This window comes from Garra rufa, chromosome 12, assembly GCF_049309525.1.
Source record: "Garra rufa chromosome 12, GarRuf1.0, whole genome shotgun sequence".
Taxonomy (NCBI): Eukaryota; Metazoa; Chordata; class Actinopteri; order Cypriniformes; family Cyprinidae; genus Garra; species Garra rufa.
The window spans coordinates 24484585-24617670 of record NC_133372.1 but is presented as its reverse complement, the minus strand read 5'-3'; the positions used below and the strand labels follow the sequence as shown (position 1 = coordinate 24617670).

Sequence of the window (133086 nt, the reverse complement as noted above, 5' to 3'; positions counted from 1 at the left end):
CTCACCACCTTCAAATGCATTCAAGCGACATATTATGCGGAATTCTTGCTGCTCAGCAACACCCAAATTAAAAAATGTACTCAACGGACAGCCGTTTTGTCTCATCAGTCTGTCAGTACCTATTTTTAAATTAAACGGTTTGCAGAGTATGAATTCGGTAATTGTGTCGCTTCATTATATTTGATACTGGTTTTGATGGGAGGAAAAGAAAATGTAAAACAGCGGCGGTGCATTGTACTGCTGTGGAAATGTGTGAGTGATACAAGCAAAGCCGTGGGGCTTAAATCCACCTCTGTCTGGAGTCTTAATATGGGTTGGTTTTATCCACACAAAATTATATAAGGCTGCATACATACAAAAAAAAAAAAACTTTTAAACTGCATTTTATACGTACCCCTGTTATAGAATCATTACTTTAGATCAGGCTACACCAGACTGAAATTTGTGACTTCATCAAATTTACCTGCTCCTTCTAACCACGCTATCAGCTGAGCTGTTTGATGTCAGGACACAATCTTTCCTCTGCCACATTCCTCCATTCTACCTGACTCCACACCTCTCTTTCTCCTCCCCCAACCCCGATCTCACACAGACAGAATAGGACGCAAGCCTCAGTCAGTCACAGCGGCAGGTGCTGCTCTAAATTGTTGCCCTGCAGCTACAGAGAAAGCACACCTACCCAAGAAAGCGCAATTTCAGATTAAAACACAACACCCCTGCACAATACAAACACTGAGGACCCTGAGGGCGCCAAACAGCGCACATCATCCAGTAATTAACGAAGGCGGCAAACCTTTTTCTTAATTCTCTTTCTTTTGGTAAAGGAGTTCACCGATCACTCATAAGCTGGTTATTAGGAGATCAGCAGTTTAGCAAAAAGGAAAATTCAGTCTTGGTACTTTTTGGTACATATAAGTACCAAAAAAGATGAGCTATTGCTTTTAGGTGAGCTATTGCTTTAATAGGATGGCAACCATACCCATTCAAATTTGTTCTTCAAAGTTTAATGAGCATCACAGGAGCAAACGATTGGCAGGTGGCCACAGTTTCCAGGATTTCGATCAACACGAATGCTAGCTGGCAAGGGACGGAGTATTAGCATGCCATTCTGCGCACCACGCCCGATCTTTACTGCGAAGAAGATGGGGGCGGGTGGTGTTGTATGGGGGGTATTAATCACCAGATCAAGAGAAAAGATAATCCCTCAGGGCCAGAGAAGTAAAGCGTTGCTCAGTCTCTCCCTTTTTTCCTCATCTTTACTACCGGACAACTGCATTCCTCGGCTGGGAGGGGAGCCACAACCACCTAATTCTCCTGCGCGCCCAGAGAAAACCTAGGCCTCAGCGTCAGCTACAGGTCATATATTTAATGTCAAACTTTTCATTGCTCTTCTGTTGTGTATAAACACAATGCTAGAACTAAACGTGCTGATAGATTCTGCCTAAGGGAGAAACAGATTTTGCACGACCTACATCAACTTTAAACTGTTGTTAAACAGTGTTATATCACAAGAACTATTTTTTTACAAACAAACTTGCATGCTGTTCAAGTACTTACACCAAGGAAGATACTATCTGTTGTGTAGTATTGTTGTAAATCTCCATCTTCATAATTCATTGATCCACTTCAGTCCTTTAGGTTTTTATGAATCTTTCTCTTGCATGACACAATGATACATCTGAAGCCCTTCAGAAAGATTCCATTGTAGAAAAGCAAGGCTATCGTCATCACGACTTTATATTTAGCCTGTTCATCCGGACCTGGACATACCTTTTCATTTTGTTGCTTGCAAAACTAGATTCCAGATTGACCAGGGAAAACCCATCAACACCCCCAACAAACAGTAACACCCCCACAGTTAACTGTTTTTGCTGGGGCTTACCACTAAATTCCCCACTACTGAAATTATTCACTTGAGCGATCGCTCTAAACAAAACTAAGTTTCATAAGCGATAAAGTAATTGTGGTACTTTGCTTATAAATTTCATACATGTTCAGAAATGTTGATGCTGTTTAATATTTAAAAGTAAATTAGACAAAGGAAAATCAAAAAGGTGTTAAAACAATTGGACAAAAATATGTCAAAATTTGAATGGTTCTTATTGTATTAAAAATAGAGTTATCTACTGCTAGCATCAAAAAAACAGCCAGTCTGAGACCATTCAGTGGGAGGTTTAAAAAAAATCCCCATGTACATTTGCTTTAAACTTTGCGGGGGATTTTGACAGTATTCAACAATTAAATACTCGTAAAACTGCAAGTAGTAGGAAAACAAGCTATTGAGAAGATTAGGAAATATTTGGTAACACTTTACAATAAGGTGTCATATTTGCAAATGTATTAACTAACATGAATGAACAATGAACAACACCTTTATTACACTATTTATAATTTTTTTTGTTAATGTTAGTTAATGAATACAGATCATTGTTCATGTTAGTTAACAGTGCATTGACTAATGTTAACAAACAACTAGTGGTTTTAATAATGCATCAGTAAATGCTGAAATTAACCAAGATTAATAAATGCTGTAGTAGTATTGTTCATTCTTAGTTCATGTTAACTAATGTAGTTAATATGAATACTCCGGCATCAACATTACATTACATTACACAAGAGGTACATACTGTTTTTTGGGAGATAATCTGAATCAATAACCAGTTATCAGCAATGTGCTTTGGCTCTTCCTTTTTAAAAAAAGATGAAACCTAACTGAAATTAATATTTGATTACGTGTTCAAGAAGATCAGAAGTTGCATTTTGCATAATCTGCTATCTTGAAATGTGTCAAGAACAGTACCACAGTAACGTCTCAGATCTAAATGTCACTGCAATATCTGAAATTGTTATTGCAGGTTTTAAATGTGAAAATGTATGAAAAGCAGTTTGAGATATGTTTAGTGAAATAAGGTACTCACTGTGAGGGGCTCCTCATGCCCACGCATCGTGATGCAGTCCATACTAATCTGTATGGTATTGGATGCTGAGCCGACTGTAGAGCCCTCAGAAAAGTTGAGCTCGATAGGCTGCATTGAATGTAGCGCAGACCTAGAACAGAAACCAGTAACTTGATTTAAAACAGTAAGAGGAAAAATACGTAAGTGTAAATAAACAAAACTAAGCAGATAAAGTAAAATAATTTAAAACTTTTGTTAAAGCTGCAGTAGTGGTTAATTAACACAACTGAATACGTCTTGTGAAAGAACTATGGCGAAATACGCAGGTACTGGGCTACTCCACAGCGGTTCCTACTAGAACTAGTCTGATTATAAAAACTTCTTATAGGTGTACCATAGTGAATTAGAATAAGCCAAAAACACAGTATGGAAAATGGATTTATGATGTACTTTCTTATTATATAAATTTAATCAATTCTAAACAAAAAAAGTTACGGACTGCAGCTTTAAATAAAATGTCATCCAATAAGTGTTTGACTGTACTTGTACTGTACTTGTACACTGATTAATGGTGGTGAAACAACTTTTATTCTTAAAGGAGTAGTTCACTTTCAGAACAAAAATGTACAGATAATTTACTCACCCCCTTGTCATCCAAGATGTTCATGTCTTTCTTTTTTCAGTCGTAAGGAAATTGTGTTTTTTGAGGAGAACATTTCAGGATTTCTCTCCGTATAATGGACTTCTATAGTGCCCCTGAGTTTGAACTTCCAAAATGCAGCTTTAAATGGCTCTAAACGACCACAGCCGAGGAAAGAAGGGTCTTATCTAGCAAAACGATCAGTTATTTTATTAAAAAAAAATTACAAGTGATATACTTTTTAATAGGGATGCACCGATCCGACAAAACGCGCAAGCATGATCGGCCGATTCGTATCGGTGCATCCCATTCCCTACTTTTTAACCTCAAATGCTCATCTTGTCTAGCTCTGTGTGTACTCTGTGTAGAGATTACAAAGTATATAAATTGTAAATGTTTTTAGAAAATAACCGTTTCACAAGATAAGACCCTTCTTCCTCGGCTGGGATCATTTAGAGCCTTTGAAACTGCATTTTGGAAGTTCAAACTGAGGCACACCATAGAAGTCCATTATATGGAGAAAATCCTGAAATGTTTTCCTCAAAAAACATAATTTCTTTAAAACTGGACAAAGAAAGACATGAACATCTTGGATGACAAGAGATGAGTACATTATCTGTAAATTTTTGTTCTGAAAGTGAACTACTCCTTTAAGTTGATAGTAAATTTCACAAATAGTTACATAGAAACAGCAACAAATTGAATTTAATATGAAAGTAGAAAGACTGAAGTTGTATTTTCTTTTTTTTTTTTCTTTTTTTTAAATAGTTTATTAGGTTTATTCAAATATTTATTAAAATATGTGACCCTGGACCACAAAACCAGTCATAAGTAGCACGAGTATATTTGTAATATAATGATTTATTTTTCTTTTATGCCATAAATCATTTGGAAATTACACAAAGATCATGTTCCATGAAGATATTTTGTACATTTCCTACCATACATATACCAAAGTAAACTTTTGATTAGTAATATGCATTGCTAAGAACTTCATACGGATAACTTTAAAGACGATTTTCTCAATATTTTGATTTTTTTGCACCCTCAGATTCCAGATTTTCAAATTGTTGTATTGTGGCCAAATAATTTCCTATCATAAACCATACATCAATGGAAAGCTTATTTATTAATGTCAAAACTTAAAATGTATTCATTTTGTGGTCCTGGGTCACATATGAGTGAATTTGTAAGATACTTCAGAACTCACTGGTCCAGCATCTCCAGCAGCTGATTGAGGACGTCTTGTCCGAGGATATCTGTACTCTGAGATCCCTGGCCCTGTGACATGGAGGCCAGGAAAGAACCTTCAGCCCATGAGAGACAGGCTGCTGCTGGTTCTCTCAATCTGAAGAGACAGAAACAAAATTTAGGTTAAACAATTGTGTCCTAATACACTAGGATTAATTACAATGTGATGTAAATGTTTCAGTAAAACTTTACAATAAGATTCATTACTCATTACTATGAACAATACTTCTACAGCATTTAATAACCTTAATGTTAACTTCAACATTTACTAATACATTATTTAAATTAAATGTAGTGCTTGTTAACATTAGTTAATTCACTGTGAATCAACATGAATGGAATGGACAACAGTATTTAATTGACTAACATTAAGAAAGCTTAATAAACACGGTAATGTATTGTTCATTGTTTGTTTGTGTCAGTTAATACATTAATTAACTAACATTAACTAATCGTCACCTTAGAATTATAAGGTTCTATCTGACATTTTTGTCAAAATTGAGTTATTCACATATTCTTATTATGTGACAACTTATTTACATTATTTAATGTTTCTTTTGTAAGCTATGTACATTTTGGGCCTTTTTTTAGAAAACAAAAATGGTTCTATCTACAGAAGTCTAAGGAACGCAAAAAACTTTGAAGCTCAATATCTCAAAATGCTCAGAATGCAGATAGAACCTTATAATTCTAAGGTGACAAAGTGTTACCATTGTTTCTCAGGTGAAGAGAAAAAAAACTGTATTTTGATAAATGTCAAGTAACACTTTAATGTTAACAAATGACACCTTGTTGTAATGTATTAACTAACATGAATGAACAACGCATTTATTACAGTATTTAATCATCTTTATTAATGTTAGTTAATAAAAACAGTATGTTAGTTCACAGCACAATAACGTATGCTAACAAACTATTTGTGATTTTTTTGCTTTAATGCATTATGCTAAAATGTTAACTAATGTAGTTAACTAATGAACCTTATAGTAAAGTGTTACCAAATTTCCAAAATCGCAAGTATTGTATTGGAAACAAATGAACTGAAGAAAGGTGTTACCATGCAAAAGTCACTTCAAAGGTTTCGGAGGGTGTTGTGGGTGGTTTCCAGGGTGTTAATATACCTCTGCTATGGTTTTCTGAATGGTTTCTAAGGGTGTTGCCAGGTTTTTGCTAGAGGAATTAATTTTAGATAGTAGCTTCAGGTAGTTACTTACTGGCCATGTTATTTTAGTATCACTGAGATACTGTCCTAGTTTTTTTTTATTATTATTTAGAATTAACTTTAATATTCTCAATTTTCATATCTAATTTTAATATGTTTGTATGTCATTTTTAATAGTTAATGTTTTCGCAAATTGTTAGTTTAATGGTTATAAATATTGTCTAAACATTTTTGTTCATTTTTTTATTGTAGGTTTCATGTATCATGTTACAATTAAAAAATGAGAAGAGAAATGTTGCCTTGGCAATTAGCTTAAATAAATTGTTTAATAATAGTTTAGTTATTTTAGTTATACTTGTAGTTAACTATAATAACCCTGCATACTGGCTTAAGAGTCTAACCTAAGTCTATATTTTTGTCACTATATATTTACTGTGTGACCCTGTACCACAAAGTCATAAGGTTCAATTTTCCTAAATTTTAATATAAATATACTTTCCATTGATGTATGGTTTGCTAGGATAGGATAATATTTGGCTCAGATACAACTATTTGAATCTGAGGTTGCAAAAAAATCTAAATATTGAGAAAATCGCCTTTAAAGTTGTCCAACTGAAGTTCTTAGCAATGCATATTACTAATCAAAAAATAAGTTTTGACATATTTATGGTAGAAAATCTACAAAATGTCTTCATAAAACATGATCTTTACTTAATATCCAAATGATTTGACAATTTTGACAATTGTTTGGCTGTTATATACCCGCCCTACTTAAGGTTTTATGGCCAATAGTCACATATATTATATATAGTACTCCTTTAAGACTAAAAAAAAACAAAAAAAATTATCCATGTCTTTGACACCAGAGCTGTAGGATGAATTATAAAAAACTCTTACCCCGACTATGAGAAACAGTAATAGTGATGTGCATTGCAATCACCGCCAATTACAGTAACAACCGACTTGAACTCCAATCTATTTAGTAAACTGATACAGTATTCATTACTGCGTTAATAGTGGAAAGAAGGCACTGCACTCTTTCGGAATGTAAAAAACACAACCCATTCTTAATTGCCTCTCCCCCCACAAAAGCCATTTTCTGCTCCTGTCTAATTCAACACCAATAACCAGTGTTAACATGACATTTAGGAGCAGCAGAGAGAATAAGACTGTCAGTGAAAACACGATGACCCTCTCCATCTGAAATATGACACCAAGCCAGAGCCCAGCGTCTCATTGTTCCTGCTGAGCAGCAGCACACGCTGACGACCAAGCAGAGCGGAATTCCCCCTCGCTGTCTATATGATAGCAACACCACCGCTATGCAGCATTCGGAATGTGTGCGGCTGAACTGGGCTTGGCTGTGGATGGGGGTTGAAGGTAGTAAATGTATGTATGTGTGTGTGTGTGAGCGTCTGGGAGTTGGGGTGTCAACCCATAATCTAACGTTGGCACTCGGGTGTGGGGCCGGAATTCCCCTACATTCTGTGAGGTGGAGAGATATTAATATACTAAGCTATGCAGGCATGCCTAATAAATGCTGAATGCTTTAAGGTCGAAGGATGTCAGATTACTGTATCCTAGACAGATACACAAAGCAACACTAGTCTTTGATATCACTGTAAAGTGACACTTCCATGCCAGCCTTTGAAGATAAACTTCAGTTTATAGTATTCAAAGGGAAAGTTCACCCAAAAATGAAAACTATGTTCTCATTTACTCGCCCTAAAGTTGTGCCAAATCTGTATGAGTTTTCTTCTGTTGAATAAAATAAAATAAAATAAAATAAAAATGTCCACATTTACTTCCACAGTATGCAAAACAAAATCTAATCAATTTGCATTTTTAGGTGAAAAATGTATTAAAGATTATAAATTATTTATTTATAATCTATTGAGTTTAGTTGGATATTTCATCCAAAAATGAAAATTGTCGTCATTTACTCACCCCGTGTTGTTACAAACCTGTATGAGTCTCTTCGTTGCGTACAAAAGAATATATTTAGTAGAATGTGGGTAAATACAGGTAATTTGCCATAGAAATACAATGGTTTTTTAACATTAATGACTGTTATAGTGGGAGCTGTGGTCCGTTCTCCATAAATCATTGCATGCTTGTTTAGAATCACCTGTCACATGTGCTCACCAGGTTTCGTGAAGCTTTGAGTTTTCGTTAGGCTTTATAGGCTTTTCAGTATATTTGGACAGGCTCCTTTTCTGTTAGCTTCCCTAAAGGTACATTTCAACTTTAAAAAAAAATATATATTTTATTGGTTATTATTGACCTAGAGTGTCCAGAGAATTGTCCTGCAGTTTTTTTTCTTTTAGTTTAACTAGTCCTCGCTAAGTCTGTTTTTTCACATCTTCTTAAGCATTCAACTAATGGTTTGATTGACAGCAGTGGTTCTAGAGTTGTTCGGAACAAGGGGGTCTATTGTAGGATGCAAAATATTGTGCGTGTGTGTAAAAAACATGCAATATACAATCGTTTACGCCCTTGAAAAATGCAATATCGCCCTAATCCCCATGAATGGAACAGATGAATGCGTTTTATCCAGCATAAGCCAAGAATTCTAACGACATAAGACACTTGAGTTTGCGACAAACAGTTAAGGAGTTATGATCAATTTTGCACTTTTGATCGCTGTAGTGACAAGCCTTGGTGACATTGTAGTCGGTGGGAGCACTACCATCCTGTAAAGTTTCAAGTCTCTACGACTTACGGTTTGGTCTGCCCGATCAGTTTTACGTGGAGATTGCAGATCTTTGGCAACTCTAACAATTACAATAGGGTTTCAGCACCCTTAAAAAACATGCACATTCTTCAAAATATCTATTCAAAATATATATTTTTGTGTTTAAGAAATTCATACTGGTTTAGAGGGCGAGTAAATCACGTAATAGCCCTGCATGCATTTTTTTTTTTTTTTTGGAAACAACTGGGGTCAATGGGTTTAACCCCAATGTTCTTCTAAACATCTGTGCAGAAGAAAGAAATGCAAGCAGGTTTGGAACAACATGAGGCTAATTTATGAACAGAATTTTCATTTTTGGGTGAACAATCCCTTTAAGCGAAAAAAAAATGCATGTTCACTTTGTACAATGTAATAAAACCAATTAAAACTACACCCATTTCCTAAAGGAGGAAAATGGGAGGTGCAAAAGACGCATTTGGAATTCAGCTTCAATACCGTGAAAAATTCCTCTCTTCCATTTTCTTTCCCTGGGTTCCCCAAACACAGCTCTCCAGAAGAAAAGCAGCATATATACTCTTTTTGTCCTTGTTCAGCTGAAGAGGTGTGGCACGAAGTGAATGCTAGAGTTGAATTACTGGGACAACGGTGTGCTGCCAGGCCTGTCACTGGGGATAAAAGCTTTTTCAACCCCAATGTTTACTTAAAGCCTCATAGATATTGTCATTTGGCACACTGGAAGACGCACAAATGCCAAGCCCAATGCGTCAATTGTCATGGTGTGTCCACAGGTCCATACCTCAGCATTCCTACCTCTCATTGTAAGATACAAATCTAAACCCCAATGCATTTTACACTGTGAACATGAACAATCTAAAGGGCTATTAAGGAAGTAAGCAAACACAAACAAAAGCTGAGGCCTAACTTACTGACAGCCATTCATACAGTTAGTTGTATTAATGAATCAGTCAACCATTACCAGTACAATCAAAGAGAATAGCGCTATGGAGAACAACGAGTACTTATTTATTGGATGTCAATTTGAAGAGATAAACAAAACTGGGTACAACACTAAGATTGATTGCTTGTTATTTTATTTTATAGATGTATGTTACAAAGTTACAAAAGCAACATATGTCAATGCATCTGGATATTAAAAAGAGAGGCATGTGTTTTTAAAGATTAATTCTAATAGAGATTATGAAAGAAATACCATTCAAAATAAAATAACAATTGTGACCTGTGCTGAAAAAATGAGTCAGAATGCACACTGTCTGAGAGCTACAGGCAAAATAAGTGAAAAATGAGGTTTTCACAAAAATTAGTTAAGCCCTCTTCTAGCGATCCTAATGCTCCAAGTAGTAAATAAACATCTAAAATTACCTTTATTTCTACATTTTCTGAGGAGTACCTATTCCAATGCCCACTACTGGATGACTGCTGCTGCTTCTCACCACAAGTTGTAGGTCTGTTGTTGCAAAGCGCAGCATTCAGGCTTTGTGAATATTCATATCAAATTCTAAATGACATGAGTCTAAACCAGATAAATATGATTTTTGAACCCATGCTGATGAAAACAGAATGATCTTGCTCTTAAAATACTCCTTCATTTTGGTCATACAGATAAGCTTAATACATATTTCGAATCTGTAAAGACTCTAGGTTTATTAGTGTGCACTCAGAAAAACAATGAAACATTGTGCTTTTGTAAAATAATTAAAGCAAAATAAATGCGCTTTCTGCAGTCTCGCTTTCTGTGAACTTGAGCGTGAAACGTGTACACGGTGTATACTTGCCTTACAGACATGAAAAATAGTGTGAAAATGTCTACTTTTTAATTAACCAATTCAAATAGAAAACAAATATCCACAACAGGCTCATCCACTACTGCGGAGACGACGAGAGTCACTCTTAAACTGAAAACAAAGAAAGCACTAGTTTATGAAGAAATTATTAAAACATTAATGCAGTCTCCTTGCTGTTTTCCCTGATATATTCATACCCAGCAAGCAATAGTCGTCATTTCACCGTCTGGGTTAACTATAAACCCGATATAGTCCGGCTATGTGTAACCCACTTCCAGCCCAAATAACCTTGAATTTGGTTGCATGCCATTTTTTTGGCAAAATAACTAGTTAGATGTATGATATTCCATCCTGTAAGCAAACTCAGCAACGTTTACAAGGTTTTTTGGTTTAATTTTTTAATTTTTTTAAATTGATGACTAGTCTAATATTGGGATATGTTTAGACGTCTATTAAATTTTCACTGACAGCCCAAATACAAACTTGTTTTAGCCTAGACGTCTGGGCTGTGTTTTCACGGCTAATAGACGTCTTTTAGACCAAAAATTGCTTGCTGGGTAATTATTATATCTGCCAGTGCTCTGTGGCAAGGTCTTTTTGTGTGCGCTTGAGCGCTTATTGGGCTATGTAGACAATTAAATTTATTTATTCATTATTATGATTCATATGGTTTATTAATAAACGTGCGACTAATAGTCGACTAATGCTTAAACTGAATGACTACTAGTCGACCAGAAAAATCTGTAGTCAAGGGCAGAACTAAAGCACATAACTGTGATATTAGAATTAATATAGATCTGTCTCAATGTTAATCAAACACAGAAAATTTTATTTGCATCTTTGTTTTTTTTTAATAACAAAGATAAAATAAAGATAGCTATATTGTGATTAATAATATAGTAATTGTTATTAGGAAAAGAATTGGAGGAAAATATGCAACGTTGCTTGGTGATTTTGCTTTGGAATCTTCAGAAAACTTTAACTTGATTTTTCTCAAAATCAACTGCTGACTCTATTGCTTTCAAACAGCTGTAGCTCATTCATTTTTTGTCTGATTCCAACAAGTGATATCATTTTAAAGGTATTTGAATGCCAACACAGGTCACAATTCCACTTCAGTGAATTTTCCAAGTTCTTTAATTATGTCTAAAAAGCTCATAAACAACTGTGTAAGAAGTGACGGTCAATAAACCAGCGGAAGCAACATAAGCAAAGTGTTTATGTCATAGGGATGTGCCATCTATATCACATATCATGGAAGACCGGTTCATTTATAGTTCTCTGAGAGTGCTAAATGGCTCTACAATTGACAGTACGCTTAGATTTAGCTTTTGCTATCACCCACAACAAAACCACAAAACAAGATCCTACTTCTCTCATGTCAGAGAATTTAGTGGTTAATAACTTACACAAGGTCCAGCAGCTCTCTGTATAGGGATTACATGTCTCTCTCTGTCTCTCATTGATATGTTATTGCATTTAATATTGTCAACATTACAGGTTGGTGAGGGCATGAGGACTATATAGGTCTCCAGCAGGTGCTGAGTGGCCGCTGTCTCAGGTCACACATTGCGACAGGACATGTTTCAGATCCCTGGCTGAGAACTGAGAGCTAGGTTGACAGCCCTGGTGTCATGACATCATCATCATCTTCGTCATCGTCGTCATCAAACCTGTGCCAGGGGAATTATCCAATTAAAGTCCAGTGAGGATGCAAACTCGGCAGAAGGTCAGAAAACGAAGGACGAACGGAAGTTAGAAGGCAGATAGAAATACAATATGGTTGACAGAGATTTTCAGCCAGGAATGACATCATGGTCCCACAAAAGGTGCAGCAGCCATGCATGGAAATATCCAGATTTGATTTACACCCATGGAAATGACAGGTGAAGTTTACGAGCAGTCCATTATCAGCTGAAGTTTCATCAATTAAACATCCAGATAATTTATGGTCACTTATTAATTGGATCAAACATAATAGCACTCATAAAGCCTGATAAAAACAAATGGTGCAACCTGTCAGTGAGTAACCCTAGAGTCATGCGGCAAAGGAAAACTGTCATTCTCAAGTCAATTTAAGACTAAAGCCTAAACACGCTCAGATTTCCTCTGAATTCTGTTTTAGCGCCGTGGCTGCCACATCTGTCATTATCTCAAATCAGTCATCCTCTAATTCAGCCAAGAAATCATGCTTCCTTTCCTGGTTATAAAATTCGTGACAAAGGCTTAACTTAACAGTTTTTGATTCCTCTAAAAATGGCATAAACCTCTCAGAGACAACAGTCAACTGTAGATTTTCATTGTGGGTTTGTGTAGGGTGGGTTTCATCTCTAGTGGTAGCTTCTTTGGAAGCTGTGGGTGGGTGTCTGGTTACTGGGGGAGTTATGCATTCTGCCTGAGGGAGAGGCTGCACTGCGTCCACTTAAACACAGACCAGGCCCCTCGCAGACAGGACGGGGTCAAAAGTCGCAGCTTAACAGGGCCGCCCATTGTCTCCTGACAGGTTGGGCACATCCAGCGATGAAAATGCAATCAAAACAAACAGAGCCCTGCAATCTGGGGAGACAAGTGAGAGGGGCTTCTCCACTATCTTCATTAATCAGAGGCCAGGGAACGTTCAAAGAGATCTGCCGACCCTTCCCTCATCCCTCAAACCCGTGGCTGCAGGATGGACATGGTGGCTCAGACAAAAGAATAGTGGGGCCCATTACTTTTTTTTTTTTTTTGGTTTCTCCATTTAGATGTGTGCTTTCACTGTGAATGGCTCCAAAATCTATTGAACATGGCAAAGGACTGAACTGTCCCAAAGTTATACAATTTGGTATGGACTTATTCCACTCTGCACTCATTTATAAAATGTCAAACGTACTGAATAATTCCTGCAAAAATATTACGATTTTAATCCATTTTTAAATTATAAAACCATCGGTTGTAAGGAATACACAATCTGCTGTGTTCAAATAGCACTATTAATGAGTTAAAGCAGAAGGTAAATATATGACGTATGCTTTTTCCTAACAGAACAGATGCAATACAAACATATCAGAGTAAACAGTATGATTTACATATTTGACAACTACTCATTTCACCCACTTGATTATTTCTCTTTCTAAGGTCTAATTTTGTAGGATTTGGGTTAAAAAAAAAAAGAGATTCTGAGAACTTGACTTCAAAGGAAATGTGTGTACATTTTATTTTGAGAACCTTAGATGATGTTATTTTTACTCTTTACACGTCTGTTTCTTCTATTTTGTGGTGTAGATTAGACATACTGATAGCAGCTGGATTAGTCACAAAAACAACTGTCTCTGCAGGTATACCCACATGCGCTCATAGGCTAAGATCTAACAACATAGTGGTAAGTGAGGACGCTTGAAGTCACAAAGGGATATATTACAATAACGATACGGCTTTGCATCAACTACACTCATGTATGTCTTCTCTAACAGTGGTTTTGTATGAGGATTTAAAACTTTACCATAGAACAGGTGAATTTTATCTTTAAGTAAATTCCAACATTATCATTTTTTGCCTTAGCTGTTAGGTAAACAAACACTGTAAAAATCACACTAGCATACAGGCAAGGGTCAAAAAACATAATTAAGGTGTATTTTAATCAAAATGTTGAACTGTGTGCTTCTCACATTTTAAATTTTACATATTTACACAGTTTATTATATATCAATGCACCTTATATTTATGGTTCATATATATAATATATGAATTATTATAATTTTTTAAAATGTAATTTAGCTGAAAGGCTAATAAATAATGCGTAGCGACAGGTTTCTTTGTGACCACTTTCCTCATATGAGAAATGCCTCAAATTAATTGCATCTTTTCTTGAGCAACCTGCAAATTTGAAAAGACAGCAGATGTGACCCTGGACCACAAAACCAGTCATATCATAAGGGTCAATTTTTTTTTAAATTGAGATTTATACATCATCTGAAACCTGACTAAATAACAAATACATTGATGTATGGTTGTTAGGATAGGATAATATTGGACCGAGATACAACTATTCTACAACTATGAATAATCTGAAATCTGAGGGTGCAAAAAATCTAAATGTTGAGAGTTTTGAGAAAAGTTGTTCAAATGAAGTTCTTAGCGATGCATATTATTAATCAAAAATTAAGTTTTGATATATTTATGGTAGGAAATGTACAAAATATCTTCATGGAACATGATCTTTACTTAATATCCAAATGATTTTTGGCATAAAATAAAAATCGACAATTCTGACCCATACAATGTACTGTTGGCTATTGCAACAAAAAACCCAGTGCGACTTATGACTGCTTTTGTGGTCCAGGGTCACAAATTTTCATGGCTATACCAATTGCACAGGTGTCATCAGAAATGTACGTGTTAACCTTTTAAACAATGCATTTTTTAAAGACTTTTACAGACCAGAATAACTTAATAACCTGACTTGATGATTAAAAGCAATTCAACATACTAAATTACTTAAAGAAAACAATTCTCATCTCAAATTAATTTGATAGAACCTGTTTTACCATAATTTATTAGCTGAGAGACTTATATTCAGAGCAACTAACGAAAGCTTGTGTTTAAAATGCATGTAGTTAATCAAACTACTATTTCAATTGCTTTTTCAAAGAGGTGCCAACACTCTTGAAACTAAATACTACATTAGAATATCATTAACAATACAAGCATGAAAACTGAATCCCTTGCTATTAATATAGCTTAATTTAGAGTTGAACTCTGTTCAGATCAACAAAAACAAATGTCCAGTAGCAAGTGCGTGAGGAGCTAACAAACAAGCAGGCTGAGGATCAAGTATCCAGACAGTACACCTTAAACTGCACAAAATGCCATAAGAACACCACACCTATAAATATCATAGCCAGGCAGCAGCTGGAGAACCAGACACAACTGTTAGCACCTCCAGACAGAAACTCTTTAATGAGGAGAATAAGAACAAACACACTGTCTTGAATCATAGAAACAGGCGTGAGCTGCTTTGCGATATGTGCTTACATCTATTTACAAATGAAGCAACTAAATAAAACCACAAGCACCATGTGTGCATGCCCAAGTGAGTGGTCAAGATAAACCTAGGTGACCTTACATATGGCTTTTCAGAACTGGCACAAACAGTAACTCCCGTCTTACCGTTGAAAGGCTCGCTCTGGGCAGAACTGCACTGCTGCATAAGGAGAGGTCATACTGCCAGACTGGGGTCTTTACTGAGGTCGTCAAGGTTATCGGCAAGTGGCCCAAGCACATGTATTACAGCAGATCTGGAGTTATAAATAAACGGAAAACATGAAAAACATAAACAAAAAGAAACAGTGAGGCAGATTAAAGTGCTAGAAGGTCAAGTGCACAGGAGTGAATCAAGTGTGGAGGATGTTTTAATTTTGGTTTAATCTTTCTACAGCCCACAAGCAAAGGGGCGGCGTCAATGCCAACATGCTGACCAATCCCTGACAACAACTGGACATGGTATCATAGCCCTTCAGTTGCTAAGATATAGATATTAAGCAACAACCCCCACCCATTCCATTTCTAGTCCATGTCCCCAGTGATGTCTGTCTAAGCACTAACCTGAAAAGCACATTCCGCCGTCCATTCGCTGGCTGCGACTTCTATCCTGAATCCCAGGAGCTTTCGGCCATGTGTGGTGATTGCATCACAGCAGCCGCTAAGTTCTATTTTGACCAGGCCAGGTGAAAAAGATGTCACATCAAATGGCCCTCAGTGACCACGGTGATTTCCTGACCTGTCAATAAGGCTGAAACTCTATGTTAGAAGTTTATCGCCCTGCGTCCCTTCATCCGCTAACATGCAGAGCGAGCACCTGTGACATGACAGGCTAATTTTAATTGGCAGGTTCCTGCTGTCATTGAACAAAACCAACAAATAGATGTTTGTTCTCTTGATCTCAACTTGTTGCTGTCTAGCTACCAATTGTATAAGTCGAATTACATTAGAACTGCTATTGTGTGTCCATCAACGTAGGATTCCAAAAATTAAGACATCTATAAATCACACAGAAATTGCTAAAAAATCTCACTTCATTTACGCCTGCTGACGGTATCGTCCAGAGGCTGTAAACTTAGAGGCGTTTTGTGGTTTTTAGGGGTTGAATTGCAGATGAATCAGAGGTTTAAAATAAAGGGGAGGTCACAGAGGGGAGAAGGATAATAAATAGATGCTGGGTATCCAGGGAACACGATCTGGTGTGCCGGACTTTTGTACCTTTAAAGAGAGCCTCAGTCAAATGTCATCCTTCATCTATCCAATGCCGCCACCACCCATAATGCACCATAAAGGGAAACTTTATAATGTGGTGTTTACATACATTCACATTCACAACTTAGTTTACTCGTGAAATATTTCAACAGAAATAAGAAATGAAGGACATGGACTTGATTTTGTCTATTTGAAATTGAATGAATTGTAAAAACTGGGAGTCCCATATCAAAACAAAACCTGACCCAACTGCAACCTATGTGACTAAAAATCTGTTAAATTTTTATATGCATATTTGCCTAATATCCTTTTTGAGACTAACTAGCCAGCAATCATCCAATCTCATGTCCTTTGATATATCTTTCCCCACACATGCCAAAGCAGCAAGTTATTTTAGACCAACCCCCCTACACACACCCAACACGCAGTTAAGCATACACTGCACACACCCAAGCAGATAACTTTACAAACATCTGCAAATTGTGGGTCCTCATTTTGCCATTCCTGAACAGAATCCAACTTAAACGACATGTTTCGCTCTGCTGTACTTGGCTTTAGTTTATTGGGGGTGACAGATTCCCACATATCCACAACTTAAGTGAAAATACTTTTAATGTAATTATCAGCTGATACAATCCTAGTTATTAAAGACTCGTGCTCGAACTGGACAAAGATTTTAGCAGCCAGAATCTTTCAGTGCATAGCAAAATTCAACCTTACCCAGGTGTTGAATGAATTTGCATATGTGACACTGGACCACAAAACCAGTCATAAGGGTCAATTTTTTGACAATATTTAGCTGAAATACAACTATTTGAAAATCTGGAATCTGAGGGTTCAATAAAATCAAAATATTGAAAAAAATTGCCTTTAAAGTTGTCCAAATTAAGTTCTTGCTTAAGCTATGGATATTACTAATCAGAAATTTGACAAAGAAATTGATAATTTTGACCCACACAATGAATTTTTGTGCTACTTAAGACTGGTTTGTCTGATTAGATAAAAATAATATTACAAATAAATACAAGGAAAAGTGCCTCTCTGTTGAGTTTACCTTGAGGGCTGTAAGCGGGGAAAAAAAAAAAAAAACAAAAAAAAAAAAACAAGTGTAGTCCAAATTCAGAAACAAGCCAGTTCTTTTAATGAATCATTTAACTCAACAGCTACTTGTCTGAATCAAAATGATGAATCCTACACTGGATGAACTTGTTGAATCTGTCAGAGCAGTAACTGAATTCACATCTGACTCACTGACTGAACTTCAATTACATGTCTGTTTCAAAATGAAATAAGATTTGTGTACATAAGGTTGTGAAACTTGATTCTGTGTAATATATAGACTGTATACCCACTGAAAGGTGGATGGGGACTCCCACGAAAGACCAGCTGTGTAAATCAAAGGCAGGTATTGTTGTATGCAAGTGCTCACCAAGACAATAACATGCGTCAACAAATTAGTTTTAGGTAATGAACAAAGATTTGAATTATTCTGCTAGTGTCAGCAGGTAGTTGCATTCTAAATATTTTCTCAAGGAGTTGCAGAATCACGTCATTTTTCCCAACATGCAACAATTGCAAACCCCAGAGCACTCTTTCGTAGTTGTGTTCCATTTATCAACTCGAGACAGCCTGTGACTGAATTAAGACATAAAATGCTAATATGCCAAATTGCTCATAAAAACTACAGAAAAATACAAAAACACAGATTTTTCTTTTCTTAAGACACAGTATGTTAAAATTTCTGTCTACACAGACATACATGTCTGCATACATACTGCATAATGCACATTTGCTAGTGCATAGGAATCAAACATTTTTCCCCCAGTTCTGTTGCGAAAATGTCACGTATTACAAAACCGTCTTGACATGCTTCTCAATGAGTAATATAAATGTCCCTCTAATTTGTGGGGTTCTTACTGTATAATTTAGTTTTGATGGTGTGTGAAGGTTTTTAGAGTGATGTGAACAAGCTGGAACTTTTTGAAAATGGATCAGCAGTATGTCTGGTGCAAGAAAGGCAAGACTTATGAGCAGAAGAACATCATATCTATGGCCAAACATGGAGGTAGACCAGTCTTATATTGGGAATGCTTAGCTGTTGCAGAAAGTGGAAATGTGACTGTGTGAAGGACATTATAGATTCTTTTAAGTATCAGGCCAATTTGACTAAAATTGTGATGCCTTTGGTGCATGGACTGAAGCTGATGATCATTGGTCTTTCCAGCAGGGCAATCATCCCAAAGTATACATCCATACCTACTACAGAATGTTCCATAGGGGCCTGTTCAGTCTTCAGATTTAAACATCATTAAAATATTTGGTGGAATTAAAAAAAAAAAGCAGTGGCAATTTGAAATCCACAGATCTTCAGTCATTTGAAAGTTTTTAATGTGAAAATGTGCCAAGATCCCAGTAGAGAGGTCTCTGAAGCTTCTAAGCACTGAGGGCAGGGGTTAAATACCCTGCTCCTGGATCACTACTGTCCTGCAGATTTCAGCCCAAATCAGATTTCCAACCCTAATCAAACACACCTGAACCAGCTAATCAAGGTGTTCAGGGTTACTTGATAATTACAGGCAGGTGTGTCGGAGCAGGGTTGGAACTGAAGTCTGCAGGGGGGGTATTCCAGAAAGCAGGTTATGTGACATACAGGCAAGTTTAAGGGTAAGTACGAGGATAAACTCAGCTTTCGGTTCTAAACTTCCAGGGAATGCAAGTAGCCATAGCAGTAACCTCCGGAGCAGGTTATGTTACAGGGCTAGTTTACTTAACATACTTAACAGTTATTAGTGCATGTGTGACCTATTTCTGCAACTGAATAAAAAAAAAAAAAAAAAAAAAAATATATATATATATATATATATATATATATATATATATATATAAAAGGTATAATTGTGTGACACAAACTTGCAATTGTAAGAAAAAAAAGTCTTGTCAGAATTGTGAGTTTATATCTCAAAAGTCTGACTCTTGAGAAACTCTTTTTAACTTTCAATTGCGAGTTTATATCTCACAATTTTGAGGAAAAAAAGTCAGACTTGCAAGATATTTTCACTGATTGATCTTAAAATATATCAGTGCCTTTTTGTCTCAAGATGCACACAGTAATGTTTTTTTTAAGCATGTTTATAAAAATTACTTAAATGTCCTAATTGAACTATGGCCTAATTCTGGTTTAGTCTAAGCCCTGTCTGTGAAATCGGGCCTACATCCTGCAATTCGGAGAAAAAAAGTTAGAATCCCACAATTATATCCCACAATTCTGAGGGGAAAAAACAGGCAGAATTGCAAGTCTATCCCCCGATATCACAGACTAGGCTTAAGCCTAGACTAAAATGTAAGTCTGAGCTGTTTCACTGTTTTCACTGATTGATCTTAAAATATATCAGTGCCTTTTTGTCTTAAAAATTTGCCTGCAATTTGGAGAAAAAAGTAAGAATTGCGAGTTTATATCCCACAATTCTGAGGGGGGGAAAAAAAGTAAGAATTGCGAGTTTATATCCCACAACTTTGAGAAAATAAAAAAAGTCAAAATTGTGAGTTTATATCTCACAATTCTGGAAAAAAAATCTGAATTGTGAGTTTATATCCTATAATTTTGAGGGGGAAATTAGTTTCAAGTTTCTCTCAAAAATCCGAGTTAAAAAAAAAAAAACACTTGGTTTGTTACTTTTTTACTCACAACTGAAAAAAAGGTCAGAACTGTGAGATAAAAAGTCGCAAATACCTTTTTTTGATTTTTTTATTCATTGTCGGAAACGAGCTTCCATAATTAAATATTAAATATTTAGGAATGTCTTGCAGGTCAAGGGCGAGTGAAAAAAGTAATGTTTGTCCTGAGGAAAATCTCCAGCAGAAGCCACATTTACAGAAGCCACCTGGTTTGTTATTTTCTTATATTAAATGCAAAGACGTGTGCACATTTTTTATGATTTAAGTGTCCAAAACCTGATGAACACTTTTTTGCTGTCTATGAAAAGTTTGCAAAGACTTTGTGTAGTGTACATAACGTTTTCACCATAAACATTTATATTTGGACAAACTGGTCAAACTTGGACTAAGCTCTGTAAGGATTACCACCCCTGTTCTCCAAGCGATGACAGAATAACATTACTAATATGATCTCTGGGTGAGTTCAGGTGATATTGCAGATGACACATGAAACCCTTACATCACTGCAGTGTTAATTGCTCTTAAAATGCAGACACTGAATGTTAGTCACTCCATCTCCATTACTTCATATGAAATACACATCCTCATTTAGGGCCCGAGTGATTACGTCAGTCTCTACAGTGGGCCGTGTGGCCTGTGTCCAATCCCACATCTCTAATGCGCTGATTATCTCTTTACAGTGTAGCTCAGAGTGTTGCTGGCTTGGTCTGCAGGGTTAAGCCCATGTTAATCTGCACTTGCATAGATGGGTTAAAAGTAGTTGTTTATAAGGCAATGACTGAGGCACATGCAACTTTAAGTACATCATCCCCCTTAATTCATCTTCATGCCTTTATCTTCCTTTATGCATCATGGTGCGGCAGTTCACACGCCTATAACTGTCCTGCCCTTGCATACAGCACTAAGCAGTTGTCAGGGGCAGCTGGTGAGGACGGTCTTCAACATGAGGTCAAGCGTACACTGCGTGGGACGTACACACGCCGGACACTCTGTGCAGGGGTCAAGCGTATGCGTATGTGTCTGTATTGCCCGCTGTGACTAATGGTGGGGGTATCCATATGAGTCAGAGGGACTGGTGTCCAGTGCAGTGTTTGAGAGGTGATAATTCATGGAGTACAGAGGCTTCTGAACAACTCCAAAACTGCCCGGCAACTCACCAGTGTTTACATGAGCCCGTCACATTAAACATGAAGTCAGATCATACCTTTTAAGAACAAACAGGGTGAAATACTTGCTGCCTAGTTAGACAGGACGTTAATAAAGCTATTTAAATATCAAACCATTTGGACCAGTGGACCAATCAAAGTATCAATAAGGTTTTCTTAATATTATTAGCTACGTTTCCATCACCCCGTTTTTATGCCTAACCCTAACATTTTGAAGTATCTTGCCAAATTGGAAAAAACAAACAAACAAACATTTAATTCACAAAAAGGTGTTTACACTCACTCAAGGTGGTTTTTGAAAAAAGGGTTAATGTGAATAATGGGAAATGGAAATGCATTTGCTGAATAATTCTTCCATGTTCATCAAAAAATTCATGTGACTTATCACTATGGGATGGCATAACCTGATTAACCAGCAGTTAAACAGCAGAAAAAGTGATTTAAAATTGGGAAAAAAACAAACAAACAAACAAAAGTTTTTACCTTTGCTTGAGGTGGTTTTTGGCTTGTAGGAGACAGGGTTAATGTGAATAATGGGAGATGGAAACACATCGGCATAACCTGACTAACCAGCAGACCGATCAATGTTGTTTTAATATTATCTACGTTCCCATCACCGCATTTTTACGCACATTTTTAAGTGTAGCATTACACTGTAAAAAGTTTTCACCAGTTTCAACTTAAAACTTAAGTTTAGCAGCTGGCTTAAAATGTTAAGTTAAATCGACTTAAGTCATTTAAACTCACAAGTTAAATCAACTCATTTTGATTGTAATAAGTTAAAATGACTTGTAGTTTGAAGCTGATTTAACGTAACTTAAGGCAGCTGCTGAACCTAGGTTTTTAAGTTGAATCTGTTGAAAACTTTTTACAGTGTAGAAACAAATAATGTAAACGGCAATTTTTGAGGGAAAAAAAAAATGTCTTGTGCGAAAAAGGGTTAATGGGAATACCGGGAGATGGAAATGCATTTGCTCAATGAATTTCTCCATGCGCATCAAAATAGTCATGCAAAGTTGCGCTATGGGGGCAAACAGTGGATTGATCAAAGTATCAATAAGGTTTTCTTAATATTATTAGCTACATTCCCATCACCCCTTTTTTATGCACATTTTGAAGTATCACATCAGAAACTAGTGATGAAAACACCAAATTTCGGAAAAAAAAAAAAAAAAAAACTAAATTCGCAAAAAATTTTTACACTCACTTGAGGTGATTTTTGACTTGTACGAAAAAGGGTTAATGTCACAAATGGGAGATGGAAACGCATTTGCTGAATAAATTCCTCCATACACTGTCAATTTGCGCTATGGGACAGCATAACCTTACAGCGGGCCGATCAAAGTATCAATAAGATTGTAATTTTATTAGCGCATCTTATTAAACGCATTTGCCGAATAAATTCCTCCAGCAGTCATCCTATATTTAGTGGCTTCCTCAACATTTCTTAGTGATATTTAGTGGCAGTTTATCAGGAAGTGCTGATTTAGTTCTCTTTGATTTGTTGGATATAAACTGTGCTAATTCGTAAATATTTTGCAACATTCCAATTTTGCGCATACGTTAAATTTGAAACTTTGGATGGAAACCCAGCTATTGAGACTGTTTTCATCACATGAGCTAAATCTGAAATCGCCTACTTCCCTACTATATAGTAGGCAAAAAATAGCATGTGACAAAGTGTGCAACACAAAGTATGGATACTTTACTATCCAATGAGGCTACAGGAGAGGATTTATAAATGGCAGTGAAGCGACGCAACTGATGCTGGTTGGTAACTTGACACTGACAACATTACAAACGTAATATGCCCAGATTACAAGAGTATACATAGAATATACTCTTTTTTTATTGCAAAGTAATTACTTATTCAAAAAAGTATGTAATTTTAGATGCAGCCTATGATCAGGACAATTGCATCACTCTGACATTCATTTTTTTATGCCTCTGCCTAAAATACATTATTTAAATTTTAAATTTAGTAACTAGATCAGACCAAAAAAGTAACAGATTTATATTTTTGAAACAGTAAAATATCACGCACACACACACATACACAAACACTCTACTTCTCACATAGGTCATTAAAAAGATAATACTAGTTCCTGCACCTTGTTATTGTTGTAAGTATAAAACTGTAGACAAAGACAAATACTTTCCCACGTTGTGAATCACACTATACTACCCTTAGCTCACTTTTGTCACAGTGACTTCCCCACCTAAAATCAGTTGTGTCACCATTCATGGGAAAATTCATGTTGCTGGTGGCAAGGAGTAAAAGGCGAAATGCCAAATTTGAATCATCCAGTAGGACAGCTTTTTGGTGGGAACCATTTTTTTTTTTTATCCTCTGTTGCATTATTAATGACAAACAGGTTTAGGATTATTGCTGAATAATATTATTCACATCTAGTAAAAGCTGTTAGTCCACAAAAACAAAACAAATGATTTGTAGCTGCAAACCATGTAACCCTTCCTGAACTGTTTAATAGTGCTGTTTTTACAAAACACATTCACATTCTTCTGGCTTTTTTCACCTTTCCCTTTTTTCCTGTGCATGTGTAGTTTGATTTTAAAGAGTGCATGTATTCCAGCGGATATCCACAGGTTATCTAAGAAGTGTTATTCACCATAAAATAATAATTATTCATTATGAAATGTTAAACTGATTTTTGTTCAAAAAGGAAACAAACAAAAACACCTTTCCACTGATCGTATTAAAAAAAAGTGGAGTGTACACTGACATGGGTAAGCCACTGTTCTTGTTTAAACAGGTTTTTCTGGACTTTGTTTTTTTCCTTTACCTCTTCAGTACAGAATCCTTTCATTTACAGACAGAAAATACTCAGTAAACATGACAAGGTTCATAACAGCAAAGTTCTCCAAAACAACAACAGTCATTTCAAGCCTCAGATCTCAAGCCTTGTTCGCTGAACGTTGCTAGTCGCTGCACTGGTTTCTCCAGTAATGTTAATGAACATCACTGCTGAGATGTAATCAAATCAGTTTTTATGCCACTAAAAATGTAAATTCTTAAAGGAAGAAAAATGTTAATAAATTGCACCTGTGCGTAATGCATAATATTAAAACAGTGTGTTAACTCTGCATTTAATACAGAAGTGAAAGGCTGGGCACATACAGTGCAATTTTTGCTCAATTTTGAGCTGATTTCTGAGTCATATGACTCTTTTTGGGACAAATTTCAGCTTTGTCATGCATCTTTTTACGTTTAGAGTACAGGGGGTAACGAGGTGATTAGCCTATCCCGACTGGGAATTGGAAGGTTGGATGAATGTCTTAAGTCTTGATTAACAATGTTTTGCCTCGACTTGTATTTTTTTATTCTATCATTATTAATTCATTTATTTTTTGCCCTAATAGCTATAGATGACAATCTGAGTCATGATTGCTTTTGCATGTGATCTTCCTCTCACTGATCTTGTCCTGTCACTCTATCTACCTTTTCTTCAATGCGGAAGTATGGTTATGGGCGAGACGTACAGGTTAATTAGCTGCTATAGAGAAATAGGAAGAATAGGAAAGAATAATAATGTGCAGTAAACGGTACAACTGTTTGCACTACAAACCAGTGCATTTGTAATTTAGATTGTACATTATAATAATATGGTAAGACAAAACAAATCGTTTTGTACAGCTAAAAATACCCAAGCCTATAAAAATGTACAAACTGCCGGGCCACTTTTACATAGGAAAAAAAAAAGGTGGATATGCGCAAATATTTACGCTAGGTTCTTACTGGCCATTCACACAGAACACATCGCTGTGTCTAAACGTGAGTGCTCAGGAATAGTTATGAAAAAAAAAAGTCGTACAGAATGTCTACCCGCTAAATATGAAAGTTTCCATGCCAACCTGTTACTGTAAACAAATGCTTGCCCCGCTTCTGTGGTCTTCACGTCTTAAGGTCATTGCATACTGAGCCCAACATTTCCGTATGTGTTTTTCTTTCTTTTTTTTCGTATTCCTCCTCATTTTCTATCAAAATGCTTGCGACGGATGCGAAAATGCACCTGATCTAATTATTATTATTATTATTATTATTATTTTATGGCGGACGAAAGTTTGAGGCAGTGTGTAAACTCGATTGACACAACGTGCGGTCAAATTTATTTTTTAACGTGCAAAAATTTTGAGCTCAGTGTGCAATGACCTTTAAACGCACCACTCAGGTGCAAGACCCTGCAAAAGACAGGAACGCAACAGTCATCTGTATAACGCCATATAACTCCACACTGTATGTTTTTATTCAGAAAGTATTAACAGGTTTAAATAAATGAAATGTTGCTTAGGTTATGAATTTCGGTTTCGATCACTTTTCGATTAATCATCCAGCCCTACCGTATAGTCTAAGCACAAATACTGAGCCTTGGCTTGACGTTGTATGTGATTTACTTGAACAGGGAGTGTTGGTATTTAAAGGGGTCATCGGGTGCAAAACTAACTTTTCCATGTTGTTTGAACATTAATGTGTGTTGGTAGTTTGTGTACACAACCACCCTACAATGATAAAAATCCACCCAGGGTTATTTGTTTAATCTTTAAAAGTAATATCCCCTTTTTAAAATCAGTTCAATCTCTAGCGTCTTACCTTAGACCCGCCCTCACCGAGCTGAAACAGTCTGAATACAACTGCCATTGTGTGACTCAGGTCCAGAGGAAGACCCTAATTGAGCGATTGAGGTGTTCTGTTGTTGGATGTAATCATGAACATAGCAGTAGTCATTTACTACTGACATCTGAGCCGCTGAAGACGCAGAGGTTTAACGTTACTTTCGTTTTTAAGTGGAAAGCGCCAATCCCGATCTACATATGCTTCTATCTTCGTGTGAATCATTCCTGATGCAGCTTCACCCATAGCAGACGTGAGTATAAGGGTTTTTTATGCATCTTTGCAAATGGCCTTTCTTAATAATGTGCTTGTTGGCAAGCTTTGCCGATAAACGCGGCTGAAGTAAACATAATCCCAGAGAGGGACAGGGCGAGCAGAGCTCGGTGACATTTAAAGGGGCCATGTCTTAAAATGAGCTGAAATTTTGCTGAGCTGATTTTGACAAGGTAAAAGGGTGTTTTTTCCACTACTATTGAGAATTTTTAACCAAAGTATATTAGAGACTTTTCATTAAGACCCTAAAGAATCATATAAACTTGTGGAAAACGGGCATCCGATGACCCCTTTAACAAAAACGTTGCTGAATTTGCATAGTGTATGCCTGGTTTAACAGAGGTAAGCTAGGAAGAGGGTTGTGAGTAGGTTCAGTTACTTTGGTGCTGTGATCCGGACAGGAGTGAGATTTAGGGAGGTGAGTGTAACAGAGGTCAGCTAATAAGAGTTATGCAGGTAAACCTCACTCTTTACTCTGTTCTTCACTGCACTAGGGCTGCATACCTTGTTATCAGTCCCATACTGGAGTAAGGTTTAGGCCCTTTTTACACCTGGTTTTGTCAATCCAATCACAAAGTAGACAAATGTTAAATATAGGTGTAAACAGGGTCTGGAAAGTTTTGAGCTTGAGGTAGTCAAAAACACATTCTACTGGATTGCTTTTGTAGTGTAGACGCCATTGATGAGCAATTGATGTAATGCTAAATTTCTCCAAATGTGACCCTGGATCACAAAAACAGTCAATTAGACAAAATCTAAATACATAAGCTTTCCATTGATATGATTTGTAAGGATAGGACAATATTTGGCAGAGATACAACTTTTGAAAATCTGGAATCTAAGGGTGCAAAAATATCTAAATATTAAGGAAACTCCAAATTAAGTTCTTGGCAATGCATATTACTAATCAAAAATTAAGTTTTAATATATTTATGGTAGGAAATTTACCAAAAATCTTCATGGAACATGATCTTTAATTAATTACTAATACTATACTAATGATTTTTGGCATAAAAGAAAAAAAAATCGATAATTTAGACCATGCAATGTGTTTTTGGCTATTGCTACAAATATACACATACTACTTTAAGGAACACTCCACTTTTTTGGAAATAGGCTCATTCTCCAACTCCCCCCGAGTTAATAAGCTGAGATTTCCTGGCAAGTTACTCACCCCCATGCATAGCTATGGTAATGTATTATGAGCGGGGGGGGACTTATATTATTTTTTTGTATACTGTAATAAGTGAGTTTGTCTTTATTATTGCTGCATTTTCATTAAAAAGTAGGATATTTGTCTTACTCATTTTGTTATTAAAAGTTAGAAATATATACGAATTTGCCATTGTAGTATTTTGACATTGTTGTTTTATTTATTTATTTAAGAAAATGACAGATTGTTTTGCTAAATAAGACCCTTATTCCTCAGCTGGGATCATGTAGATCCCTTTAAAGCTGCATTGAAACTGCAGTTTGGACCTTCAACTTGTTGGCCACCATTGAAGTCCACTATATGGAGAAAAATTCTGGAATGTGCTCCTCAAAAAAAAAAAAAAAAAAAAAACACTTTTTGCGACTCTGCGACTGAAGAAAGAAAGACATGAACGTCTTGGATGACATTGGGGTGAGTAAATTATCAGGATTTTTTTTATTCTAGAAGTGAACTAATCCTTTAAATTAAAAACGTAAATAAAATAATAAAAACAATCGAAAAATAATAAAATAAAAGTTTAATAAAAATATGACAGCTCAAAATGTCAAAGAACTCACACAGAGCAGAAGACCACTACACCAATATCTGGCTAAATGATTCCAGTGATTTCTGTATGGGTGTTCCCCTTCAGTCGAATCACTTCGACGTTACATTGGGATCTCGCTTGAGAGACCGATCATCTCTGAGCCTTATTAAAAAGGCCAATTGAAAATTGGCGAGTGGACGTGCGCGCCGGCCACGCCCCCGTACATACGGGTATATAAGATGCACCACTCAGTCAGACTTTTTGCTTCAGAGCCGATGGATCGAGCCTCGGTCCTCTTGACTGCTACTACCAAGAAGAAGAGTTCTTCAGGGTTCATGCTCCCTCCTGCTGGTGCACTGCCAAAACTAAAAGAGTGTTTCACAGAAAGAGCATTGCTTGGCAGCCGCCAGCGTGATCCTGCGGGCGGCCGTTTTCACAGCCATATAAAGCCTTTGCATTTCCAGCGAGCAGCCCCGGCGAGTGCACGGTTGCCCCCGCGGCGCCTCCCTGGGCAACCGGGATCACAAAAGAGCAATTTCTAGCGGCCGTTTCAGACGTTCTTTTCAGAATGTCTTTACGGCCGTGCGTTTCTGGGTGTGGTAGTTTCCTCTCCTCAGCAGACGGACATGAACGCTGCCTCACGTGTTGCGGACACTGTGCAAGTCCAGGGAGGACGAGGAGTAAGTCTTGTTGGTTGCGCTACGAGAGTGGCCCATCCGGACTCGCGGCAGTCCCTCCCTGCAAGGGCACGGATTGGCACCGTAGACCTCTCCGGCCTTCCACAGGCCGTGATAGAAACTATCACTCAGTCCCGAGCTCCCTCTACCAGGCAGGCTTACGCACTGAGATGGGGTCTATTTGCTGACTGGTGCTCCTCTCGCTGAGAGGATCCACAGAGATGCACGATTGCAGTAGTGCTTTCCTTCCTGCAAGAGAAGTTGGAGCACAGGCTGTCCCTTCGACTCTCAAAGTATACGTTGCCGCTATCGCAGCGTACCATGATGCAGTGGATGGAACATCCCTGGGTAAGCACCAACTCATCGTGAGGTTCCTGCAGGGCGCCAGGAGGATCAACACTCCCAGACCGCGCCTCGTACCCTCTTGGGACCTCTCCGTCGCCCTCCGTGGCCTACGGGAGGCCCCCTTTGAGCCACTTGCGTCAGTCGAGCTGAAATTCCTGTCCCTTAAGACAGCGCTCCTGACTGCCCTGGCCTCCATAAAGAGGGTAGGGGACCTACAAGCCTTCTCTGTCAGCGAAACGTGCCTTGAGTTCGGGCCCGGAGATTCTCACGTCATCCTGAGACCCCGGCCCGGTTACGTGCCCAAGGTTCCCACCACGCCCTTCCGCGATCAGGTGGTGAACCTGCAAGCTCTGCCCCCGGAGGAGGCAGACCCGGCTTCTGCGCTGTTGTGCCCTGTTCGCACCCTACGCTTATATGTAGACCGTACTCGCCACTTCAGACGCACCGAGCAGCTCTTTGTCTGATTCGGAGGTCAGCAGAAAGGGAATGCTGTCTCCAAACAGAGGTTGGCCCATTGGGTGGTTGATGCCATCTCCCTGTCTTATCTGTATCAGGGAGAGCCATGCCCCTTAGGTGTTCATGCCCACTCCACTAGGAGTGTTGCTTCATCCTATGCGTTGGCTCATGGCGCCTCACTAACAGACATCTGCAGAGCTGTGGGCTGGGCGACACCGAATACCTTCGCTAGGCTCTACAACCTTCGCGTAGAGGCCGTTTCCTCCCGCGTCTTAACGTAAGACCTCAGGCGAGCGGGAGAACGGCTAGTGTCGGCTTTCTGCGCCATTCCCACGTGGATCCGTGTGCCATTTCCCAGTATGTTCCCTCCGGCGAACCCTGGGTCCTCCATGCCCCGCAGTCAGGCCTAGGTGCGGAGTAGTTCCTGACTGTGATCCTGCCTGGGTCTCCTTCGCCCCGCAGGTTGTGGCTATACTTTTCAATATTCCAGCGGAGGAGACCGCTGTTTCCCTCGTGTATCCCTAACAAGCTTATGGATATATTGAATTATTTTCATTCCACATGTAAGAATTCCATGTGCTCCGCCCCCCCAACCCATGCTTCAGTACTACTGGCATCCCTGTAGACCCCCCTTATTGGGCCTCAGGACGTTGGGAAGGTTACGTCTGGTAAGACCTGCCGGCACGTGGCGTTGTGCGTAACGCGGCGTCAGGGTCGTGGCCTTTTCCATGGGTCTAAATTCCCAATGTAACGTCGAAGTGATTCGACTGAAGGGGAACGTCTAGGTTACGAAGGTAACCCTCGTTCCCTGAAGGAGGGAACGGAGACGTTACATTCCCCTGCCACGCCCCTGGCGTCGCGCTGACGCTGGGCTCTCCCGGCTCTTCAGCAAAAGCCTGACTGAGTGGTGCGCGCCGCCATCTTATATACCCGTATGTACGGGGGCGTGGCCGGCGCGCACGTCCACTCGCCAATTTTCAATTGGCCTTTTTAATAAGGCTCAGAGATGATCGGTCTCTCAAGCGAGATCCCAATGTAACGTCTCCGTTCCCTCCTTCAGGGAACGAGGGTTACCTTCGTAACCTGGACGTTATTACTTTAAATTATTGAAATATTTAAAGTCAGAATAAAATGGAATAAGTGCCAATTGCCTTTTCTTGTTCATTGTGAGGTACATCAGACAAAAAGAGCTTCTCAAAAGAGAGAGAGAGAGAGAGATAAAAAGGTTGGACGGGGACTTTGCCCATTGGGAACTGACTGGATCATTTAATTGATGTGATTGACAAGTTGCTAGGGGGGAGAGGTTATAAGGGCATGATTTCAAAATAAATAAATCAAATAAAATGTAAAAAATCTTGTGCACAAATTAACCATTTACAATGGTGGCCTTTACTGTAAAGCCTGAAATTTTGCCTTAAAATGTTGCCGTAATTAACAATATAAAATAAGTGACTGGGACTGCTGACAAAGTTAATGTGTATACGTGTTGGTGCAATAAGGGGTCTTGTAAAGAGAGACCTCTTTTAACAGCCCTTGTACACATCTGAGCAGGTGTCTCCGGCTCAGCACTTCTGTGAAGTAACCCTATCTTTGATATTCTAACTTTCAGAAAAATAGCTCATGATGTAAAACTTATGGCCTGGTGTTTAGCAACCAGGAGATTGGTATCCAGGCAACCGACTGACAAGTGTGATTGGTTCCCCCGTCAAACCATTAAAACGAATGTATGCGTAGTACATAATGTGGCATCTCAATGACATCTTATCCTGGGTCCATGAGCTACCACATATCCATGCGTAATTTGACCGAGGCTCTAAGGTGTCTTTTGTCACTGGATAGGCTTTAAAAATAAAACAGAGTGAAATGATGTAAAGGGCTGCTTTAATGCTTACGAATAGATCTTACTGGGTTCAAGAGTTAGCTGATAGCTACAAGTCAGGTATCAAGAGCTACTTGTGTGAAAATGACATCCAAGTCAAAGTCATCGACTCTACATGACCATTAAAGCCAGACTCACATATTTGGAGTTGTTATGGCAACAGGCTTCATTAAATAAAAGCCAAACATTAGTTCTAGCTGCTGCCTTTGGCAGATGTTTTGGCCTGTATCCACATGAACACATTTGCCGTTAGATGGATTGATGCCCAATGGCTACTTTACAGTTAAAGGCATTCAGTTCACTTTGTTAAATTTCCATTGTGAGTCATCTCTAAGAAAGCATGCTGATGTGACAGTGTTTAACAATAACTTGTTGCCATTGGCTCTCAACTGTAACAATCTTTTCAGACATGTAATAGAGAGTCATGGGCTCGGTTAGATGCAAAGGCCATGTAATCTGTTTTTCTAATTGGATTGGCTCAAGGAATTTACATTGCCGTGGAAGAGAATGAAAGCTGATCTGGGTGAGAGGGAGGTAATAGTGTGTATGTGTGTGTACATGAACACACACTGTAAGGTGGGCCAGGTTCCTATGAGATAACGTCACCTGCCAATCAGGACAACCAGCTGTTGGTGTGTGTGTGTGTGTGTATGGATGTTTCCAAGGGACACTGGAGGGGTTGTAAAGGCTATCTTATTGTTCTAATTTCTTTTATAAATTACATAAAAAAACAAGGGCCCTAGGAAACCAATTGAATTTTTTTTCCCAAAAAAATATTTTTTTTTTAAGGTTTATTTGTCTGCATTTTTGCCTTTATTACAATAGTACAATGTACAGTTGACAAGAAGCAATGTGTGAGAGAAAGAGAGAGGGAAGGATCAGGAAAGGTTCTTCAGATGATATTTGAACTTCCATTCCCATTCAACTCCCATAGCACAACAGCAATATATGTGCTAAATATCATTTTGATTTTTCTGGATTTATTTTTTACCTTTTTAATTTTCTATACTATATTTAAATTTCTATTTTAATTGAAAAAATGAAACAAAGTTTAACATCAATATATTAAGGCCCAATCCCAATTCTATTTTCTACCCCTTCACCTACCCCTCGCCCCTTCCCCTTGTCCCTTGAAACAAAGTGGAAAGGGGAAGGGCTAAAATATTTCCCCTAAGAAATGGGACACCACTACAACACTGTTATACGTCATCATACGTTGTCGCTAGTTCCTAATGTTACGTCAGAGGACATGCGCAGATGTTTATCACACATTCCAAGATGTCAAAAATGTTGTCATGTTGCAAAAAGTACAAATGTACGGTGTACGTACCATTCATTCACATGTACATATATGTCCGAAAGCAAAACAAACAAGAGAAGGGAGAAGTGGGTATATGCTTCATTTGTGAATTTCGTTTTGAACTTTCTATTTGATCGCATTCGTTTTCTGGATCCTTGGACTAAAATGTTTACAGGGGTTCACTGGTTTAAGAAATTTCTGATCGTAAAAATCTGCTTCTTTTCATTTGTAAGGTATTGTTTTCATTATTATGTACTGATTTAAATTACTGGTGTGGGAGACAGGGCGGGCGCAGGTGCATTAGGCACAATCATCAAATACATTTCAAAGCAAGCCGGCGCCACGGTCCTGACTGCATCATCACTGCCTTTATTGGGTGTTTTTAGCGAATATTTACATTTATTCACATGACTGGATGTGGTGGACTGCCATGATTTTGGCTAATGCAGGACACTACTGAATAATGCGCATCAGAAGGGAAAGTGGAAGTGTGTATACACCGTATACCTGCGTACACCCTCCACTACACTACTGTTGCAAATTGCCGTGCCACTGGTCTTTCGTGTTTCTAACATGCAGTCAAGTGTATATGACATAAAAATATATTTTGTAATATCGTGCAATCAGTGCTATCTGCTAGCAAACTTTAGTGATTTTTTTGCAAATGTTTATTTACAAAACAACACCATAAACACAAACACAATATTGAAGGTAATATACATATAATGAAACATTGTCATAAAAATCCTTATTAAAGGCAAAAATGACTTGCATTTATGGGTCTGCTTGCTCGAGTGAGCAGCCATGTTGGAAATTTCTCTTAGCCCTTCATTTGAAGTGAGGTCCCGAAAAATCTTCGTTTGGAGGGCTATCTGGCCCTTCCCCTTCCCCCTACCCCTCCAACCAAAAGAGAAATGAGACACCCCTACCCCTTCACGTGAACGCGCCAAACGGAGGGGTAGGGCTAAGTGTAGGGGTAAGGGGTAGAATTGGGATTGAGCCTAAAACAGTAACAAAAATTACATTTTTAAGGCCCTGTGAATTTTTTTTTCAAACTCAGTTTTATTTGACCAAATTCTGTGTATTTCATTGATTGCCCGGAGTCCATGTTAACGGTTTTATTAAATTTTAATAATCAAAAGCATGTATAATTAATGGATTTTATAAATAATTTGTTGATTTATTTATTTTCTTTTTTTCAGAAATACTGTGTTGTGCATTTACATTTTATTAGAAAATAAATTCTGGTAAATATTCCTTAAAAATAATGTTTTAATAAGTTTATTATTAGTAGTACTATCATTACTTTAAAGGATTACTCCACTTACAAAATATAAATTTCCTGATAATTTACTCACCCCCATGTCATTCAAGATGTTCATGTCTGTCTTTCTTCAGTCACAAAGAATTCAAGTTTTTTGATGTAAACATTCCTGGATTTTTGCCTATAGCAGCAATGCAGGGCGATTTCGAAGTTGGAGGAGAAAATGAGATGGGAGTTTTCCAACCAACCCTAACTGTCTTGAACCGGATTGCACAGAGTATGCATGCGCATTGCAGAGCTAGACAACAAAAGCATTTGGGGTTAAAAAGTAAATCAATTTTAATTTATTTTAGGTAATAACCTTACATTTCACTAGATAAGACCCTTATTTCTCATCTGGAATCGTTTAGAGCCCTTTGAAGCTGCATTTTTAACCTTCAATCCGTTGAGCAACATTAAAGTTCACTATATGAAGAAAAATCCTAAAATGTATTCCTCTAAAAAAAGGAATACATTCTGCGACTGAAGAAAGAAAGACATTAATATCTTGGGATGACATGAGGGTGAGTAAATTTTCAGGAAATGTTTATTCTGGAAGTGGAGTAATCCTTTAGGTATTATATTTCTGTCACAGTCTCTTCAAGCTCCAAACATTTTATTTTTGACAGGTGTGAAGACCTTTTATGTTTGTATATGATATGACAATAGTTTTTTTTTTTTTTTTCAAAAGAAACGGTAAAATGCTCATTTAGTGACTCGTGTAGTCACAAGCGTCACATTTGCTTCAGTATGTGCATAGTAAATGAAATCGAGCATCTTCGCCATTCATTCATAAAGAATGTTCAGGTTCATATTTAAATAGTATTTTTGTGACTTAATATTTACAGACACCAATCTATATTGTGTTTTGATTTAGGTGTACTGACCTATTTTGATTAATTTATACAAAATTGGGCAAATTCCGTGGCATTCAGCGTTATACAGTAAATTTCTTTTTTTTTTCCAGACAGGATTACGCGATTCAATCCACGTTTTGCACATTGTGGAAATCATAGGGCCCTAAGAACTCAATCAAAATCTCCTTCAAATGACCTTTCCTTAATAAAAAGCTATCATGTGTTAAGCAATGCTGCGTGTAGACTCTAGCACTGATTGGTTTTCAAAAGGCTAAACCTCTAGGGTAGCGGATTGGGACTTGAGGCACACTCCTTAACGGGATATGATAGATGCAGAGTTCAGGGTGATAAACACGTCAGCAGCTGGATTTACACCAGTCTGGGTCACCATGTACTTTATTTGTCTGATGGTTAGCCTTACCATGAGATAATGTGCTAACTACACCTATTTTTTTGGATTTAAATGTTAACTAGACACCTGAACACACAGGTACAAAACATTTCATTACCTGGATTAACAGATAAATCTGTTTTGGTTAAAACGTTAGGTGTAATACGTCATTAAATTAGCATTACACTACTAGAAATATAAAGGGTGGAAGATCAAAGAGCAGGAAATGACATGAAAGTTGATGCTGATTCATTCCGTGTCCTAGTTCTTAACTTGCAAAGTCAGGCGAGTTGAATGAAACACTACAACTAACGTAGAAATATATGATTACTGCTGGTAGCGCCGTGAGATCTGTGGGAGCGACCTGCGGCTATATCCCTGTGGGTTTGATGTACATTTAAGTGTATGTGCGTCAGTGCGTCACTTGCAGAAGAAATTTAAAAGCAATGAGCTGCAAAACAGGTTGTCCTGGCTCTTCTTTACGGGCTATGCACCCATAGGGCAAATTCAGCTTACTGAATTTACTAGAGACTAACCTACCACAGAAAACAGAAAATCTACAGACTTTACTTACTACTAGTTTCCACAGAAATATATATGTATATATATAAATATAAATATAAAAACTTAACTTGGTTTGAAAGTGAAACACCATTATTTGTCAAAGAACTGGTACTTAAATTAATGAGAAAAAATTCAAACAGTACAAAAATTATTAAACATGGTTAAATAGTATGTAAATCGCAAACATTTCTAAAGCACATTAAAAAGTTCCAGTATTAGTTTTTTTGTTGCTGCAAGACAAACGATGTTCCATATGCTAAAACTAACCCATCAACATCAAGTGCATCTTAAACACAAATTTACAACACCCATGCTGTATATTCACCATATCATTAAAACATTAGTAACGGATAAGCAGTTTTATAAATTTTATGCTTTGTGTAGCTTTTTTTCCATTAAAAACTGTGTCAGCTAGGAGTCAGAAGATGTGTCATCATTACCAGCAGCCCAGCTGCACTCTTAGTAATAAAGCACATTAACTTTGCTCATAGATTAAAAACAAGTCAATCAACTAAAGGTCACATGACATTAACCAGAATCTAGAATCAACGTACACACGTGCTGTACTGTGTTGTTCTTCCTGGTCTTTGATTATAGAAAACACATACAGGTGTGTCTGTGTCTCTAACAGTCCTTTGGTAATGAAAGTGTATTTCATCTTAGTGGTGGTACTCTCTTTAAAAAAAAAAAAAAAAAAAAAAAAATATATATATATATATATATATATATATTACACTAACAAACAAATAACTAAATAATAAAATTCTTGGGGAAAAGTAAATAAAAGATCTAAAAAAAATAAATAAAAAAAATATCACAAATTAATAATAGTTTGTTTTAAATTAAAATTTATAAAATTCAATTTATAAGAGAGATTACAATGCCGTTTTAGTGCCACGTTAAAGAATAAAACAAAATCTAAAATTCCAAGAATAAAGTCTAAATGTTTCGAGAATAAATTTGAAATGCTTCGAGAATAGTCGAAATTCTGAGAGTAAAGTCGAAATTCTGAGAATAAAGTCTAAATGTTTTGAGAATTAAGTCTAAATGTTTCGAGAATAAAGTAGAAATTCTGAGAATAAAGTCTAAATGTTTCGAGAATAAAGTCAAAATTCAGAGAATAGTCTAAATGTTTCAAGAATAAAATTGAAATGCTTTGAGAATAGTCGAAATTCCGAGAATAAAGACGAAGTTCTGAGAGTAAAGTCAAAATTCCGAAAATAAAGTCTGAATGTTTCGAGAATAAAGTCGAAATTCTAAGAATAAAGTCTAAATATTTCAAGAATAAAATTTTTATATTTCGAGAATAAAGTTGAAATTCCGAGAATAAAGTCTAAATGTTTCAAGAATAAAATTTAAATGTTTTGAGAATAGTTGAAATTCCGAGAATAAAGTCTAAATGTTTCAAGAATAAAGTCTAAATGTTCTGAGAATAAAGTCGAAATGTTTCGAGAACAAAGTCGTAACATTTTTAGAATTAAATTATAGCAATGCAAGTTATAATATTTTAAGAGTATAGGCTGCCGACGCAAATAGCCTGGATTAAGGGAAAAGCTGCCAGGCCATCAAAATTTATTTGAATATATGTGGGATTATTAGCAGAAATCATATGATGTGTTATACTTGCAGGGACAGTATGCTTGGAAATAATATTTCACATCTTCGACCTGCATTCATTAGGCCTATTTGTAGTGTGCCAGCCACCCAATAATAGCAATAAGCTTTGTGCTTTTTAATACAAAAGTTTCAGCTTTCAAAATCTGTCAGTTTTATAGAGTGAAACAAACAATGCGCCTCGCAATAATGTGTTTTTCATGCTGTGTTTAAAGTGGCTGGACAGATCCACTGAGACATTTTTTTTTTTAATTATACTGTTTATACTGATTTTATACTGAATTATACTGATTCTGAAAAAATGTCTATGTCGTCCAATCTTTCATTCCTCACACGTATTTAATTAAAACCAACAGTTAAACAGTCAAAAGTCTGAAGCAGACTCCAACTTGTTAACATAAGTTATATTGTTGTCTTTTCTGAGGTATATTCGTGACTATTCACAAGCAGTTTTATTCACGGTATAATACAGTTTGCTTTAACTTAACTTTATAACTTTATAATATAACTTTAATCTCATAACCTTAGATTTCTTTTGGTATTAAACAAAAAGTCACAGTAGGGGTTAAAACCATCACAAGAAACAAGTGCCAACTGTGAGATATAAAGCCATATTGTAAGGTCTAAAGACATTTATGATACAAGAGTGATAGCTAAATGCTAAAGTTGTATTGGGAGTTAAAAAATTGCAACTATGAGAAATAAAATTGCAGTTGTGAAATATAGTCAGTGTTTCATCTTAATTGAAAAACAAATCTGCAGTTGTGTTTAACAAAAAAGTATTAAAGGATAACTATTGCCAAAATACAACCTGGGCTGTTTTTTTTTTTACTGAAAACGAGACAAACTTATATCTAAAAGCATAATTACGACAAACGAGCCGTTTTTGAGATTGACCGTGATTTAGTTTTGTGGTCAATGGCCGGTGAACGGGAGTTCTAGGGGCATAACTTTAAGCGCATCAAAATCGATATTTTTACAACACTAAGAAGGCTCGACACACCATGAAACTTTGCTCGAAATATCGCCAGGATCTCTACACATGAACTCGAGCATTGAAAACATTGTTTGTGTACACAGAGTTTACTAAAAAGAAAGGTTTTGAACAACTCACTTTCACTGTTTGAGTTTCCGCTCGCGGCCGTCTTGCTAGTCAAGAAGTGTCGATCTCTGAATGCGAGGATGGATAGCTCCTAAAGCATATTTCCATATAAATGCACGGCTAATTCGTTGTTTTGTCGAAAGTGAAAAACAATATTAACCCTCTATTTGTAAAAAGAGCCTCATATAAGCCTAATATTTTGTCCTATAGAGTCCATTCATTCGCATTCGGAGATCGACACGTCTTGACTGGCAAGACGGCCGCGAGCGGAAACTCAAACAGTGAAAGTGAGTTGTTCAAAACCTTTCTTTTTAGTAAACTCTGTGTACACAAACAATGTTCTCAATGCTCGAGTTCATGTGTAGAGATCCAGGCGATACTTCGAGCAAAGTTTCATGGTGTGTCGAGCCTTCTTAGTGTTGTAAAAATATCGATTTTGATGCGCTCAAATTTATGCCCCTAGTATTCCCATTCACCGGCCATTGACCACAAAACGAAATCACGGTCAATCTCAGAAACAGCTCGTTTGTCGTAATTATGCTTTTAGATATAAGTTTGTCTCGTTTACAGCCCAGGTTGCATTTTGGCAATAGTTATCCTTTAAAAATGCATAAAAAAACACAAGCATCATACACTGATTGATATTGTGTCATTAAAGCAGAAATTCAAAGATAAAATTCTAACACTATAACAGACTCACAGTGATGCCCAGTACCAAAGCTACAGATGTGAATCTACTTAAACAAGGCACCCCAGTCTCTCAGCACCACCCAGGTTATTAATGTCAATTATGAGACTACTGTCCATCATTTCAGTCTGCAATGCGTCAAACCATGCGAGTCTCGCCCGAGAGAATTTGTCTCACTTCTCCTCCCATCCGTTCCTCCCCCTGTCATTCTGCGCAGAAAAAATATTTACCATGTATTCCAAATACATCCAGAGTGCAAAAGGGGAGGAGGGTCCAGAGTGGCTCATGACTGACCGAGGGTTAGCACCCAGTGGACATCTGGTGAAATTGTAACCCCCCAGCTGTCGCTCTCATCTACTCACTCAAATTTATCTCCCACCGCACGGACATCTGCGAGTGGCATGCCAACCATTTCAAGGAGGACATATTTGCATGAGTTGCAAGGGGTTGTTGGGGACACAGCAGTAGAGAAACGGTTGTAGCGTGAGCGAGTGAGCAAGCACGCGAAACACAGCCAACAGAAAAGGGAGAGAAATGATGTTGTGATTCTCGTTCACAAAGGTCTCAATCACAATGTTCTGCTTCAAGAGGTCAAGAAGTGAAAAGCTTCAGGGTACAGGGGGATAGAGAGTTGCTAGAGCCGGGGTGTGGGATATGGTGGTGTGCACTTTGGGCGTTCCTTGAACTCGTGCACCCGCTGACATCTTAACCCGGCTCATAAACTTTCCCACTTGTCAAGAGGGGTTTGAGGCTTAAGGGCCACAGGGGATGCCATTGCTCTAGCTCAGGTCACCAATACACAGCCTGAATGTAAATACCTGAGCTTTAGCTGGCTCATGTTTTATGTTCAATATTTATGAGTTTACGGGTATTTATTTCTATTTTTTTAATTGAGCATACTCAGACTATAAAGCACGTAAGGCTGGTGGAGGAAAACATTTCTTCTGAAGCAAATTCTTAGCACAGTGACAAAGTAAACAATCAGAATGGCATGCTTGTTTTTAAGACTTCTAAGAAAAGTGTAAGTAGGTGTAAGCTGCATAAGAGTGGAATGACCTGAAGAACGACAAACTTACTAATGTAGCACAAACTTATTAGACATTTACTCATGTCACATCATTGGCTCATAAGTATAATTAGATTTTTTAGGGACAGTTGCACAAAATGACATTTTACCTGATCTGATATTTTCCCCACACAATCACAAGGTTCTGCAGGGGTCCTTTTGAAAAAATATGGTTAAGGTCAAAAGTTTACATACACCTTGCAGAATCTGCAAAATGTCAACAAAAGGGATCATACAAAATGCTTGCTTTTTGTATTTAGTACTGACCTGAATAAGATATTGCACATAAAATATTTTTACATATAGTCCACAAGAGAAAGAGTATTTAAATTTGTACCCTTTTTTTTTAGTTATGGTTGTTCATGGGTCCCTTGTTTGTCCTGAACACTTAAACTGGCCGCTGTTATTCAGGATAGTCCTTTAGGTCCCACGAATTCTTTGGTTTTACAGCATTTTTGTGTATTTACAATAATGACTGTATGATTTTGAGATCCACCTTTTCACACTGAGGACCACTGAGGGACTCATATGCAATTAATACAGATGGTTCAAACACTCACTGATGCTCCAGAAAGAAGCATTATGCATTAAGAGCCAAGGGGTGAAAACTTTTTGAAAGTAAAGATCAGGGTAAATTTAACTTATTTTGTCTTCTGGAAAACATTTAAATATCTTCTGTAGCTTCTGAAGGGCAGTACTAAATTAAGAATTATGATATTTAGGCAAAATAAGAAAAATGTATACCTTTATTCTGTTCAAAAGTTTACACCCCTGGCTCAGTTTTTCCTTCTGGAGCATCAATGAGCGTTTGAACCTTCCATAATAGTTGCATACGAGTCCCTCAGTTGTCCTCAGTGTGAAAAGGTGGATCTCAAAATCACACAGTCATTGCTGGAAAGGGTTCAAATACAGAAAAACGCTGAAAAACCAAAGAATTTCTGAAACCTAAGGGCAGTTTAACTGTTTAGGACAAACAAGGAACTCATGAACAACTATTACTAAACAAAAAATAAAAAAGCTGTAGATCATTCAGGTAACAACACAGTGTTAAGAATCAAGTGTATGTAAACCTTTGAACAAGGTAATTTTAATAAATGTAATTTATTTTCTCTTGTAGACTAAATCTTTTATGTGAAATATCTTATTCATGTCAGTAAAAAATACATGCATTTTGTATGATCCCTCTTATTTTGCTAGATTAATTAACATTTTGCAGATTCTGCAAGGTGTATGTAAACTTCTGAATTCAAGTGTATTTTTTTTCACTTTATGCCCTCCCACAAATATCTAACTAAATTTAACACAAATTAAAAACTTACTTTTTTAACTTTTAAGTGTCATTTACCCAACTGCTTGCTTGGTTTTCTGTGAAAAGCCTGCCACAATACATTGCACTGGATTGCATTACATTGCATAAAGGCATGCATTGCCCCCTGTTGGCAAAGAATCACACATATATGAAATTTAAAAGTGGCATGCTAGACTTCAAGTGGGATAAAAACAGATGACGAATTGCATCAATGTCAAACAAACATGCAGGTGCATTGCATGACAGGACAGGACAGGAGGTAATTAAATCTCATATTTTCAATTCTACAATTCCCTATATTTACCCCACAGAAATTCAGCAAAAAATGTTTGAGATTGTGGTGGAATGCGTTCGCATTGCAGCCGCTCGTTAGCTGTGGTATCCTAAACGCTCAAACCAGCGAGGCACGTAGGGGTTTTTTGTGGGTGCATTTTTGGGGCTTCGGTTACACTGGGGGGCATAAAGATTGAGATTGCTGGGAGTCACAAGAGGGATGGAGTGTGCACTAACGCACCTTCAGGGCTTAGGGTGGGTCCCAGAACAGCGTCTGCTCTTTCTCCTGCTGATCTGCTCCCTTAAAGCGCCTGTCAGCAGGCCTCACGCTGGCCCCCTGCAGTCTCGGTAGCTGTGTGACCTAGCAACAGATTTGATAAAGACAAATATCAAAGGTTTGTACTTTGCAAGAGTGTATTAATCTACAGCGAAATGACAGTTTGGAAATTACTTGGAATTCAAGTGCAATAAGCAAGAGATAAAAAGTGCCAGAGCTATGATTTATTCATTCAAAAATCTAAGATAAGCATATAGGGGTTTTGCTTAAAGAAAGAAACGTGCTATCTCTATTAAATGACAAGCTTTCCTTGTCCCAAGAACACTTTAAAAACAAAGAAAAAAATTACTTAGGGCAACTCAAGGGGGCAAAAATATGTGGGCATCTTCATGAGAAAAGTCACAGAAGAAAAGCCTCATTTGTCACTTTCTTGTAAACGCAGTGACTAATGCATTTCTGGATCAAAGATCTTTATCATATCATGGTGTGTTGTTTTTCTTTCCTCTTTTCCTCTTCTTGCTAAGAGTTGCGCAAGTGGCCATTATTCATGGAGTGGGTCTTCCCCTCACAGGTAAGGTATTGATTACAACATGATTTCTATGTTGTAAATAAAACAAAGATGATCAAAGTAATAAGTAAGTTTTTAGAGTATATACTATTAGTTTAATTTGATGTGTTACCATATCTTTGTAATTATCTGCTTTAATTTAAACACTACACCATTTTTTTTCAGTGCAGTTGTTTAAACCCACCTAGTCTAATGACGAAAATGTACCTCTGGGAACATTTTCGCAAGATGCAAAACATATACCATTAAGTGCATATCACTGCAGTTTCCAACAGAAATGAACACTAGAGGTGGTAAAACAGCCAGCACTTGTAATTGTTTTCATACACCTTAATGATTACAGCTCCATAGGTTTCGCTTTCCGGACGTAACAACCATGCTCGGTAGCTCAGCCGGAGTGGAATTGGATTTATGCTGTGTACACGCTAGTTTTTTTTAAATCCTATAAGATCTTCAAAATGTGAGAGACCACAAATGGACAAAAAACACACAAATATGACCACAGGGACAAAAAATCTTTGATGTAACCGTTTTGCTCCTATAGTGTGTAGTGTGCTGCGATGTGACAAAGACAACACACCACACACCAACAGATTTTCAACCGTGAACTCGGGAAATCTTGCAAAATCTCTCGAGACTTGAGAATAAACATGGCAGACGATAGGCAGGATGAAATTGATAGTGTTTGGAATGATTTTGACATAAAAAAAAATGGTTTGGGTAAAGTTATTGAGGTGGCAGGAACAGGGCCTTTACATGTTTTGCTTCCATCCTCTGTCAGCAGGCTTTCTGATTGGATATCGTCTTGTTTCACGTGATAATCTCCAGATCGTACCCGTGTTTGTCCTCGTGGTTCCCACCACACATCAGGATTTCTGAATATTTACGATTCGCGATGAGGGCACCTCCTTCTTCTGAGCACATTCAAAGACTCTTAACAGGAAAATCTGATAAGATTCATCAAGATAATCAGGATATTACCTAGGATTGTCAGAAGAGGAGAAATTGGCCCAAAATCAGCCCGATTATCTTGTGGTGTGTACCCAGCTTTAGGATGCAGAATCCTTGAGTAAGAATCCTGTGAAAAACATGACTTACAATGAAAGAGCTGAAATATGAGAGATTGAAAAACAAGCTAAAACAGCATGCTTGCGATTGCGTTTTTACACCAAATTCACTTTCGTTCATACTACTGGTTAGGTTTAGGTGTAGTGCAGATGGTCTGTTATTTTAAAACATCACGGAGCATTAGAGCTATTGCGCCACTCAATGGACATTTCAAGTCAGAACTGCAGTGACACGTACAAAACCATGGCAGTACGTATTTCGTGCCTTGCGAAAAAATTCACAGATACACATTTTTGGATTAAACAAAGTGAATTAATAAGCGTTCTCACTTTACAAAGAAGGACACTTTAACATGTTATTGATGTGCAATTTTCATATCTACACTATACTGCCAAAAGTATTCACCCACCCATCCAAATAATCGGAATCAGGTCCAATCATTTCCATGGCCACAGGTGTATAAAATCAAGCACTTAGACATGCAGACTGTTTTTACAAACATTTGTGAAAGAATGGGTCGCTCTCAGGAGCTCAGTGAATTCCAGCGTGGAACTGTGATAGGATGCCACCTGTGCAACAAGTTGTGAAATTTCCTTGCTCCGAAATTTTTCACAGTCAACTGTCAGCTGTATTATAAGAACATGGAAGCATTTGGGAATCACAGCAACTCAGCCACGAAGCGGTAGGCCACGTAAACTGATGGAGCAGGGTCAACGGATGCTGAGGTGCATAGTGCAAAGAGGTTGCCAACTTTCTGTAGAGTCAATCGTTAGAGACCTCCAAACTTCATGTGGTCTTCAGATTAGCTCAAGAACAGTGCGCAGAGAGCTTTATTGAATGGGTTTCCATGGCTGAGCAGCTGCATCCAAGCCATACATCACCAAGTGCAATGGAAAGCGTCGGATGCAGTGGTGTAAAGCACACTCCCACTGGACTCTAGAGCAGTGGAGACGCATTCTCTGGAGTGACGAATCGCGCTTCTCCATCTGGCAATCTGATGGATGAGTCTGGCGGTTGCCAGGAGAATGGCACTTGTCTGACTGAATTGTGCCAAGTGTAAAGTTTGGTGGAGGGGGGATTATGGTGTAAGGTTGTTTTTCAGGAGCTGGGCTTGGCCCCTTAGTTCCAGTAAAAGGAACTCTGAATGCTTCAGCATACCAAGACATTTTGGACAATTCCACGCTCCCAACTTTGTGGGAACAATTTGGAGCTGGCCCCCTTCCTCTTCCAACATGACTGTGCACCAGTTCACAAAGCAAGGTCCATAAAGACAAGGATGACAGAGTCTGGTGTGGATGAACCTGGCCTGACTGGCCTGAACAGAGTCCTGACCTCAACCCAACAGAACACTTTTTAGATGAAATGGAGCGGAGACTGAGAGCCAGGCCTTCTCGTCCAACTTCAGTGTGTGACCTCACAAATGCGCTTCTGGAAGAATGGTCAAAAATTCCCATAAACACACTCCTAAACCTTGTGAACAGCCTTCCCAGAAGAGTTGAAGCTGTTATAGCTGCAAAGGGTGGACCGACATCATATTCAACCCTATGGATTAGGAATGGGATGTCACTTAAGTTCATATGCGAGTCAAGGCAATATAGTGTGTTTTCCTAAACAGGCAGCGTAATTTGTGAAAAAGCCTCATGTAGCATCTGATAATGTGTATGTTATGGTTATTATTTCATTGCTTTATAACGATGCAGTTGAGCAAAGCATTTTTGAGAGAAAAAAGGCCTCTTTTAAATTTATAAATGAAAGATAATTTGATTAAATAATTGATTCTCAGCTTAAATAAAACAGTCATTTTCTCATAATCATGGCATTTCAAGAAAGTATAACTTTTTTTTATTTTGCAGAACACAATAAAAGAGAAATTTTAAATAATCTTCTGTTTGCACTTTATCATGTAACAATAAATGGGAACAGGAGATTTTAAAGCATAAAGCACTTGCGCTATATTCCCATATGTGCCCCCGGACCACAAAACCAGTCTTAAGTAGTACAGGTATAGTTGAAGAAATAGCCAAAAATACATTGTATGGGTCAAAATGATAAATTTTTCTTTTATGCCAAACATCATTAGGATATTAAGTAAAAATCATGTTTCAAGAAGGTAAATATATCAAAACTTAATTTTTGATTAGTAATATGCATTGCTAAGAACACCAAACTCCAAATGTTCAAAAAGTTCTAACTCGGCCAAATATTGTCCTATCATAACTAATCAATGCAAAGCTTATTTCTTCAGCTTTATTATGCATTATTCAGCATGAAGTATAAACCTCAAAATCTTCAAAATTGACCCTTATGACTGTTTTTTTGGTCCATGGTCACATATAAATTTGTGAGACAAGCAGACACAAATTTTAGTCATCAATCACTGAAAATGTCCCTCTGAAGTGGGCTATTAGCTGCTGTGACCAAATCACTAAGTTAGTGAGATTAACTTGAGAAACATATTAATCGGATTTGGTGTTTTTTTAACTGGACGATTTGATTTACTAATAATATCAAGCTGAAAAAAAATTAAACCTGAAAATTGCTACTTCTGGGTTTTCACATAGAACTACAGCATAGCCATGAAATAGTTATAAATATACCACATAAGTAATGTGGCCCAATTTAAAGATACTTTTAGAGTGTTTTATAGCATTTTGGACTTTCACAGTTCCAGTTCTCTGCTTTATTAACGTCAGCTGATGTCAGTATTGAACATCAAATTAACATTGACAAAAGACGTTGAACTGACATTGAATTTTGGTCACCCGGCGTCGCTAAGCTATTTAAAAAAATCCAGAATAGCAAATGTAAATCATCTTTTTTTTTTTTTTTTTTTTTTTTTTTTAATTACATTTTTCAATAAAACAACAGTGGTACTGGTATCTCGTAGCAACAAGTACAGTCGTTTTTGTTATACATTCAAATGCATACAAATGTTTAGAAACAAAGACATAAATAAAAGGAAATTATAAACCAAATTTAGAAAGACATAGTCACTGAGTATCCTCAAGAAAGTTCCAAAGGGAGGACCAGATGCGCCAGAACACCTCGGATCTTTGATGTAAATCATAAGTTAATTTTTCCAGTGGTAAAAATGTGGCCGCCTGACTTAGCCACATATTGACTGAAGGTATCTGAGTAGTTGACCATAATAATAGTATACATTTTTTGGCCAAATATATACAAAAATTCAATACACATTCTTTATCACGATCAAGACACAGTTCCACTGTACAATTAAGAAGGTATACTTTTGGTGACAAATCAAAAGTCTTTGCAATTATTTTTTGAATAATTTTGTGAATCTCTTTCCAGTACATTTTGATTTTGTCGCAGTCCCAAAATACATGCATCACTGTGCCAATGTCTGCCTTACATTTAAAACATAGCTGAGAACAATTGGGAAATATTCTGTGGAGGCGAACTGGGGTTAGATAAATCCTGTGAATACATTTATAATTTTGTTCATGAACCGAAATTGAAGTACTTTTGGGATAGATATTTGAGCAGACAGATAGCCATTCCTCATCACTAAAAGTAGACCCCAAGTCCTTTTCCCATATCACCCTTAAAGAGTCAAAGGTTGAAGGACCAATATTAGACAGCAATGTATATAATTCAGAGATCTTTTTTTTAAGTGTACATGAAGACAAAAGCAGTTTTTCTATTTCAGTAAGATCAAATTGTATATTACCTTCTTTTAACTGTAACTCTAAAAAATGTCGAATTTGAAGGAATTTATAAAAATCTTTACTGGGGAGACTAAATTCCTGTCTTAGCTCCTGAAATGATCTTATTTGGCCATCATCAAATAAGTGACCCAATTCCGATACTCCTCTTGACCTCCAAGTCAAAAGGCCAATATTCTGTATGGGAGTGGGAAAATCAGGATTGAGCGTAATTGGAGACTTAAGAGACAACTTATTTGGGATGGATAAATATTTCTTAACATCCCTCCACACCAAAAGGGTATTTGTTACTGTAAAAATACTAGTCAGATGTTGAATTTTTTGTTCATTATGAATAAATGGTAGGGAGCCTAATAGCCTGGGAAAGCATCTTGTGGATTCAGTCCCAACCCAGCGTGAATCAAATCTGTAAATAAACCAACTTAACATGTGCTTAATTTGTGCAGCCCAAAAGTATAATTGTAAATTGGGTAGTGAAACCCCACCCAATTCCTTTGGTTTCATCAAAAGCGAAAGTTTAAGTCTGGGTTTCTTGTGATTCCAAATATACTTTGAAATTGAAGAATTAATCCTCTTAAAAAAGTTTGTATTTAGGTAGCATGGCAGATTCTGGAATAGAAAGTTTAATCTCGGAAGAATGTTCATTCGTATAACATTGATCCTGCCAAAAAAAGAATTTGGAAGGTTTGACCAATCTGATAAATTCTGATTAATTTTTGTAATTAAAGGGGAATAATTGGCTTTAAAGAGGTCTTCCAAATTGGGAGTAATATTAATTCCTAAATACTGAAATCCAGAAAGTGCAAGACGAAAGGGTGATTTTGAAATGTCTTCAGAGGGAGCATGCATATATAAAGCTTGAGATTTGTCCAGATTAATCTTGTACCCTGAAAAGTTACTATATTTTTCAATTACTGTAAGAATTACATCGGTAGAGGTGTCAGGTAATTTAAGATACAATAAAACATCGTCTGCGTACAAAGATATACGATGTTCCTCTAGACCTATTTTGATACCATGTATGCTACTATTAGTTCTCACAGCAACCGCCAGTGGTTCAATAACCAGAGAGAATAACAAAGGCGAAAGAGGACAGCCTTGACGACAGCCTCTGCTTACTGAAAATCTATTAGACAACATTCTATTAGTGTTAACCTGGGCAATAGGATTAGAATATAGGCGTTTAATTAAATCAATAAAATTAGATCCTAACTGTATTTTATCTAAGACTGCAAAAAGAAAAGGCCATTCCACCCTATCAAACGCTTTTTCGGCGTCTAGGGATACAATAAAAGCAGATTCCTTGGTAAAATTTAAATGATCTATAATATTTAGAACTCTTCGGATATTGTCTGAACCGTACCTGGATTTCACAAAACCAGTTTGGTCTGAATTGACAACGTAAGGCAAAACATTTTCAAGCCGTCGGGCTAAGGACTTGGCTATAATTTTATAATCTACATTAAGTAAACTAATTGGTCGATAAGATGAACAATTTGTTGGATCTTTCTCTTTTTTCAGAAGCAGACTGATAATTGCCAATGACCAGGATTCAGGCAAAGAGTTCTTCTCAAAAATGTTATTTATCACCTGCATTAAAATAGGGGAAAGCTCAGACCAAAACTGCTTATAGAACTCTAACGGAAACCCATCTGGGCCAGGAGCTTTACCGGATGGCATTGACTGAATAGCATGCCAGATCTCATCCTTGGTAAAAGGGGCATTCAAAAGACTCCTAGCATCATCAGAAATACTGGGAAGAGAAATCTCATTTAAATAATTAAGCAAATCCTCATTTGATCCATGGTAGTCAGCTGTATAAAGATTCCTATAGAAATCAGAAAAAGAAGTATTAATGTCCTGAGGGTCAAAAGTCATGTTGCCTGCAGATGTCTTAATTGCTTTTATAGTTCTTTCACTCTGCTCCTTTTTTAACTGATAGGCCAAAAGGCGACTGGGTTTATTACCAGACTCATAGTAGCGCTGTTTTGTATAAAATAATAATTTCTTGGTATGTTCTGTGTGGTCTAAGTTAAGTTTAGCTTTAGCATTATTTAATAAAATCCAATTATCTTGATTTGGCAAACGTTTATGTTGTTTTTCCAGGCGAGATACTTCAGCTTCTAATTCTTTTCTTTTCTGCATCATAAGTTTTTTCCTTAAAGCAGCATAAGCAATAAGATGACCCCGCAACGTAGCCTTAGCTGCGTCCCATTTTATTGCAGGAGAAACTGGTGAGTTCTGATTGTCTTGCCAATACTGAATTATTTTCTGTCTAAAAAAAGCGCAAAAACTAGTATTACTTAGGAACGAAGTATTGAATTTCCAATAGTTAGACTTTTGAATAGGCATACTAATATCAATGACTAAATAAACCGGGCCATGATCAGATAACACAATAGGGCCAATTTGACAAGAACTCACATAGTGTATACACTCAGAAGGTATGAAAAAATAATCTAGCCTTGAATAAGATTTATGGGGGTGAGAATAAAAAGTATAGTCTCTGTCTTTAGGATGCAGCTCCCTCCAAATATCTACCAGTCCCAGATCTTTACAAGTGTTACGTAATATATGTGATGATTTGCCCATTGAAATCTGAGGTGAGGATTTATCCAGATTTCCATCAAGTATGCAATTGAAATCACCTCCTAAGAAACCAATGTTTTTGCAGAGCTGATTAAACTTTAGAATCACATGAGACATAAAATTGGGGCAGTCCACATTTGGGGCATATACATTGCCTACAGTAATATGTTTTCCAAGAATTAGACCAGAAATTAGCACGAATCTTCCTTCAGAATCATACTCAGCATGCTCAAGGACGAACGGAATGTTTTTATGAATAAGAATTGCGGTGCCCCTACTATTTGACGCGAATGAGGAAAAGTATATCTGGCCGACCCAGTCTCTTTTCAGCTTCAAATGTTCCTTATCGGATAAATGCGTTTCCTGTAATAGCGCTATAGATACACCTTCTTTTTTAAGAAATGTAAGAATTTTCTTTCTCTTAATTACATGACCTATGCCTTTCACGTTCCATGTTACTAATTTAAAAGAATTAAGCATGTTAAAAATTGCAACAAAAAGTCATATGAATGATAGTATGCAAGGAGAAAAATTATAATTGTGCCAGTACGAGATACCGAATACGAACAAGAGAGTACCACAAATAGAACGCAAAACAAACCTATAAAACCCTCCCCCAAAGACCCCATCCCCAACTGATGAGGCACAGATAATATCAAAAAGTCACAAAACCAAATAAGGAACTTTGAAAAAGTTGACAACAGCATATACTGAAACCACCAAGTTATAGCTCCGTCATAGCCCGCTCCGCTGACATCTCTAATAAATAATTCTCAGTAATGGGTGACACCATTGGAAAAAAATAATAATAAACAAATAAATAAAGCGATTAAAGTTAACATATCCAATAGAATTTTTTTTTTTTTTTTTTTTTTTTTTTTTTATATCCGCCACAGAAAAAAATACCTTGAGCGTTACAACCCTCCGTGGCGGGCGGCAACATTCTGGATATTAACTAACTGTTACCTTGGAAAGTATCTTACTTGTCCAATGGAATCATCAAAATGTTCCACCGAAAGTTAAAGTATATATTTCAGCCAAGAGTCAAATTTAGCTGTCAAGGGAGTCCAAAAAAGCCTTGGCTGAGTCCGGGTCGTTGAACAGGCGAATCTTTCCATTATGTAGACATCTAAGCCTGGCCGGATAGGCAAATCCACGATACATACCACGAGCGGCAAAAGCTTTCCCCACAGTCCCGAACTCACGACGCTTTTGCAGCAGACCAGCTGACAAGTCCGAGTAGAATCGAAGCTCTGAGCCATTGTGAGTGATCGTCTTCTTCATGGCGGCTTTCAAGATTGCTTCTTTATCAGTGAACCTCAGAAACCGAACCAAGATGCTTCTCGGGGCTGAGTTCGGATTGGCAGACGCGAAGGTGGGAGATCTATGAGCCCTCTCAATGTCCAGAACAGGGGAACCCACTGGCAGGTCTAACCATTTTGGGATTATGTTTTGAAGATACGATGAGAGTGGACCAGAGCCCTCGGCTTTCTCCGGCAGGCCCACAATCTTCAGATTTTTGCGGCGGCCTCTATTTTCAAGGTCGTCTACTTTTGCCTGCAGCTGATCTACCATCGTCTTCAAGTCAGTCACCTGCCTTTCCGTAGATGTTGCCGAATCTTCATTAGATGAAATCCTCCGTTCGGCTTCTTCCAGGCGCGATTCGGCACCAGTGACTCTCTCAGAGAGAGCGGTAAACGAATTCTGAAGGCAAGCAACTGAGTTTGCGATACCCTCCAGATGACTAGTGATTCCATCAAGGCGTGATCCATTAGCCTTTATTTCTGATAGAATCAGTGACATGTCCAGGTGCGAATCGGCTGCGTCAGTGTTAGCATTAGCCGAGGGCGCATGGACAGCAGGCTTCTTCGTATCCTTTTCTTTAGCCTTCTGCGAACGCGTCGAGGCGAAAATAGGAAAATCCTTATCAGAAGGAGTGTCTGACATATTTATAGTTTGTTCAACGAAATGAAATTAGAATTCGGAGGAAAAAGCGTGATTTATTAAGTAAGTCGAGCGGAGCAAAGAACTCACGCAGCCACCTCACTCCGGGTCACGTGACATCCCTCCCCGTAAATCATCTTTTAATATTTAGATATTAATAAAAATAATTCATGGTTGTAAACAAAATGACAGGGGCTGGTCTTTTGGGGTGATGACGCCAAACCAGCAACTCAGCAGTGGCGCCGTGACATTTTTGTCATAGCTATTGTTTTCCATGATCTGAATCCAGGGCGTGCTCCTCTCTCCCCTCTACATTCTGCATAGCTGAGAGGGCTAGCGAAGTTGAGTCTTTTCCAAGTGTCCCATTCCCCGCTACGTTTGACACCACACTCCAGACACAACACTGACAGCTGAGGCGAAAACAGGGGGGGGTGAGGACGAGATAAATAAAAACAAAGTATCCCTATCTACGTCGCCTGCCCCGGTACATGCTAACACACAGCTGTATGGCTGACAGATGGAAAGAGTAGAAAGCGAAAAGGAAAAGGTGGCTGGGGTCATTAGGCATAATAAATGCCACTGGACTGGTCTAGTTGGCAACCCGAATTCCGCAAACAGGTGCCTCGTGTTTACTGAACAAACAAGCAATGCTCAGAGACACTGAGACGGAGTGGCACTAGACTGACCTGAGGGCCATTACACACATCTTAGAAGCACTGTGACTTTAACTCTTACATGGAAACTGGCTTCCATACAGAAATCAGTGGTTGTAGATCTAAAATAGATCTAAACACTAATTGTACATTGATTTTTTATGAAAATTAGTACATAATCAATCATTTAAATATTTAACCATTACATACATTTCATAAATCTTCAACTACAAAACAAATTTTATTTACTGTGACCAATCAACTGGGGAAAGTACGGTGCTGCTGTCTATCCATTTTTTTATTTTTTTTACCCTATTTGATTAGAAGAAACATACAGTTTCTTCTCTGTAACCTCAGAGAGGACTCAAGTAAGTGTTTGTTGGAGACTGGCAGGCTACAGGTTATGTGTCACGTCAGACTGGCGATTGACTGTTTGTATAGTATTACTTGCTCCAGGCATGCTATGTTGCGCTGGTGTTAGACGGGTCATGTGGGGTCATGGGTGCCTTGAAAGTTTCTCAACTCCTCTCCACCCTCAGCCACTTTGCCAATCAAATTCCACTCAAGGGCAATAGGGAGTCTCTTTTCATATCACAACAAAAACTTAAAGCGCTTGTCTAGAGGACATGATTTGTCTTTCCGCTAAAGCTTGACCTATGAGAAGACACAAAACCCTCCAAGGCAATACATATGCCACTCAAATGCACCACCAATAATAAGAATAAGATATTTTACATAAAAACATTTACATATAGTCCGCAAGAAAAAAAATATAATTTATTATTAAATTTATAAAAATGACCCTGTTTAAAAGTTTACATACACTTGATTCTTAATCAAGTGTTTTTTTTTTTTTTTTTTTTTTTTTTTCTTTTTCTTGATAGTTGTTCATGAGTCCCTAGTTTGTCCTGAACAGTTGAACTGCCCGCTGTTCTTCAGAAAAAACCTTCAGGTCCCACAAATTCCTTGGTATTTTTGGTACTCATATACTCATATATGAAAAGATGGATCTCAAAATCAAACAGTTATGGTTGGAAAGGGTTCAAATACACAAAAATGCTGAAAAACTGAAGGATTTTTCTGAAGAACAGAAAGCAGTTTAACTGTTCAGGACAAACAAGGGGCTCTTGAACAACTATCACTAAACAAAACATTTTGCAGATTCTGTAGACTTCAACTGTATATTATATAAATGCCATTATTTTGAACTATAATTTTGAAAAAAAAAAAAAAAAAATCTAATAAAAATGTATCATTTCAACTGAAAATTTTGAGCACCAAATCAGCATATTAGAAAGATTTCTGAAGGACCAAGGACTAGACTGGGTGCACTGCGACTTGTTTACAAGGAGAGGACGACACACGCTGTACATAAAACACGCTCTGGTTGTAATGTCTAAAGATTTTAACAGATATGATGACTTGCAATTTTTACCCAGCCTTACTTATTTTAACAAAAATATACAGACGATGAACTAAATGAGATTACCATTCCAACATCAAAACACCGTTTTATCCGTCAGCAGCACAACATGTCACGGTACTCTTGTGAACGCACGTTGAAGACTGACACAAGTAAAGAAAATGTTGAGTAATGTTATTTTTTTTTCTCTGCACACAAAAAGTACTCTCATAGCTTGATAAAATTACAGTTGAACCGCTGTTGACACCTGGACTATTTTAACAATGTCCTTACTACCTTTCTGGGCCTTGAGAGGGGTAGTTACGTTGCTGTCTATGCAAGGTCAGAAAGCGCTTGAATTTCATCAAGAATATTGTAATTTATATTCTGAAAATTAAGTGTCTCACGGGTTTGGAAGGACATGAGGGTGAGTTATACTGACAGAATTTCATTTTTGACAAATAGAATATAATGTGAAAACCCCCCAGCAACCACCAGATAGGAAAACCTTGGTTTTTGTGAGAAACTTAACAGTATTTATAAAAATATTTTACCTTTGATACACAACCACGTCCATCTGTCCTGAGCACGAGCTTTGTAACCGGCTCGTGACGTGTATGCGCTCTGGCGTAGTATACGCAAACGCCGTAAGGCGGAATCGGTTAAAAGTCCCAGATGAGTTTGCGCAAGCAAATGTAATCTTTTAGCTTTAAATCGGTTTGAACAATCAGGATAAGCGCAAGTAATTACCATTTTGAATAGCCGCTATACCCACAGTCTGTGTGCACTGTGTAAACAATGAGTGTCGTATACACGCGACAGATAGCTTCCGGCGTTTGCGTATACTACGTCAGAACGTGTTCACATGTAACTAGCCGAAAGCTAAACTCGTGCTCAGGAGAGATGGACGTGGCTGTGTATCAAAGGTAAAAAATTATATAAATACTGTTCAGTTTCTCACAAAATCCGATCGTTTCGTGTCTTAGGACATCAGTGTATCGTTACGAGCCGCAGGGTGTAATTTGGATTTGTCTGTGTATGTTTTTCTTTCCTCTAAAGATTTGGTAACCATTGACTGCCATTATTTGACTGACAGACTGCTCCGGTTTTTGCTAAAAATGTTCGTTTGTGTTCTGCTGAGGAAACAAAGTCACCTACATCTTGGATGCCCTGGGGGTTAAGCAAATAAACATCAAATTATCATTTTTGGGTGAACTATCCCTTTAAGCATTGCTTTTTGGCCATTTCTAATTATTGTTCTATATCAGTTAAGGTCCTGCATGTATTATACAGTATTTGCTTGCTCATCAATTTCCATTAGTGTCTTAAGGTAAAAGGCATATTCTGGCTCCTGTTTACTTTGATCCAGATCATATCTGACACCTATGCAAATCACACCGCATGAACAACCCTGTTGCTTTCCCTTACTAGCACACGCTAATGCCGATTTTACTTTTACCAGGCAAACTTTAAAACCTGTTTTCTTACAAACAATAACACCGCCGTCCTGCTAAGTGCTGTTATTGGATGAAAAAGCATGTTATTTATTTTACTCCTTCCATTTTGTAACTTTGCACATAAAAGCAGACCTAAGGATTAACAAGCATAGTTTAACGTTAAAGCAAACAAGTACATACAGATTCACTCTGCATGGATCTCGCATCGCTTACAAACTCGTGTAAATTGCCTCTTTTTACTTGCATAATAAACACAACTGATGAAAGCAACTGTACGTAAACTTTTTGACCTTGAAATGTCAGTTTCAAAATCATTCTGATGGTATTTGCTTATATAATATATAATATAATTATAACAAGGCGTATGGTTTACATTTTGGTGAATGGGTACGAAATACCGCGAAAAAAGCGGATGCACGTTTAACTTTAAATCTGAGCTGTTTGTAAATACATAAAACTACATAATATCAACATGATTTAAACCTAGTGTACGGTTGCTTCATAGTGCTAAATGCAGGCCAGTTTGTGTCTTAAAATAATAAAATACAGTTCACTTATCTTATGCAGAATTTCAGAGAAACTCTTAATAACTTGCAGCAACACTTGCTTACAGCAAACATAGAAGCAAACGATTTAAAAGTTATGCAGCAAACGCATTGGTTGCAGAAGAAACAGCAACCAATCACTTTGTTCCATTGTGCCATGTGATGATCAGCCTACGCAAAAAAAATAAATAAATACATTTAAAAAAGCCTGCCACCTAGAGTTTAAAAACTGAACTCTTGAACGGTGGTATTTTAATGCTTCTATACTGGGGCGCTGTAAAGGGGGGGTAAAAGATGACAGTTCTCGGGGCCCATGACTGAGAGGGGGCCCAGAGGAGCCCCCAGTAAAAAGGTGGGTTTGTAAGTAGGCCTAAATTGTTAGTGGACCACCCGTGACAATGATCGTAGCCTACGGCACTTTTCTGTGCGTACACTTTATTGGCTGAATAATATTTACCTTCTGAATGTTGAGCTTTAACTATTGAATAAATGCTGACGCGGGACAAAATGCCCGATTTCCCAACACGCTGAACTGAGCAATGCCATTGTACCATTTTAATAGGCTACTTTTAAACGAATATAGCTCAGTAATGTCAGTTTTATGTATTTTCTGAAAGGGGGTGGGATTTTTGTTGGGAAAGTCGGGTGAGAGACGCACACTTCGATTAGACTGGATAAACACATGCAGCATCTTAATTGTTAAGAAAATGGTCTATTCCTAATAAATGTCTCGAATATTTTGATTATGTCCAATGCTTCTCTTTCTTTTTGGAATTATTATACACATTTCACATGTATTTTCAAATGCCTAGGTCTGTTTAATTTCCTTAATTATAAAATTTCTAGCACTATTTTTAAACGTTTATTCAAGCAATAATATATAAATTATCTCATGTATATGCTTGTTTAAAACCAGGGATTAAAAACGAATTCCAAGTAAAAACGGTATTTTTTCGTTACATTTCCAGAGAGCGAAACCAACGAAATTAAACATTATTTAATAAATTCAAGGCACTATAATTTCCCTATTCATTTGATACAACTATTATAGCTATACAATTAATATATATCAAATAATATTATTTTGTCATATTCGTGATTTCTGAATTTATATATGAAAACTTCGTTTTGAAGTGCATTCATTATGTTTGTACAAGAAAATTTGTTAACCTAGCCTATTAAGTTGATTTAATATTCTTGATAATTTTTAGAAGAAGTAAAAAGTTAAGAAATTAGCTTGTAGTCTATATATATTTAGGGCTATAGGCTAATCTTTTTCTTAACTTTTATTACACTGTAGATCGAAATAAAATAATTCTTGATCATATAACATCGGAGAATCACTGACATAATTTAGAGTACTTCGAAAACGAAACTATGTAAATCTGTATAAAGGAAAGACAAAATAAATCACAACAAGAACAATCTGTGTTTTTCTTGTAATCAAGAACATTTCTTTTGACAAAATAACCTAATTAATGCCGAATGATGTTTGACAGTGAACGCATCTCCACCGCATAGCCGCATTTAATCGCTGATGTCAGTCGCAAATATTAAAGGGTCAGAAAGCGGGTCGGGTACAATATTTTCTTTTTTTTTTGGGGTCCGAGTTGCGGGCGGGTTAGTTGAAAACGTCGGTCAGATTCGGGTAGTTTATACATTGACCCACGCATCACTGAAGGCGATCGCAAACACACCCCTAACCCCCACCTTTTTTTGGGGGGGCCCTTAGCTGAGTCAGTGCACAGGGCCCAGAATTCCCAGCGATGCCCCTGCTTCTATAAGACGCATCTTCTTCTAAAATGCACTTTTAAATACGGCTATGGCTGTGCCGTGATACAAAAATGCTACTGGACTCGCACTAGGGGAAACTGATTAGGATGGTAACTGGAACTCAAAGTAAACAAAAAGAAATATACAGCACTTCCATGTTAACTTTCACCCATTTACTAAACATGGAAAAAGCAAAAGGATGTCAGTTTGTCAGAGACTGTGCCTTAGTTAAAAAAAAAGGGAAGAAAAACTCATATTCTATAGCCATGGGCTACATCTTACCTTTTCACAAAAGAATGTTGAACCTCTCTCATTATGAAACCTCATGATGATGATTAACTGAGGAACTCTGTGTGCAACATGTTACCCATAAAGTACCCCACACCTAAGCACAGGGATTACTACGGATGTTTATATATGCAGTACAGCATATCAACTTCCAAAACTATCATTCTATATTTATTCGAATACATATATCACTCCATGATAGGGCAGCTGGTATTTGAGGTCAAGGGCTATACTGATGGCCTCAGGTTAGAATATGTAAAGTCTTTAAGAGACATAACATTTCAAAAATGCAGACTCATTTAAACTATATCTTAGAACAACAATCCGATAAAAAGTTGTTTAAATATCTATAACTTTAACTTTTACCTTGAAACATCCATTTCAAAATCATTCTGACGGTACACTGACTTTTAATTAGGCGTCCCAAGCTCGGCCCAATCTCAAAATACACAAAACTACATCTAGAAATGAAATATAATTAATCACACAAACACTACTTTGAAAATAATTAGCCTAGATTATGCAACAGGTTACAACTTAAATCTTTTGATACATATATTTGAATCTTGTGGGTGGCACATGTGCTGCTCTTCTCTAGTGGGCAAATTTTTACAAAAGACGAGCAATTGAAAGAGCAATTATTGTCGAGCCTCCATGGAAACACTGCTCTACAACACACAACAGCGCAATTACAGGGATGACATCAATGTGCTCACAAAACGCATGAGGAAAAAACAGAAAGCAGTCAACAAAGAGCATAATTCACTGAGGTCAGTATATGAAAATGTCACTTCTGAAAATAGATATGATACAGTACTGGTTTTTCTGCTTTATCTCGTCGTTCTCAAGTGAAATCAGGATTCTGTCACTACAGTGAGGTTAAGGTGATATGTCTTGCCACTATGACAACAATAATAACAAGGTTCTTTGCTAATATGGACACTCCCATTAAAAAGAGCAATGCTATTTATCTTTTACTTATCCTCTTGTGAAATCCAGTTTGCTTACGCAGAACAGTGTCATCACTGTTTTATTCTGTCTCTTTTTAAACGGTCTTAGTTCATTTGGCATGTGATCCAAGGTTTACTCTGTAGATCTTTTACGAGCAGAGGTGGAGAAGCCATGGCCTGGGGGGACAGCAGTGCCTGATCCTGGATTTCGAGACACGTCCCCACTTTCGTAGGAAAAGCATTAACCCTTTGAGACAAAAATACAAACCTTCATGGTTGGTATCATGTACAAAACTACCAGGGTAGAGTAGCTAACAGGCTGAGTAAACAAGACGTCAGCTTGTTCTGCTGTAAATTGATATTGTGGGAGGTTGACGAATGGAAAGAATGCACATATTCGCAGAGCTTCTGGTTTGAGATCTGGTAGCAGCACACACTGAGCCATTGTGCAGCCTACAAAATGTAATCAGATAAACAAGAGATTAACACATAATGTTCGCCAGACCAGAGTTATGGTGTACATTCTTAAAGTCTGCATTCTCCACACTGGTCATGGGTAAAGATCCCGCATTACAGATGGTGCTGCAGAAAGGTAGTAAACAAAACACAATTAAATGCATACCTATAACAAATACAATTATTCACATGCATTATGATATAGGTTAAATTACTATATGTACAAACTGTTTCATTCATTCAAAAGCTATTTTGCATTTGCACAATCTAGTGTTCACTATGTAAGACAGTAATTTTTGTGCAACTAATTGCACATTGTATACCATTTTAAACTTTGCATTCGTTTTTTTTTTTTTTTTTGTGCTTCTTTCCTAAAGGACCTGTAATTTCATGTCAAATTTTCTCCAGGGTGTCAATAAAGCTCTCATCTTACCTTATATTTCATCACATTAAATAAAATGTATATATTCATTTAAAGCAAACCAGATTATACTGCATAAAAAATAAATAAATCATATAATATATAGTAGTAATTGAATATAAATTTTCATACAAATCCTTTTATACAGCTACGTATTAACTAAAAAAGTTGGAAGCCTGTTTCCGCCACTGAATAAAAAATAAAAAATGGTTATTGTGACACTTTATCTCACAATTTTGACTTTTTTTCTCATATTTGAGATATAAACTCGCAATTACAAGTCAGAATTGCATGATACAAAAAAAAATATAGATAAAATATTTATCTATATATATAAATAAATAAAGATAAAAACTTCCAATTCTGGCTTTTTACTCAGAATTGTGTGATATAAACGCACAATTGCGAGGAATAAAGTCAGAATTGCAAGATAAAACTCTAAAAACATTTTTTTTTGCAATTGCGAATTTGCATCTTACAAATCTGACATTTTTGAACTCCCATTTGCGATTTATAAAGTCAGAATTGAGATATAAACTCACAATTCTGACTTTTTTCTCAGAATTGTGAGATATAAACTCACAGTTACAAGTTATAAAGTCAGAATTGCATGATATAGACTCACAATTGCAAGAAATAAGGTCAGAATTACGAGATAGACTTTTTACTCGGAATTGTGTGATATAAATTCACAATTGTGAGAAACAAAGTCAGAATTGCAAGATATAAACTCACAATTCTGACTTTTTATTCTCAGAATTGCGATATAAGCTCACAAAGCATCTCACAATTGTGACTTTTTTCTTGCAATTGCATTTGTATCTCACAATTCTGACTTTTTTCTCGCAATTGTGAGTTTATATCTTGCAATTCTGACTTTTTTCTCAAAACTTTTTAACATAAACATGCAATTGCGAGTTATAAAATCATAACTGCAAGATACAAACTCACAATTCTGACTTTTTTCTCAGAATTGCGTGATATAAACTCACAACTGCGAGAAATAGTCAGAATTGCGAGATAAAAATTTACAATTCTGAGAAAAATTGGGATTGCAGTTATGAGAAAAAAAAAGTCAGAATTGCAAGATATAAACTCGCAATTGTGAGAAATAAAGTCAGAATTGAAAGATAAAACTCGCAATTGTCAATTCTGACTTTTTTCTCGCAATTGCGAATTTGCATCTTAAAATCCTGCCTTTTTTTTCGCAATTGCGAGTTTATATCTTGCAATTCCGACTTTTTTCCTTAGAATTGTGAGATATGAACTCCCAATTGCGAGTTATAATGTCAGAATTGTGAAATATAAACTCTCAACTGCTTTTCAGATTTGCAGAGCAATTGCCAATGTCCAGTTGTATCAGAGTACAACTGAACATTGGCAATCGCTCTGCAAATTTCAGTGTGTACACACCATTAGGGGACAATTTACATTATGTTAAATTTATAATTTACACAAATGCAGTACATTTGTTTTTTAAAATACATGTATAAAACATATATATTAATATTTTTAACAAAATGTAGTTACACTGGCAATGCCCCACCTCAGAAATGCCCTATAAATCAAAACAGTGCAGACTATTCAGATAAATGGAGCACACATCTCTTTTGTTTGAATTACTCCTAATTGTAGTTCATGAAAATAAATTGTATTCAGCACTAATGAACCAAGTTTCAGTATTAGCATTTATTTTTAAAAAGACTTCACGATATGTTTGACATTCTGCTGTAGAAACAAATCAAGACAACTGAGTGAATGTAGTAATTACACAATGAGGGAAAATCCAGCACTATGTCCTACTGTAATAATAAACCCTAAACCTTCAAACAAATATGACTCGAGTACCTTCATGCATCAATTGACCTGTAAGAAGCCTTGCGACGAGGTAGAATATCAGCATAAATACAGAAAAAAAGGAAAGGCACTTTACAAATGACATAGCGATGAATCAGTTTCTGAAGAGAAAAAAACTAAAACAGAAAACGAGAAACAAGATAATTCCACACAGGAAGTCGTAGGAGGAGGGACAACATACTTTGTGTATTATGACACAACTCAAAAGAAGTGACTGATTGACATTGTTATTTAAAACGCTTCTAGGGCAATATAACTAGATGAAACTACATGGTTTGATAGACTTCAAATGTAATTTAGGATGATACATTCCCCTTGATTTAAAAGTTATCTTTTGTAAAGTATAAATTACACATGCTCAGCTGCTATAAGAGAATGACTTAGTGTAAACCTTCACTGGAAGATTCAAAGTGCCCTCAGAAACCAATATTGCCTCGTGCTAAGCAATAGCCAAGCTTGTTTTGGTTGCCTATGACAGACATCAGACCCACGTATGCTTCGATTTGGATGGGTTGATTCAGCACAAGAACACCGTTGGCTTTCCCAGGCACAGGATTCTTGCTGTGGGCTTTCTGCGCTGCCGCAGTCAGCTGCTCCATGAAGTTTTGAATCTAAACGATGAAGGAAAATATGAAAAGTTATTTATTCAGTACTAAAACACAGCAAAAGCATCTTTTGAAAACCTAAACTCATGTTTGTCAGGCTGGCGGTTTCTGCTTGTCAAAACATCCATGTTTATGTTTTCTCTTTTTTTATCTACCGTTCTTCATTTTTGTTGAACCAGCTGTGCACCTTAGTAGGCGGGGTGGAATGTGAGGAATGGGAATGTGGCTGTGGGATTAGACACCCTCGAAGTCTAAATGACTGGTTATGCGATCTGTGTGGTCACCTGCATAAGACCCCTCGCTCACACCTTGAACTACATACATACCTAAAAGCCAGCAGATTGTCCTGGACGACATGGCCACATGGATGAGTGAGCCAGGGACCAAAACAAATATCATTTAAAATGTTTGCAGCTCAGATTTGAAAGTGATTTATCTATACAGATTCTTAAAAATATTACTCGGACTTTATGTAAGGAATAATTGACGACGGGCCATTGAATTCTTAGAAAATAATGCACACCCGAGGTGGTGATGCGGCCACGATGTGAAGCGGGTGTGCATTATTTTGTGTATTATTTTCGTAGAATTCAACAGACCAAAATCAATTATTCCACTTATACTACGGTTACCACACCTCAAGACATCAACCAGATGATATGTTTTAAAACTAGGGCTGTCGATCGATTATTTTTTTTTAATCGCGATTAATCACATGGTTGTCATGAGTGAACTCACGATTAATCGCACATTTTTATCTGTTCTAAATGTACCTTAAATTAATACTTTTTAAAGTTTTTAATACTCTAATCATGGACAAATATGGATGCTTTAAGCAAATACATGTTTATTATTAGTGAAACCATACTCGACATAGAAGATGAAGACTAGACATGTTTCAAAGGTCATAGATGTTTTTCAAATAACTTGTTCATGTCTATTTGACACATGGAGAAAAAAGAACATAGAAACACCAGGTTCCCATTACTTCTCTTTCTTTACACTGAGCAATTTACTTATACAAGCCTGTTTATATTATTTGCAGGACAGGGCAGTTCACTTCTTCTGAACATGCAAAATCTACATTTATTATTACATTTGTTTGCCTCTTTGTACCCACATACTGTAATTTGATGCAGCCAAGTTCTCAACAAAACTGTTTCCATTGTTATATTTCAGTGTTTCTTTTATCAGACAACCAAAGTAATATGAAATAATGACTGAAAAAAATCCTGAATTATGATCATGATTCAATTGCTGAAAAGAATAATTTACCGGCATCTGGACATAAGTCACTATTCTCTGCATTCTTATCGTTGTTTTTAACTGCTTGTTTGAATGCTTTCACGATCCTTGGACTTTTTAGGAGTTTACCCGTTTAAAGTTATGTGATCGCAAAAACCTGCTTCTTTTATTTTTTTAAGGTATTGTTCTCGTTCTAATGTACTAATTCGAGAGCCCGGTCTCATGAAAATGCGTACTAGTAGCACGATATTCTGTTTCTATTTGGCGTGCTATTAATAAGCTGAAATTAACTTTGGCGTGCATATGATATGCATGTGTTTGACGTACATATAAAATGCCGTTTTCGCTTGCGTACTCGTATGTGGCTTTACGCATCAACCCCACAGCACCAATCCTAACGTAGACCGACTCTGCTTGCATTCATTCAATATGGCAGAAGTGCCGGTACACACGAACAGTGCAAGTATGCAAAAGGATAAAATACAGAAGTGCCTCCGTACCGGCCCACTTCAAGCACTGGAAGAAACATAATATCTGGTTTTAACTGAAAGCGCTGCTCCTCTGCCGCTCGCTGAACAGAGCAGACGCATATAAATAGAGGGAGGTGCGCGCACATTGGGAGACCTCGCGCTCGGTTGGCAAATCCGGAGAGCCTCAGAAACTATATTAGGTTTGTCCAATTATGTGTTTATGTATTGTTGCTAGACACTTTTCGCTAGGTTGGCAACACTGTGCATCCATTTCTTTAACTATGGGCTAGGTAATGGGTCAAACAGAAAATGCGTGCTGCATTAATCGCGCGTTAATAAAATTAGTGCCGTTAAAATTAATTTGCGTTAACGCGTAATTAACACATTAATTTTGACAGCCCTATTTAAAACATTTGTCCGTTTTTTGTCCTTAAACCAATATTGTGAGTGGAATTAATTTCTTACGCAACTTATCCAATGCCTTCGTTGCTAATTTCAAAACGTCATTTTAGACCTAGTAACAACGCTTGAGCCATTAATAGCAAACTAATGAGTTAATAATGAAGTTTAGACAGACCGACAGAAAGAGAGAGGGAGAGAGAGATTAAGATAGTGAATTAGGCCGCGTTCCAGGCAACCCGTTACCCATGTTTTTCCAACCTTCTACCCTGAAAGTGCACTTGAACGGCAGTCAAACCCGTGACTTCCCTCCCGTGAACTTTTACTAGATCGATGTACTCCCAGTTCCGAGCTCTGACGCCACAAAGCCTGCAAAACAACAATGGCAGCCCCTACGGGTGCGGTGTTTATGCAGGTGGTACACGGAGAAAAAATAGACTTTATGACAATATAACGTTGCAATCAAATTAATAATAATATAATGATAATAAATGCACTCAGGCAGTTTGGCGTGACTTGCCTGGAACGCTACAAAGTCGTGAGTTGTGGTTTTAAGTCGTGATTTACAGGCTCAAAAACCTGCCTGGAATGCAGCATAACCTCTCTCAAGTCTGTGTGTCTCTCAAAACTGGTTGGCAGCATTGTCTCTACTAATAGTGAAACTTTAAGTTAATTTTATTCAAGACCACACTGTTGTTAACTCACTTGTCATGTGTCATGTAGTTTTTATGTCAAGTTTTTAATCGTCAGAGCAGCGCTAACAACATTAGCGCGTATGCTAACGTGTGTGCAAACTGTATGTGTGTGCATCTGTAAGGGAGAGAGAGTGGGAGAAATAGAGTATGTGCTTTCCGTACATAATAAAACGTAATATTGTGGCAAAAACATGGAAATAATCTGTCGTTTTTATCTTATTGTTTACTGTATTTATTTGATTGGCCAGTGTCTTTGTGGGTTTTGGTTATTTTGCTGTTTTGGGCTATAAGGACCTTTGAATCAACTGAAATCGTGTGGCGAAGTGATATAGACACGTAATGCGGTCAAGTGCTGCCTGGAACTACGTTTGCCGTGCGTTTTCCTGAAAATAATGCACACCATTAGAATGTACGTCAGCCAATCAGATTCAAGCATTCAACAGCCATAGTATAATTCTTATTATTACACAGCTACACTGAATACTCAATTTAGATTGGTCAGTCACCACATTTCAAGGTATGTTATTCCCCATGAATAACAACTGGTAAAAACTAATAGCACAGGCTCACCCAGGTAACTGCAGTCGGCACTATAAGCTTAATAAGATTTTTTTCTTTGTAGAAGCTTTGGGTTTGGTTGGCTAATAAAATATTAAAACTCCAATCAATATTCTGTGTATAATTACTTAATTATGTCATCCTGGTATCACAGACTCGCTCTTTCATTTCATGCAAACGCAGCTGCTGCCATTTTGTGATAATTGTAATGGATTGTAAGATAACTAACAAACAAGTATAGTTTTAAAACAGTTTCATCTTAAAGAATTAGTTGACTTCCAGAACAAAAATGTACAAATAATGTACTCACCCCCATGTCACCCAAGATGTTCATGTCTTTCTTTCTTCAGTCGTAAAGAAATTATGTTTTTTGAGGAAAACATTTCAGGATTTCTCTCCATATAATGGATATGTATGTGCCCCCAAGTTTGTACTTCCAAAATGCAGTTTAAACGCAGCTTCAAAAGGCTCTAAACGATCCCAGCCGAGAAAGAAGGGTCTTATCTAGTGAAATCCGATCGCTGATTTTGAAAACAGATTAATAATTTATATACTTTTTAACCTCAAATGCTTGTATTGTCTCGTCTCTGTGATGCACATGCGTAGTCTGTGTAATCCGGGTCAATACAGTTAGGGTATGTCGAAAAACTCCCATCTCGTTTTCATCTTCAACTTCAAAATCAAAGTTTTTTTGTAAAGGGCGTTTGATCTTCTTTGTATGTTCAATTTGTAAACACTGGGTCGGTACTTCTGCAGCGATGTAGGACTATTTTAAAGTTGGGGAAGAAAATGAGATTCTCTCGGCTGGGATCATTTAAAGCCCCTTGAAGCTGCATTTAAACTGCTTTTTGGAAGTACAAACTTGGGGGCGATATAGATATCCATTATATGGAGAGAAATCCTGAAATGTTTTCCTCAAAAAACATAATTTCCTTACGACATGAACATCTTGGATGACAAGGTGATGAGCTAATTCTTTAAATCAATGTATTTTATAGACTATAATTATAAATGTGGTAAAATGCCATCTAGTTTGAACTTGCCACTTGCTAGCAACTGTTTTTTTGTTTTGTTTTTTCAAAATATTTCAATGCCAATTAATGTTTGTGTCTAATTATTTAGTTTTATAGCAAGTAGCCATGTAATAAAAGGGATAATGTACATCCAGCTGGTTGTTATCGCAAAGTAAAGCCCTTTATTCTCTGCTTCATGTCGGGCTGCTAATAAGTATGTTGGGCTTTATTTTGCGATAACAACTGGCTGGATGTACATTATTCCTCACTTAATTGTCTAAATTGTATTGCAATTAAATAATATGGCCTTAAATCAGTGTTTATGAGTTTTTCCCAACCAGTGACCACTTTCATACCTGTGCTACTTAATACTGGTTTTGTGGTTCAGGGTCACATATACACTTATTTCGATATGTTGACTAATATTCTAAACATGTAAAGTAATTGATTATAATTTGAACTGTAGTGTGTTATTCATTATTACATTTAAAATTAATAATTTTTAATTTATTGAACTGCAACCTGATCTTTACAAATGTTATAAATACAATTATATATCCAAGTACATAACAAAAGAAATGACATTGTATTATATTTCTAATTAGATTTTAGTTTACCATAAATACTGCAATACACTTTAAATATATTTAAAAGACAATAGAAGTGTCAGTATTTTGTCCTGTCCTGTTCTGTTTTCCTAGTGTTTTCCCCCCTATGTTTCTAGTCTAATGGTTTAGTCTTTGTCTCCCCCTCCTGGTTTTGTCTATTTTGGTTTAATCATGCCCATATTTGTATTTCCCCCTCGTCATCTCGTAATCTTGTTTGTTACCACGCCCTATGTTCAGTGTATTTAAGTCTGTGTCTCCTCACTCCCGTTTGTCCGTCGATAATGTTACATGTTTTCCGTTCATGCTCCTGGTTTTTGTTTGTTTGTTTGTAGATTCAGTGTTTTGTTTAATAAACTTTGATTATTCATCTACTCCGGTTCTCCTCCTCCATCTCCACTCCTCAACCCGCCCAGACTGTGACAGATCGACGGACCAATACAGAAGATGAGTCGGGCTGAGACAGCTCTGAGGGGACTGCGGCAAGGCGGTAGGAAGTTGGAGCGGTATGTGGAGGAATTTGTCGAGCTCTACCACCAGGTAGGCTGGCATGAGGTTTCTCTCTGTGCTGTGTTTATTTTGGGGCTGGATGATGAGATGGTTAGCTGCGATCTCCCCGCTTGTAGTTTTCCCTTGATCGAGCTAATCAATCTCATTCTCTATTTAAATGGATCTGATTTTGAAGTAGAAGAAGTTCATAGTCCAAGAGGGTCTCATCTTCCAGCCCCCTCCCAAACACAGGTCAATGCACCAGTCTGCCTTAAGCCGAGAACCTCCACATACCGTGTCAACGGTTCGAGCCGTCAGCCCAGTCCCAAATCCCCAGTCATCCTCCAGAGCTCCACCGCTGTTCTCAGCCCGATGCGGCCGGCCTCATTCCCGCGCTCTAATCCGCCGGCCGCCGCCCTCAGCCCAGTGTCTCAGCGTCAGCTCACAAAATGGCTGCCACGCCAGAGTCTGCAAGCAAGATGGCTGCCACGCCAGAGTCTGCAAGCAAGATGGCTGCCACGCCAGAGTCTGCAAGCAAGATGGCCGCCAAGCCTGAATCCCTGGCCAAGATGGCCACCGTTCCTGAGTTCCCTGCCAAGATGGCCGCCGTTCCTGAGTTCCCTGCCAAGATGGCCGCCAAGCCTGAGTTCCCTGCCAAGATGGCCGCCAAGCCTGAGTTCCCGGCCAAGATGGCCACCAAGCCTGAATCCCTGGCCAAGATGGCCATTGTTCCTGAGTCCCTGGCCAAGATGGCCGCCAAGCCTGAGTCCCCGGCCAAGATGGCCGCCAAGCCTGAATCTGCACCCAAAATGGCTACCGCCAAGTCAGAATCTCCGCTGGTTCCGCCCAGCCTCCCTGAGTCTCTGCTGGAGACGCCCAGCTCTCCAGAGTCTCCGCTGGGGTCGTCCAGTCCTCCAGAGCCCGCTCCTCAAGAGCGCCGTCCAGAGCCCGCTCCTCTAGAGCGCCGTCCAGAGCCCGCTCCTCAAGAGCGCCGTCCAGAGCCCGCTCCTCAAGAGCGCCGTCCAGAGCCCGCTCCTCTAGAGCGCCGTCCAGAGCCCGCTCCTCTAGAGCGCCGTCCAGAGCCCGCTCCTCAAGAGCACCGTCCAAAGCCGGCGCCTCCAGCGCGCCCTCCAGAGCCGGAGCTCTCTCCTGCGCGCCCTCCAGAGCCGGAGCTTTCTCCAGCACGCCCTTCCGTGCTCTCCTGGGTGGACTATGCCTTAAGTTCCCCCAAAAAATTGGGGGGGGGGGGGGATTTGGCTACTCCCCTGATCAGCCATGGCCTCCTGGACTGTTTACTCGGCCATGGCCTCCTGAGCCCCTAGATCCGCCATGGCTTCCTGGTTTAGTCTTTGTCTCCCCCTCCTGGTTTTGTCTATTTTGGTTTAATCATGCCCATATTTGTATTTCCCCCTCGTCATCTCGTTATCTTGTTTGTTACCACGCCCTATGTTCAGTGTATTTAAGTCTGTGTCTCCTCACTCCCGTTTGTCCGTTGATAATGTTACATGTTTTCTGTTCATGCTCCTGGTTTTTGTTTGTTTGTAGATTCAGTGTTTTGTTTAATAAACTTTGATTATTCATCTACTCCGGTTCTCCTCCTCCATCTCCACTCCTCAACCCGCCCAGACTGTGACAAGAAGTAGTTAAGAGATTTCTAATAAAGATAAACTACTTAAGCGGGTCAAAAAAAACTTTTAAATGATAATACATTTTAATAAATTTTCCTTTAATTGCAATTCACAAATGTTTGAAAACATTACATTCAGTTTGCAGTTGAGTATATTCTTTTAAAGTATATTATTTCGATGTATTAACTTTTTTAAATCATATTTCATTTTCACAAAGGAAAAACAGACATATACCTAAACGCATAAAAGAAAAAGGTGTTTGGTAAGCAGATGGTTAAAAAAAATCTTTTTTTATAATAGAGTTATTTTTTCCAATGGCATATAGGCCTACAGTAAACTATAATCATTGTCATACTGACATCTAAATTAACAACTTTCATTGCTTTGCCTCTTAAAACCTGAGTGTTTTTATTGGCAGGAAATTTTAATGCCATGTATGTTTACAAATAAATTATAAACTTGAATTTCAGCTTGTTTAACCTTTCACTGCCAGTGCATCGCTAAGCCCCTTTGGAAAACTAGTAAGCCTTTCAATCACTAACTTAAGTCAATAGTTTTTGTGCCTTGGTTTATTGCTAAGATTTATTTAGGATTTTTTTTCTGACCCTGTGGCTTTGGAATGAACCCAGTTGAAGAAACGCTGCCTTAAGTAACCTTGCCTCAGCCTCAGGTAGTCATGTACTGAAATAAATATTGCACCATGCTTGTTAACTGAACGCGTCATTTCTTCCAAAGTCGACTTCCAAGAAACTGTAGATTTTTACTCAACTTCTATAAGACCTCTATCAGCACCTCTTCAATACTTGTGAGTAAACCATTTGAAAATAGTTTCGTGAGCTCATATAATGGTTGGGTTTTGTCCTTTAGTCTAAAAAGGAGATCTTATAGAAATATGTCAGAGGTACGGCATGAGGCTTGACTGTGATAAAAGTGTTCTGTGTGTCGCATTGTAATACTTACATCACAGAGTCGGCCCAGCTCTTCATTGGCACTCTTGACAGGGTGATAGGTGAACGTAGCGAAAGGATAGTCAACAGAAAAAGGATTCCAGCGGGAAGTGAAAGACGGTTCTCTGAGTTTGTCCCAAAACACCCGCACACCCTCACCTTCTCTCCTGAAAAAAAAAACACAAACATATCAAAATGCTTGTATGCAGGAAAACAATGACAGATAAATGATAGAGAAATATACAATAAACTCTACAGGAGACTCTACTGGGGAATACTATAGGGGTCAACAAAAAGGTTTAGCAAACAGAATGGAAAATAATGTAATTTTTTTTTTTAAATAAATAAATATCTTAACTCAACACTTTTGATGAAGGGCTATACTATTTTTCATTTTATTATGTCTTTTTTTTGGTAGGGGGTAAAAAATGCACATTGTTTTTAATATTATTATACAATGGCATGCCAATTTAGTGCCACGAAAAAATTGTGAAAGGTCAAAAGTCTGTTTTTTTCGTATTCATCATCCTTTCCTATCAAAATACTTGCTACGGATGGGAAAATGCAGAGAATCGAACATGATCCAATTTTTCAGAGGCAGTGTGTAAACGACACAACATGAGGTTGTATTAATTTTTTTTTAATGTGGGAAAATTTAGGACTCTGTGTACAATTACCTTTAGACTACGTGATTAAAGTCGTAATATTTTGAGAATAAAGTCAAAATTACGAAAAAAAGTCGAAATATTGTGAGAAAAAGTTGAAATATTTCATGAATAAAGCCAAAATTACGAGAATAAAGTTGAAATATTTTCAGAATAAAATCTTAATTATGAGAATAAAGTCAAAATATTTCGAGAATAAAGTCACATTGTTTGTATTTCGCTATAAAACTGACTGAAACTTTGTTTTATATTAAAAATTACTTAAAGCACAAAGCTTATTGCTATTATTGGGTGGCTGGTGCACTACAATTAGGCCTAATGAATACAATCGAAGATGTAAAATATTATTTCCAAGCATACTGTCCCTGCGAGTATAACATTATTGCTATGGTTTAATTCTCATAATTTTGACTTTATTCTCGAAACATTTCAACTTTATTCTCATAATTTCGACTTTATTCTCGAAACATTTAAACTTTATTCTCTGAACGCTTCAACTGTATTCTCATAATTTCGACTTTATTCTCGTAATTTTGGCTTTATTTTCAAAAACATTTAAACTTTATTCTCAAAACATTTTGACTTTATTCTCAAAACATTTTGACTTTATTCTCAAAACATTTTGACTTTATTCTCATAATTTTGGCTTTATTTTCAAAAACATTTAAACTTTATTCTCGAAACATTTTGACTTTATTCTCAAAACATTTTGACTTTATTATCATTATTTCAATGTTATTTTTTTTTTTTAAATATTTCAACTTTATTCTCATAATTTCGAATTTATTCCCGAAATATTTCAACTTTACTCTCAAAACATTTCAACTTTATTCTCATAATTTCAACTTTATTCTCAAATTTCAACCTATTTCTCGAAATTTCAACTTTATTCTCAAAATTTTGACTTTATTTTTTAAACATTTTGACTTTATTTTCAGAACAATATTTTTTTATGCTCGAAACATTTCAACTTTATTCTTGAAACATTTTAACTTTGTTCTCGTAATTTTGACTTTATTCTCGAAACATTTCAACTTTATTCACGTAATTTTGACTTTATTCTCAAAATATTTTGACTTTATTTTCGTAATTTTGACTTTATTCTCAAAATATTTTGACTTTATTCTAAAAATATTATGACTTTAATGTTGTAAATTATCGATTTTTTTTTTACGTGGCACTAAAACACTGTCATATTATTAATATTATATGTGATTCAATAATAAATAAAAAAGCAAATATCAAAAAGTGCGTTTCAGAGAACTAAATTAGTTGCACGTGTTTGCCAAAGCATGCACAAAAGTCACTCAACTGTACAAAAACAGGAAGTGACACACATCTTTTGTTTCTACATCTGCAAACCCTTGCTAACAAGTGCATTATCTGCTCAGTAATTCACAATTTCATGCTTTCAATTAACCCCAGACCTCCCAGCTTCGCTCCCTGCCAAAAACTGCCACCATTTCTCTTATGGTCGCCTCTTTTATGCACAAGCCAATGTAATATTTGCTAAGCTTAGAGGCAATTCCCTCCGCTCATCAGATTTTCTTTCATTCCCCTGCCTTTCTCTTTTGCCATTTTAAGTAAATAGATTTTAATGAAAAGCCTAGAGGGGATGTCTTTATTTTCCAGGCTGATGAAACCTCAGAAGACAAGAGAGAGCCTGGCAGCAAACACAAGGCTTTAAAACCTCCAAACATTCGCTCTTTGAAATGTGTTGGCACCATTCCATATTTTACAAGCATCTTTCACAATTGACTCTCCATCAGTCATATGAAAGCCTGTGAGTTTTACAATTGTCCATACAGTTGTATCAAAAGACTTATCAGCTTTCTTTATTTAATACCAATTTGTAAGTATTGCATCATGTATTTGGTTTAACAAAATAAATTGAAAAGCAATAAAATGTCTTTATTGTTAATTTGAGTTTTGGTCCTGCCTATTGACCACTTGGGATCTATGTGTTGTTGCTCCAGGCAGCCCCACCCACAGTGAAATGCCATTGGTTTAAAATTACGCATAATTAAACACTGAATACGTTCTGATTGGCTGTTACTGTACTGTATCAGACTGCATTAGATTTAGCATTTCCACCAGAAACCTGTTGCCTCATGCCTGTTTACACTATACAGACTTGAGAAGTATAAAAAAATCAAATTTTTTAATTTGTTTTCAGAATGATTGGCTACCAGTGAGATCTGGCAATTTTGAGAAATGTATTTGTTAATTCAAGACAGCTTTTAATGGAATTAGCTTGGTGTAACTTCAACTTAAGGAACTTTTCATCTTAGATACACTTAAAAAAAGTTTCGAAAGGTTTAAGTGAAAGAAGTTATATTTCCCTACTGACATTTGATAAATGTGTGTCCTGAGGAAAACACTTCTCGTGTGTCTTGCGGAGACTGATGTGCCCTTCGGCACAACACCATGGCAGTTAAACATACGTAACCAGTGACCTAGCGGCCCTCCTTCACTCTCATACAGACAGACTGGGCTCCAGGTAAAGTCAAGCCTCTACTGTAATCACTACAAAGCATTCAGTGTTTAGCTGCAGGAGGTTTTTACTGTCCTTTTTTTTTTTTTTTTTTCTGAGCTGATAGATGGATACATTCAGCCTGAGGGTTGAAACAACTGATTCCTTTTCTCTCCTTTCACTCTCTACTTCACTTTTTCCCAACACTCTCTACTTATTAATTATTTCAGTGCATTTGTCACAAATGATATATTTCAAAGTATGACACAGCACTTGCATACACTGAAAAGAAAAAAAAAAGTTTACCTAAAATGGTAAAATGGAAATGTATACAAACAAAATGTTTTTTTTTTTTTATGGGTTAAAACTTGCAGAAATAGCTCTTTAAGGTAACAATTGCCAGTTAACACTTTTTAACTATCAAAATTATATGATTTCAAGATGTTATGTGATAATATAAGCATATGTCACGCACATTATGGAAGGACACACAAAAATAGTAGAAACATAATACAACCTGCAATTTAGTGATTATATATATATAATATATATAATATTCTCAGATATTAAATTTTCATTTAGGTTAACTTATGTTGTTTTATTCCAAATTTATAAACACTCACCAAGCCTGCCTTTATTTGATCCAAAGTACAAATTTTGAAATACTTTTACTATTTTAAATAACTGTTTTCTATTTTAATATATTTAAAAATGTAATTTATTCCTGTGATCAAAGGTACATTTTTAGCATCATTACTCCAGTCTTTCAATGTCACATGATCCTTCAGAAATCATTTTAATATGCTGATTAACTGTTAAAGAAACATTTTATTATTATTATTTTCATCATCAATATTTAAAACAGTTAAGTACATCTGTTTAGGATTCTTTGATAAATAGAAAGATCCAAAATATTAGCATTTATATAATAATAAGACATTATAGAAATTAATACTTTTATTTAGCAAGGATGATCAAAAATGATGATTCAGAAAAAGACATTTATGTTACAAAAGATTTATATTTCAGATAAATGTTATCTGTGCTCTGTGCTGTACTTTCTATTTATCAAAAAAATGAAAATATTAGACTCTTTTTCAACATAATAATAATAATAAAAATGTTTTTTTGAGCAGCAAATCAGAATATTATAAGAATTTCAGAAGGATCATGTGACTGGAGTAATGATGCTAAAAATTCAAAGGAATAAATGACATTTTAAAATATATTCAAATATTAAATATTATTTTAAATAGTACAAATATTTCAAAATTGTACTGTTTTCACTGTACTTTGAATCAAATAAATGCAGGCTTGGTGAGCAAAAGAGACTTATTTAAAAAACATGAAAAATCCTACTGTTCAAAAACTTTTGACTGATAGTGTATGTCATAAATGTCAAAGCATTTAACTTAAATGTTTAAAGTAGTTAATTGTATATAATGTTTTTTTTCTTTTTATTCTTATTTGGTGTTCCACTGATGACAATATATACGGGTTTGGAATGACATGAGGGCAAGCAAATAATGACCCTTTTTGGGTGAGGTAAAAAAATTATTTTAATATGTTTAATTTCTGGATTTTATTTATGTTATTTTCTGTAGCACATGACCTTTTGTTTTTAGTGTACGCAGTGATGTCAGTACTTGGAATCTTTACATAAATACACAAAGACTTTAATGAATACACATCTCCATCTTCAACACAAGACAATAGATTTGACCATGTGCACAATTGCTGAAAAATTGCATTTCCAGGTGTGTCGTACCTTGGCAAAACCAACAGACGCTAGAACACACCTTAAGCACGACCAGTTCCTGCCAAACACACATACCTTAAAGCTACAGAGAAAGAGGGACTCTTTAGATAGAGAGAGAAAAAAAAAACATAACTACAGGGCAAGGCTGTGTCTCTAGCTCTCCCGGTGCTGCCTATGTTTACACTAACACTCTCAGACCTTGACAATGGCTGCTGAGGTCTCGCTGGCTACACCCTGCTGAATAAACTGTTGTGTTGAGAGAAAAAGAGAGGAAAGGTGATTATGGGGCGGTATAAAGCCTGACTCAGAGAAAAGGCAAAAAATTTGACTGTTTGCGGAGTATATAAGGTTTTTGTATATATGCCTAAAAGCGTAAAATGTGCTTTGTGTGTGCATGAGCAAGCACACATGTGTACACTGTCTAGGGTAAAGCAGTTGTGTGTTTTACTCTGAGTGTGTATGTGTGTGTGTGTGAGTTGATTCCAGATGATTCCAGAGGTAAGCTATCAGTGTGTGAGGGCCAGTTGAGACAAGCAGAGGGCTGGGCCGCAGCAGCCAGCGGGCTGGGACATTCACTGTTTATGGTACAGGCTTGAGCTTTCACTGATCATTGCCACGAGTCTCTCTCTCTCTCTCTTACACACACACATACACACAGACTATTTCATTCCATCACTCTACATGATTGAGAAAGATTGAGAAGGGGAGGGAAATAGAGGGATGAAAAGAATAGGTGAAAAAAGAGAAGGTGAAAAATGAATGCTAAGATCTGTCATGCATTACGCACAAGCTTTCCTGAGACGCGTTACACACAGGAGTGCATTCCTAGAAATAAAGTCACACTAAATTTAATGTTTCCTGCTGGCCATAAAATTGAAATAATGTTTATGTACAGTCGTGGCCAAAAGTTTTGAGAATGACACAAATATTAGTTTTCACAAAGTTTGCTGCTAAACTTCTTTTAGATCTTTGTTTCAGTTGTTTCTGTGATGTACTGAAATATAATTACAAGCACTTCATACGTTTCAAAGGCTTTTATCGACAATTAGAGTCAGTATTTGCAATGTTGGCCCTTCTTTTTCAGGACCTCTGCAATTCGACTGGGCATGCTCTCAATCAACTTCTGGGCCAAATCCTGACTGATAGCAACCCATTCTTTCATAATCACTTCTTGGAGTTTGTCAGAATTAGTGGGTTTTTGTTTGTCCACCCGCCTCTTGAGGATTGACCACAAGTTCTCAATGGGATTAAGATCTGGGGAGTTTCCAGGCCATGGACCCAAAATTTCAACATTTTGGTCCCAGAGCCACTTAGTTATCACTTTTGCCTTATGGCACGGTGCTCCATCATGCTGGAAAATGCATTGTTCTTCACCAAACTGTTGTTGGATTGTTGGAAGAAGTTGCTGTTGGAGGGTGTTTTGGTACCATTCTTTATTCATGGCTGTGTTTTTGGGCAAAATTGTGAGTGAGCCCACTACCTTGGATGAGAAGCAACCCCACACATGAATGGTCTCAGGATGCTTTACTGTTGGCATGACACAGGACTGATGGTAGCGCTCACCTTTTCTTCTCCGGACAAGTCTTTTTCCAGATGCCCCCAACAATCGGAAAGAGGCTTCATCGGAGAATATGACTTTGCCCCAGTCCTCAGCAGTCCATTCGCCATACTTTTTGCAGAAGATCAATCTGTCCCTGATGTTTTTTTTGGAGAGAAGTGGCTTCTTTGCTGCCCTTCTTGACACCAGGCCATCTTCCAAAAGTCTTGGCCTCACTGTGCGTGCAGATGCGCTCACACCTGCCTGCTGCCATTCCTGAGCAAGCTCTGCACTGGTGGCACTCCGATCCCGCAGCTGAATCCTCTTTCGGAGACAATCCTAGCGCTTGCTGGACTTTCTTGGATGCCCTGAAGCCTTCTAAACAAGAATTGAACCTCTTTCCTTGAAGTTCTTGATGATCCTATAAATTGTTGATTTAGGTGCAATCTTAGTAGCCACAATATCCTTGCCTGTGAAGCCATTTTTATGCAACGCAATGATGGCTGCACGCGTTTCTTTGCAGGTCACCATGGTTAACAATGGAAGAACAATGATTTCAAGCATCACCCTCCTTTTAACATGTCAAGTCTGCCATTCTAACCCAATCAGCCTGACATAATGATCTCCAGCCTTGTGCTCGTCAACATTCTCACCTGAGTTAACAAGACCATTACTGAAATGATCTCAGCACGTCTTTTAATGACAGCAATGAAATGCAGTGGAAAGTTTTTTTCGGGATTAAGTTAATTTTCATGGCAAAGAAGGACTATGCAATTCATCTGATCACTCTTCATAACATTCTGGAGTATATGCAAATTGCTATTAGAAAAACTTAAGCAGCAACTTTTCCAATATTTATGTAATTCTCAAAACTTTTGGCCACGACTGTACAGTATTCAAAGGAACATTTTTTTTTTAACTATTCATGTCCCAGTCACACTTTCTTGGTTAAATAAACATTACATTACATTATCAGAATAAAAATCCATATTGTAATTTTTACATTAACAATGTATTAATAGGCTATTATCTTTAAAGCCAAGTCTCAATCTCACTAGTTTAGTGTTGTTAAGCATTTTACATTTATTCCACACTCGAGGTAACAATTTAAATAATATATTTTGTTTAAACAATTATATATTTTATTTATGAAATGATGTTCAGCTGTACTTTTTCATAATAAACTTAATATTGGATCATCAGTCATCAGAGTACGGTAAACACTAGGAATGTAATGGTATTATCAATATGGTGGTATCGTGATAGCAAAACAGTCTTGATATCATCGTGGTCACATGACAATATAAAACAATAGGTCTTCTGAGCAAAAAGTGTAGTTTTTAAAATATATTTGAACTTCATATTCTAACATAAAAGGTCTTTGAAGTTGTGTTTAGAGTCATTATGTTTTGGCACTGTATCTGTCAAATGAACTAAAACCAAAAGAACAATATGGCTTAATCCCTTCACAAAGCTGCTTTCGCTGTACACTTCAAAGCGAAGTGTGCACTTAGTTCAGATGATCAGCTTGTGATCCGGTGTTTTCCGTGCCTCAGAACAGCTCAGTTCACAGTGACTGCAGTGAACTCCTTTATTGCATGTGCTGTGAGTTTAGGAGTTGCAGCGGCCACCAGTTATGCTTTATTTTTGTGGCAGATTACAGCATTTTACTACATTTGTAATGAGATGCAATTTTGTAAGCTTGTTTCACTGAAGCTGGGGTTTTCTGTCAAAATAAAAGCTCTACTGCCATTTCCATCAAAATAAAAGCTTAAAAGTGCAGTATAAATTGCTGACAGTTACTGCGGTCCAAATAAAAAATATTTCTTTCAAGTGTAGAAATGAGGAAAGAATTATTGTAATTTCCCTTCTGTAGTGTAAAGCAAAAATAATATAGGTACATATGAAATATTCATTTTCATTTATTTTACAGTGCAGTTGTTTTACAATATATGCTATTACTGTCATATGAATAACAATATTATAAATTACTGTTGTTTTTATTGTTGTATTCTAATTTGTTTGGCTTCCTAAAACACCAGTGTGAATGTAATTTAGACTGAGACAGTATACCATAAAAAGAGGGTTGAGTCCCTTTACAGTTCAGGAACAAGTCAATTCACTGACTTAAAGGGATGGTTCACCCAACAATGAAAATTTGATGTTTATCTGCTTGCCTCCAGGGCATCCAAGATGTAGGTGACATTGTTTCTTAAGTACAACACAAACAAAGATTTTTAACTTAAACTCATGACTCCACCATAAGAAAGAGACAGAGTTCCAAGACAAAAACCGCTGCTGAGCAAAAAGAACATAAAGGCTCGTCTCAGATTTGCCAGAACACATCTTGATGATCTCCAAGACTTTTGGGAAAATACTCTGTGGACTGACAAAACAAAAGTTTAAATTTTTGGAAAGTGTGTGTCCCATTACATCTGGCATAAAAGTAACACAGCATTTCAGAAACAGAACATCATAGACTTCCGGTTATGGAGGCGTAGGGTACAGACGCATGGTGCCGTGCTCCGTTTTACTAGACTACTGAAACTGGCCTTCTGCCGAATTCACACCGAGTCAGCTCGACGCCACCCTTGATTTAATAACTGAAAACACTGAAAACGAGACAATGCCACCGAAAAAGACCGACGGAAATAAGGATGAAAAGAACAAACAAGTGGCGCCTCTCGGTGCTAGCAATGACGGCGGGCTAGCTAGTCAACCTCCAGAGCGTGCGCCTCAGTGGTTCATTTCTGAGATGGAGAAAGGAATACATAAGATCGAGTCTATGATCGAAGGGCGTTTAAATAGGCTTTCTGAAACAATGGAAAAGATCGCCAGAGACAACGAAGCCATTGGACACCGAGTAAAGAGCATTGAGGGGAAACAATGTGAGTTCAACGACTCGCTAATTGCCTTACAGCACGAGCTAGACAATTACAAGAAAACTACGGAGAGTGAACTGGGCGACCTGAGGGAACAACTTGACGACCAGGAGAACCGAGCCCGTAGGAAAAACCTGAGGCTGATCGGCTTCCCAGAAGGAGTGGAGGGAAAAGATACAGTGGCTTTTATTCAAGAATGGCTACCCAAGATGCTTGACTTAGAGGGGCAAACATTTGAAGTGGAGCGCGCCCACAGATCTCTGCAACAACGCCCAGCGGATGGCGCCAGACCCCGTGCCATCGTGATCCGGCTGCTCCGCTTCTCTGACACGGTCAAGATCACCGAGGCGGCTCGGAACAAAAGTTCGCTACAATATGGTAACTCGTCCATCATGATATTCAGAGATATGTCAACAGCCCTGTATAAAAAGAGGAAAGCCTTTGCGCCACTGAAACGGAAACTTAAAGAAAAAAGCATCACTTTCAGACTGCTACATCCAACTACTTTCTCGATGGATCTGGAGGAGGGACGGCGCACCTTCACAACGCCACAGGCTGCTGAAAATTATTTGAAGAAACGTCACCCAGACGTGCTACATTAGGTCTAATCCTCTAACGTTACCCGGTAAACTGGTTTACACACTCCCCTTTTTTTTTTGGACATTGGCTGGATTCGTTCATCCACATCGTGGGCCCCAGTTGCCAGTAGGGCACTAGCGGGAAGCAACTGTACTTTGTGGTATGTTTATAAAATGTATAAAATACCATCGTTAACGCAGGCATCCTCTGTTATGGTCAGGTATCATTTGTTACCATTAGCTAACGTGATACGCTTCTGATAAACCGAAACTAACCGCTCTATTTGTTACCCCACTGGTATAAGCTTGCCTCTTATTTTTATCTACACTTTTTTGTTATATTGAGGTGTTTTTCATATATTTTTAAATACCAATATGTTTAATAATATGTTTAATATTTAATATGTGTTCCATCTTCTTCGCATGGACGTGATGAGTGTGAGCTGCTGTAAACTACAGCCTATCCAGCAGACCGTTTGTAATATTATGCTCACCGGTTCAAAAAGCAGAACAATATTTAGTTATTTAGCAACTGCGAATTAAGGAGCAGTCCATCAGATACGCATAGCGATCCTTTTTTTTTTTTTTTTTTTCTCTGGATACGGAGGTGATGGCTTTTATTTGCAATGCCATTATAGGATGACTTGGTTTTATAAACATCACTCCATTTTATTACCTGTATATGTTTATGCTGATCAAAGGGGCCGCTGTTAACAGTAATAGGTTGGTAATTAGAGGGTCTGTTAATTACAAGTCTTAGGTTTTGCAGTTTTAGGTGCATATTTCCCTCAATCCTGGATTACTTCTCCTGGTGTTCTCGTGGGGAGTTGTTTCATGTTACAAGATCCTTAACATTGTCTTCTCATGTCTATATGATGGTAATTTAATGCTGCAAACTTGGATTGATGGCTAGTAGATTATTTAACTTTGTTAGGATTATCGGCACCGTTTAACGGCGCAGCGACATAGGTTTTAGCTGCGCGACAAAAGCGTCAGGAAGACTACGGGGTTGGCACCTCCTCAGTTGGGGAGGAGGTGGGGCAGGAGGGGGGACTAAAGGGTTTATTTTTACTCGATTTCATTTTATTTTTTTTCTCTTTTTTTTTTCTTTAACGCTTACATTCTGTATACAAGACATAGAAATGTGTTTCTTAGTTGAGACAGCAGCCTGTATTTATTGCCCTAATCGGTTACACTGGTTCGTGCATTACTTGCACTGGAACGTTACCATATGGGAGGACTAGCTTAGAAAATGACAGCTGTAGCTTTTAAGTATTTGACATGGAATACGAATGGCATCAATGATCTATCAAAACGTAGGAAGGTGCTTAACTTTCTCAAGAATCACAAAATAGATGTAGCTCTATTACAGATGCTGAGCATGTTAGACTGACACGTCAATGGCAAGGGCAGACCTATTATTCCTCCTTCACGTCCCAATCTCGGGGTGTTGCCACACTGATAGGTAAAAATGTCCCTCTGCAGGTGGATAATGTTGAAAAAGACACACAGGGCAGATACTTGATACTTAAAGGCTCTTTAGCTGGTGAATCTATCACGTTAGTAAATATTTATGGTCCAAATTATGACTGCCCTCAGTTTTTCCAAAGTCTGTTTTTCAAACTAACATGTTCTGCGAGTGAAATTATCATAGGTGGAGATATGAACTTAGTCATGGATCCATCTAAAGATCGGTCATCCTCTAATCTCAAAACCCTATCCCAAGCAGCTAAGATTCTCAAAAAGGAAATAGCAGATTTCAAACTTGTGGATGTCTGGAGAGAGAAACATAAGTCAGTACGTGAGTATTCCTTCTACTCACATGCTCATAAGAGCTACTCCAGAATCGATATTTTTCTTACGCATGTGGACAGAATCCACCTTATATCTTCATGCGAATATCTGGCTATGACTCACTCGGACCATGCCCCTCTTATGCTCCAGATAGTTCAAAAGAACACTACGAGTAGTCACAGACTTTGGCGATTCCCCACTCACCTAACTAATGACACAGATTATGTTAAACTTATTAGTAACAAAATAGATAGTTTTGTCACCATCAATAAAGGGACTGCCTCACCTTCCGTTGTATGGGAATCCCTAAAAGCTTATGTGAGAGGTGAGACTATAAGTTATACATCGTGGAAAAAGAAACAATACTTGCTGAAAACCAAAACACTTGAATCAGAAATTAGGAATCTTGAAAAGGAGCACGCTCAGACTCATAGTGAAACAATTTTTGATCTTCTAAGTAACAAAAGGACCGAATACAATCTGTTAACCACTAGGGTGATTGAGAATGCCATGGCTAGAACGAAACAACAATACTATGAACATGGGGACAAAAGCGGTAAATTATTAGCATGGCAGATTCGAAGGGAGGAAAATTCGAGATGCATCCCCTCAGTTAAGACCAGGGATGACGTCACAATAATCCATGATCCTAAACATATCAATGACATTTTTAAGGATTTTTATGTTGACTTGTATTCCTCTCAGGGTGTTGACGCTCACAAAATGTCAAATTTTTTGGAGAGGCTGGATGTCCCGGGGATGGCTACGGGGATGCGGGAGATCCTAGAGGCGGATATTACTAAACAGGAGGTTTTGAACGCAATTGGAAAACTTTCAGCAGGGAAATCACCGGGACCAGATGGGTTCTCTATGGACTTTTATAAAGCTTTGGCACCTAATCTAATAACGCCGCTAATGGACATGTTCAGGCATTCACTTGAAATACACCAACTACCTAAAACCTTAGAACAGGCTCTAATTACTGTCCTGCTAAAACCAGGTAAGGACCCGAAACTCTGTGGTTCCTATAGGCCAATAGCCCTTCTCTCATCAGAGTATAAGATATTCACCAAGGTTATAGCTTCTAGGTTGGAGAAGGTGATACCAGACCTTATTTACAAAGACCAGACAGGCTTCGTTCAGAACCGTTTTTCCTCTGACAATATCCGTAGGTTCCTTAATGTGATGTGCTGCGCCGAAAAGATCAACACGCCGGTCGTTGCCCTTTCACTGGATGCTGAAAAGGCATTCGATCGACTAGAATGGCCCTATCTCTTCGCAGTATTAGATAAAATGAATTTTGGTCCAAATTTGATACAAATGATAAAAATGCTATATCTTAACCCATCAGCAATGATTCGAACAAATGCTAACCTCTCATCTCTCTTCCCCTTGTCACGTGGCACTCGCCAGGGTTGCCCCCTGTCTCCGCTCCTCTTTTCGTTAGCGGTCGAGCCCCTCGCAATTGCCATTCGAGCACATCCTGATATAGAAGGCATTATGGTTGAAGGAGAGAAGCATATCATTTCGCTTTATGCTGATGACATTATGCTGTATCTGTCTAATATAGTTACATCGCTCCCTGCCCTCTGCGCCCTGTTAGAGGAATATAGCTGCGTCTCTGGGTATAAGATAAATAAGCAGAAAAGTGTCATGATGCCTCTTAACCCAGCTGCTCAAGGACTATCAAGGAAAGACATTCCCTTTTATTGGGACCCCTGTAAACTATGTTATCTTGGTCTGCAAATACCCAACCAGCCACATCAGATTTACTCTTTAAATTATGAACCGCTATTTAAAAAAGTTGAGGCAGATCTGGATAGATGGAAATCTCTTCCAATATCCCTAATTGGAAGGATAAATTGTATTAAAATGAATATCCTACCCAAGTTCCTTTACTTGTTTCAAGCACTGCCAACTCCAATTCCGAAAGCGTTTTTTAAAAATCTGGACAGACTGATATCTAGATTCTTATGGAACGGTAAAACTCCCAGAATCAAGCTCAAAACCCTTTGCCGTCCCACTGAGCAGGGAGGATTAAACTTGCCTGATTTTCAGTTATATTATCTGGCTGCCCAATCCAGAGCTATTTGGATCTGGATCCAAAACTTGGAACACCCTCCAGCTTGGAAACAGATTGAACAGTCCCATACGTCGGAAGCGTTGTCTAGCATCCCATTTATTTACCGTTATTACAAGCAGAAAAATGTAACTCAAAATCCAATAATAAAACTTACATCTAAAATCTGGGAGGAAATTAGAACAAAGTTCCATAGTGTCCGCACATTGTACAGATCTACCCCATTCCATTTTAATCCGATTTTACCTGGGATATTAAAAGATGGCATTACTAGAGACTGGTATAACAGAGGCATATGTACTTTTGGACATCTATATGAGGACAATAATTTGAAATCCTTTGAACAACTAAGACATTCTTTTGGGCTCCCCTCTGCACATTTCTTTAAATACCTACAAGTTAGGGACTTTATTAGGGTGCAGCAGGGTGGGAAACTTATCCCCTTGGAGGTTTTTGAGGTAGACTGTATGATGCAAGACAAGCATAACTCTAAAGGCTTCCTATCCTATGCTTATAACAGACTAATGAGCCTGGCAGAAAATAAAGCTCTTACTGCAAAAGCTAAGTGGGAAGCGGACATTAATTATGCTTTTAATGACTTTGAATGGAAGGAGATTTGCAGTAGCTCTCAATTATTCTCCTATAACAGTCGACACAGACTCTTACAGTTTAATCTTATACATAGGGTTTACATGACACCTCATCGTCTTCATAAGATAAGTAGTAAATATTCTGAATACTGCCCTAGGTGTAAGACCGAAACAGGGTCCCTTCTTCACATGTTTTGGACGTGTGGGTGTCTGGAGCAGTACTGGGGATCTATTTTGGACATTATTACAGGAATTTTGGGGGTGGAAATCCCAGCCAATCCACGGCTGACGATATTAGGAGACCTGTCGGTCTTACCAAATAACACGAAAGACAAGACTCGCTTCGTCAGACTAGCCCTAATTGCAGCTAACAAATGTATAGCTATCAACTGGAAAAACGAGGAGCCCCCTGGTGTTTCTTTGTGGCTTAAAGAGCTCTCGTCGTACCTGCCACCAGAAAAGATCATGTTTAATCTCAGGAAAAAACCATCAGTCTTTGATAAATGCTGGGGAGGATTTCTGACCTTTTTACATAATAGAGCTGCCCCTGTAAGCAGTGTCCATGGTCAAAATTGAAAACTGTACTGCAGTGGCCTGCAGGAGTCCTGGGTGGTTCCCAGGGCAGGGCTGATGCAACTTTCCCCAGGCCGTTTGTTGTCTCTATCTTCTGTATCAATCTATCTCTGTGCATCTTGTTTTTAATAATATTTAATATATATATTTTTCTTTTTGTTGTTTCCTTTAGTTTAATTTTTTTTTTTTTTTTTTTTTTTTTTTTTTATTTATTTTTCTGATTATTACTGGTGTACTGGGGTATGGTGTATTGCTATGATTTCTTGTTTTTGTTTTTCCCCACTCTTGTCCAGGGGAAGGGGAGGGAGGGGGGTAATGTGGGATGTTAATTGATTGCATTGACCTTGAAGTGTTGTACGAAATCTTAATAAATAAATTGTTCAAAAAAAAAAAAAAAAAAAAAGAAACAGAACATCATACCAACAGTAAAATATGGTGGTGGTAGTGTGATGGTCTGGGGCTGTTTTGCTGAAGACTTGTGGAAGACTTGCTGTAATAAATGGAACCATGAATTCTGCTGTCTACCAAAAAATCCTGAAGGACAATGTCCGGCCATCTGTTCGTGACCTCAAGCTGAAACGAACTTTGGTTCTGCAGCAGGACAATGATCGAAAACACACCAGCAAATCTACCTCTGAATGGCTGAAGAAAAACTAAATGAAGACTTAGGAGTGGCCTAGTCAAAGTCCTGACCTGAATCCTATTGAGATGCTGTGGCATGACCTTAAAAAGGTGGTTCATGCTCGAAAACCCTCCAATGTGTGCTGAATTACAACAATTCTGCCAAGATGAGTGGGCCAAAATTCCTGCACAGCGCTGTAACAGACTCATTGCAAGTTATCGCAAACACTTGATTGTGGTTGTTGCTGCTAAGGGTGGCCCAACCAGTTATTAAGTTTAGGGGGCAAACACATTTTCACACAGAGCCATGTGGGTTTGGGTTTTAAAAAATAAAAAATACATATATTTTTTTTTAAATATAAAAAAAATCTTCATTCAAAAACTGCATGTTGTGTTTACTTGTTTACATAGGTACCTATATTATTTTTGCTTTACACTACAGAAGGGAAATTACAATAATTCTTTCCTAATTTCTACACTTGAAAGAAATATTTTTTATTTGGACCGCAGTAACTGTCAGTAATTTATACAGCACTTTTAAGCTTTTATTTAGATGGAAATGGCAGTAGAGCTTCAGTGAAAACAAGCTTACAAAAATGCGTCTCATTACAAATCTAGTGCAATGCTGTAATCTGCCACAAAAATAAAGCATAACTGGTGGCCGCTGCATTCCCAAACGCGTACTAAACTCACAGCAAATGCAATAAATGAGTTCACTGCAGTCACTGTGAACTGAGCTGTTCTGAGTCATGGAAAACACCGGATCACGAGCTGATCATCTGATCTTTGATTAGTATTTAATATTTATGGATGCCCCGGGGGTAAGCAGATAAACATCAAATTTAAATTTTTGATGGTGAACTATCCCTTTAAGTTTTCGAAGTTAAGAACATGGCTTGGAACAATCAAAGTGCATTAGATAAAAGACTTTAACTTTAAAATGTACAAAATGAATCTTCATTTGTCTTTTTTTATATCATAATAACTATTGTATCATGGACTTCAAAGCTAGATATTATCGCATTGTGAGATTTTGGTATCGTTACATTCTTACTGATCACAGACGTGGAGATGTACCTTTAATTTCAATTTCATGTTTTCACGCCATTTGACTGATTCTGACTCATATATCAAGTGGTGATATATGAGTGTGAGTTGTTTACTTACTTTTTTATTAGTCTTCCCATTAATGCAATTATATTGTTTATTCAGACTATTTTGTGTACGTGAAACACGCATGAACACAAGAGGCGGGATTTATCGTATGAACCAAGGTGATTATAATCAGTCATATCCAGTCATATCGCAATGGAGGCTTTGTCTCTTCTAACGTGACTTTATCTCAGTTTCCTCCACCAAACCTACCTCATGCTTTAGGCAGTCTGTTAAAACTCAATGGGTTCAGGGGAGACAAGAGAGATGTGGACTCCCGCTGTAACTTTACCTGTTGGTGTCGCTGTTGGACAGTTTTACTTTAGAAAAACAAGTCATTTATATACATGTAATATTTTGTAACATTTGCATTGTTTTATTGTGTACTATTTTAATGACATACTGCCTCCCTTGCCTCCTCAGAGGAAATGCCCCTTTTGCAACTTTTTTCTTTTGAAGTCTATTACCAAAGAAACAGCTGTTTGTTTAGTGCTCTTAAACACTTATGTATGCAACAGTTGTGATTCATTTTTCACTACTACTCGTTGATTTCTGTGGTATATGCAAATGGTGACTGGCTGACGTAAATATCCGAAAATGATCCAGTGACATCGGGGTCATTACATGATTGGGTTACCGGGTACTCGTGTGGATCAGGGGAGAAATTTTCTCCATTTCCTGATTTAATGCTAGAATGTAGTGTTTTAATGTCAGTAGCATCAGCGTTCGGAGTCCCTCCCCCAAGAGGAAGACTTCAAAATGAAATGCCTTAATAAACTCCTTTTGTAAAAATAATATTCATTAATAAAATTAATTAACTGCCTGTTCATTAATTGTCATTATGTTTGCATGACATGTTTGCTTTAAAGTGCTGTGGAGTCAAAAAACAGCTGTTTTTCGAGAGATCTTGGACACTTATGCAACAGCTGTGATTTATTTTACACCACTACTCTATGATTTCTATGGTATCTGCACATGGTGACCGGCTGACGTAAATATCTGAAAATGATTCAGTGACATCAGGGCCATTATATGATTGGCTTACCAGGTACTCTTTGGATCACTGGAGAAGTTTTCTAGTGCCATTTCGTCATTTAATGCTAGAATCTAGTGTACTGAAATACAAACACCAAAATTACCTTCATGGAAAAACACTTCACATTCCTTGCACTAAATGTCATGTCAGTGTCACTGACTAAATGTGTTACATATTGTACATATTTTTGTGAAAACTCACAAGTGTTACTGCTTGCCATCAGCTTTAATGAGGAGCAGCATCACTAACAAACATGGTAAGTTTTTTTTTTCTACAATCATTTAGTGTAACCTATGGCAGCCCGTTTCTGCCACTGAATAAAAATTAAAAAAAGGTTATTGCGACTTTTTTATCACACAATTCAGCCATAACTTAAGCCTGGTCCTAGACTGACATGTAAGTCTGAGCTGTTTTGACTGAAAGACACTTGCACTGACTGATCTTAAAATAGATCAGTGCCTTTGTTTTGTCTCAAGATGCACAGTAATGTTTTTTTCTAAGCACGTTTATGAATTTGCAAGTTTATATCACACAATTCTGACTTAACACGCAATTGTGTGTTATAAAGTCACAACTGCGAGATATAAACTGGCAATTTTGAGATACAATGAGATACTATCACTTCTGACTTATTTCTCAGAATTGCAAGATATAAACTTACTTAAATGTCCTATTGAACTATGGCCTAATCCTGGCTTAGTCTAAGTCTTAGCGAGTTTGTGTCTCGCAATTGTAACTTTATAACTCGCAATTGCGAGTTTAGATCTCGCAATTCTGACTTTATAACTCGCAATTGTAAGTTTATATCACGCAATTCTTAGTTAATTTCTCAGAATTTATCCCCTGGTTTCACAGACGAGGCTTATGCCTAGTCCTAGACTAAAATGTAAGTCTGAGCTGTTTCAACTGAAAAAAAAAAAAAAAACTTGCACTCACTGATCTTAAAATATATCCATGCCTTTGTTTTGTACCAAGACGCACACCAGTAATGTTTTTTGCTAAGCAGATTTATAAAAATTACTTAAACGTCCTAATTGAACTATAGCCTAATCCTGGCTTAGTCTAAGCCTTGTATGTGAAACCGGGCCTATATCTCACAATTCTGACTTAACTCGCAATTGCAATATAAACTGGCAATTCTGAGAAACTATGGGGTTATTTTTGTGTCTTTATTATTCAAACAAACATACTGTGTTTGAGAGTAAAACTAATTATTTTGTAATTAAAAAATAAAAGTTTGCAAAAAAAGTCTTCTTAAATCTCAAAAATAAAGAAATTGATAACAAAATTATTTGCAGTGCGTGTAAATTTTTTTACAATCTTTATTTTTCTTTGTGCACTTCAAACGCTTTTCATTGCGAAACCACAAAAGTTGCTCTCTTTTCTGCTGTCTTTTTTTGCGGGTCTAAATTTTTTGTTTGCGAGTTGAAAAGTTTTGCTTGCGAGTAAAGATGAATCTAGTGGGCGGTCTCTATCTACCAGGATGAAAGGCCTTTTTCTATTGGTCACTCTCGATTGAAGTGACCACGCCCACTACGTTTCCCCGCTCAGGCCCGCTGCTGCCGCAGTCAGTCTGACTGAGGAACGAGTGAGTGAGGTTCTATCAGCCATGGCGAACAAAAGGGTGTTTACTGAGGAAGATAACTAATTTAACATCTTAAACTGAGTGACAAGTGAATTTATGTAGTCTCTCTTCTCATGCTCACCCATTTAAATACGTAACATTAGCTAAGCTCGTCTGTAGTTCGGTGATACCGTTGAATAGGTTTAATTAGCCAGTGTAGCTAACGTTAGCTGCCAGAGCCCCCAATAGTAAAGCGTCAGGCCATTATTTTAATATTTTTAGATTAGTTTAGATTAGCGAGCAAGGTCCTGGTAAATTGCTAGGTTGGGTCCTCACAGATGAAAAAAGAAAAGGGTGTTTTGGAGCGTCTGATGCCCATATGTACATAAACACCACTGATCCTGACAAACTTATTCAAAACACGTGAGCATTCATTATAAAACACTCGCTGTATATAACTACGTGAATATACTGAACTGTGTTCAAGCAGAAATATGATGTATTGTGAGTAGTGCATATACAGTGCGTTTGCTTATCAGTAATAACGGACACTTGTACGGCGTGCGTTACTTCATGTTACGACTCAGAGCCAGTATTAACATTAAGTGACATGGCATCTGACGCACTGGAGCCTCAGTGCCAGTGACACTTGTGACATGTGCCGATGGACTGTGTCTCGGTCACTGCTGCCGCAGCTTCCGTGCATCAGATGCCATATGTCACTTATAGGGATGTAACGGTATTGTAAATACCGTCGTACCGCAATAGCAAATTTTTTCGATACTACCGTGGTCGCATGACTCGATAAAACCATAGGTCTTCTAAGAAAAGTTTGCTCAAGCGAATGGAGCGAACGGGAGGTAGCGGGAACTACAATTCCCATCGGCCCAGGTGTGGCCGTCATCCTCTGCGGTCTGTTGCCCGCCCCCCTTGAACGTCAAGTTCATTTTATTTTCGATATATCGCCAGATCACAATAGAAGTCATTTAAGGTTATCTTTCCTATAGAACAGGTCTATATATTGTTCTTTTATTAAACAAACTAAACTGCCTTATGTTATTTATCTTATTTACACGAAAGCATGTCATTTCTGTCTCTACTCTGTCATGCGTTTACAATGTCTCCTCCGTGAAAACACGGACTGGATCGCGGACTCCATTCATAAAAATGGAATTTACTATAGCGCGAAATGCCACGGAATTTGTCGATTATTGGATTAATAAATCAAAAGATGGTCTTTCACTTAATTCAAATCGCGATATGGACTAGTGTCTGTGAAAACTGAAATGGAGAAAGACCGTTTTAATATGAATCCTGCATGTTCCGTTTGCCAGTGTGTATGAATGGAGGAGACACGTTTATTTTTTTACTACACTCATACTGAAGCATGCGTGACGCTCACGCTTATTTTTGGCCTTTGCATTCAATGAACAGATAACTCCAAAGTCTCCAAAGCTGCTGTGAGTGTCACTTTTCGTTTGAGAAAACTATCATATCATACTACGGTATACACACAGAAAACCTGTCAAAATAAAAGTACGGTTTAACATGTAACAGAACAATATTAGTCTTGTATTACTTTTGTACAGTTTAATGTAGGTGTGTATATATTCCTATTTAAATAATTTACATAAAACAATATATATGATAAAAAATAAATATTACAACAAGATTAACCACTTAATTGTAGAACAAAAATACTACAATTATTATTTAAACGTTTTAAACTGAATATAATTTTTCTTCCATGTATTGATTTTAACAGTAAACCTGTTTGTTTGCCAAAAATTAAAAGGGTTTATTTTTCATTTGATTAAAAATAAATTTTATTCTTTCATTTGATTATCAGAAAAATAAAAACACACAAGAATTTCAAAAAAAAAAAAAGCAAAAGATTGTGGAGCCCCATTGTTCAAAATGTTAAAACAGAGTTTTGAACTTATTTTTCCACTGAAATGAATGTTTTCGTTACTACACAAAGTAGGCTAAAGTACTGCAAAAAAAGTAACGTGGTTACATGGTTTAATAATTTTTTGTTATTAAAATTGAAAAATTGAAGTTCCTGTTTAAAAGTTTACAGATAGATGGCTAATTCGTATGCCATGGATATGTTCAGGGTTCATGTAAACTGTTTAATAAACACTTCTGGCACTTTTTTCGAGTCTCTTCATTAGTTTTGTTTTTCCCTGTAAAGGATTCAATAAATACCGTACCGTGTCATTCATACCGAGGTATTACCGTACCGTGAAGTTTTGATACCGTTACATCCCTAGTCACTTAATGTTGATACCGCTACTGTACGACTCCTGCTGGTGGTCATGGTGGTCTTTACCTTGATTACAATCAATATCTATCAAAACTACTAACGTGACTCATATTTTAGTTTAAGTTACCCCGTAACGTTAGCTACACTGGCTAATAATCCTATTCAACGGTATCACCGAACTACAGACGAGCTTAGCTAATGTTACGTATTTAAATGGGTGATCATGAGAAGAGAGACTACATAAATTCACTTGTCACTGAGTTTAAGACGTTAAATTAGTTATCTTCCTCAGTAAACACCCTTTTGTTTGCCATGGCTGATAGAACCTTACTCACTCGTTCCTCAGTCAGACTGACTGCGGCAGCAGCGGGGAAACGTAGTGGGCGTGGTCACTTCAATCAAGAGTGACCAATAGAAAAAGGCCTTTCATCCTGGTAGGTAGAGACCGCCCACTGAGATTCATCTTTACTCGCAAGCAAAACTTTTCAACTCGCAAACAAAAAATTTAGACCCGCAAAAAAAGACAGCAGAAAAGGGCAACTTTTGTGGTTCCGCGATGAAAAGTGTTTGAAGTGCACAAAGAAAAATAAAGATTGTAAAAAAATTTACACGCACTGCAAGTAATTTTGTTATCAATTTCTTTATTTTTGAGATTTAAGAAGACTTTTTTTTGCAAACTTTTATTTTTTAATTACAAAATAATTAGTTTTACTCTCAAACACAGTATGTTTGTTTGAATAATAAAGACACAAAAATAACCCCATAAGAAACCAGCCAGAATTGTGAGTTTACAACTTGCAATTTTAACTTTCTAACTCACAATTGAAAGTTTATATCGCGCAATTCTGACTTTATAACTCGAGTTTATATCTCACAACTCACAATTGCGTTATAAATCACAATTGCGAAATATATACTGGCAATTATGAGACAACTTGCAATTCTGACATTATTTTTATTTTTATTTTTGTGTCTCACAATTTTAACTTTATAACTCGCAATTGCAAGATTTCATCTCACAATTCTGACTTTATAACTCACAACTGTGAGTTTATATCACACAATTCCGACTTCACTTCTCAGAATTGTGACTTAACTCGCATTTGCGTGTTATAAAGTCACAATTGCAAGATATAAACAGGCAATTCTGAGAAACAGATCAGAATTGTGAGTTTGTGTTGCAGTTTTAACTGTACAATTGCAAGTTTATATCTCACAATACTGACTTTAAACTCACAATTGTGAGTTTATATCACGCAATTCTGACTTAACTCGCAATTGTGTGTTATAAAGTCACAATTGCGAGATATAAACTACAACTCGCAATTTTGACTTTATTTCTCAGAATTGCGAGTTTGTTTCTCACCATTTTAATTTTATAATTCGCAATTGCAAGTTTATTTCTTGCAATTGTGAGTTTATAACACGCAATTGCGAGTTAAGTCAGAATTGTGAGATATAAACTCACAATTCTGAGAAATTAAGTCAGAATTGCATGATTTAAACTCACAATTGCGAGTTGTCTCAGAATTGCCAGTTTATATTAAAGCAGAATTTTGAGATATAAACTTGAGTTATAAAGTCAGAACTGCGAGACATAAACTTGCAATTGCGAATTATAAAGTCAGAACTGCGAGTTGTAAACTCACAATTTATAACACACAATTATGAGTTAAGTCAGAATTGTGAGATATAGGCCTGGTTTCACAGACAGGGCTTAGACTAAGCCAGGATTAGGCCATAGTTCAACAGGACATTTAAGTAAGTTTATATCTCACAATTCTGACTTTATAACTCACAATTGCAAGTTTATATCTTACAGTTCTGACTTTATAATGGAAATTGGAAGTTTATATTATGCAATTCTGAGAAAAAAGGTCAGAATTGTGAGTTTATATCTCACAATTCTAAATAAAAAAAGTCAGAATTGAGAGATAAAAAGTAGCAGCTACTGTACCTAACCTGACATGAGGAAGAAGAAAAAATAATTCATATACAGTAGCATGGGAAATTTAATGTAGGATTAATGAGTTTCATTTTTGAACAATTTCCAGACAGAAATGTCAACGCGATTGTAGAATGACTCAAAAATAAACACAAGAAACACAGACACTCCAGTGTATTCTTAGTTAAGCTTTGGTACAGCGTCTTGAAATTCCTGTAGCGGTCGAATGCACTTTGTATGACTGAGGACTGGTAAGTCAACACACTAGATGAATATCAGAGGTCTGCTACAGCTGTCAGGGCAAGTGGGTCGCGGACTGCCAGAGCCAACAAACAAATCCTCAGATTGCTCAATAGATCTACGACTGAGTAGCACGGCCAGATTTTACAACACTCACTGAGCTACTCTTTTACTTGACCTGAGAACTGCAAAAGAGAATTGTAGGATGAATTTCAGATCAAGAAAGAAAGGAAGGTGAGAGAAAGAAATACAAGGTGGGGCCTTATTCCATCCAGTGACTAATTTCCTTACAGTAGGTGAAGATTCAGGAAAGCAAATGCCAAGAAATGATACATCATGATGCTTCAGTGTAACAGCCAATAAAGTGGCAGAAAAAGTATGCAAATCTATTCGAATTGGTTGGTTTTCAACATTAACTGGTCATTAGATTTTAACTTTTAAACTTTCAGAATAGGACAATCATGTGTTTGTTAAATACCATATTTTTCATTCAATATTGCCCTTTAGAAGCTACATAAGACAAAATAAGTTACAATAATCTTATCATTTTGTTTTAAAAGTTGCCTTAAAGTTGCCTGTGTTGCCTTATTAGTGAATGTTTTCACCCTTTGCAATCTTTGTGATCTCAAAATCATTGTCACTGTTGTAAAGAAGTCAAACATGCAGAAAATGCTGGAAAAACAAAGAATGTGAATGACCTGAAAGAACAGTGAGCAGATCATATGACATTTTGTGACCAATTAATGTAGAAAACCAACCAATTTCAAAGGTTTCACCTACTTTTACTTACCACTGAAGGCAATATTTTACTGCAATCAGGAATAAATCAGTGCTCTCTGTATAAAATACACAAGATTTAGAGATTTAACGTTATGCTTCCTGACAATGACAAATCATCCCAGAGTCTCTCAGGTCCAAACAATGCTGACACATTAATCTATATGAGCGCAGTGGACACAGTCAATACAGTGAATGACCTGACAAGCTCTAGCATGTTGACACATAGTTAAGAAATGGTTAACAAATCCCTATGTAAACTTGAGCTAATCCACCCCAGGAAGTCAATCACAATGAACGCTGCGATACAGTTCTTTTGTTTGTGCAGTTTATACTCCACCCAGAACACTTAACGGAAACTGTTCAGATAGATTGGATTTGGAAGGTGTAGGAAATCTGCAAAAGTAAAAAGCTTAAAGTGATTCAGAAGTTATATCAGCAGCCTGGTTTTTAATCAGGTAATATGTGCAAGGTGGTTTGGGATACAGTGCCATTTTGGGAGGATACGTACTGTACTATATGTGGATACTGCTCTAAATGTGGGAAATTGCCCCATCTGCTGACAAAACAGCAAACCTGAAAGATTCATAATCAAGCGTTCATGGTTTAGTTCAGATATTAAACAAAATAATTCAGCCTCTATTTTGTAGGCCTTAATGTATAGGCATATATACACATTTTATTTTATTTTATTTTAAAGAAATTTAGGACTTTTATTCAGCATAGGACTAAAAGTGGCAAAACACATTTACTATGTTAAAATTTCAAGCAAATGCTGTTCTTTTGTACTTCCTGTTCATCAAAAGATGACCACTGTTTCCACAAAAATGTGTGAAGAAATGTTTCTTGAGCTTCAAATCATTATATTAGAATGTGACACTAAAGTATAGAGTACTGGCTGCTGAAAATTCAGTAATAAATTACATTTTTAAAAAGATATTACCAGAAAACTTTGCCTATCCAAGTTTTGTAATGGCAAACGTCTGTGCTTAATTGTAAATTTCATTCTCTATATGTTTTCATTGGACAGATAGCTGAAATCATTGCCTCCAAGTCTGACACATTTGATGTTTGATAAACATCCTTTTCACACTTGACTTGCGGAATATATTTTTTATAGAAACGTTCCGTAAAAACGTTCAAAAAAAGCTCTTGTCAGCACGAGCTACGGAGTACACATGAGTGATGTACAGGGTAGATGGGTAATTACCTTGTCTAGACAGTCTGGGTCGAAAAGCACTTTTTGAAAACACTGCACACTCCTTCATCCAGCCGCAGTGAATGAACTCTCTTTGCACCACACTGGGACTAAGACTCATTCAAAACCATCATAAACCATTCTCCCTGCAGTTAAGAGAATTTATCAGTAGCCATACAGCCATCTAGAGCAAACCCTTACTATAACCCATGATAAAACTTGGCCATAGTGTAACCACTGCATTGTTTGGTTGTACAGTAACTACATTTCATTATCACGTGATAAAGAAAATCTCTGTTTGAATCCCTATGCAATACTCTTTCTTAAAAGGTGTACAGTTAAAGTTTCAGAACTAAAAACAGAAGAAAGAGAAACAGGTCTCTCTTGTCTTTAGTAAAGCCAGTAGTCCAATCATTAATCACTGTAATGACTCAAAAGATCCACAAATAATCAGCACACTTTTTTCACATCCTACAAGTTTTTAAATATGACCAAATGTTTTTGACAGAGCTGAAAGTACTAGAATTGCACAATATTAAAATTGTAGCGGATGCTGATATGTTGTTAATTATTTTAAAGGGATAGCTCACCCAAAAATGAATATTATCCCAAGCCATCCTAGGCGTGTATGACTTAAATCTTTCAAACAAAAACAATCTGAGTTATTTAAAAAAAATGTCCTGGCTCTTCCAACTTTTATAATGGCAGAGAATGGGTGTTAGAACGTAGGCGTAGCATAAGCTCCAGTGAGAATATGCTAGTCTTGTGAAAACCAAGTTTTGTTTAGAGCAAAGAAAATCAATCTCCTCTTGGCTTATACAGAAATACTCTGACTTTTTTCTTTACAAACACTCATTTTGTACTTAAACTTATAGATTCGCTTCAGAAGGACTTTATTAACGTTCCAGAACCATGTGGAGTACTTTTTATGATGGATGGATGCATTTTATTGGATTTCAAAAATTTTAACAGCCATTCACTGCCATTATAAAGTTTGAAAGAGCCAGGACATTTTTTAATATAACTCTGATTGTTTTCGTCTGAAAGAAGAAAGTCAGTACACAAAAAATATACAGTACACCTATGCTTGAGAGTGAGTAAATCATGGGCTAATTTTCATTTTTAGGTCAACTAGCCCTTTAATATTATTCACTACATTTTCTACTATTAAAAACGCTACAATAAAATCGTCTCGGTTACGTATTGTAACCCTCGTTCCCTGAAGGATGGAACGGAGACGTCTCGTCGAGACTGACGAATTGGGATATCGCCTGGATAGACCAATCTACTTCGTGTGTATACAAACGAGCCAATGAATATTGGCATGCATGATTGCAGCCAGCTGCGGCTGATCATCAAGGTGCATGCATCATCAAGGTTTCGCTGAGGAGCTGGGACAGGCCCAGCCGTACAGCGGTGGTACAGGAGCCGCAGCGACGGGACGAGACATCTCCGTTCCCTCCTTCAGGGAACGAGGGTTACAATACGTAACCGAGACGTTCCCTATCAGTCGGTTCCTTCGACGTCTCGTCGAGACCGACGAATTGGCATCCCTAACAAAGCGCCGTGGCTGCTGCCCCTTCCAGTGTCCTGAGCGGGCCCCCCTGGGTCCCGTTACTGGCTTTGGCCAGGGGCTCGCATCAAGGAGAGCCAGTCACTGTATAACTCAGCACCACCCATTTCAGTGAAACTGGAGCACTGGGAATATGCGGAGCTCACGTCCTTCCGATAGGAGGTTCGAAGCAATACACATATAACTCAATTCAGGTTTATATGGAAGATTGGAGGTGATTGAGCCCTCATATGCTGGTAGAAGTACTACCGGGGAAACACACGGCCTCTAGGGCGCGATGTGGAATTTGTAAGAGATGCAATTAAGTCTCTACCTAGAGCCTAGCCCTCCGTCGGTTCTGAAGGATTCATCGAGTGAGGGCCTGACGCCTGACGTTCCGCTACGTCGGCCGTCAAGCTCAGCGGAGGAGCTCCCAGAGCTACTCTCAGGTTACTCTGGAGCAGTATAGCAAGCCGACCCGAGGCCTCTCCATGTCTACCCGTTTGAGGTGAGAACACAGGAGGAGACTGTGTCTACACGAAGGCTGTAGAACCTCGTGAACGTGTTAGGGGTCGCCCAGCCCGCCGCTCTGCAAATGTCATTTAGCGAGGCGCCACGAGCCAATGCCCAGGAGGTTGCAACACTCCTAGTCGAGTGTGCTCTCAGCCTGAGGGGGCAGGGCACACCCTGAACCTGATAGGCCAGGGTAATGGCATCCACTATCCAGTGGGCCATCCTCTGCTTGGAGACGGCATTCCCCTTCTGCCTGCCTCCATGACACACAAAGAGCTGGTCTGAGGTCCTGAAGCTTTGTGTCCGGTCAACGTAGCATCTTAGTGCTCGGACGGGACAAAGCAAAGCCAGGGCTGGGTCTGCCTCCTCCGGGGGCAGCGCTTGCAGGCTCACCACTTGGTCCCTGAAGGGAGTCGTGGGAACCTTGGGCACATAACCAGGCCGGGGCCTCAGTGTTACCTGGGAATCCGCCGGGCCAAACTCTAGGCACGAATCGTTGACCGAAAATGCGTGCAGGTCTCCTACCCTCTTGATGGAAGCCAATGCAAGCAGGAGCAGAGTTTTCATCGAGAGAAACTTCAGCTCTACTGACTGCAAGGGCTCAAAGGGAGCCTGCTGCAGTGCTGTGAGCACTAGAGACAGGTCCCAAGAGGGCACGGAAGGGGGCCTAGTGGGATTCAACCTCCTGGCGCCCCTAAGAAACCCGATGATCAGGTCGTGCTTCCCTACCGACCTTCCTTCTATGAGGTCGTGGTTTGCGGATATAGCAGCCATGTAGACTTTCAGGGTTGAGGGGGACAGCCTACGCTCCAACCCTTGCTGCAAAAAGGAGAGCACGACTCTGATCGGGCATCTTCGGGGGTTCTCTCCACAATCAACGAACAGGTTCCATTTTAGGGCGTAGGCATGTCTAGTAGACTGCGCTCGCGCCGAAGTGATAGTGTCAACTACCTCTTGGGGTAGGTCACTTAGAACCTCCGCGTCCCATCCAGGGACCAGACATGTAATTTCCAGAGAAGGCTCACTGGGGGAAACGCATATTTGCGGAGGCCCCGCGGCCAGCTGCATGCCAGTGCGTCCGTGCCGAGTGTGCCCTCGGTCAGGGAGAAAAAGAGCTGGCAGTGGGCTGTCTCCGGGGAGGCAAACAGATCTACTTGAGCCTCGCCGAAGCGTCTCCAAATCAGCTGAACCGACTGGGGGTGGAGTCTCCATTCTCCGGGAAGCGCAGCTCGTGAGAGCTCGTCGGCCGCACGGTTGAGCAACCCGGGGATGTGAATGGCACGAAGCGACCTCAGATGCTTCTGACTCCACAAGAGGAGATGACGGGCGAGTTGCGACATGCGACGGGAGCGTAGACCACCTTGCCGGTTGATGTACGCAACGGTCGCAATATTGTCCGTACGGACCAGCACATGTTTGCCACGTAGGTGCCCCTTGAGGCGGAGCAGGGCGAGACGTACTGCAAGCAACTCGAGGCAGTTGATGTGCGAACCGCCCATCGTCGCTCGCTGGCGAGGGGGGAGGACGGGTGAGGCGCAGGGGTGACCTGCGCACTCCCCGCAGTCCCGCTTGGGGACCCAGAGATAGAGAAATTTGCTCTTTTGTCGAGTATTTGGGTATTTTGTCGAGTATTTGGGTACCCGGGCCGAGTATTTTACCCGAAGCGGCGGGCTTCGGGAAAAAACAAACAAAAGATTCTCCGCACGGCCCTCCTCCGGGGGAGGGAGTGGTGCGGTCACCATCTCCCGAAGAGCAGCATCCTCCATCTCGCCCGTCTCAGGGTCTCTTGTTCTTACGTTTCCCACTGGTCTTTGTGGGGGCTTGGACGGGCTGGGCGGCTGCCCGGCGACCGGCTCCACGGCGCCGTTGTTGAAGGCTGCTGCGGTGGCTGCTGTGGAGCGGAGGCGGAAGCCGGGGGCCGCCCTCGGCGACGAGCAAACTGGGGTGCCGCCGGCGGACGGGTGGAGGCAGCAGCTGTACGCCGGGGCAGGATGTGACTGATGGCCTCAGTCTGCTTCTTGGCTGCGGAAAACTGCTGGGCAAAGCTCTCCACAGCGTCGCCGAAGAGGCCGGTCTGGGACACCGGAGCGTCGAGGAACCTGGTCTTGTCGCAGTCCCTCATATCAGCCAGACACAGCCAGAGATGACGTTCCTGGACCACCATGGTGGACATGGCACGACCCAGAGACCGCGCGGTCACCTTCGTCGCACGTAGCGCGAGGTCCGTGGCGATGCGAAGTTCACGAAGAACTTCTGGGTCGTGACCACCCTCGTACAGGTCTTTCAGTGCCTGGGCCTGATGCACCTGTAGCAATGCCATAGCGTGTAGGGCGGAACCAGCGGAGCCGCAGGCCACATAGGCACTGCCGATCAGAGCCGACGAGTGCCTACAGGCCCGGGACGGGAGCGACGGACTGTTGCCCCGCCAAGTGGAAGCGGCGCCCGGACACAGTTGCATCGCAACGGCACGCTCCACCGGCGGGACTGCCGTGTATCCCCGCGCTGGTCCGCCATCGAGGGTGGTTAGGGAGGAAGTCCCACTCGAGCGGTTTCGGGCAGTGAAAGGTGCCGTCCACATTCGGGTGAGTTCTTCATGCACCTCCGGGAAGAATGGCACCGGGGTGGGGCGCTGAGAACCAGCGCGGGCCACCCCGAGATACCAGTCATCCAGCCGGGAGGGGTCGGGACGTGATGGAGGATTCCATTCAAGCCCTACCCTCTCGGCGGCCCGGGCAAGCATAGCCATCATCTCCGGGTCAGTATCGGGCACCGCTGACCGCCCAGTGGACGACAGTGTGCCGTCCTCCTCCTCAGAGAGGTCTGGCTCTCCCCCTGATGCTGCGACCGACATCTGTTCCTTGGGGGGGGGGGGGGGGGGTGGCGAGCCCCGGTGGCGACGGAGCGTCGGTGGAAGGAGGAGCCCCCGCCGATGGAGTGGGCGGGGAGTTCCTCACCGTCACCGTCAGACCGGGCAGCCCCCTGCTTCCAGCGACAACGCCCCCCCGGCGTTTGCCTGGAGGAACGTTCGTTCTGGGCAGAGGGACTGGAACCCCGCCCCTTTGCAGGAAACGGAGTCTGGTCCGCAACTCCGCCATGGTCATTTTCCCACAATGGGGACATGACTCATCCACGAACGCTGCCTCAGCGTGTTGAAGGCCCAGACACGTGAGGCAGTGTGCGTGGCCATCACCCGGCGCCAGGAAACGGCCGCACCCAGAAACGCACGGGGAGAAAGCTCTTTTAGTGCTGAGGCGCACAGGGGAGATGGCCGCAGCAACACAGAAGGTGGATGGTGAAGACCAGCTGTGTGCTTCCACTCGACACGGAAGACCACGCCGCTGAAGCGCCGTGCCGCCAACACAAAAGAGAAGAAAGGAGGTAAGTGTTGCTTCTTGACTCGTCCCACAAAGAATGGTCCAGCTCCGAAGCGAAAGCTTGATGATGCATGCACCTGCTGCGCGTTATATGCTCACGCTGTGATCAGCCGCAGCTGGCTGCAATCATGCATGCCAATATTCATTGGCTCGTTTGTATACACACGAAGTAGATTGGTCTATCCAGGCGATATCCCAATTCGTCGGTCTCTGATAGGGAACGGTAGTTTTAAATGCTACAAATAAATTTAGGCCTCACACAACATAATGTACTGTACATTATGAAAAATGGATATACATATTGAGATCTACTAAAAAATTATGCCGTAGATCAAAGTGCTACTATAGGCTAGATAACAGTACAAGTAATGTAAATGTAAAAACAGGCAGACATAAATATAAAATATTGACTATTATACAGACAGATTTCCATTCAAAGTTTTGGAGTCAGTATGATTTTGTTAAGAAATTAATATTTGTGTTCAGCAAGGATGCATTCAACTGATCAATAATGACAGTAAAGACTTTTTGTGTGTATGAACATCCTGTCAAATAAATTTGTTCTTTTGAACATTCTATTCACCAAGGAATCCAGAATAAAAAGGGTTTTCACTTTTTTAACATTGACTACGTTTTCATGGACACCAGTAATCTAATTAATGACCTTATTCAGAATAAGACAATAATATGATTAAGGTGTTTACATGAGTTGCTTTTAGAATATTCCTTTCATGTTCCCGTTTTACATGTTATAGTACATCGATTAATGACACACATCATTACGTCCACACGCAACGCTATCAGTTCATCTTCGTTACAGACTTTTAAATGTTTTGGTTTTAATTTTACAAAAGCTTGAAGTGGCTCTAACATATGCAACACATTTTTGAGAATGTGTGAGTTAAAATTTGCCGTGGTCGAATTTTGCGAGTGCATGCTGTTCTGCTCCAAAGCGTTTCAGAGCCAGTCAGTTTTAAGGGAAAAAAATAAAAATCACGCAAGCACGGTCACCGAAAGCCAGTTTAGTTTTCATGTTTTCATTTCGAAAAACCCTGTTATCTTTGCCATTTACCTCACATTACGCTTTGGGGGCTTTCTTTTATTTTTTATTAATTAATTGATTGCTCAGTGTTTGCGCACCCTGTAATACATTTTTTTAGTCGGCATATAACACAGCATGTGATGGAGTCATGCCTCGTCTTATTAGTTTTTGTTAATAAATGCTATATAAGCTAGTTTTGTTTTATTGTTGTTGTGGTGTTTAATTAAAAATAACAAATCCATCTTTTAGGAATTTGTTTTAATCTTAAAATTGATAGGTGAAGCATATATATGTAACAAAACCAAGATCATGAATTCGAAAGTAAAAGTGAAAAGCATATGCACGTGCGACCAACTGAGAGCGTTATGCCGCGTTCCAGGAAACCCCTTACCCGTGTTTTCCCAAACTTATACCCGTGAAAGTGCACTGGAAAGGCAGTCAAACCCGTGAATTCCCACCTGTGAACTCATAATAGATCGACGAACTCGAGGTCCCGAGTTCTGGCTTAACATAGCCCAACAATATCAGCCTCTAGGGGTGGGGTGTTTATGCAAGTGGCACACAGTGGAAAAATATAATTTTTTAGACTTTAGGACAATATAACGTTGCAATCAAATTATTAATAATATAAAAATAATAAATGCGCTTAGGCCATTTAGTTGTGGTTTGAAGTCGTGATTTACGAGCTGAAAAACCTGCCTGGAATGCAGCATTAGTGTGTATCCTGTCGCAAAATGTGGCGAAAAGTCCTACACAAGGGGAATAGTGTGATTAATGCTGCGTCCCAGACAACCTGTAACCCGTGTTTTTCCGACCTTCTACCAATGAAAGTGCACTGGAACGGCAGTCAAACCCGTGACTTCCCACTGGTGAACTCGTACTAGATCAATGTTCCCAGTTACGAGTTCTGACGTAACATAGCCGCGAAACAACAAAGTCAGCCCTAATGGGTGCGGTGTTTATGCAAGTGGCACACGGTGGAAAAATAGAGCTTAGGACAATATAACGTTGCAATCAAATAAATAATAATATAAAAATAATAATAATTCATAAATGTGCCCAGGCAGTTTGGCGTGACTTGCCTGGAACGCTACAAAGTCGTGAGTCGTGGTTTGAAGTGGTGATTACCAGTTAAAAAACCTGCCTGGAACGCAGCATTAGGTGTATACATGTCTTCCATAATGCTACTAAAATAGGAATACTCCACCTGTCTTAATTCGATTTGTGTTTACTCCGGTTATGACTTTAGTTGGATTAAATTAATCAAAAATATCAGTTTACATGGCTGCTTCTTAATCAGAATATGGTCTTAATCACGTTAAAATCGGAATATTGTTGTCCATGTAAACGTACTCATTGATAATATTAAGTCATGTTTCTTAAAGGAGAAGTTCACTTCCAGAACAAAAAATTTACAGATAATGTACTCACCCCCTTGTCATCCAAGATATTCATGTCTTTTTTTCTTCAGTCGTAAAGAAATTATGTTTTTTGAGGAAAACATTTCAGGATTTTTCTTCATATAGCGGACTTCAATGGTACTCTGAGTTTGAACTTCCAAAATGCAGTTAAAATGCGGCTTCAAATGATCCCAAATGTGGTTGTAAACGATCCCAGCCGAGGAAGAAGGGTCTTAGCTAGCGAAACGATTGGTTATTATTATTTAAAAAAAAAAATACAATTTATATACTTTTTAATGTCAAACGCTTTTTTTTTTTTGCTTTTTTTCCGTTTCAAGACAGTTAGGGTATGTCGTAAAACTCCCATCTCATGTTCTTCCTCAACTTCAAAATCATCCTACATTGCTGTTTTACCTTTTTTGTTTTAGTGTGTTTGATTTTATTTGCATGTTCACTTTGTGAAGACTGGGTCGGTACTTCTGTAACAATGTAGGATGACTTTGAAATTATTTTTGAAGTTGAGGGAGAAAATACGATGGGACTTTTGACATACTGGACCCTAAGTGTCTTAACCCAGAATACACAGAGTTCAGGGAGAGCAAGACAAGATGAGCTTTTGAGGTTAAAAAGTATTTAAATTGTATATTTTTTTAGGAAAATAACCAATCGTTTCACTAGATAAGACCCTTCTTCCTCGGCTGGGATCGTTTACAACCGCATTTGGGATCGTTTGAAGCCGCATTTAAACTGCAATTTGGAAGTTCAATCTATTATATGGAGGAAAATTCTGAAATGTTTTCCTCAAAAAACAATTTCTTTGCGACTGAAGAAAGAAAGACATGAACATCTTGGATGACAAGGTGGTGAGTACATCTGTGCATTTTTGTTCTGGAAGTGAACTTCTCCTTGCCAATTCGGCATATAATTTTTTTTTCTGAAGGATCAAGTGACACTTAAGACAGAAGTAATGGCTGCTGAAAATTTTGCTTTGCCATCACATGAATAAATTAAGTTTTAAAATATATATAAACAAAAAAAAAATGTTTCAAATTGCAATAATGTTTTGCAATATTACTGTGGTGGAAATCTGACAATTACTTGGTAAGCATTAATAACATACTTCAAAACAATAAAAAATCCCCTGACCCCAAACTTTTGAATGATAGTGTATCTAATCTTAACCGATATTGATAAATAAATAATAAACGCTTATATTAGTGCTGATATGGTGTTGATTCCTTCATGATGATACAAGAATGCTGCACTTGTTGGGGTCCTGTTCACGCTGACTGGGATATCATAATAATATTTGTCTGATACATTATCCCAATTATTAAGGGGACACACTACAGACAAAAACACATTTTTTATGCACCTGTCAAGTTTGAGATTTTGGGCTTTTTTGTTTCATAAAGTGTTTTTTCAGACTAGTGGAAAGAAAACACCCAAAAGACACCGTCAAGTGTTTCTTTTATAGCGCTTTATCTATTTGTGTCAATAGATTTAAATTACAATACATATTTTAAAGGCCGTTTCCTCAAAAAGAGTTTTTTTTTCTCCTACAATGAGCCATAAATATCCACTTCAGTAGCACTCACACAGACCAAACTTTACATTTTTACTCCTGTCTATATTCTGAAGGTTTTCACAGAGGGATTTGGTCATATATACAGTGCCTTGCAAAAGTATTCATACCCCTTCATTTTTGTCACATTTTGTTTGGTTGCAGCATTATGTTAAACTGCTTTAAATTAGTTTTTCCCCCACATCATTTTACACTCCATACACCATAATAATGACAAAGCAAAAAACAGATTTGCAAATTTTACAAATTTATTAAAAATAAAACACTGAATTAAGTACATTGCATAAGTATTCATACCCATAGTTGAAGCACCTTTACAGCCTCAAGTCTTTTTGGGTATGATGTGACAAGCTTTGCACATCTGCATTTGGCCATTATCTGCCATTCTTTGCCTCACCTCTGTCAGCTTGGATGGGGGCTGGCAGACATTTTCTAGAGTCCTAGTTGTTCCAATCGTTTTCCATTATGGATAATGCTTCTGTGAACCTTCAATGCAGCAGATTTTTGATCTCTTCTGAACTCTTCCCTAGATCATTGCCTTAATGCAAGTCTGTCACTGCTCTACAGGCAGTTATCTTGACCTCAGGACTTGATTTTTGCCCTGATATGCATTTATAAAATTATGATATGCAGCTGTTAGACCTTTTCTGAGAGGTGTGTGCCTTTCTAAATCATACTCATTCAAATGAATTTGCCACAGTTTAACTCCACTCGAAGTGTAGTAACATCTAGAAGCAATATGAATGCTCCTGAGCTAAATTTCGAGTGTCCCAGAAAAGGGTATGAATACTTATGCAATGGGATCTTTTCAGTTTTTTATTTTTAATAAATTTGCACAAATGTTAAAAAACTATTTTTTGCTTTGCTATTATGAAGTAGGGAGTGTAGACTGATGTGGGAAAAAAAGGAATTTAAAGTAGTTTAACATAAGGCAGCAACAAAGGGGTATGAATAATTTCGCAAGGCACTGTAATTTGCCTGATTTTATACATTTTATTCCCCCAAAAATGGTAAAAAATACATTGTTTTCAGTCTGTTCTAAGTTTTTTTCTGACAATGTCACAATATGATCAATGTCACTAAATCCCCTCTGTAAAAACATGTAAAATAAAAAATTAAACAAGAATTCTGAAACTGACTTCATCCAATGTTTAGATTTTTGTACTACAAATGTATGCAAATGACCACATATTTCATTTAATAATGCACCATTTACATATTTAACCCTAACATGTAATACAAAAAAAAAATGTAATCAATTAACTGGGTAAGTAAGGTCAGAACTATTAGGTTTTTTTTTACTCTATCCACCTGCAGTGTCTTGCCTTAATAATTCTGATAAACTAATGACCAAATGATTCCCCAGAGTCAACTTCTGATAGCTCAAAGCATCTACACAAGTACACACTAAAAGTTACACACTAAATTCCCTTAGAATGCACAAATGCCTACAACTATAATACTGAGGCATCACAATTTGTACATGCTGACATGAAGATAATACTTCATATTTAGCACAGAGCCCTAAGATGTTCCATTTACTCAATAATTCATTGGACTGATGCTGCACTATGGTGTTAAGTAATAACTGAGGTTTGCAAATCTACTGTAGTATTTTACTATTTTGTATTCTAGTGTCCCACTACTGTACTGTAAGTGAGGTACTGAACAAAAAGAAAAAAGCATCTGTGGTGTCAAATGAGGTGACTAACAATAACAGAATGAAGGGCTCATCACTGGAGTGATTAAAGTCATCGAGACAAAAGAAATGAAGTGAAAATGACAGCCTAGAGATCAATGAGAATAACATTTAAAAGGCGTGTTGCGAGTTAAAAGGAGAACATAAGCACAGAACTGCATGTACAGTCATTTAAAAGAAAGAAGTGCAGACAGCTTGAGCATGAGATTGAGACAAGAAAAATGATGAGGGAGATGGAAAGAAATTATTAAGCAAAAGAGGGAGGGAGAAGGAAAAAGAAAGGGGTGGCTTTAAAGCTGGCTTTTTTCCTCCAGCACTCTAGGGTGGTTTTCAGTGGCGTTTTATTTATAATTGAATGTAATGTGGGGAGATAAAGTCAGCCCAATACGGCCTGCCTCTCCTAAGCACTTCACGCCGCATTACGTTTTATTCATCAAATTAGTTTTACTTGGGTTGGTGTCCCCTGAGCCAGCTTTAAAAGGTTTGGATGAAAGGACTACATTAATTTCTACCACTAATCGGTTACACAAGAGCTGTACTGACAGTTCTCTCCTCCCTGTGTTATAAAGTCCTCCTTACATTCCATTTCCATTCACATAATCCCTCCACACAAAAATTAAGAGAAGAAAAGAGGCTCTGGCCTCCTTCCCCTCTTATACCATTTGTTAAATCCTGCTGCATTGTGGGTATTATCGCCCTGTAAAAACTGCTAATACGGTTAGGAAAAATGACTCATGGTCTCAGATTTTCCTCATTTGTCTGTTTAAGGCTTTAAGCAGCACATTGAGGATGGAGAAAAGTACAGGAATGAATGAGAGTCCAAAGCCATTGGCTAAAATACTTCACGAACATACAAAATACTTTATTGCGAGAATATTATAGGTCACTGATACAAAATTGGAACACCTGGGCACTTCAGTGGCTACTCAAAGTTACAATCATACTGTTTATTTAGGAATTAATTCATTAGAGCTAATAGTTAGACTAACAGTTGACTAAACATGCAATTAGTTGACTAATAATAGTTCACCCAAAAATAAAAATTCTGTCATTAGTTAATCACCCTCATGTCATTCCAAACCTGTAAGACCTTCACAACACAAATTTAAGTATTTTTGATGAAATCTGAGAGCTTTCTGACTCCATGCATAGACAGCAACGCAACTACCACGTTTAAGACCCAAAAAGGTAGCAAGGACATTGATAAAATAGTCCATGTGACATCAGTTCAAGAGAGAAGAGAAGTTTATTTTTGTTTTCTTTGCACAAAAAGTATTCTTGTAACTTCATAAAATTACGGTTGAACCACTAATGTCACATGGACTATTTTATCAATGTCCTCACTACCTTTCTGGGTCTTGAATGTGTTAGTTGCATTACTGTCTATGCAGAAGGCTCATTACTGTCTATGCAGAAGAGTCAGAAGGCTCTTGGATTTCATAAAAAATCTTAATTTCTGTTCTGAAGATGAACGAAGGTCTTACAAGTTTGGGACAACATGAGGATGAGTAATTAATGAGAGAAGATTCATTTTTGAGAAGGCTTTATTTCTTAATCAATTATATACTTGGGGGTGGGGAACTAATCGATATGAGCCTTTAATATATAGACTATTCCACACTCAAGTGCATGCATGAAGCTCGCCACAATGCAGCAGCAAAAGCAATGATGTGTTGGCAAAAATAGCAAGGAGATATGTAAATTATTCATTATCGTCATTGTCGGCTGCAAAGATGAAGCTGACGGTGCTGACTCATCATCTCCACAGTACAGGATGTGCCTTCAGAGAGAAATACACCTTTCAAGCAGATTATATAATTAGAGAGTTTTCGTTTCATTTTAAGGTAGACATTTCAAGCTTTCTATACTGTAGATATATTACTCCTGTCTATGAGACCAGTAGCCTGTAGTCTGAGTTTCAGTTCTCCATGACCGCTCCAGTTCACACTGATAGAGACGGCAGAAAATCCTTTATGTTTTCTTTATTTTACAGAAGTACAACATTTTGTTGATATTGTGAGTGTATACAAATAAATAAAATAATAACGTAAATTATGTCTCTTACTGAAATATGTAGTAGAAAACCCATGAAAAATTAAAAAAAAATTGATACATATTTTGGACTATAGGGGGCGCCAGTATTTTGATAATGTGAAATGGTTGCACTCTGTGAGCTACTGCCACTACCTGTTGCTATTTTTACCACAACACAACATAAAAATGACCACAGCTACTGAAAGAGTTTACAGGTGGCTATGTATATAAGCATATTCTTAAACCAAATGCTGTACTGTCGATTTTTTCCCACAAGGAGGCTCCCAGATTTTGAGTGAAATCTGTGCTGAGCAACTCCTTCAATAGCTGCGACTAATATAAATTTAGTCGAACAAAGCCTCTTTTTATTGACTAATGTTTAGTTGAGTATTAAGTGGGCAGCCCTAGAATTCATTATAATGTGCAAGCAGCTCCATACGTATAGCTTTTCTATCATTGTAAACTTGCTTGATAGCTCACCTGGTGCACCACTGAACTTTTGATGCAGAGCACTGATTTATGAGTCCCGTGAAACATGAATCACAAGCTAAATGGCATGGTTACTATCGGTTTAGGGTAGGGCTTAGTGTAGGTGGTACAATATTTTTGAACATGATACATTTTAACTTTTTGGGCCACACATTGGACATTACATTTCTGAAACATTTTCAAACAAATGCACTGTAGTTCAAAAGTTTGGGGTTGTTAAAACTGTTTTAATGGTAAGTCCCTTACTTTCACCAATGTTGCATTTATTTGATCAAAAATACAGCGAACAGTAATATTGTGCAACATTATTACATATTAAAACATCTGTTTTTTATTTTAATGTATTTTAAAATGTAATTTATTCCTGTCATGGCATTACTCCAGTCTTTAGTGTCACATGAAATCATTCAAGAATTTTGTTCTCAAGAAACATTTTTCTTTTTATCAATAGACCAATTCAGTGTTCGCAAACAGTGATGGCGTTTTTGTGGGCAGGGCTTATCTGGTTGCAGACAATGATGGTTTTCAAGTAGCAGTCTATAGAGCCATGGAATAAAAGAATAAAAAAAGGTAAATTTGAATTTATATTTAAAAATTTGACTTTATTCTTGAAATTCTGAGATTAAGTCTCACAAAAAAAGAAAAACAACTCGTCATTCTCACTTTTCCCCTCGGCTCTGGCTTTTTTCCCCTGATAATTGATAAACTCACTATTGTTGAGTTAAAGTGAGTTATAAAGTCACAACTTGGAGATATAACCTTGCATTTGCGAGAAAAAAAGGCAGAATTGTGGGATAAAACAAATAAATGTTATGCAAAATGTTAATAGTAATAGGTTTAAAATAATATGAACAGCATATGTGAATATTATATAAACATATTGTTTATTCTTTAAAGGTAGAGTAATCATAGCCGTTTTGATCCATAGTCTGTCCATTTAACTTCAAATGGACTTTTTGTTGACAGTATTCTTTTAAAAAATTGCATTCCGATTTTGGCATCAAAAGGCACAAAATAGTTTTTTCTCTAATTCCATGGATTTTACCTGTTTCACCCCATTTTTTACCAGTGTTTTTCTGCCACCGTGCAGCATTAAGGGATGTAAATGTAACTGTAATGTCTACTATGAATTGGTCTATACAGTACTTCTTAAAATGTTGCTTAAAATTAAATTTATGCTACTTTTTTTTCAAACTTTTTTGAATACAAAGTTCAAAAGAACAGCATTTTTATCTATAACAATGTAAATGTTAAGTCAATAAATCATTTGTGAATTAAAGTATTAATTAAATCCTTTGAATGATAGTGTATCTTCTACTCATATACCTTTCTATTCATATGTCTTTGCTATTTTCAACCAGGTGTCCAGCTATTATCAAGACCACCAAGCAGTTTACGGTAACACTGGCTTCACCCTGTGTTTACATACGGTTATCACAAACACAATGCCATTACTGAAGTATAACATAAGTCTATCTCTCATTCTCGACAAGCCCTGCCAGACTGTCATCTATGTAGAGAGCACCTCTCTACATGCTGTATCTCTCCCTAGACTTTCCTCTTATCATGCAATTAGGCATGACATGCAAAAAGTGGGAAGGAACTGTAACTGATTTGCAGAACTGGCATTAAGCCAGTGTGGGACATATTTCTAAGAAAAATAGGTTCAGAGAGTTCTTGAATGTACAAAGCTTCATTACACATGGCAACAGGTGGCACAAAAACAATCAGTATAGCGTAGAGAATTTTTTGTGCTCGTGATTTCGGTTCTCATGTTTACAGCTGAGCAAACACTATAAATATCAGTTTGGTGGTTAAAAGATGAGGAACTGCTGGCAAATGATGAACGTTCAAGGCTTTTTGTTGCACTAGTGAGATGTGGCATTTTCAGCAATTAATGAAGTGATGCTGATGAGAAAATGTGTGTTACTCACGTCAGGAGGGAACGTGGTGGAAAACAGAAGGTGCCATGGCAGATGCGGTCGATAAAGTTGAGTGGAATCTTCTGAATCTGCTCACAATTAAGCATGACAAAGTCATATTTGAAGATAAGGAGGGTGTTCTCGGTGATGAGCACCAAACGCTCTTTCTCATTGTTCCAATGATCAACCCTACACATAAACAGCAAAATGGAGAGAGTATTAAAATACTGGTATTAGTTGTAAAGATACACAATAAAAAAAATATTCTGGTCAATGTCAGAACCATAGGCATGTACATAGTGCAGCCAAATCAATCAATCAAAAATATCACCTGGTAGTTGAAGAGTTTCAATCATTCAAGCACCATATTTAACTTTATAAGCAGCTGTCAGTTGTTAGTTTGTTGTGAAATAATTCTGCTACTGTTTTTGACTACTTTGACAAGACAAAAATCTCAATGGTACAATAGTATGTTTATGGCCTGGCAGGAACTCCAGAATGGCTTATATCATTTACAGCATCTTTAAATAACATGAGTTTAATTCTCTGGAACATGTTAGCAAGGGTCCCCTACTGGGCCCGAATGCAGACCTCTGCTGTGTTGCATACAGTATATCAATGTAACTACTCCAGAACTGGCCTACATTCCCACAAATCTGTCGCTCACAATTCTTTCACAGCTCTGATCAAGCACAGGGGGATTCTAAAACAAGTTGTTGGACGTATGTTAATTCACAGTTTGACAGATTAGTTTGGCAAATGTAGACAGTCTTGCCACAGTATTGTTTCTATTCCAGTTATTCTAAATGGCAACTTAGAGCAGGCTTTTTCACGCTTTTTCTTGTCAATTATGTTGATTCCCTGGCTGGTTTTGTATTTTCAAGACCTATTACGCTGTTTAAAATAATAAAGCCTGAATAAAGTTGTTATTTTTGTTTTCTTTGAGCACAAAAAGTATTCCTGTGCTTCATAAAATTAAAGTTGAACCACTGATGTCACGACTATTTTAACAATTTCCTAACTACCTTTCTGGGTCTTAAACTTGGTGTTTATGCAGGATCAGAAAGCTCTTGGATTTCATCAAAAATATCTTTTGTGTTTTGAAAATTAACAAAAGTCTTAAGGGTTTGGAACGACGTGAGGGTGAGAAATTAATGGCAGAAATTTACTTACAGGCCAAGTAAGAAGAGATAAACTTTTTTTTTTCTTTTTATAAAAATATACACAAATCAAGATTAAATATATATTTTTGTAAATATAAGGGCCATTCTACAGAATTGGTGCAAAGTCAGGGTTAGAAAAATCTTGAAAAAATGTATTTTTCCACAAATCTTGGAAAATGTATGTAAATTGTATAATATTCAAGGTACACATTTCCAGTAATTGTGCGATTAATTCTCATATTGCATTTTCAGAAAGCTTTGAAATATTTGTCCTCTCCCCAAATTTGTCTCTATCGAAACACAGTAATATATAATTTAAAAAGAAGGGTTACATTGACTTTTAAAGATTTTGCTTACATCTACCTTGTAAATATTTTTTTTGCTATTTTAGTAAAAAGTTTTCAGATGTAAATCAATAAAAATGACAATTTTAACAATATTTCAAGTGTGATTTATGAGAGTTGCTGTATTTTGAATCCATTTTTTCTCTGTAAAAGGCAAAAAGTTGACTATACTGATTTCAAAGGTAAAACTAGTTGATAATTCAATATACTTTTTTTTTTTTTAAATCCCATGTTTTAGTGACAGTCATTTGGTCATTACATTTTAGAATTTTTACTCTCATACTAAAACACTACAAAAACATCCCAAAATACACAAAAAAAAATTGCATAATTGTACTAAAATTAACTGTGGTACACACATAAAAACTAAATTTTATGGAATAACACCTAAAATTGTAGAAAAATGGTGTTCGGTAGGGGCCATCTACTCACCATGTAGCTATGAGAGAGGGTGACACATAAATATTTCCTGATCATAAATGTAGGGGTATAATTCAAATTAGTCTCACCCAATTTTTTTTTACATACATTTTTCATAATTTACAAAGAAAATATAATTTTTTTTTTTAAGTTCACTTTTTTTTACTTTTTTTTTTTTTAAACAGCAATGGAATAAAATGCAAAAATTATATCAATATCATTTTCATAAGTTGAGGTTAGTGTTCGGAACATCCACCTCTCAATTGAAAGTACCCAATAAATTATGATTTTATATATATTAAGCTGACTGATATTTTGAATATTATTGTGGAATTATAATAGAAGGGCGTTTGTAAACGTCTAAGATTTAAATACTTAAATGCTTTTTAAACGTTTTTTTTTTTTTTTTTTTTTTGGTTTTGGGAAAGCAGTTTGCACCAATTCTTTAGAATGGCCCATATACAAGATTTCGACAGGCCCCCCTAGCATGGGCCAGATCGCAGTTTTAAAACTCCAGGCTTATGGAATCTTTTGAAGCATTAAATAATTTATGCACAGTGCATTTCATACATTACATTTCAAGTTCTTCTGCAAAAAGCATGTGGGTCTCAATTATGTAGGCCTACGTATTCTAAAAGCTTCAAAATGTCAACAATTGCCTTCGGCACGCTTGTTAAAATATGCATGCCTACATCTTTACACCCCAGACATTATGTTCACGTAAAGATATGCATTCAGAAAAAAAAAAAAAAACTGATGGATAAGCCACTTTTTAAGAGTTAAGTTTTGTTTTTCAGAATACCAAAGCTCATCGTTTGTCAGTGCTTTCACCTCTACTGGCCAGGTATGCAGAGATTCTGCACGTTTCTCTTACTCATATCAAATTTGGAGAGTGACAGAAACAGCACATGGGAATCTTAGTACAACACAAGGCCTTTAAGCATTCTGGTGTTTAATTTAGGTACTTTTTATGTGTTGAGAAACTTATGAGTAGGCAAATGGAATATTTTCACCTTGACTGGGTATGTGGGCCTGCGGACATGAAGTAGGTGTGAAAGACCACGAAAACACCAAACAGATGCACACACACTAACAGGCCCTGTGGCTCTCATTGGCGCCGTAGGGCCTTTGGATGTTATACCACAAATGTGAGTTGCCCTTAGCATCACAAGACCTGTTAAATTCTACAGTTTTACTTTACTTCTAGATTACTAGATTTTCAAAGAGTTGGATGACTGTTTACATACAAGGGTCTGTGGTTAAACACATTATTTTGTATCTTTTTTGAATAAAAATGCACTGAAAATGTATTGGTTCATATATTATGAACATGTAAAAGTGAATTTACATCTGTTTTAATTCAAACATTTACATGGTAATGTAGATTTTTGAAGAGCATATTCTATTCTTTAAATTATGCACATAATATGAGGACAAACACAGGTCAAGATAATGCATTTAATGTTACATGAATGTTTGATAATGAACAAATGTGCCATATGAGACTATTTTTAAAGCTACTTTAATGCAACTAAACTATATATTACGCCTTTCAGGTGTCTTTGTTTTGACAGCAAAAAGCTATTTCCTACAACATCTTACATAAGAAATTTATAGCAGTCAAAATGAATGTATGCATGAACTTCATCTTTTGTTTCAAGCCTAATCTCAAACCACAGAACTGCTCAAGCATTGCTGAAAAAGAAAATGTCTGTTCCAAACACACGTGTGAGTACCAGTCCGGAACAAGGGAAATATAATATATATTATTAATTATCATATAGCAAGGCCTTTAAACCTTCTACCGTTTCCTGTAAGCCTGCTCAGAGACAAATAGAAGTTGACATCTGCCAGCACATTTAGTGAAATGTCTTCTAGAAGTTCCTTCTGCTGCCTGTTTATTTTGTTTCCTGGTCATTTTACTTATTTACAGAACAGAGAGTGAGATAATGGATTGCGTCCTGGAGTAAGCGGTATGTGACAAAAGACCTGAATGAGATTTGCTTAATTCATGTGAAAATTGCACATTTGCAGAACAGTCTATGCATAGTTCTTTTAAAAGTACTCTTAACTATGTATTCTGAACTACGAAAAAAAAGGAACACTTACTCAGCCATGAGCCAGACACTCTGGATAGCACCATCTTCTGTGGGATTCACCAAAGCTTTAACATCCTCAATACCTTGGTCCAGTGTTCCAGGCTAAAATGTCAAAACACAATACTTCATCTTTATCAAGACATTAAAATCAATGGCATCTGTACATTAGGTGCTGTAGTGCAAAATTCTGGATCATCTATTTATTTTATGGAATACTAAAAAATTTCCACAAAAGATAGGTATTGCTACATAACATAAATATTGTTTTGTGAACCTAGTCAATGAGGAGCAAATGTGATGTTTTGCAATCTATGTTGATTCATGTTTTATTACGGGTACTGTTACTTTACATTTTTATTTGCAAACTCTTTTGGGTTTGAGGTTTAGTTGTTGAGGCTTCAAGCTACTTCTACTGCACACAGTAGCCTGGCCTTTTTTTTTCATTTTATTTACAGATATGACATAAACACGCACGGACGAATGATGAAAGTATGCAGTTTTCTAGGCAATCCCTCCTGACAATTCTAAAATATAAATATAGCTGCAAGCAGGGGTTCAAGCATTTTAAGGTATTTAAAAAAGACATATGAAAAAAGACATTCCATATTTTTAGTAAGCCTGAATGATTTTAAAAAGCATTTTTGCCAAATACAGGTAATTTGCCATTGAAATATGATGTTTTTTAACGTTTATGACTGTTATAGCGCCAGCTGTGGCGCAATCTCACTAAAACTTTGCATGTTTGTTTAGAGTCACTTGTCAAGTGTTTAGGCTTTGTAAGCTTTTGGGTATATTTGGACAGGCCCCTTTTCGAAACGACCCCGTTATACCTTCCCAAAGGGTAAATGTAAAAATTATTATTTTTTATTGTTATTGACCTACAGAGTCCAGAGAATTGCATTGCAGTGTAAAACTTAAGACTAGTTCAGAAAAGTAGGCAACGTTGTGCAATATACAATTGTTTACTCCCTTGCAAAGGTGCGATATCGCCCCTCCAGTGGCAAATTTCTTTCTAATTTCTCACAGACCTTTAGGGCCATTAGTCAAATAGGCCCACTGAGTTTCGTTCTGATTGATCTCGGTTAACCTTGTCTAATAGGTGCTCAAATTCATTGGAATATGGCGGCCATGTTTTCTTATAGCACCACCAAGTGGATAAGCTCTGTGACTTTTTTCATGTGGCCTCAGATTCAGCTCTTACATACACATTGTGAGTTTGGTGAAGATATCTCATTCCAGTCAATACTTGTAGCTGTTTAAGTAAAGACAGCCTGTCCCTTTTGAAAGTTTTGCCATCTTATTGTGATGGAGGGTTGAAAGATTATTATTATTATTATTATTATTTTATAATTATTGATATTCACTGATTCCAATCAGGCAAAAAACCTAAAAGTAGTTTGGTAGTTTGTTATAGTAGTTTTCAAAAAAGATTTAAAAATGCTAAATACCCCAAAAAATCCAACAACATAACAGACAAACGGTTTAGGAGAAATAAGTGATTTTCGCACTTTTAATCACTGTAGCGTCCCCCATTAGGCCAAATGGGGCAAGCCTTGGTGATGTTGTAGATGGTGTGAATACTACCATCCCTCCAAGTTTCAAGTCTCAAGTCTCAAGTTGTTGATCCTTGGCCATTCTAACAATTACAACAGGGTTTCAGCGCAACACGCTTGAACCCCTAAATAATTAGCAAACGCAAACGCATGGTTTGGTTTTTACAATGTACTCACTCAGTATCTATTTTTCTGTTGAATTCTAAAATGGAGAATGTCACACCTCTTTCTTTCAGTGTTTGTGTCACCATTTGAGTCTCCATTGTCCTGTCATCACAAACTCTTGCACTACACATCTTGGACTTCATCCCCCACAAGCCACTGCACCAATCACTGCTCACACCTGCTCCTTGTGACCCACTGCACTGATTGCTGCACACATCTGTTCCTCATCACACTGACTGCATTTAAGCTTCTCACACACACAGCCACTTTGCGAAGTCTTATCGTTCCTCATGGTCGTAAATCTGAGCGTTTCTTCCCGTGTTTGTTTTCCCGTGTTTTTGATTCCTGGACTCCCTCTCGTGTAATTCTCGCTGCCCGCCCTGACCATTCTGCCTGTGTTTGACTACGATTTCTGCCTGCCCCTGTGTGTTTGTCTGTTCTAAATAAATTGCTGCAAATGGATCCGCTCGTCTCCGACCGTCCTTGTGACAGAAGACTTCGCCACTACAAGGATCCAGCAGCTAGTATGGTGTCATCCGGTTCCAGCACGAACTCTACGGTACAAATCATGCGTCTCAAACAAGGTGAGCGGTCTGTTGAGGAGTATGCAATGGACTTTATCGAATTGGCTAATCAGTCTACTATGGATGAGGCATGCCTGATGATTTTCTTCCATGGAGGACTCTTAGAGCCATTGGCTTCCCTCATGCCCATGTTTGAACCTGGCTGGACTTTGCAATATTACATGGACATTGCTCTGCAACTAAGTGGCTCTCCTTTTACTGTGGGAATCAAAGAAGAGGACAACAATGTTCCCACAGTAAACTCCAGCTCAGAGCCACTACGCAAGATGGCTGCCACGCCAGAGTCTGCAAGCAAGATGGCTGCCACGCCAGAGTCTGCAAGCAAGATGGCTGCCACGTCAGAGTCTGCAAGCAAGATGGCTGCCACGCCAGAATCTGCAAGCAAGATGGCTGCCACGCTAAAGTCTGCAAGCAAGATGGCTGCCACGCATGAGTCTGTAAGCAAGATGGCTGTCACACCAGAGTCTGCATGCAAGACGGCTTCCGTTCCTGAGTTCCCGGCCAAGATGGCCGCCGTTCCTAAGTTCCCGGCCAAGATGGCCACCAACCCTGAATCTGCACCCAAGATGGCTACTGCCAAGTCAGAATCTCCGCTGGTTCCGTCCAGCCTCTCAGAGCCTACGCTGGCTCCGCCCAGCCTTCCAGAGCCTCCGCCGGTTCCGCCCAGCCTTCCAGAGCCTCCGCTGGTACCGCCCAGCCTTCCAGAACCTCCGCTGGTTCCGCCCAGCCTTCCAGAGCCTCCGCTGGTTCCGCCCAGCCTTCCAGAGCCTCCGCTGGTACCGCCCAGCCTTCCAGAGCCTCCGCTGGTTCCGCCCAGCCTTCCAGAGCCTCCGCTGGTTCAGCCCAGCCTTCCAGAGCCTCTGCTGGTTCAGCCCAGCCTTCCAGAGCCTCTGCTGGTTACGCCCAGCCTTCCAGAGCCTCCGCTGGTTCCGTCCAGCCGTCCTGAGATTCCTGTCTGCCCGGTTCAGGCCACGGAGGCCATTTATGGACTGTATATTTTCCCCATTCGAGCTACGGAGGCCATGTATGGACTGTTGAGTTTCCCACCCACCCTCCCTACTGCTCCAGTCTCACCACCTCTGTCTCCTGACAGTCCCTCGGCTCACCTTCAACCCACCTTCGGTGCAGAGGACTTGCCGTGGGTCTGCCAGTCTCCATCGGTGCCCTGGCTGGAGGATCCCTCACCATCGCCTCCAGCCTCAGAGTCCTGGACTCCGCCTCGGCCCTCCGACCCTGCGGCTCCACCCCGGCTCTCTGCTCCCTCGTCTCCGCTGTCGGCCGTCGGTCCACCAGCTCCACCGGGCTCCATCGTCCCTCCGGCTCCGCCCTGGTCGGTCGTCGCCCCACCTTCGCCTCTGGACTCTACTCCTCCGGCTACGCCTCGTCACTCCGTCCTACCGGCTCTGTGGACCTCCTCCCTCCCGCGGGCACAGCCTCGGTCCTCTGTCGCTCCGGCTCCGCCGTGTACCTCCGGACCTCCATCTCCGCCTTGGTCGCCAGAGCCTTGGGTTCCGCCTTGGCCCTACGGATCCTCGGTGTCGCCCATGACCTTCGACTCTCCGGTTCCGCCTCGAGCTCCACCGGCTCCACCTCCGTCGGTCGGCCCCATGGAGGAGCCAACCCTGCCTCCACCATGGCTTCTCCCTCCGTCGGCTCCGCCTCAGTCTCCTGGTTCTCCACCTGCACATGGACCGGGGCCTCCATCCATGCCTCTGTGCCATGCCCACTCCATCACTCTCCTGAACAGGTATTTGAAGCGTCTGGAAGCCGCTCTTAGGTGGGGGGCTCTGTCACCATTTGAGTCTCTATTGTCCTGTCATCACAAACTCTTGCACTACACATCTTGGACTTCATCCCCCACAAGCCACTGCACCAATCACTGCTCACACCTGCTCCTCGTGACCCACTGCACTGATTGCTGCACACATCTGTTCCTCATCACACTGACTGCATTTAAGCTTCTCACACACACAGCCACTTTGCGAAGTCTTATCGTTCCTCATGGTCGTAATTCTGAGCGTTTCTTCCCGTGTTTGTTTTCCCGTGTTTTTGATTCCTGGACTCCCTCTCGTGTGATTCTCGCTGCCCGCCCTGACCATTCTGCCTGTGTTTGACTACGATTTCTGCCTGCCCATGTGTGTTTGTCTGTTCTAAATAAATTGCTGCAAATGGATCCGCTCGTCTCCGACCGTCCTTGTGACAGTTTGTATAGTCAAAATTCCTTTCAAAAAGGTGTGTTTGACAATGACCAAATATTAGCAAGTCATAATGTTTCTGTGAACGTAAACATGGTCAAAGTGGTCCACATGAAAAAAAGATCTGAAAAGGATTCAAACCAAAATGGTAAGTCTATGTGCCTTCCAATTTAAATTAATACCATAAATTAATTATAATGTTCCTACAAATTACAGATTGTCATGCATATTTTTATTGGTTAGTTTGACTGAAATGATTCTACCTATTAATTGGTTATAGTGTTGTGCCACACAAGAAATGACAGAACAAGAGATGTCACTGATTACAGTACAACATTGTGTTGGGTCATAAAAATGCAATTGTATTGCAACTGTGAACAATGGTTGCAAAATTCAAGTGTGAACTAATAGTTTTAAGGCAAAAGGGATGCCATTTCACCATTTTCACAAAGCAAAATTTGGTCTCTGAGCTGGCCAACAAACACTCTTTGTTAATCAAATGACCTCTGGTAAACTGAGGAAATAGAAAACAGGAAAACACCCTTCTGTGATCTCTTCAGTTTGACTTAATATTGGCAGACCACAGGTAGCGGTCAAGTAAAGAGTATTATGACTCTCATTGTTTGCTTTATAGATGATTAAGGATATTCATATTTACAAAAGGTGTTGTCAGCAGCACTATATTGTACCGCAGAGCAACCATGGTTTGTTTGCACAAACATAGTAAAGAAATGTAGATTATGTGTCAGAAATGATTACTAACACAGTGGAACACTAATTTGTGCTCAACCCAGAAAACTCAGACTTCAAATAGTAAAGACATTACCCTGAGGACAAAGAATCTCTTCAATTTAAACTGTTGCACAGATGATGTCCATTTAGCTTTGGCCGCTGAAGTATGTGTAGAGGGGGTGGTTTCTGCCTTGACCTCTATAGAAGGTGTGCTGGGTTTCTCTGTTTCGTTTTCACTAGGAGATTCTTGAGGATGGATTTCTGGTTCTGGAGACTTTTCGGTTTGCTGCTCCAAGTCCACAGACTTGAATGTCTCTTCGTCTTTCTCTGACATAGTGACCTGAAAGATTAGATTGTTTGCAAAGCTATCAGTGAAATTATGCTGTTATTAAAACACCCAGAAAGCATAAACAATAAATATTTGAAGAAAGGGTTAAAAAATGAAGCCTAAAAACCTGCACGAGTAAGAGTAGTCCGATTCCCAAACAATGTAACCGGTTCTTTTAAATGAATAAACGTGCTAGACAATATATCCGAACAAATGATTCTTATGATCCGATTCTTTTAAATGAATCAAAACATGAATCAGTTGGTGAGGTTTGACTCACTTAATGATCATCACCATCATTCCCATGTCTAAAACTAAATAAACCAAGCACTGTGTGATGCTGTCATGCTGTGAAAGTAATTCAAATGTTCAAATGTTCAATCTTTTGCAAGAATTGTAGGCTATTACATTTAATTCAGATTTGTTATGTTCTGCTGCAAAGATCTTATCGTTTGGCAACAGGCTGCAGATTACAATAAATGCCATAGAAATTTTTTTTCGTCCTCAAAAGTACAAAAGAAATTTTAGTATCTATATGTCAAGAGGACTCGCAATCAAACCCAGTAATTCTAACTATAGCCTATACTTACAGTTCCCATTTATAACCTCAACAATAAAATTGTTACACAGCTTAGTTGATAAAATAGTTAAATGTATTATGAAATGCGGGCAGGAAATGTATATCTTACCGCTGGTTGCAAGAATTAAATCAACGTGCTATGTTTTTTACTAGACGGTTTAACTCCGAGTCAGGTGCACCAGAACTACCTATTTCCTACTTCCGTGGTATCTGTGATGAAGACATGGGCGTTGAATAGAAAACGAAACCGACCACAGAAGTGTATGTAGGCTATAGGAAATTCATTGTTTCAACCACAAGTAACACGATTTTTATGTAGAACAAATTAGTTCGTTAATCTCTTAATCTCAATATCTAATTCTGGTCAACTCAAATAACCAATCAGACTGTGGGAACACAGCCCTTTTAATTTCCCATCTTTAACATCAATAATTCGCCCAAGCCACCCACATTTCTGCCGCTACACAATGAGACATAACTGGCAACTGCATTTTTCTCGACAGCATTTAGGATTTCACACTTACGCTTAATCTTCTGGCAAGGATGGACATGGGAACAATTTGTCCCGCATGCTTTTCACACATAGGCTATACTGGCCACATATAGGCTACATTGTGCTGTTTACTCCTGTTTTACGCTTGTGTTCCACCTTAGACGCGTCCTCCCAAAAATACTAATTCAAGCAGCCGATCGAAGCCCTCAAATATTCAGACAAACAATTATTTGAGTGGGATGTTTGGGGTTTGCTTTCTCGAGCATTAGAGCCGTCTAAAAAGCATCAAAAGCTTCACCATTCAGGTGTCATTTTCCATTCCTGCTAATCGCTTTTGACGCGACACGCTTCGTGGCCACACGCCGCTCTTTAACTGGCCTGTTAGAGAAAGCTATTCAACCTGCTCGATGAGAATTTATTAAAAAAGAAAGAAAGAGAAATCTGCGCAGTAACAATCCCTTTCAAACGCATATTAACTGCGTGGATGCGAGAGAGACACTTCGTAATGTTTGTTTCACACCCCCGCTTGATACAATAAAACTCTATTTTCAGATGCATATCTGAGTAAATACACTCAGCAGCCGCCACAGAACAGCTTTTGCGTTCAGCTCAAGTCCAAATTGCTTTGTCACGAACTCTTATTAGCTTGCTAACTAAATATTGTGTCAGTACAACTCTAAAGTAGAACCCGACTCTGGCTTTCTAGGAAGAAAGCTGACGGAGCATTCTTACAATATTGTCTGTGCACAGATCAAGCTGCATGCTGTATTTCTGTAACAGTTCTCATGGGCCACTGAAAAGTAGGACACTCATATCTTCTTCTGCTTTGTCATATCATGTTATTTATTTGAACCCTGATGTTTAGGAACGCAACGCCTGTATTTCCTTATTGTGTCTGTCTACAGTTCTCCATATGCAATATCTCACCATGTAAGATTCAGTGACCTATAAAGCGAATAAATTTCCCTGGGAGCTAGGAATAACTTTATTAACCATGGAGAAATATTATAAATTATGCTTATTTGGTCAAGTAAAAGACAGCGGTTTAAACAGAATGCAAAAGGGAACTTGAGGAATCGTGACATCTCATTCTGGACTGTCAAACATCGTAAATTCAGCATAATTGAAATGAACAGGCTCAGTGCAGCTGAATAATAATCTCTAACAAAAACACTGGACCATGTTTTACCATCTGCTCATCGCAGTTGTTAATTTTCCTACAGTATCTCAGCATCATTATTTAAGCTGTACGTTTCCCTTCTGCTGTGCTGGAAATCGTTAATTTGTTATTCCTTGACAAACATTTCCTGTAAATCTGTAAATTATGCTATTTATTACTTTATTTCAATTAGCTCAGGTTTTGTATTTCTTTAAAAATAAATAAAAAAGATCAAACTAAAAAAAACAACAGTTTGAAAAAAAAAAATAGCTTCAAGCAACCCGGTGATTATGGGGTTGAAGCGCTTTAAGACATTAAGCACATATTATTTAGCAACCATGTAACTACCTCAAGTAAATTTGATCAAATCCTGGTAATTTAACACAGAAATATGATTTTTTAAAACCTTCATAGTGTCAGCTGTGGTCCGATCTCCCTAAAACATTGCATGCTTGTTTAGAATCACCTGTCGCATATGCTCACCAGGTTTTGTGAAGTTCTGAGTTTTCGTTTAGGCTTTAAAGGCTTTTGGGTATATAGACTGCTTTTCTAAACGACCCTGTTATAGCTTCCCAAATGGTAAATTTCTACATTTTTTTTTTGATAATTATTGACCAAGAGAGTCCAGAGAATTGTTCTGCAGTATTTTTTTCAGATTGAAGGAAAAACCTAGGACTAGTTTGCAAAAGTAAGTTTTTCACATCTTTTGAAGCATTTAAAAACCATTTGATTAATGCCTTTGAAAAATGCGATATTGCCCTCCACTGGCCAATATCATTCAAATTTCTCAGAGACCTTTAGAGACCCACCGAGTTTTGTTCCGATTGACCTCTGTTAAGCTTGTCTAATAGATGAACTTTTTTGATATTATTGATATTCACTCTCCACAGAATCTTTCTGAACTGGTTTGGTTCTGATTGGGTGAAAAACCTAAGACTACTTCAGCAGTGGTTCTAGGGGCAAAGTTGTTCAGAACAAGGAGGTTTATAGTATGATATGAATATCATGTGTATGGGTGAAAAACCATGCAATACATAATCGTTTACACCCTTGCAAAATGCGATATCGCCCCCAAAGTGGCTGATTTCTTTCAATTTTCTCACAGACCTTTACGTCCGTGAGTCAAACAGGCCCACGAGTTTCATTCCGATCGACCTCTGTTAAGCTTCTCTAATAGGTGCTCAAGGTTCATTGGCCTATGGTGGCCATGTTTTTTGAGATATGCAAATCTCCTCATAGCTACTTGTGGCACTTTAGACCAAGACAATGCATACCAATTTTCATGTCGATAGGACAGACAAGTGTGTAGTTATGGCTGTTTATGTTTTTTCCCTATGTTTTTCATGTGACCTCAGATTCAGCTCTTACATATGCATTCAAAACTTATAGCTGTTACAGTAAAAGCGGTTCTCCCCCTTTTGAACGTTTGGTGTCCCTGTGCGACAGAGGGTCGAAAGTTCAACTTTTTGATAATTATTGATATTCGCTCTCCAGAGAATCTTCCTGCACTGGTTTGGTTCCAATCGGGTGATAAACCTAGGACTAGTTCGCAAAAGAGGTAAATCAGAGGTGTGCGTTTTGTCTGGCGTGAGCCAAGAATTACAACTACATAAGACACTTGAGTCTGCAACAAACGGTTAAGGAGTTATGAGTGATTTCGTACTTTTGATCGCTGTAGCACACCCGTCAGGCCGATTGGGGCAAGCCTTGGTGACGTTGTAGACAGTGTGAGTACTTTTATCCCTCCAAGTTTCAAGCCTCTACAACTTACGGTTTGGTCTGCCCGATCAGTTTTACATGGAGATTGCTGATCCTTGGCCATTCTAACAATTACAATAAGGTAATTGAACACCTAAAAAGACTGAATCAAAGATTTGGTAATACAGCGCAAACAGAAATTTTGAAGCAATTTTTCTGTGGGCCGGCCATTTTTGACCGAGAACACCAAAATGTGTTACAAGGTGGGGGGAAAATACAAAAACAGTACAAAAAGTATCCATTTTTGGGGTACGTTTTTATACTCTTTTTGTGAAAAAAGAAAATCGTCTTTGGGTCAAAAATGACAGGAACAGATGAGAGATAAACAAATGAGGTCATGAATTTTCAGAGCGGAAAACAAGCCCTTCCTCATGTGGCTCTTTACCTGTTAAAAAGACATTTCCATGATTACATGACCCTTTATGTGCATTTTAGATCACGTGTGCCCAATGTGTGTTGTACATTGTGTTCACTGTGCACAACTGCTGTTTTGACAATAACAAACCTCTGCAAATGCCATGTGTTCAAATGTTTGCTCAAATGCCTGGTTGCACAACGTAAGCATGTGGCAATCTTCTATCTTCCCTGTACGGGCGGAGATGCTGTAATTCAATTATACGACTGCATTTATCTCTGTTGGGCCATATGCCAGTGAAGCTTAAATGAAGTTCAGGACAGTGCGCCTGATCAGCAGATGCTATACAACCTTAAATGCCCCAAACTCACTGTGTATTCATGGCCATGCATGAGTGTGGTGGTAATGTGCATTGTTTGCATTTGTGTGACTATATATTGTTTGATATAATGATTGCGTGAGTGTGTACCGGTGACCCTTGCCATTGGTTATGTTGTGCGGGAGTGTAAAGAGTGTTATGAGGCCTCATTAACTTTGCAGTTAATCACTCAGCTGGATGACATCCAGCAATAACACCACACATGACGCCGTAAACAGTCCCTCTTTAGCCGTACAGGTCACATTTTTTTTCTCTCTGATGCAGCTCTACCCGTAAACCCTGCTCTGCCTGTTCTGATGATTTAGGAGCTGCTGTTTTATTTTAGACATCCATATGGGTTTACAATTGAGAGTACATTTCAACATGATTCAGCACTAACTGCCTCTACAGGATAGGGTGCTACTAGTAAGTACATAAGGATTACATAATTTTTTAGTGTTGTCAAATCGATTAATCACAATTAATCACATCCAAAATGAACGTTTGTGGTAATATGTTACGGATATATAAACACATATACATTTACATATTTAAAAAAATATTTTACACAGTACACACACATATTGTACGTAAACACAAACTTTTATTTTGAATGCGATTATTCACGATTAATCGATTAGACAGCACTAAGATATTTATATAGCACCTTAAAAAATAACATCACCAACAACAAAAAACTTTAAAACATGTTTTACATGGAACATATTAATGATATATGATTATACAATACAATATACAATTATTTTTTTTGGAACATACTGTTTGATTAGCTTTGATCAATTTAATGTGTCCTTGCTAAATCTTTTCTTTTCTTGTTTACTTCTGATTGATAGTGTTTCATGGTTTACATGAAAAAATGATGCAGTAAAAACTTTCAACATTTATAATAATAATAAATGTTTCTTGAGCACCAAATTAGAATATTAAAATTATGTGACACTGGAGGTATGGCTCCTGAAAATTCAGCATCAGATTTGAAAATATATTGAATCTATTTTTTTTTTTATAGAAAAAATAAAGAGAAATTCTTTAAAATTGTAACAATATTTCACAATATTACTGTTTCTACTGTATTTTGGATCAAATAAATTCAGCCTTGGTGAGCATGAGAAATTACATTAAAAACTGTGATTAAATAATAATAATAAAAATTGTGATTATTCAATAAATTTTTTCTCAATACTACCATTATATCATATTAATAAAGTATATATATAGAACTTTCCTGAACATTCAATTTAAGTATATTAAAATTGTATGTATGTCAATAATAATTTTTTTGCTAAATCAATTTGTTTAGGCTGGGTTTTAGCTGTTTCCTGTTTAATTAACTGGTTTTAGCTGTTTTTTTTTTTTTTTTTTTGCTAAATCAACTGGTTTAGCTATTTTTTTGCTGTTTTTCGTTACATCAACTGGTTTTATCCGGTTATTAGCTGTTTTTTTCTAAATCAACTGTTTTAGCTAGTTTTTAGCTGTTTTTTGCTACAACTGGTTTTAGCTGTTTCTTTTAAAATCAACTGGTTTTAGCTGTTTTCTTTCTTTTTTTTTGTTAAATTTCCTGATTTTAGCTTTTTTTGTACCAATCAACTGGTTTTAAGGTATTTTTATTTCAAACCAACTGTTTTTAGCTTTTTTAGCTGGTTTTTGCTAAATTACCTCTTTTTTTGCTAAATAAGCTGGTTTTAATTGGTTTTAGCTTATTCATTTATTTTTAAATCAACTGGATTTAGCTGGTTTTTAGCTGTTTTTTACTAAATCAACTAGATTTATCTGTTTTTTAGCTGTTTTTTACTAAATCAACTGGTTTTAGCTGGTTATTAGCTGTTTTTTTCTAAATCAACCAGTTATGTTTTCTGGCTGGTTTCCATTAAATTACCTGATTTTAGCTAGTTTGTAATTTTTTTTTTTTTTGGCTAAATCAACTGGTTTTAGCTATTTTTAGCTGGTTTGTGCTAAAGCAACTGGTTTTAGCTGTTTTTTCTTAATCAACTGATTTTAGCTAGTTTTTTTGCAGTTTTTTACTAAATCAACTGGTTTTAGCTGGTTATTAGCTGTTTTTCTAAATCAACCAGTTATCTCTTCTTGCTGGTTTTCAATAAATTACTAAATTTATTTGTTTCTTTCTAAATCAACTGGTTTTAATTTTTAGCTGGTTATTATTATTATTATTTTAAATCAACTGGTTTTAGCTGGGTTTAAGTTTTTTTTTAATCAACTGGATTTAGCTGGTTTTTAGCTGGTTTTCACTAAATCAACTGGTTTTAGATAGTTATTAGCTGTTTTTCTAAATCAACCAGTTATCTCTTCTTGCTGGTTTTCAATAAATTACCAGATTTTTGTAAGTTTTTTTTTATTGTTGTTGTTGTTGTTGGCTAAAGCAACTGGTTTTAGCTGGTATTTAGCTGTTTTTTTCTTAATCAACTGGTCTTAGCTTTTTTTTTTTTTTTTTTTTTTGCTAAATTACCTCATTGTTTTTGCTAAATAAACTGGTTTTAATTGGCTTTAGCTGGTTATTAATGTATTTTTTTTTTAAATCAAATGGTTTTAGCTGGGTTTAAGCAGTTTTTTTAACCACTTGATTTAGCTTGTTTTCGTAGCTGGTTTTCGCTAAATCAACCAGTTATGTTTTCTTGCTGATTTTCATTAAATTACCTGATTTTAGCTGGTTTGTAATTTTTTTTTTTTTTTGCTAAATCAACTGATTTAGCTGTTTTTTTTTTTCTTAATAAATTGGTTTTAGCCGTTTTCTTGCTGGGTTTCATTATATTACCTGGTTTTAGCTGTTTTTTTTCTAAATCAATTTTCACTAAATTACATGGTTTTAGCTGATTTTGTTGTTGTTGCAAATATGCTGGAATTAATTGGTTTTAGTTAGTTTTGTTTTCCTAAATCAACTGGTTTTAGCTAGATTTAAGCTTTTTTTGGTTTAGCTGTTGTTGTTCAAAGCTGTTTTTGGCTAAATCAACTGGTTTTATCTATACGTCCATTTATCTTGCTGGCTTTTAAAACTACTACATTAAAACTTAACTATTTCGAACCGAAAAGCTTCAAAAGTCAGGCTTTTAAAAATACTTTAAACTGTCTGGCTTTGTCTACAAACTATCAACATTAAAATATGTTCATTTATTCAACTTGGAATGTAAAAACTTACCTTCTTGTGCCATATTATGTTTCATATCGCTCATGTTAGGTTAGTATGAAGGCCTAGGTGTTAAAAAGAGAAGACAATGGAATTGAGTAAAGAGGAGCAAAACTGCAAATTTCTGAAAAAATGAAGTCTAACTCAATGTTAATTATGCTATTAACACTCTCACCCATATCATCACTTCTCCCAGGGCTCTGACCGTGCAGTAACCTGCCTCTTCAGCACCCATGGCCTTGCCCTGATATGTCTGGAGGATATGGATTCATGCTCATCCATCTGTATTCCTCCTGACTGCATCACATCAACACTAGAGCGGAAAAGATAAGTAAGGGGCAGACAAGCTACCGCACACAGCGATACAGTATCCCTGAACATAGAGGGCCAGAACATTTGACCAGAGAGTACAGAGAGACATCTTTCAAATGACTGCTGACAGTTCCTCTCCTGACAGCAGCTCCTCAGAGTCAGCCAGTATGTCCAGGAAGGTAAACAATGTTGCACAAGCCGATGTGACGGCACTTAGTCTGCTGTGCTGTGACAGATTGTGACAAATGATTGCAAATGAACAACAAATCTTTACAATATGAAGGTGGTGACACGATAAAATAATGGACAACAACGTATCAGGATTTATTCATCTATAGGTTAATGTTATTTATTTGCTTATTTTTAATTTTGTTGCTTTTGGCTTACTCAGTCAGGGTTTAAAAGAAAATTAATATTAAGTAATTTTAGCAACATAACTTCATAGATGCTGCCAGATGCAAACAAAATTTGAACTGAGCCGGATAATGACACTTTGCAACATTGATGGAAATGCATAAACATTGAACTGATTTGAGCTAGAGAACTCTATTGCCTTCTGTAGAGCTGCTTATAGTTGAATTGAACTTGTTTCATAATTGATGAACTCTGCAACACTGACACAGTTATTGAACTAAATTGAAACAACTTTTACTGACACTGACAACATGAGCTGAATAATGACTCTATTACTTTCTGTAGAGTAGCTGAAATTGAGTTTCATAATTTATTAATTTTACAACATTAACACTGCTGTTTATTAATGCGAAGCTGTTTTGAAATAATTCATATTGCATAAACTGCTATATAAATAAATGTGACCTGACTTGACCTGATAAGTCAAATTAATTCATAATACGTTCATTTCTGCAACTTGAAATGCTTAACTTAACACTTAACACTAACCAAGATTAATAAATGATTCAAAATTGCAATGTTTTGTAGAATCACTGCAGAATAATCTGTATAGGAAAGGATAAATAAGAATTCATTTGAATATTACACATCAGAACTGAAGCTCCGTTTAAGGCACCAAGATGTTAAAAGAACCATCTGTTACTATTTACGCTGCTAAAGAATAGAAACCCCTGACATACTTTTTTCTCTCTCAATATTTCCATAGATAGAGACTGAAAGCATGAATGGTGAATAGCACTCAGCCTTCGTGCTTTTATTATTATTTTGATTCTTTTCTAAACCGTGACCTCCAGTCAAAACCTCTGTAAAATCAGACAAATACTTGCCATGTCAGAAAACTGCAGCTGGTCTTATTTCTAACGCATATTATAAGGAAGCAGATCTAAGAGCAGTTCCTGCAATGGGCACAGGGTGGCAGTGTTCTCACAAGTTTGATCTAATGGCAAACCACAGACACCGGGGAGAGAGCGCTGGAGCTGCCTCCGAGACATACAGTGCTGCTGCTACTATATACTGTTGACTCTCATTGACCTGAATGGATCAGGCCTCCGCTGAGCTGATCTTTTCTGATTACTATTAGAAGTTTGGAATTGACTCTGCTGTGGGGGACATGGGTCAAACAAATCCATCCATGAAGCACATATCTTTAAATTCCTAATGAAATACCCTCATGAGTCATGATGATTAATCCCTGCCCTTAAAAATATCCAATGATGAAAATAAGCTTTGATGAGGCAGAAATATTTCATCCTCCAAATGCTGAACTCAAAACTGATTTAATATCATATGTAGGACTGGTTTGACCTATGAGGCTGTGCACCTAGTCCCAGAAGAAAAAAAAAGTTGTGTTGCACGGGGCATCTGATATGTTTAGACCACATCATTGCTGTAACCCTGGCCTGTTTTGAGGTCAGCGCTGGGTGAAGAACTGACATTTTGACCCTTTTCAAGGAGTCCAACAACTTTGATCGGATCTGCGCTAATCCGACTTAAGGTTTTGCATTTCTGCCTCATTTCACTCCGGCTGGCCCACATGGTATCTCTCCACTTGACCTTTTTTGCCCTGAAGTAAACAAACAAACAGAAAATCAAGTTTGCTAGTCAGGTGGTGTAAACCACTGAGTTTCGAGGTGCAGAGTAATTAACAACCGTGTTTTTCAGGGAAGTTTCTTTTATAAACGACTTCTCTTTTATTCATGGGTGATCTGCTGTGAGAGGTTTATTTACCCTGCGGTTATCTGAGTCTACTGACCCTCTTTCTTTGTCCAGATGGTCCCATACACCTCTGCACTTGTCTCGCTGTTAAACTCTGTCGATGTGAGCATACAACCGGCGGCGATGGCAAACTACAAACATACCTGCACCTGCTCTTCGCGGTGCACGTGAACGACATGCAAATAACCAGGTTTCTCCGCGCACGCTTCATCTGAGGTTATCTGTGCGTAAATAATGGTAAAAAGAACAATGTTCTCCTTTATTAAAGTCAAACACTCATTTCCCCAAAACATGAGGAAGTCTGTACAGACACAATACATTTGGAAGAGCTCCAAATGGGAAATGTAAATGCTCAATAGTCCAAGAATTTCTCCAAATGGTTCGAATAAGGCTAACTCGGTGGAGTTAACAGCGGATTCTTGTTTTTTGTTTTTTTTCCATGCAATGCCTATAGGATTACAGTACATTTTCAGCCTGGTTGCCCACTTGCATTCCGCTTCACTGGGCCTGGGATTCTTATGTGTTTGGAGAGCTGGAGTATTTAACTGTGGGGTTGCAGTGTGCTGGATGACTGAATGAGCTTCACTGTATAACAAAGTGATCCTCTTACCTAGTATGTTACTGACAGTGTGGCACAACGGCAACTGATTCTCACCTGCCCTGCTGAAAAAACCAGCATATGCTGTTTTTTTCAGCAGGGGCATGCTTCATTCTTAATCAGTCAGCTTAAAACCTGGATGAGACTGCAAACATTTTGAGAGTATCTCCTTCTAAAGCAAAGTGAAAGTACAACACCTCAGCAGGAAAAGAGCCGAGAGGCTGATGAAACAGGGGTCCACTTAGAACTGAGGGTTTAACAAATCCTTACACGTCCCCCGATCATCAAAGACAATCCACGCGGCTCTCCCCTCACACGCACATGCACACGAGCTATGCTCTGACATGGCCTCTCATCCCCGCAGGAGGGCATTAAAGTTTGAAACCGGATTAATAGCTAACTCGACTCGCCAGTAAATTGAAAATCTCGACTCTCTGTATGTTCGCCTGATACATTCGGGCTGATGTCTCGTACAGAAACTCGGCATCTGCGGTTGCCCATTTATAAGGAGTGTGTGTTAGGCTCTAAAAATAACCTTCCGGTGACCTAGTTTTCCTTTAGGATTCGTGTGTATTGTTTGCTTGGAACGAACAGAAAGGCGAGAAAAGCTTGAAAATTGTTCAGAGCGTTTATTTGGGAAATCAGATTGGGTAGCTAAAAGTTGTTTTGCTCGCGATGAAGAATCACAGG

General features: G+C 38.0%; 2 protein-coding genes across 2 annotated transcripts in view; both read right to left on the bottom strand.

Moving 5' to 3' along the window:
- The window catches only part of tp63 (tumor protein p63), a 50117-nt gene extending 34393 nt beyond the window's left edge, over positions 1 to 15724 (bottom strand). The window contains exons 1-3 of the mRNA XM_073852132.1: positions 15593 to 15724; positions 4748 to 4885; positions 2919 to 3048 (exon numbers count right to left, since the gene is read on the bottom strand). Of these exons, the coding sequence (XP_073708233.1) occupies positions 2919 to 3048; positions 4748 to 4885; positions 15593 to 15645 (321 nt within the window). The 5' untranslated portion in view covers positions 15646 to 15724. The remainder of the gene's footprint in view (positions 1 to 2918; positions 3049 to 4747; positions 4886 to 15592) is intronic.
- A 46005-nt stretch (positions 15725 to 61729) lies between these two features.
- On the bottom strand, positions 61730 to 122272 carry tprg1 (tumor protein p63 regulated 1). The gene is made up of 6 exons (XM_073852347.1): positions 122183 to 122272; positions 121260 to 121505; positions 115947 to 116038; positions 111923 to 112099; positions 70584 to 70737; positions 61730 to 62527 (listed from the first exon to the last, which is right to left on the bottom strand). Exons 2-6 carry the CDS (start codon positions 121497 to 121499, stop codon positions 62333 to 62335), a joined length of 858 nt encoding a protein of 285 aa, XP_073708448.1. The 5' UTR covers positions 121500 to 121505; positions 122183 to 122272; the 3' UTR covers positions 61730 to 62332.
- Positions 122273 to 133086: the final 10814 nt, after the last annotated feature.

Coding starts and splice junctions, on each gene's coding strand:
- tprg1 (XM_073852347.1), bottom strand. CDS start 121,499: ATGTCAGAGAAAGACGAAGAGACATTCAAGTCTGTGGACTTGGAGCAG. Junction 116,039..121,259: donor AGAGATTCTTTGTCCTCAGG/GTAATGTCTTTA, acceptor TTGACATTTTAG/CCTGGAACACTGGACCAAGG. Junction 112,100..115,946: donor AGTGTCTGGCTCATGGCTGA/GTAAGTGTTCCT, acceptor GTTTATGTGTAG/GGTTGATCATTGGAACAATG.